The sequence below is a fragment of the Siniperca chuatsi genome, linkage group LG5 (assembly GCF_020085105.1).
Source record: "Siniperca chuatsi isolate FFG_IHB_CAS linkage group LG5, ASM2008510v1, whole genome shotgun sequence".
NCBI lineage: Eukaryota > Metazoa > Chordata > Actinopteri > Centrarchiformes > Sinipercidae > Siniperca > Siniperca chuatsi.
Window position 1 is genome coordinate 5,279,762 of NC_058046.1, and position 121,896 is coordinate 5,401,657.

Sequence of the window (121,896 nt, forward strand, 5' to 3'; positions counted from 1 at the left end):
TGGACCAGCGTTTATGCCCATTCTGGCAACCATGCAGCGATACCGGATTTAGGCCACCAGCTAACCATATTTGGCAACCTAGCTTCTAAATGAAATCAAATTGAACTTTATTATCCAAAAAAATGAATGAATGTGGTCTGAGCACAGACAGTATAAAACATGGACGTAGTGTCCGTGACGTCACCCATAGGTTTCCGAAGAGCCATTGTGGGCGGCTCCCGATGGCTCTGGCCGTCGCCATCTTGACAGTCCCCGACTCTGGCTAATCCAAACATGGGCAAAGAGGTGGAGCTGAGGCGGCTCCGAATGAAGCCTGGTTGATGAACCACCTAGCGGCTAGTAGGGGTGGGCAATACTGCAAAATTTGGTTTTCGATTCAATACCAAGTAATACAGGGCCAGAATCATGAATATAAATACTGATACTTTTTATTATTAAAAGCGGCTTATGTACTTTCATGTAGGGGAGAGCAGTGTGTCATGATTTATGAGGTGAATGCATCATCAATAGGCTTAATCTCAATACATTTTTGTGATCACTAAATTATTTGCCAAAGGTTAGCAATAATTGTGAGGTTAGCTGAGTGGTAGAATTTCTACCTGCCACCTATGAGACCTGGGTTTGAGACACACATTGCAGTTAGCAAAGTTTTCATACAAAGCTCCAAATTAAGTAAAAAACTTAAGACAATCCATGAAAGGAGGGATACCAAGGAAAAAGCTGTACATCATCACTTCAGCGTGCTCAACATTTCTGGCTACCCGACATCTAGTGTATTATTTAAATATTTTCCTAAATAAAAAACCCCTCAGAATTCAGCATGAAACCTGTGATGTGAGTTTCTCTCTTTTCTGAATATTTCTCCCTGATGTGTCAGCAACCACAGGGTAAAAGACAAATGACACAAAAAACTGAGTTGACATTTTTGACATTAACAAATAAAACCAATATTTCAACTGTTGCAGTGTTTAACTGCAGTTAGGCCACTGTGTTCTACTGACAGTGTTCACACATTTAACGTTCTTTCATCAACAGGTTTCTACTGGTCACATAATTATTCCCTCCTTTCTGCTTTGACTGCACAGCAAATTCCTCTTGATGACTGCAGTGGGCCTGCTATGCTCTGGCTCAGAGCCAGTCCTGTCTACATTTCACTGATGGACTCTCACAGCAATTTGCCTGAACAAACTTATCCCAGCTGTACTGCTAAACCTCTGGAAAACGCATCACTGTGACAATTTCAGGCATGTTTGGCTTTTCAAATGGATTTTCAGAGATGTTCCTTCCTGTAACTTGTGTTATTTGAGTCAGAATTAAAATAGAATCAAACAGACTTATGTCAGCACACCTCTCAAAGATGGCATTCAGCTCATGTGTGAGCTTTTTCTTTTCAGACTTTCACTGAGTTCAGCGGAAACCTGTCAGGAGATGAATGGCAGAGTAATACAGGCTTTGAATGTAATACAAATGACACCATCATAAATAACTTTTCCATAAGATGGAACAGACAGTTCTGCTTTTGAAGTTTTTTTTTTTGAGAGTCTGATGTCGTGGCTCTCTAGATATATAGTTATAAAGTGGTCAAAACTTTAAAAAAATATGTCTGTGCATGTCTGATGGTCAGTGTTTTACCCTCTGACATTGCAGGATACATAGAAAGATCTGGACAAATGAAAATTAGACCAAAAATACCATACCATTAAAATTCTATTTACTGCATACCTTTAAGGAAAGAATAATAATAATGAGGGGGTATGGCTACTAATATCAAGAACTGCAAACAGCAAAGTCTGAATATGGCAACATAAGTCCTGGCCTGCTGGTGTCTGATATGGTTTACTTTGTAGTGCACTGCACAGTATGGGAAAACATAGTACCCAAGTAACAGAAGGGAAGATGCTCAGTGAACAGGGTCAAGACAGAGTACATGAGTGGAGTTTGATCCCAGGATGTTTTTTAGAAGTGTGGGAGCGCTTGACTTTGTGCTGAGTTGTATGACTGAATGTAAGCGGACTCTCTCTCTGGACCGTATATGGCTGCATGATTTGGCTAAAGCTTATTTATGGTTGTGCATTAAGAGGCTATGATGTAACAACATTTTGGCGCATGTAGCCATTTCCACTGCAAACCTGCTCACCACGACCCCCGCTCTCTGTGAATGTGAATGAAACAACGCAAATACAGCGACTGCACAGATTAGTCCCAAATTCACTAATGAAACAAGGTGGACCTTTCCACTTCACTGCTTGTATCACAAAGTAAAATGGAAGAATGTAAACACAGTTACTAAGTTTTGATGATGTGAACTTGTGAACAGATTTGGCTGAGAAGTCAACAGCCCTCAGGACAGCTACACCAATATACTTGGGACGATTCTGACAGCGTGACATTCATCATGAGTCTGGCATGAGTCTGGGAATCTCGTGTGCCAGATTTAAGTTGCTGCGAGACAAAGAATTTTTGGCTAGCAATAGCTGTTTTCTGAAAAAATGACAAATCATTGTATCGCACGCCACAAAGGGCTATGAACATATTTTAAAGCTACAAATGTGTTTTCTCATCCCATTCAAATTAAAATTCTGCAACATCTGTTTTATTTCAGTTTTGCATTTTGGGCAGTAAATATTAGAAAATTAGTTTTGGTTTGACTTTCTTTTCTTCATTGTTGTATTCTATTTGTATTTATTATTATCAGCTGCTGTTTTTAAGCCAAATTGCTCCATTTACTCTACTCTTATTTAAAAAAAATCCCTGATTGAGTTTAAATGGTGCACTCCCTTTCTCACATATCAGAAAATGTCATTTGTTTTCACACAAATAAGTACAAATTCCCTGTGAGATTCTGCTGCAAGATCTACTAAAGAGACAGACTGTGTACTTAGCAGACTGAAAGGCACAACTCACAAAAGACTCGCCAAGAAAGAGACACAAAGCAATAAACTGCAAAAACCTAAAAGATAAATTTAATTAACCAGCTGTCAATCACAAAGTTAGCTAATGATAATAAAGTAAAGCTACATTGTGTTTTTGTTGCCAAACTGTTTCTGCCTAGCAAATGTGTAATATGTATTCACACTTGTATCCTTTTCTACAACTCTATTGGCAGTGGCAGAAGAAGTATTAAGATGCTTTACTTAAGTAAAAGTAGTAATACCACAGTGTAAAAATACAAGTAAAAGTCCTGCATTCAAAATGTTACTTGAGAAAAAAGTATGTAAGTATTATCAGAAAAAAATACTAATTTGTTACTACTGATACACAAGCAGCATTTCAGTATTGTAGCCAGTCAAGATGGAGTAAATGCTAATTACTTATTATACTGTTTGGTAGTTTAATCAATAGTAATGTATCATATTTTATGGAGGTATCATGCAATTTATATGTGAAATCGTAAAGGCCTTGCACACCCATAGTCCACCCACACAGGTGTTTTCACTTATGTTGCGTAATTAGTGCTGTTTTTGATTGACATCTCCCTCGCACACGTTGATTTTGTTGTACCTGTTTGGGCAGGGCAACTTTCCTAAATTCACGTAATTACCAGTATAGCTCCATCCAACTTACACCTTACTGGAGGTCTAATCAGTAAGGGCAATTAAAAACACCTGTGTGGCTGTGTAGAGCCTTTAATTTACAAAGTAACTAGTAACTAAAGCAAAATGTATCAGCTCACACTTGGACAGGTTACAGAGAAGAAGAATATGTGAACCAATCACTGAACACCGCTGCATCCTGTGAATGTTCTCCCTGCTTAATGCCATAACAAAACCTGAGTCTGACAAATATGACAGGTCAGTCTGTTTGTGAGCGACAACAAGTCATCACAAGATTCCTGTCCAGGGTGAAAAAGTTACATACACATCTGCTCCGAGGGAGACGAGGGAAAATGCCTTTTGAATGTGCGGCGGATGCCTTTAACTGCAGCCTGGAGAATGGCAAGGGGATTTGTATTGTGAAAGGCCTGAGAGGAGAGAGGTGGGGCACTTTGACAAGCTCTTTGTGAGAGGAGGAATCACATATTAATTGCAGAGCAGGGCGGCTGCCATCGCTATCAATGGGATTTCGACTGCAGTTCCAGGTGAAATACCACGGGCTTGAATCTAACAACTAAATACTTATCTCACGTATTGTTCTCTTAAAGTGAGTGCTGAGCCTCGAGTTAAAAGATGAATGCTGATGTATCTGAAAGCAGTGCCTGATCCCATTTGTCAAAAACACATCTGTCATTACCTCAAGAATGGGTTAAGCCTCGAAACCTGCCAAATAGCACAAGGTTGACAAAACATACATCATCTTCTTACACACTATTAACTCTGATAAGAATGGTGTGCATTACAGCAAGCGATAACCTGTATAAATACCTAATACTAATACACAATGCAATGTAAGAGTGTAAGTTTAAGAGTGCTACTTTTCTGTTCTTTTGAGTTCACTTTATAATCTACATGGAAAATTAATTTTTCAACAATGAACAATAAACACTTAAATAAAGCAGTTACAAATACAAATACAAAATAAAATGGGATAGACTAACTTGTAAAATGTTGCAGATACAGTACAATGACTGCAACCTAATATGCACAAATCAAAGTGCAATTTAAAAATAGCAAAATTTGAGGGTAGTAAATTAGGAAAAGAGAAGTTCAGGAAAAATGTATAAATTAAAGTTATAAAAACACTACAAACAAAGACAAACAAACCCAGAGCCAGACAGACTGCTCAGTACACAGACAGACAAAGGGAGCCGAGTTTACATAGAGGTCAAAATCCATGTGAAAATATATTACGTAATACCACAATATATCATTTGTCAAGACTGGTCAAACAGAGGATGCCAAATCTTTTTTGAAATTTCCAGACCGACGTACTGTGTTTCTGTTAAAAGTCTCTCTGTCTGCTTTGCAGGGATCATGCAAATCGCCTACTGGCTTAAACAGAATAAATGTTTGAGGGCCCCTTACACACTGTATACAGGTGGCAGCCTTTAACATGTTTGTACGGCTGCGGAGAAAATGAACAAAGTGTAGAATGGTTGGAGAGGTAGAGAAACTAGTGATGAAGACGAGTCCAGAGATGTCTTGAAAAGTACGTGTCAGACAGAGCTGACAGATCCACTGGACATGTTGATCTTTGGCGTTTGACACCTCACCTCCAAACCACTGCAGGTCAAAGACCAGGAAAATATTTTGACCTCACAAGTGCTCTACTCTATTTTTACAAAACAGAAGCAGCTGCTTATTTGAATTGTAAAAGTATCCATTTGAACATTGATGACATTTTTTTAACCATGATTTGCTTCTGTAAAGGTATTTTGGGTGAATTAGGGATGGAAAATTACTATTCCACAGACTAAAACTGTCCTTTGTTAAGTCGTTAAATGCTAAATTTTGCGAGTGGAAATAAGCAATTAGTCCCAGCATGCCACAGATACCATAGTATATCATCCCTGAGCTTCTTGTATCTTCTTTCTGCAACAATTCAGAGGAACTACAAGACAGAACACAGTCATTTTCAATTTTCTCTGTTAACTCTGGATATTCACCAACAGACACATTCTTTTACAAATGCAGATAGACACATTGTACCTTTCTTTACATCTTAACACCACTAACCCCACTCCTGTGCATGTGGTTAAAATGAAGTGGTCTTAACAGCTCACAGATGCTCACCATGCGCTGGTGGTGGGCAGGTATTCAGGGTTGACTTCATCCCCCCTGTGCTGCAGCGTTTCACTGTGACAAGTTCAAAACACATGCTGGCGTTGCACTTTCAGCCAAGCCTCTGCTACAAGTTAGGGCTGGAAACACATTTGGGTAAAAATAGCCAAACTTACCATTCTGCCCTGTTTCATCTGTTTTATCTATTTCATCCAATTCTAACCTGCGGTGAAAGAAGAGGACACACAGCTCAATTACAGATGTCGTTAAGAGACATGTATCAAAAGCAAAGTACAAGCACCTCAAAACTGTGCAAAGTACAGTACTTGAGTAAATGTACTTTGTTACTGTTAATGTACTTTCCACCACTGCAGAGGGAGCTGCGGCACCACACAGCACTGACATGAGTATTACGAGAAGTTTCAAGTTGCAATGGCTGTACACTTGCGTGAATATGATTGGACGTGACTATTCAGCTGGTGAATGAGTCAGTGATTGTGAAGCATGAATAAAACAGCTGATGCCAGTCAGCTAATGCAAATGCGAGTTCAGTGCTCTTCCTGCCATGTTTCATCTTTTCTGAATACGATGGAGCCATGAGCCAAAAAAGTTTTCTAGCTTCCTGTTTTACTTCCGTGTTGTGCGGCCCACTGCTCATTAGTGTTTCTCCCGCTGACCCCGCCTGCGAATCCCCACTCAGCCCATAGACTTTACATTGGTTTTCTAGGCTCTGGGAAGGTTTAACAAATATGAAGCCTTCATGGATTAGAAATTCATAATCCGAAGAGTAACAATTTACCTTGTTTGCAGTCCCAGGTGTGCTGTCAACAGTTATGTCTTTTAAATGCTTTGTGGGCCTCAGGGGGACAAATACATTCTTGGTTCAGCCAAGGAGGCTATTGCTACTAATGCAAACTGTGCAATACTTCTTTTTATTTGAAACACACGATTGTTGCACTTACCAGGAAGTCTTACCAGACAATAGACGCTTTACAGCAAATGCAGAATCACTCTGTGGAGACTGTCCTCCCAAGAAAAATGACAGCATCTCAGCAAATGTTCGACAAACGTTCAAGTAACAGAGTCCTCTATGACTCGTGTCCATTGGGAGCAAATTAGGAAGTATAGTGTGTTGTTATAGAAGCCTCAGAGGGAGGAGGTTCGCTTCCTGTTTTCTACCGCCAGTAAGGTTTCTTTTAACCATGACGACAAACGTCCCCTAACCTTAACAAAGGAGTTATTTCAACTCAAACCCTCACCAAGTCATTTTTGTACCTAAACCTAACCAAACCTTAACCATAGTGGTGTCAGATAAGACAATAAGATAATAAGACAGTTTTCTTTTAGCATTTTGGAAGGCACCAACAAATGATGTCATCCTGCCAATAGGGGCGTCAGATCTTGACATTTAATTTGGAGGAATTTGAAGTTGACAGTTATTTACACAAAACTGTTAAAGATTTTCTGCCAAAATACTGAACGGCATGTGCAGTATGCTTACATACATCATCTGCTGACAATCAACATCTGTGCTTATTTGTAATCTGTCAGATGATGTTATCAGGCAGGATCATCCCTGATCATCATGCTGCTGCTCTGGTCCGGCCCGGGCCACCAGATGTCAAGCAGATTGCAATATTAAACAGCGTGCTTTAACAATGAATGGCAGAACACCTGCAACAAAAGCAACTACAAAGAGGCTTCCTCTGACAGCATTTCCTCTCTTCTCAGCCTCCTACATGACCCCGGCACCATCTTGGAAAAAGATCTCAGTGCCGTTGCTCTGTACCAGACGCTGGTCCCTCGAGAGCGCTCAAAAGCAGCTCTCGCAAACTGAGCACCGGCAGGCAGATATTGAGGGTGGAGTGATGGAGGAGGGCCCGGTGCACCTGCCCGTAAATCTTGCAGAAGTTTTCCTTTCACAAGAAGCACTTATAGAGAGAAATAACAAACAAACTGGTCAGAGGGCCTGGGGATAAAGCCAAGAGAGAGAGAGAGAGGGAGAGAGAGCAGCAAGTTGGCCAAGAGCGATGTTTAGGAAATCCTTTACTGAGACGACACAACAGCCGGGCCCAAACCGGACACCTCTGAGATCCAAAAGTCAACCATGCAGACACTAAACGCTTGTTCTTTCCAGCAGTCTGTCTGAATGTGGATTGCTCTTGTAATGTTATACCCAATAACTTTTAAGGATGACAGATACATTCAAAACATCAATAACCTGAGAATGTCAATGACCAATCGAAAGAACTATAGCTTATACTTAAAATAGGCCTAGTAGGCCCTACTGTTATTATCACTATACTATAAAGAGTGATGAAACAGCAATACTGTTACTATTATGACTAAAAATAACGATAATAACTGAGAAGTAAAAGAGTAAAAGCAAAAAAAGGAAGAAAAAGAAGAGGTGGAAAGACCTGGTCACACAAGCATTTTTGACTTGTGATTTTTCAAGACATTTTGACATGTCAGTGGGAAAAGCACGGGGTCAAATAATAAAACGAATGATTAATGAATTCAATTTATTTTATTTATTAGCAACACCTGTGCTTTTCCTACTATGACAAGTCAAAATGTCTGCTGTGAAAAAGGCCTATAGCATGCCATCTTGACAGTTCAGTTGTCCTTAAGAGCTGGAGAGTCCAAAATGGAGGAAGCTAGCTTATTAGCTGTGTTGCACCATCAACTTTTATCTTTTTAATTTTTAATTTCCTCTGTCAGAGTATAATCTGCTCCACAAAGAGGAGCAGGCAGTTATAAGACAAGAGTCGATCGTACAAATATGCCTTTTGAATAAAATGTGTGAACTTATTGTCCCGTTTGTGACGGAGCTAACTAGCTTGCTAACGGTTGTTGCTACAGTAACTGGCAGTCAGTTGCTAACTGCCAGTTAGCAAGTTCTGAGAATTTTTTTTCTTCTTCAGTAAGTCTTTATCACGGATGTATAATAAGAACTCGGTACAGCGCCGCCACTCAGCCTTGCAGCCAATTTTTTCCAGTGGGCACTTGCGGTATTGCAGCAAGAAATTCACCTGTGGCCCAAAAAGCATTTTCCCCATAGGCCACCATTATAAAAGAGACGTCTGTAAAACTGTTGAAAGGACACCTCGAACTGCAAACAAAGTCAATTATGACTCTTTCTATTATGAATTTTTGATCCATGGAGGTTCTAATAATGCATTCATGTTCTTTATTGAATGAAGTAATGTACAATGACGCTTGTAGAGCTAAAATGTGACTGATGGACTAGCGCCAGTAAGGCTGGCCATGGTGTTAGCAGTTAGCTCACTGGCTAATAAACGTTTGGAATCACATATTTCGTGAAGATGCGTGGATGAATTTTGATGTGCCTGTGTGACTAGACCTTTAAAAGAGTCAAAGAAAAACTAGCAGAAAAAAAAGGAGGAAGTCGAGGTTGAAAGAAGAAAATGCAGAGGATGATGAGAAAGAACATAAACAAGACAAGCAAAGAGCAGAGGTAGGCAGAAAGCAGAAAAAGGAGGCAAAGGAAAAAGGACACAAGAGAAAGAGGAAAAAATTATTTCAGCTACTAATATCAATCATAATTTGTATGAAATGCTTACTGTGGAACTATGATTGTGGAAAAATAGAATTCCTACACAAGTAGCAACAAATCTAACATAAACTGTAACATACCAAACGAGCACTTTTGCTACTCAAAGTAAATATGGCTTATTTATTATTTCAATGCCGGCTGTCTTCTCTGTTTAAACATTCACTCCATCATCATAAAATAAGTGCACCACAATGTAAGCATTGGTTATGCAAATTGAATTCTCATATAACACACAGAAAAAGCAAACAGCTCGCTGCCATGTTAAACTAATTCTAACACACCCTTTGTTTGCACACACCTGTGGATATCAACACAATGCATGTGCACAAGCACAAGTGTGTGTGTCTGTGTGTGTGCATGTCTGCCTGCTGTCTATAAGTGTGTGTCTTTTGCTTCACAGTAAGACTAAATACAAAAAACAGACTCCATTTATCTTTCGGAAAGCTCCTAAATATCATTCAATACAAATATCATATAACACATGTTCCAATATGAGCTGTTCAGTTGACAAACTCTTAAAACTAAAGGTAGCACAACATTACTGTTAAATAAATCATGTCTATATTTTAGAGATATCATAAATAAAAATATATGGATACAGTGATTTTGCATTGAAATCTTTTTTTGTGATACAGTGTAGGTACAGGTTTTTTTTTTAATTCACTCTGTCTCTCATTCTCTCTGTTTCACTTACAGTAGCATGTCTCAGTAATCTTGGTACTGTATTCATACAGGGATAAGAATGTTTTGTTTTTATTGTACAGATTATAGCTACCATGTGGTAAATATGGCATATTTTATTGATGTGTACTGTACTAGTTTGTGCATATTTATTATTTTGTGTATGAATTTTAGAACACATTATGTTTGACTGTATATTTAGGGAGCCTTTTTAACAACTGGCCAGGGAAAACAGATAAAAATGAGTCTTTTAGACTAACTCCGGCTCATTTACTGTCGTGTACTTTCAGCACTGTTCCTGTCAAATAAACAAATAAAAAGCAGGACTGCAACTAATAAGTCTGTTAAACTTTACAGAAATTCATCTGTAAATAAATGGATTAATCATTCAGTCCATAAAGTGTCAAAAAAAAAAGAATGTGAATTGCCCATCATTGTCTCTCAGAGGAATGAGTCTCTAACTAAAGTTTGTGTTGCAGTTTTTTCCATTATAAGGTGCGTAATAACGGACACCAGTCTTCCTCAGTTCAAAGGTGGTATGAGTAATTTTTAAAGCTATCAAATTACTTTCTATTGCTAAAGAAAAGAATACTTTGACTAATTAATTTTACTCTACTGGGATGAATTGCTATTTAAAAAATAAAATAACAATAAAATACAAAGGAAAGTCCCATAAGAAAGATAAGAATTCTGTTACTGTATTATTTCTTTTGGTACATAGCGCCTTACAATTTGAGGGCATCTTGATTCATTTATTCAATTTTTCCTTTCTATAGACAAATGAAGCATAAGGGGATTTATCAAAGAAAAAAAGGGAAGAGGGATGAATTCAAGGGACCTTGTTTGCATCTGTAAATGAGTGTTCCATTGTTTCGCCCATCCATTTAAAAACCTGTACACTTTGAATAAATTGTCACGCCAGCGATTCACCGGAGCCTTTTACGAAGGGTTTCGAGGTGAATGGAAGCCACAACCACTAGTCCTTTCACTGCCAAATGACTGCGGCCGAGCCTTTTCCTGGATCAGTGAATTTGAAGGGGGCGGTGGCTTGAACCGCAAAGTTAATTAGGGTGGTTTATTCGGGTGAAATTTACATTCAGGAACCCTGTGCACATCCTTTATGGAGATATATAAGAAAGGGCAGAATTGTTGAGGAGGGGAAGTTAAGATCAAAGTTTAAATTTGCGGCTTTGTTTTTATTGACGTGTAAGGTATTCAAATGATGGGCTGTCAGGCTGGAGTGCTTTGAATGTCTTACAAGGTCATCTAAATGTCATTGCTGATGGATAGATAGATGGATGGATGGATGTATAGATCAATAAATAGACAGATAGATAGATAGAGAAGAAAGAAAGACATATTTAAGTTGAACTTGGTACTTGTCTTAATATGAACATTCACTTAAATTTTTGTAAAATTGGTCTTAAAATAGTCATTATTTCAATGCATGCCTCATTTTTCCTATGCTTTGTTAATGATGAACTGCACAAACATTGTTTTCTCCAGCACATGCATATTTCTTCTCTTCACTTCTCTGAAGTCTGACAGTACTTGTTCCACACTACAGCATCCAGTGGAGTTTGGCTGTAAAAGATGGAGCCAACAAGACATTCCTTGTGTGTGACTATTTTAAAAATCTAAAAGCACCAGATTGTAAAAAAAAAGTTAGATCTAGAAAAGGCTGCAGAGAAACATTTTGAATATTGACACATTTCATTTCTAAAACAGGTTCTAGTTTAATATGTATCGTCATTTCTTTGGATAAGATACACTTGATGTAAATGCAGACAAATTATGAACTGTACTATGTAGAAAAAAGCAGGACAGAAAAAAATTGCTCAGTTGAGCTTAAACAAACAAATGCCCTAGTAAAAACAGCTTTATCTTTTCACAATGAAAACAAAACAAAGTTTCTGATATCAGAAGGATGCAAATGGAGCTTGACTAAACGTGCGTTATTTGCATGTCTTGCCTTTGAAACTCCACATTGCTATCATCAGATTTACCAAGTTAGTGTATGTAAATGAGAGCTAGCACTCAATCACTCTGGGCTTGGCATGTTTGTTTAGAGCTCAGATGTCCTTGGCAATTCTGCCAGGTGCTTCTGTGTTACAGCACAGAGCTGCAGAGGCCAGTTCATTGAGGTAACTGCTGGTCACTGCTGCCATCTTGTGTTCTTTTTAAGGATTGCACAGAGGAGCGCACAGATTTTTTTAGGACATTTTAGTCTCTGGATTTCCCTCTTAATACTTCCATAAGTAGCTTTAAAGTTAGAAAAATACATTGTCCAAACACTATCACACATTTGTTTTGTATTTTTTTGCTTAAACACTTCATTTTAGCCTATGTGATGCTGACATTGAGTGAAATAGTGAGACAACATGTTTTCTGTGGCTTCACCATTTCTTCAAATGGAAACATACAGTAATAGACGCCTTTAACACTTTTTTTTTTACATAATTGTCCAAACTTCAGCATGTCCAACATATATAAACGTATAAAAACATCCAAATATTAGTATCTATTAAATGTAGGTTATTGGCCTGTGAGAGTCCATTGCTAATATGATAAAGGTTCCTCCCTGATCACACCCAGAAATCTAAAAAACAGTCATATTTGATTTGATCATTTGATTTATGACATTAAATGATATCTTTAATTATTTATTTAAATTAGGTAATGTAGACTTTGATTGCTTATAGGTGTAGTTTTCCTTCCCTTGCGAAAGAGCTGTTAAAACTAAAAACTAAAAATTGTGATTTAGGATTGTTGTCTGTTATTCATGTTTAGCTATTCCATAAACTCAGTTGCTTATTTGTATAGCCTAATGGTTTCATATGTGTCTAATAAGCAAGGGTGGAAGAAGTACACATTTTTTTTATTAAGTAAAAGTCCTGCATTGATAATTTTATTTGAACTAGAAGTATAATCAGTAACATGTACAAGTAAAAGTGGTCAATATGCATTTATATACAGTTGAATAGTATAATATATTAAAATGCATCATATTTTATAAGCTGTAAAATAACTGTAGTGGAGCAAAAAGTACAATATTTCTCCCTGAAATATTAATCTCCATGTAATAGTAGAATAAAGTAACATAAACACACAAGTAGAGTACAAATACCTCAAAATAGTACTTGTTGCATTCCACCAGTGCTATATGTATGTAACTAACCTTAAATAGCTATAGCTATAGTAAAAGCAACGAAGTAAATATGAATAATTTTATTCATTCTTGAAAGCAGGAAGAGGGTTTAGCACTAATAGCAGATCAAAACCTCTTTCCCATTTATACCGGTGCTTATCACAGTATTAAACATAAGTTATTACAATATTACTTTACTTATTACTACACCATGGTTGAGGCCCCGAACAAGATCTCCAAGTTTGTAGTAAACTTTTACAAGTATCGTCTTGTTTGCAGTCATGGCCACTCAACCAGAAAGTTACAGCAGTGGTTTCAGGGCTGATACACGCCCAAGAAACAACATAATATGATTGACGTGTAATCCAGCCAATCACTGTGGAGGTAGGCGGGATTTCCGGTGACATTGACAAATCAGTAATGGCAACACTAGAAAAACTTTAATATGTCAGCAAAACAACACCGAGGGGGGAGTGAACTTGTGGACAGCAAACACATTTTGGAGAAACATAATAATTCCACCTAATTGTGTGCAGTTACAGTTCAGCCGAAAGGTAAATTGACTAACGGCGCTTCATTTTTCATAAATATTGATAAGTAACTACTCAGCGTACTGGTAACTGTCCATACTTTCTGACATGGACACAGTTCGCTAGCTAGAGATTCTGTAACCAGAGCCAGTGCCACCCGGACTAGCTAGCAGGCTAGTTGCTATGCTAGCTAACGTCAGCTAGCTTTTAGCTAAATTACACAACGATTGAGCGATGCAGGCAGCCTTAAACGTCCCAATTGTTTGATCTGTAAAACTATGTCCTTCTAGATTTAATATTAAAGTTTATTTTCGTCTCTAAAAATGTCGCCAAGGTCGTGTCAGGAGCTTGACTTTCATCTAAACTTTGATTTTGCCTGCATATCCGTGATGGCTACCAAATTTGGGGAAGCCATGATCCAATAAGAGTTAACGTTAGTTCTACAGAGTGATGGTAACCGAGCTAACGTTACTAATGTCAGAAAACAACGGTTAACGCGAACGCTAGCCTGGTTATATAATCTGTAACGCGCTATTTATTCTGTATTTCATTGGTAATTGATTTATTTAGACATCTGTTTTAACGCTGTAAATACGGCGTGTTTTTTTCCAAACGTTACCTTTGCTGGAAATGAGTTGACAGCATTAGTAATAGTATATTAGTCGTAATAAAGGTACTGACAGCCTCACTAACGTTATAGAATATCAGAGATGAGTTCTTGTGTTGCGCTTAAAACAAAAAAAAATATACGTCTTTAAACTGTAGGTGATACAAATAAGATCAGCTGATATCCTGAGCTATGGATCTGAGGTTTGACAGCAGAAAGTAATAGACTGACAGTGTCTAGTGTGACAGACACTTGTTTACATTGTTTGCATTCCACATACTCAGTGCAGCTCTGTATGTGTGTAATGCATGTGTTATGGTTGCTGTTGTTACTCAGGGCTTTTCCTGGTTCATAATGAGGCTTGAAAGTTGATGTATTTACTTTTTATTGGAAAATGAATTTAAACATGTGACAGGTCTTAGGATGCACACTCGGCTGATATGAAGTACTGGTTATGATTTAAGTATTTGGTGGGGATTTTTGCTTTTATTGACAGAGGACAGTAGAGAGTGGAGAGAAAGGGGGAATGGCATGCAACAAAGATCCCTGACTGGCATTAAATCATGGATGTTGCAGTTACAGTATATAGCCCACATTGTAAACACTAGGTCACGTTTACTGTACAGTGCTTAAATGTGCACTGAAATGCTACAGACATAGGAGCAGCTATACAATATAAGCCTGTCCAATGAAACGGCAGTGTAATAAAGAGTTCCTTTTTTGGAGCTTATCATAATAGGTTTTTTTATTCACACTGCCACAGAGGAGTTGATTTAACCCAATGGTCATTTAACAGCCTGTTTTTTTTCTTAATAATAATAATAAGCATTATTTAACATTTAACATTATTTAACATCATTCATACATAAAATGCAAGTCAAAAAAGAATAGAGTAAACAATTTAAAGAACAGTTAAAATATTAAAATATATACAGTAGTATGGTGGTATTGGACTTGTATTGTTAACATGGCATTAAAATCCTGTCCCTCCTTTTTATCCTGAAGCTGTCGGGTGTCCATCCATCGGTTCGGTAGATGTCCACCCCTTCGGACACATCAGGTGGTATGTCCCATCCTGGCCCTTCTCCAGGGGCAGGTCTATCCCCAGGGCCCATCTTGGGCCCAAGCCCTGGGCCGGACCCCTCACCAGGCTCTGTTCACAGTATGATGGGAGCCAGTCCTGGACCTGGAACACCTAACGCACCTCATGGAATGCAGGGCCAGGGACAAAGTGATTACTCTCAGGACAGCATGTATCCTATGCACAAGGTACAGTGTGCATACTGCTGTTAAGTGTCTTTTGATGTCACTACTCCACAAGGACAGTGTTGTAGTAGTTATTTTATATCAGAATCTGAAAAAAACAGTTATTGTCTGTCGCAAAGCAGTGGAAATTAGTCTTTGACGTGGCTCACACAGGTACACATAATAATATAGAATAAAAACATACATGTAGCAAAAATATACACATAGCGTTATAAGAAAAAATATATACACAATGAGGTTTTCAATAGAGTCCCTGGTACCCACAGGTGGTCATTTGAGTGGGTCCCAGGGAAATTGAGTGGGTTTGCTGCTTCTCTTTTGGTGCTGGAGAGATACAGTATATGCACAGACGGTAAGAAACAGGTTTTTTGACAGCAAGGTTTCTTTTGTTTATTTCTATGACTTCAACACAGATTTGTTGTTCACAATGTAGCATCATTAGGGAAAAATATGGTGCGTCCCCTGGACGCGTCAACAGTGAGTTGACTGTGTCCTTTAGTTTTTTTTTATTTTTTATTTTATTTTTGTTAAATACATTTTTTGGGGCTTTTTGCTTTTATTTGCTAACAGCTGAAGAGGGACAGGAAATGTGTGTGTGTGGGGGGTGGGGGGTGGGGGGGGGCGTGACATGCAGCAAAGGGCCACAGGTTGGATTCGAACCGCTTCATATTCATGCCTCTTCATAGCTTGGTCACGTTAATGGCAGTTGATATGAATGATTTTTTAAATATATTTGTCCTGTCCAGAGGGTTTTTATAATGACGGCCTGGTGGGGGAATTTGGAATGAGTTTACCAAGATGTGATGTTGAAGGTGAGAACTGATTCAGTGAGTGACTAAACAGCTGTGAAAAGGTCTGTTAAAAAGTTTCCTCAGCAACAAGAGATACTTGTTAATGAGATACTTGTTACAAGGGTGCGACCAATAAATCTGCCAGACTGGTATATCGCCTGTATTGGCTTATTGCAGATATATCGCATCGGTGCATATGTTGCCCAATAAGTAACAAGAAATTCCAGTACAGAAATACCAAAATATATTTAAGATAATTTAGAAACTGTCTCTGTGACGTAGTTTGTCCACCAGAAAACAAGGAAACGTTTCTTATTATATTTAATTTGAGATCTATTGTTTATGTACTGGCGTTAATGACAAAAATTGGGCTATACTCGTGTGTTTTTTCATCTTCTTTTGAGATATTTATGTATCGTTTAGCTGGAGCCTCTTGATAATTTTGAAGAAAGAAATATAGCAACACAGCCAGTTATGACCTAAGATGAATAGAAACAGAAATGTGCAAAAGGTAAGATGAGTCTTTTGCTTTGAGTATCAACAATATTGAAATGTGGGATGTTTGATCGACTGTTTGACTATTTTCTTCACAGTCTTCAGTTTTGTAGGTGTTGATTTCAGGGTTGTGCTAGAAATGATATTTTGGGGGGAAATATGTTTTCTACAATGAATGAATCTTAACCTCGAATCTTTTTTGTTTCTATTTTCAGACCATGGAGGGAATGAATGACAAGACTATGGCAGATGCGATGCACTTTGGTCACATGAAAGGTGTGGGGATGAGATCTCTGCATAGTGGTATGGGGCCTCCACAGAGTCCTATGGACCAGCACAGCCAAGGTATCTTATCGCTTTGGTTTTAAAACTAAAAGCAGTGGGCTTTCTAAGCAGGCAAAATAAATTATGATTGTTTGATTCCTTTAAGTTTGTAGTAAGGCACCTTTTTTTTCTCAGTAGCATCAGAAACTTGATCAGTATTTTATTGTAGTGGTTCCCAACCTTTTTGGCTTGTGTCCCCTTAAAACACTCTCTCTTCACAGGTTACATATGTCTACAGATTATAACCAGGCAACCCAAATGGCAAATATTCCTTCTCAGATCAGTTTTATTTTAATACCTTTTATAGGTTCGAAGAGGTAAATAATCCAGTCATTAACAAGAAAAAAAAGCAAAGATTAGAGGAAAGTCTTAAACAAATAACCTAGTTTTGTGTCAGAAAAATATGTATTTTCTGCTTTTCTGTTAATAATCTTGCAACGACTTATTAGATTTATTTTACGACCCCTTAGGCGAGCTCCAAAGCCTAGGTTGGGAACCACTGCTTTAAGAGTACTAATGTGAATTTTGGGTATGTAAAATCATTAAAACTCCTTCTGGTTACTGTAGGATACATGTCGCCCCATCCATCCCCCATGGGTGTCCATGAGCATGCTTCTAGTCCCATGTCAGGAGGTGGAGGTGGTGGGGGACCCACACCGCCCCACATGCCTCCCTCCCAGTCAGGCCCTATGATGCCCATGGAACCCCAGGGAGCCATGCCCAACATGACTAACATGGGCCAGCAGGGACGGGGACCTTCTGCTTTCAATCCAGTCCAACTGCAGCAGCTCAGGGCTCAGATCCTGGCCTATAAGATCCTGGGCCGTGGGCAACCCCTGCCTGAAAACCTCCAACTGGCTGTTCAGGGCAAGAGGAGTCTACCCACAATGCAACAGCAGCAGCCGCCGCAACAACAACAACAGCAGCAGCAGCAGCAGCAGCAGCAGCAGCAGGCACCTAGTGCTAGTCCTTACAACAGGCCTGCAGGTAAGACGATACAGTTGTACAGTGATATATACGGGTTCATTTAATACTGTGGGCTACTTTAATATGAGCAAGTGAATCCAGATTGTACAGGATTGTCTTGTTACAGTGCAATGTCTCTTTCAAACTCACAGTTTAAAGATGAACCAGATTTAGGATTGTATTTTTTGTGGGACTTTGTGACCCGATGCAACAGATCTGAACACACTTGACACATTGTTGTGCCTATTGTGCCTATTATGCCTATAACGTCTGTTATGAATTGGCGCTATATAAATAAAATTGAATTGAAATAAATTGAACACATTAATATGAGCTCTGTGTCATCCATGAAATGTGAGCCAGGCCACCTCAAAATATGGATGGTTTATATCTCAGTGTGGCCAAGGTTTTGACCTGAGAGCATCCACACCTGTAATGTAATGTAATGTAATGTAACCAGAATCAGAATCAGAAATACTTTATTGATCCCAGAGGGGAAACACTTTTGTTACAGCAGCTCACTGTCACGTCAGTGCACACAGGAATAGAAGTACTTAGCAAAAAATCTAATACACTATAATACCTGGCAGTTGATCCCTCTAAGGGTTAGTCTGTTTGACCCTAGGTCACTAAACTTGACATTGAGCATTACATCTCCGCCATAATTAATAATAATTGTGCAATATTCTGTGTACTACTCCCGTGCAATATTAGTTTTCCCTTGTTAGTTTTTCTTATTTATTGTTACTGATACTATATACCTCAATTACTCTCGACAGTACATGCACCTCCGCTTATTACTATTATTTATTACTTAGTTTATCTTATACTTATACCGACCTGATACTTAATTTATTTCTGACCTGTTTTATAGTGTTTATAGTGTATCATATCGTTTTCTAGTACTTTCTCCTGTGTGCACTGACGTAAAGGCGAGCTACTGTAACAAAGAGTTTCCCTACGGGGATCAATAAAGTATTTCTGATTCTGATTCTGATGTAGCCTGGCAGGAACAGTGTGTCAGCTTGCATTGAAAAGACAGGTGTAATCATGACCAGAGACTTGTTAAATTCAAACTCAAATCCAAATAATTTTCAGCTGTCAGAAATGTTTTTCATGGTAAAAATCACAATTTGGTGTAGTCAATATATTTGGGATTTCAAATTTTTATAAATGTCTGTTTGCTGCTAATATTACGTAAACCACTGGTATGATGGAATAAGTGATCAGTATTACAGTGGTTGGCTGATACATCCAAAATCCAAAAATTATTATAATTTTCATATTTCATTGATTTAATGTGCCGATTATTTTTATAAGTTAATTGAATAATCATTAAGTCTATAAAATGTCAGAAAATAGATAAAAGCGTCCATCATAATTTCATAGAGCCCAAGTTGACATATTCAAATAACTTGTTTTGTATAATACTCCAAAACCTAAATTTATTTAGTTTACAATGATATAAAACATTTTGAGAATCAGGAAACTGATAATATATAGCATTTTTTCCTTGGGAAAAAAAAAAGGTCACAAAAACAAACAAGAAAATAAAAACACTTGAGTCAAACCGTAGCTACCATCCCATCACAGGCCCACATTATCTGTTTAGTTCACCAAACAGGCTCAGAGAATTTTGCCTTACAATTTGAGAGAGCAACAGAGTAATTATTAAAATATGAATTGTTATTGTGTTGAAAGGTATGCCAATGGCACCTATGGGTGGTCCTCAGTCAAGTCCCTGCCCTACCCCGGCCATGCAAGCACACAATCAAAGCACGGGACCCAAGCCTTGGTCTGATGGTAAGTAAGTACTGTATAAGTGCATATGGTAGACCAAATGAGCTGTAGTTACCTGTGGACTAAAACCACAATGCGTTGCTTTAGCTTTGACTTACAATATACCTTTTCATTCCACACATCATAATCCAAGGTTTGAGACTGACCAGGCTACACCCAGCTGTTTGATGTGTAGTCTTGCATCAGATTTTCTTTGAAAGGAGACTAAAGTGAATTATTTGAAGCTGCACGGGATAGTGTGGAAAGATTCTGCAATCCAAGATTTACTTAAAATACAGTGTAAAAGCGGTGGCTTTGAAGATGCCGTATTTTCTGCTGCAAAGAAGGAAATCTACCCAGAAACACAATTTGCATATGTTGCTGGTCATCTGGACAGCTCCATCTGGACAACAGTAATTTCCTCTCAAGTGAGAATCCAGGCGCTGTTGATGAACACGACACAAATCCGAACTGGTGACAGTGACAACACCCACAGTAATTTTATTGAAATTTGTGCAAAATATTATGGTTAATAAATGTTACAGTGAAATCAATTCCCAGTATGATGAGACAACGTAGTCTGCAAGTGTAGAAAGTCTCCAGTTCTTTGTCACTGAAGCAGCTCTTTCCAGTTGTTTTTTCTCTTGGTGGCTTTAAAAATGTATTCTTTGATTTCCAAGCTTTTGAAGCAAGTTTTTGTTTATTTTTAATAAATATTTTTTATAAACATTAGACCTTATGCCAGGGGACCCTGCTGGAAGGATCACAGCTGTCATTAAAATGAAAGGACTTCTTCACCTCCTAAAGGATTTTATTCATTGAGAACCATCCCAGTTGTCCGTAGCTCACAAAGTATACTACCACAGTGATCACCCACACACACCAGCAGCAAAAACCGGCTTTCCCAGGTCTCTGTATCAGTCACAAGTGGTATTATCACAAATGGGTCAGCTATCTTTAATGATTCATAATAACTTATATGAATCTACTGAGTTCATAGCTCTCACATACTGAATTGACATAAAAGATAGGTTTGGACGATATGGGAAAAATGATATCACAATATATGTACCGAAATGTATGCATTCTCTGTCTAGTGACTTAGGGGAGACATTTTTTCAATCTTAACCATAATTTAAACTCAGCTGTCTTTATCAATTTCTACCATATAGGTACAGGCTAACGGTGCATTATACATACATGTTTTGAAGTGTTGAAAATCAGAATTAATAGTCAAATACACATAAATAAAAAACCCAAGATACAAAAAGAACAAATCTCAACTCCCACTGAGGTCAATGTAAAACTGAATAAATTCATAAAATTAGGTAGTCAAAACAAAAAAAGCTCCTGGAAGCGTCTCTGATGGCAAACTTGGAGTGACAGGGAAACAGGGAAGCCCTCCTGGAGCCAGGCCTGGGAGGGGAAAGGCCCGTAATGTTATATGTCTGGTACTGTTACTTGTTTCACTGACTCTGGTTGATATATAATAAAAATGATAATAATAATAATAATGATAATAATGTTGGATTCTCAGTGGAAGGTTTTTTCACAATTGTCGAGCCTCTGTCTCAAGCCTTTCCCTGGGGACTGAGAGCAACAGCAGGTCTGCGTATCTGAGAGTACAAGCAGGGGTGTAAGGGGTGAGAAGGTCAAAAATGTAAGAAAGGGCAAGGCTGCTCAGGGATTAAAAAAACAAGTAATAACATTTTTAACACATTTAAAACACCATGGGCAATGAGGCGAGAAATGGGGAAATGTGCTCGTATTTTCAAGTTCTTGTAAGAACCCTGGCTGCGGTATTTTGCATAAGTTGGAGGCGGTTGATTAATTTCTGGGGCAGTCCGGCAAATAATGACTTACATATAGGCCTGCCTTCCTATGCAAGTGTGGGTGAACAAAGTTAATTTCTCTTCAGAGCTGTCCATGTTGAGCCCCTTGATAGACTTGCGAGCTGAACATGGTGTTCAGCTAAATATTGGTTGTAGAAATTTGGACCCCCAAAACTCAAGGCATAATGCTTTGTTAAAATACAAAAGTTAAAACGCCTTCATTATCATGACTATAAGATTAAAAACAAGAGGAAGACTGGTGTGTGGTCGAAGGCTTTTTAAATTACAATTACAACAAGGCAGTGTGCCTTGACTTCTTTGGGGGGAATCCATTCTCTTTCTTGTGGACAGTGTTATGCTCAGAAACACCTGCTCTGCGTTGCATTATCAGATCCAAGTAGCGCTTTCTCTTTTGTTGTTTTTTTCGCAGATATATAAATGCATAGTATGTCAATATCAAAATAACTTCTCATGGTTATTTTGTGATTTTGATCATGTCTGTATTAACCTGCCCTACTGAGAATTGACCCAATAACAGACAAAGTCTTTGGTCTCCAGGTCAGGGTGGTGAAAATCAAGCCAACGCTCAGAAGCACCTCACCCCTGTTGCCAGTGGACGCCCGTCCCCTGCACCACCTCAGGCCTCAGCTGTGCCAGCTGGGCCCATGCCAGGCAGTTCAGTGACCCCTCAGCCTCCCGGGCAGCAGGTGTCCCCCATGCTCCAGATGCAGCAGAAACAGAATCGCATCACGCCAATCCAGAAGCCCCAGGGCTTGGACCCAGTGGGGATCCTGCAAGAGAGAGAGTACAGGTATTTATCTTTTTCACCCGTTTAACACTGGTCTGATCATACAGCACTGCATGGAAACACTTCCTGCACATACAATCATGAACACTTCTTGTGTTGACAACCTCCCTGGGCTACCTTAAATTACATTTAATCATTCAGCCAGTCATTAAATGACATCTTCAGATTTGAGATCCTTTATGTCATTTTGTTATTATATTTCTTCAGCACTGATGTAAAAGAAGACTTAACAGCCATTAATTGGCAGCCATGGTATTTCTAGCTTTATTTCAGCTGTTAAACACACTTTAATTGACTTTTTCCCAGCTCCTAATTTTATCATAGGCTGTAATGCTGTCAAAAAATCACAGATTGGTGACTTCAAAGGTAAAATGTGTGTTTTTTAATTTTGTTCAGAATCATTCATTTTAAAGGATCACAAGCTGTGACTTTAAAATGTCAGCTTCCACCTTTTTGGAGCTCATTAGCAAGCAGTTGTATAAAGATGCTAAAAATAAGACTCTGTCACCTTCAGGGCCATACATATACCACAAACAAACATAAAACACTCCTTTTTTATTCCACCAGTTATTGGAGCTCTGGAACAAGTGGAAGTATTGAAATAATTTAAATTGACATCAAAAGTGATACAGCAACCTCTACATTGCACATACATACAGACTGGTGTATTTTTCACAGTGCATGTTTTGTAACCTCAGTTATTTTGTTGAGATTTTCGGCTACTTTGTGCCTGGTGGAGTCTAATATTTTAAGTTTTTTCATTAATGTTATGGCTACTTTGAGCCATCAAGTTAATGAAAAAAAGGAAGCGTCACTTTTTTTGCATTACTGGTGATGTAACTGTACAAGAAAGCTACTGTGGATACAAATACTTAAAACGAGTTGTGATTGAAGAACCTAGCAGGAGACGTGTGAGTCACTCATAGACAGACACATGCATGCTAGAGGTGCAGGAGCACAGAGAGAGATATGTAGGTGTTTAACCTTGTGTGTGCTCTATCCTGTCCTTTGATTTAATTCAGACTTGAGCTGTAAGAAGGAAGTGTTACAGAAATGTCATGAGGTTCCATTTAGTCAGATTGATGTTTGACTTTTATAGGTCTGACATGAAAGATTGTCAGCACATTTCCAGAGTGAAGTACATGTCTGAAAAGGGCTCAACTTGCTGGTGAACTTAATAATGTGAAGAACATTTTGTGTTGGAACCCCCATGGTATTTGGTAAAGGCGATGTGCATACACAATCACATCTCACTAGCGTGAGTCATATTAGCCCAGAGGCTGTATGATTTTTCTGAAAACAGTGACGGCTGATGGAGTTATGATGAAGGCTCACAGGCCTTAATCTTGCTATGGCCCTAAGGCTTGTTTTCCTCCATTCAACTTCAAGGCTCTTGTTTTTATTATCTCCTCTTCGTGCTCTCAGATCACCCTTGACAAGCTGCATTGGTCAAGAAATGCTCAGAGACAAGAGATATCTAACCTCTCCTCACATTGTTTGTCCAATTAGGCCATCTGAACAGACAGTACCTCTGTGAAACTATTGGTGCTATATTGTATTAGTTTATTGATATCTGAGGCACCCTGACAGTTGTATAATCAAAACAATAAAACCAGAGCATATAAATTATCATGCAGTGTTCCCCTTGGGTTAGTGTGAGGTGAGGTAAGCTACATGAGAATACTACAAAATATGTACTGTTTAGTATCTCTGTATAGATTCTCTGCTTTTCTAAACCACTTTTGATGACAAGGAAATATCAGCAGGTGTTGTTGAATTGTAATGAGTGAAACAAAGTTACCAACTCACAGCATACCTGCCATTTCAGCATACAGAAACAAAGGAGCAGGCCAAGGATGTGTTTTTATAGTTGTACAAAGATACTCATCTGCCTCTGATGACCCTAACCCTCTAAAAATTGTACTACATAAACTGTAACTTCACATGTTGTTTAGAAAGCCAAATAGGTGACAGCTGGAACAGTTGATAACCAGTACTAAAAAGAGTCCTCATGAACTGGTTGTGTATCATTACAATACAGTAGTATTTCCCCTATAATACAGTAAATACTTCTTTGCTAAAATGTTATAAACTCAGTAAAGTTTTGTACAGCAGGGTAATTGATAGAAACGATTACACCAGTATATTGCAGATTCATTTTTCTAATATAGAATCAATTATTCAGATTATAGCCTAAATCTGATAATGATACATTGACAGATAGTTAATATATATATATATATATATATATATATATATATATATATATATATATATATATATATATATATATATATATATATATATATATATATATTTTTTTTTTTTTTTTTAATAATTTAGCTCTAATTCAGATCCTTGTTATGATGCTGGTAACCTCCATAATACTCTGTCAGGCCATTATTCTGATATGTGCCATCAATTAATTAGTCAATCAACACTAAATTAATCATCAACAATTTTGATAATCTATTCACTGTTTCTGTCATTTATCAACCAAAAATACCACACATTTTCTGGTTCCAGTTTCTCAATGTGAGGATTTGTTGCTTTTCTCTGTTTTATATTATTGTAAATTGAATATCTTTTGGTTTTGAACTGCTGATCGGACAAAACAACAAATTTAAGATGCCACAGGTCTAAGAAACTGTGATGGACTTCATCAGACATTTTATTCACATTTTCTTATTGACTAAACAATTAATCAATAACATAATACATTATTATTATTAATAATATAGTGGGGTGTCCTGATAGCTGAATGGTTAAGGAGCATACCAGATAACCACAACGTTTCAATTCCAGCCGGGGAACTTTGTTTCATACTGCATTTCGTTGTCTCAGTACTCAATGCAATGGAAATAAAGTTGAATCTAATCTAATCTAATCTAATCTAATATCATAACCCTCTCCCTTCCCTTGTTTCATTCTGCCTCTATACTGTCCTATTCAATAAAGGCAAAAATGCCAAAAATTGATAGTTGCAGCCCTAATAATTTCACTGACACTTGGAAAGTTAGGCTTAATTAATTCAGTGTGACAGCTTCCACTCATGCATTAACCTTTTTTTCGTGTCTCGTGCCGTCCAGACTGAGGAGGTTGAGATGGTGTAGTTCCATCCCAAGTGTGCAGTTATTATGTGGTCTTTCTAGGGTAATTGTTTTCATCTGCTAAAAGACCTGTTTAGACCAGTTTGTTACAGTTTGACTTACCATCCTCATAATGTTCCTCAGATTGCAGGCTCGGATTGCACATCGAATCCAGGAGCTGGAAAGTTTGCCAGGCTCTCTGCCCCCTGACCTGAGGACTAAAGCCACAGTGGAGCTCAAGGCACTGCGTCTACTCAACTTCCAGCGGCAGGTACACAGCAGTTGCTATGTTTAATGTTCAGTGTAACTACACAGAATATTAAATTACCCAGAATCACAGTTGGAGTGGGAGTTCAATCATTGACACAGTATCAGTGCACATTGCTGATTTCTTCATTGACTCATGCTCATTAAATCCACACAGTAGGTGTTAGCTTTCTGCCCTGGTTTTACTTGCCCTTTATTAAGTTCCTCAGGAGCCAAAAGGATTGAAAGAGTGAAATATGAAATCAGTATTTTTTTATTTATAATAATGCAATTTACACAAATTTGCATTCTAGTGAAGTTGTTGAAACAATAGAGTTGTCGTTGTTGCCGTTAGTCTCTCCAATTTCAGCTGCAAGTAATAAATATATATAATGTATCATGCACATCATGTAAAATAGTCATTTAATTTCAGTTGGACGCATTTAGTTTTTTGCCTTAGATCATCTCTAGATTTGTAATATCTTCTTATGAGGTTTACCAGCAAGTTTTTACAAAAATAACTTGCAAGTTGCTGTTAATTGGGCGTTTCAGACGATTAAAAAATTTAATGATGTCTCATAAGCTGCATTTTTATGCTTACTGTTAAACATGTACTGTTAACATGTACTGTTTCGACAGTATCAATATACCTAGAAATTTAATTTGATGTTGTTACCTGTGCATATCTCCAGCTGAGACAGGACGTGGTGGCATGTATGAGGCGAGACACGACCCTGGAGACAGCCCTCAACTCGAAGGCTTACAGACGCAGCAAGCGGCAGACGCTGAGGGAGGCACGCATGACCGAGAAGCTGGAGAAACAGCAGAAGCTCGAGCAGGAGAAGAAACGCAGACAGAAACATCAGGTGATCCACACTAGAGTGTTTATAATAAAATTCAGAGAAGAGCAGGGCTGGTTTCAGTGTGCCATGAATTCCCTGGAAACAAGTGCTGTCATGATAACTGAGATTTTGATACAAAATACAATTGTGAATCACTATTACTTTGAGCTGATGTTAAAAGAAAACTTCAGTACTTTCACCAAATGTTTTCTGCAAACTGCAGCTGCAAAAAAAGATGAAGAAGAGAAAAGATTAAACAGACATCAGTAGTCTATTTCAGTGGAAATGGAAAAGTGGACAGTGGACATCCACAGTTAAAAGAAAATTTCACAATGTCAGAAAGCTGAAGGCTTGCAAGGCAGCAGCATCAGAAATGTAGAAATGTAGAAGTTGAGTCTGGCAACACAGCGCTTAATGATTTTTTCTAGTGTGCCATGTTGTCAAAATAGTATTTATACTTCAACAAGTTTTATGGCTTGCTTTTCAGGAATATCTCAACAGTATCCTTCAGCATGCTAAGGACTTCAAAGAGTATCACCGCTCAGTGTCCGGTAAAATCCAGAAACTCACCAGAGCTGTCGCCACCTGGCACACCAACACAGAGCGGGAACAGAAGAAGGAGACTGAGAGAATCGAGAAGGAGAGGATGAGGAGACTTATGGTGAGGACCTGAAAATCTAAATATAAATTATATCACACCTTTCAGAAATAAATATTTCACAGTCCTAAGAGCTATAAATATATTACAGTTCCAAAGCACTGCTTATCTCACACGCTTAATGTTTTTTCTTCAATGGTGTAGTGATGTAAAATTAAAACAAAATCTGTGAGACTGAACAACATACTCTATGCACCTAAATAGGGATGTACCAATCCCACTTTTTCTCTCCTAGTACCGACTCAGGGCATTGGCTGATACCAAGCACATATCTTTTATTTATTTATCTAAAATTTGTATATATCACTATATAGAATTGGTTGCAATTATTCTTTAATGTGTAAGGTCAGTTTTATGACAGTAACTAGAATTAATATGCATTTTCATATGGATTTGACCTGATTTAAGGTCTGACAACCAAAACAGGAAACAGTGTGCAGACTTTTTGGTGGTTTAGAGCTTTGTAGTTAAGTGTGACTAGTCAGTCATGACAGTGACTAGGAAACAGTATTTAATGTGGATAGGTGTCTGGCCAATAACTGATCCATTTATTCATTGATTAGCACACCAGAGCTGTGCTAATCATAGAAAGTGTTGACTAACTAGCTTTGAATTAATATTATCAAGCTGTAGATAATATTTTGGCAGTTCTTATCCTCAAGAAGCTCTGGTCCTCTTCCACTATTAACCTCCTGTCACCATCCCCCATTCAGGCAGAAGATGAGGAAGGCTACCGAAAACTTATTGACCAAAAGAAAGACAAGCGTCTGGCCTACTTGCTGCAGCAGACAGATGAATATGTGGCCAACCTCACCACCCTGGTGTACGAACACAAAGCTGCCCAAGCTGCAAAGGAGAAGAAGAGGAGGAAGAAGAAAAAGAAGGTAGGAAGAGACATGGTCAAGTGGTGATTGTTCTACAGGATGTTTCTTTATGCTCATGGATGTCCGATTTGTATTCTACTAGTTTCTAACAAGCAAGGCTTTACTCCAAGGTTTTTATATTGCTGTTTTTCTGTATTTTCCCTATTGAGTAAAAAACGCTCATGAAAACAGCTAAGCCAACAATATGACGTAAATCTTTTAAAATGGCTCACAAATAAATAGTTTCTTTTTTACTGGAGCTTGACCAAAGCAGTAAATTACTAAAGATTTTTGTCAAAATACAGGCAAACATATTATAATGCGTTTGGTGCTCATGTTATTTCAGTGTTGCTGGGTGTACATCCTTACATAAAGTCAATCCAACCCCTCCCTAGGAGTCCCGATCAGGGTTTAACTGTAACATGAATTATACATTATAATCACCTTAATCTCATGGTTCATTATTTAGTTCATTTCAAGCGTCTTCCAGAATGAAGGTGGTTATTGTCAAGGATCACCTGGCCATGTCAGTGACATGGTGGGCTGAAAGTACACACTACCCCACATAATATCACACCATTTGTCAGAGAGGCAGAACTAATCAATGAACTTCTGGTGTCGTCTTTGACTGGAACGAACACCTGCAGACTCTCAGCCGCTCACGACACCCGGTCTGTGATCCCTGACACTGATGTTAGCCATTTGAAAAGGCTCTTTCTGTAACCACATGCTGTTTCACCTCTGCTGAGCATGTGTGATGAGGATCCTGGGAATAGCACCTGAAAGAAAATATATAATTTCAGTAGCAACATGGAAGGTAAACACAAAGTACCTTAAATGACCCTTGATAATCCTGTTGGAGAGCTCTTCCTTTGTGACCTCTGTGCTCAAAGTGACTTTGCCCTTTTAATGGAGGAAACATTCCATTAATAGCCCAGAAAACCATTATAGAGCCACCATTACTGACAGATTACGTATGTTACCTAAACTTGAAACATAGTGTACCCTGCTGTTATATACAACAACATTTGTAATGATATGTCAGCTGAGTGGGTTTATGTGTTTTGATGTCTAGAAGGTGGATGGAGATGGCGAAGGCACCAGCGCCATTGGACCTGATGGAGAGGTGAGCTGCAGTACTTTATGTTGTATTTTTCTTTTTGTTGTAGTTTTTTCCCATTTTGGTCATTTAACATTGTATACCTGTTGTGTAGCTGTCTGTTATAAAGTGGCTATAATCAACATTTTTATAATAATTTATCAAAAGACAATGTGACAACATTGGGGTCGCTCATAGTGATGAACCTACAAAGAATTATCCAAATCTGCAGCTCCCCTCAGCTTTGCGGAACTTTATTGTGTTTCATCTCATTGTTTAGCTGTCTGGCCCATAACTTTACTATTTTGGTTCACTCACAGCTCTCATAGCGTTGTTTTTGGCCGCAGCAGGCAGCTGTTTTCAGAGGAAAAGCTCTTAAAACCCACAGTACACTACCTGCTCAGCAGCAAACAGCAGACAGACACAGTTAGAGACTAGCTGGTGAACATAGTGGAGCATGTAGCAGCTAAAGAGCCAGATACTTTTCTCAGGAGTTGCTGGACACCAAAAACAGAGCTAAAAGACAGTGAATTTTGGACTTACATTCATCAGGTGGAAACAAATATGACTCCAAATGAATGATCATGTTGGTTCACCTTATCAACTTATAAAGTGATTATATGTCAATGCTGTGTTCACAACTTGTTTCTGATGCACCCAAGTGGACAAAAAAACAGTTATTGCAGGTTTAAATGGTATTTACACATGGATCTCAGGCTATAATTTTGTCCTTCATCCTTTGAGAATATCCAACTTTCAAGTGAATCTTGTTATGGTGATATTTCTTACTCTGCTGCTTTTCTTGAAACATGTATGACCACTGCTGTGAAACCAAACCTGCACTTTACCTCAGTCTTCATAATGTGCTCTGGTAGAAATGAAAAAAAAAAATCTGAACATTAGATCAAACAGTAATTATCTTTTCAGAGGCAGGCTGCACCCTGGTGATAATACAACCGAAGCAAATGGAAACCTCTTGTAAATAATGCAATAAAAAAACAAATATCGTCAGGGTTTTCTGTCCCTCACAGCTTCCCTCGGCTTTTAATTGCGTTCTCCCTCCACTGTCTCCTGTCAGAAATAGATACACTAAGGCCTTGATGGCCAATTTTGGAAGAATCACTCATTAATGTCCCAGCAGTTGTTTATCTTTAAAGGGGCTGTGGAAGTCCCAAATGTTAGATTCTAATGAGTGGGGTATTGATGGGTTTGGAACTGGGATTTATTATCCCTCCTTTATTTTCTAGTACCATTTAAAATGTTGTATCAGTGAAGCAGAGATAGAACTTAAAGTCATGTTAATCTGAATTGGAATACAGACAGAAATACAGGCCATTGTTTGGATAATTTCAGCTTTATTGTCATAATGAATCCATTTTCAGGTGAGGTCATTCTCAAACTCTCCACTGCCAGCTTAATATATACTTCATATCGTCATACTGTCATTACCAGAGATCGTCTGTTGGCGGCAGCTAAATCAATTTATGTCCATAGGCCTTTTTATCATATGCAGCTATGAAAACAGCAAAACAATCAGCAGCTTGTGAAGTAAAGAATTAATCTAGATTTCTGGACATATGAATCTAGAGATGCATGATAAAATAGATTTTTAACAAATTATGCCACAGCCTGAGATCTCTGTATGCGTGAGAGTACATCTGTTTTGGAAATTAAAGGATTTCATTCTGTTAACAACGCTAAAAACATTAACATTTGCCTAAATTGGACCAACATGAGTACACTTGTATCTATCCACATGTTTCTCCTTGTGGTCTGTTTGTCCTGCAGCCCATGGATGAGAGCAGCCAAATGAGTGAGCTGCCAGTCAAAGTGATTCAGACGGAGACTGGGAAAGTTTTGCAGGGAACGGATGCTCCCAAATCCAGCCAGCTGGAGGCCTGGCTCGAGATGAACCCTGGGTAAGAAGGCACATTGCTGCGTAGAACTGTTGTCAACCTCTGACATCCCTCTGAAATTAAAATGATGTTATTTTTGTCTTTAGGAAAGTATTTATAAGTGAATTTCCTATGTTGTCGCAGGTGGCACTTTTCTGTTCAGCCATGGTGGCTATCACGGCTTATGCTATCTACTTAGTTGTTTTAATGAATAACAAACTTACTAATACCAGGAACAAAATGCTCTTGCTTGCCAAAGGATTTATTTCCTTGAAAAGTCCTTTCCTTAAAGTGTTGAATCAAGCACTTAACAAGGAGTCCCTTTTGTGCACGAGCCGAAACTGAAATGGTCACTTCCATGGGGAAAAAAGGTACTGGAGCACACTGACTGATTTGCAGCCTTTAATAGTGCAAACAGACCAACGTTTTGACACCACTGTGTCACCCAATCAGAGTCAAAATGGACAAAGACATAAGGCAAACACATACAGTTATAGTCAGCCTAGAATAGGTGTACAATTGTCATTGGATAATTGGTTGATCTATTGGATAATGGATCCAAGGGTGGGAGTTGCCATAGCCAATGTCCAAGCACCACACCACACACTATAATCACGCCAGAAATAAAAGAACACAGTACACAGTATATCTCAAAGTCACAAAGATAAAGTACAAAAAGTACAAAAGTACTGCAGCCATCAAGTGTAATCAGTTAGAGGAAACCTGACAAATTCAGTTCTTCATTTAGGCCAAAAGGCTTAACTGTGTTAAGAGTGTTAATCCAATATTCCTCTCTGCGGAGCAGTGAGTTGTCACCACCTCTAGGAGAGGGTTATATTCTTTCTATTCCCCAGAACTTTTTTTGACGCTGCAGAGCCATGGTTAGCCTGTACACAATGTCCAGCAACGGCATAATCCATGTTTTGTGTGCGTTTTGCAATTTTGTTTTCAGATATGCAAATCTTTAAAGCTCTTTTAGTTTGTCCAGCATAAACCAGAACACGGACATTTCAGCAGCGGATTCATATCAACAGATTCAACGGCATACATGGACTTTTTAAAATAAGCTGGTCACTTTTCTTGAACTGTTTTGATTACAGTCATGAGACCAAGATATCTTCTGAAAGGTAACTGTTTGGAGAAGTAGTCTAAAGGCTAAAGTTGTTTCAGCCACATTTTTCAGTTGACTATCTCATGTGTGTGTGACGGAACAGATACACTTCTATTTCAATTAATACAGCTGTCTACACAGGCGTGTAAAGACTAGTGTTTCACTTGCACTGTATGTGTGTAACTGCAACCAGAAGCGTATTTTTACACTGTAAGTCTATTTTCTTCCATTTTACGCGTGCGTATGTAACTACAGTGAGTGTGTGTTGGGCTCTGAGCACTGCCAAACCGTAGGTGATTAAATGTAAGGTCCCCTTTTCTGCTGCCAGTGTCTGTTTTTTATTTATTTAATCTATTTTATTATTTTAGTGCTCTGTGTTGTATGCGCTCCTTTTTTTAAATAAGCAATTGTTTTTGCAGGCATACTGTGATCTTGAAAAGGTTTATAAGGATAGAATCCTGAGGCTTTGTGCTTTTAAAGGATGTATAGTTTGTCAAGACGATTCAACCAAATAAAGTAGCAAACCCTCTTCCCTGCCCGAATTGGGGGCTGCTGCTTGTTAATTCTGGCGTACATTATTTTGATGTTCGACAGAAAATAAATATAGTAACTGCACTTTCTATGTCCCTTGTTTTCCTCTTCCTGGCGGTTCTTCCTTTAAAAAACAGGTATGAAGTGGCCCCGCGGTCAGACAGCGAGGAGAGTGGCTCAGAGTTTGAGGAGGAGGTCAGTGACTTTTTCATTAATGAACTCCCACACTGGAGGATTTTAGATCAGCCTCCCTCTCCTGCAACTCTTCAAGTCATTCAAATGTTATTAAATGGGATTTAGTCCACTTCTCAGTCAGACCAACTCAACATATACATATACACACTAAATTCACACATCAAAATCCACCAGGGGGCTGTAGCTGTATGCACTTCAGTAATGCTATTTCTGATGATTTTGTTTTATCCCCATCAGAGCTATTCTGTGATCTGTCTGTTGTTATTGTTATATTAAGTATGCTCTCAGTTATGTGTTATCAACTTTGCCTTATAAGGAGGAAGAGGAGGCGGCCAAGGCAGAAACAGAGGAGAAGATAATCGATCCCAATGGCGTCGAAGTGTTTGTGACGGCTGCCAAGCACATCATCGAGTATTGTATTACTTCCCACTATCTCAGACTTACTTGGCAGAGCACTTCTTTTTTTTCATCCAGGAATTGCATCAGTTAGAAACAAAGATTAAAGATAAAATTGTTAATTTAAGGTCCAATTCTTGGCATACTTGAAGTTTAGTGTTCTTTATTGGAGTATTTTTTTAAACATTAAAAGTTAAAAACATGTTTTTCGTCTTGAAACATTTTCAAAGAAACTCCTTCTGATTTTCCCAGCGGAAAAATTCTAGACACTTAAATTAACAAAATAGACTCTGTTAGACTTTATACTGAATCTAGACTTTTCCAGAGGGGCTCTCAGCGCGGAGCTCTGGCTGTACTCCCACTGAGCTCCTGGCACCAGACCCAGCAAAGCCTTGAAACTGATCATTAACATCAATTCTAAAGAGCACAGTTCAGTCGAGGTTAGATGGGTTTCAAATACTCTCTCTTTTTATCAGGTCGGCCAAGCAGGATGTGGATGATGAGTACAGTGTTCCTACTGGACAAACCAGCTCCCAGTCTTATTATGGTGTGGCCCATGCTGTCATTGAGAGGGTGGAGAAGCAGTCGTCGCTGCTGATCAACGGCACACTCAAACATTACCAGGTACACACATGCACACACATATACTTGCATTCCCTCTTACTCTTGACTTTTGTAACAGCTTTTTGTTATTTTCATTGCTCACTTTTGAACAGTGGTTGTTGTTGTTATTTTAGGTAATTTATTGTTAGTTATCCACAATGTGTTTTAAAAGAGTTTCAGATTGAATGTTTATCACCTTCCTTTCAAACAACCTTTTTAATACGAAGAAGAAGGAGAAACGGAAACAGAATCACATTTTCACTTATCATTTCTTGTTTGCTTGTTTTTTTCCTGGCTTTGATTATGCCAACAACGTGGCTCATGAATACAAAAAAGCATTTTGGAGTCTTCTCTCAAATCTTGGATGATGACTTGTCCTTGAACTAATCACCAAGGAGGGTTTTTAAAATGGCAGCTGCATTTGACACATGACAGTCATTTAATAAACAAAAACAGAGGTGACTTTAATAGAAATACTGAAATTAATGGAAACAGTTCAGTTTCCATCCATGATATAGTTGGCAGTAATGTAACATACACTTTTAGAGAAGGAGAGACAATATACAGAACCACTATGCTACATTGTGCCACAATGTCAAAGTGTGTTCAGGGGTTTTGGTAGTGTTTCTTTCACCATGGAAGTCCAAGATGCTGTTCTTGTAGTTAAATTTTCTTTGACCTCAGCAGCAGGAAATGTGTGAGTACCAGGGACTTTTGGCTTGAGCTAGCAGGACTTCCTAGCCATTCTTGGACAGCTTGTCTTGGTCCTGGCTGCCAAGCCTTGTGAGTTTAAATTTGTATTTGCTCTGTTTTTGAACTTGCACAGTGTGTTCTGTTGTGCACTTGTGCAGTTAATTATTTTTTATGATACGGTTTAACAAGGATGTTCCTTAGTAATTTACAGTATATAGTCAGGATATACTGTATATCATAATTAAGTGAGAATCTCTTTATTACTTAAGCTTCAAGCGGCAGCAGTTTACAAACCCCCTCATGTTTCAAGATATATCTAATACCGGTGTTTCCCACAGGATTTTGTAAGACTGTGGTGGATGGCCCTCAGCCCCTCTAAGGGGGTGTGGGGGCATGCTCCCCCACATTTTCAAGTTATGTCTGAAGCAGTCCTTCACATTTCTGTGAGTGATCACACTGTGTGCCATAAAAAAATTATAATCACAAAATAACAATGGTTAAACGAGGCTTATAGTGAAGGGATTTGAACTGCGATTTTTTTCAACCTCCCAAAGTCAGAGTGAAGCCACTAACCAGCTGTAAGGATGGGTATCGTTAGGATTGTATCTTTATCTTATCCATACTCTTATGGCCCAGTTCTTTATCAATACTCTTACCGGTTCTTTTTCATTACTAAAGAATTAGAGTTTTTTTTTATTATTATTTTTAAAAAAGAATAAATTCAGGACAGGATTAGAATTGATTTATATTTTAAATATAACTAAATGTTGTTTCTAGAGCAGCAACAGTAAAGTCACTCAGTATTATCTCACTGGAAACAAATATAAAATATCAGTAAAATAAATAATATTCCTGACATCAAAATATGAAGTCTGCTCATTGCTCTACTCCAGTAGAGGTTAGAAAGGCTGTTTTGTATTTTGCTGGTTGTTTACAGTGTTAATAGTTGCGGGCGCCCCTGTAGCTCACCTGGTGGTGTGCTTACCTACTTTACTGTGACTACCTAATGCCAGTACATACATATATATATATATATATATATATATATATATATATATATATATATATATATATATATAAATACAGTATTATTGCCACAAACATCCTTAGTGTTACTGTAGTTCTTCTGCCACTCTTCTGGCCGTTTACACACACTTGATGCTGAGCTGTGAAAACAGAAACAGGGACCACCTCTGTCCTTGTCAGTGTTTTTAAATATTTCTGCGCAGTTGGAAAGAGCTGGAGGGTGTGACCAAACATATCTGCAGCTAGGCAACTGAATGCTCAATCATCTTAGTCAAGTTTAAAGACAGCTGTCTGCTCGTAAAGATGCCACATTGTTTTCCAGTGTGACATTATAATCTCGTCTCTATTGTAGTAAGTGGGGATGGCAGCGAAAGATAGTATATTACAAGAGATGGGGAACTGGCAGTTGGATACTGCTAAAATTTTCTTTCTTCCAATCAGGTTGCAGTCCTAGCACGCCTCTGATTTATGGTGTGCCAGGCTACAAATGAGATGTGGTGGCAGCTCCTTGGGGAGATTTCAGCTGTACAATAATTGGATCAGTTGTCTGCTGTGCCAACAGTGAACCTGAATTGGCAACAAGAATTTATAGAAGATACACATTAATATAGGAAAAACGTATCATTTCTTATTAATTTTACCCATTGCCCCCTTTTTTCTGTGGAATTAGCTCCGCTGTCAGGCATTTCGCTAACTAACGTGCAGTTGGTAATTGGTTGGCGGTCCCCTTTTCTGCTGCCAGTGCCCTCATGCCCTTTCCTGTTTTTCACTGTCTTTTGCTGATTGTTTTCCCCAGGCCACAGGCAATCTACACAGTTGGTAACACAGTTGATATTTTGCTACCACGCTCGAATCACTTGATATAAAATGCCAAAGTGGCAATGAGATCAAAAGGCATTTGCGAAACTCACTATGAAAAGAATTACATTTACTTCTTTGGACACATTTAAAGGTTTGTACTAGTACATGTAGACTGGCAGAAGCACTTTTTAAATTATTTTCTAGTAGAGCTGAAACAATGGATTAATCAGTTAGCCGACCATCAGAAAATTTATCAGAGAGATTTAACAAGAAAGAGCAGGACGTGACATGCAACATATATGTTTTGGTTACATATGCATATTAGCCATCTGGGCCACCAGAGTTTTTCCCCATTTAGTATTCAGATTGTCATGTCTTTTAAAACAAGGTCAATTTTTTTCCACTTAAAACTCTTAGTCTCTTTGACATGCAATTAGACATGCAAAATGTAATTTTCCTTGATAATTTCCTTCAACACTGCCCAAAGCACGCTCTGTCTTGATCTGTTTGTGGTTTTCTTGTCTTTTATGTTGTAAAAAAATGAGTGAATTTGCAAGCATTTCTCTGCAAGCATATGTTTAGGCATGCCTTTATTTCTCTGTGTTATGTAGACCCAGGGCCTGGAGTGGATGGTGTCCTTATACAACAACAATCTAAATGGCATCCTGGCTGATGAAATGGGCCTCGGTAAAACCATCCAAACCATCGCCCTTATCACCTACCTGATGGAGCACAAGAGGATCAACGGCCCCTTTCTCATCATTGTTCCTCTCTCGTCAGTACTCTTCAGCTAACGACCATTACGACTCTCATCATGCAGTGTTTTGACATCCTAAAATATTTTTAGCAGGGGACCGATGTACACAGTGTTTAAAATTACTCAAGGAAATTATTTTAGATTGAAATACACTGAACTTATTAGTCTAAATCACAAGATAAGGCTGTAATAGAGAACAGGGAAGTCAGGAGTCCCATCCCTAATTTAGACGCTGATGCACCTGTTTGCTCAAATGAAATTCAAGTGTCAGGTGTGCACACTCATCTGCCTGAAGGGAGTGATGAGTCAAACACAATAAACAGCAAACACATACTGTCTCTAAAACAGCAGCAAGTTACTACTTTGCTCAGACAACGCTGGACTCAGCAGTGCTATATTTTAGTATCCAGTCTATATAAAGTTAAAACTCACCGACTGCCTTAGTAGACATAAGTGTGCTCTGTATACGTCCCATCAGAGAAATTATGGCCACTGAAATTCAAGTCGTTATCAGATATTGCTGTGTTGGCCAGAATATTAAACAACCCTAATTTTAAGGTGACCCTTCCCTTTTTTCTTCCAAACACCTGTTTTTGGAAAAAACAGAAGTCTTTTTGAAGATAAGAAACATTTTATCAAAATGTCTACCAGTCACATTTTCAGTCTGTTTGAGCTCGTCATCATCACATTCAGTGACAGCGGTATGTTAATTCTTGGCTGCTTGACAGATGACTGGTCCCTAGTCTTTTTCCGTAGTAAAGACATTTGAAGACGCTTTTGAAGTATTTTCTCTCGTTGGGATTTTATTCGTTGTGGGAGCAAAATGTTACACAAGCTTTCAAAAACTCCCACAGGTTAAACTTTGCTTCCTAAACACTTTTAGTGCTGACTAACTCTGAAAGACACAGTACAAACAGACTTGAAAAAACTGGCTAGCCTAGCAACATTAGGGCTACAAACAACCCATAATGCAACACTGTGTAGGAGCCTTTGTTACACAAGTACTCACTCCATTCAAAAATAATATCTCATGTTGTGAATACGTGACCTACACTTTCTCAAACACAATTTTCAGAAATAAATAGTGTCTTCTATCCGGGCCAGTATGAAAGATACTGCCTGCTGCTATTTGGAGTGCAGCAAAACATTCCAACTTGAAATAAGTTGCAAAAAAAAAAACAAGGACACATTAAATTGTTCAAGGTCAGAATTAATTGTTCAAAATTGTCTTAACAGCACTCCTTTCATGTCATTATTCTCCATCTTCTGTTGGTTATTTTAAAGCCACGAGATGAAAATATGGGAATCTCTTTGATCATTCATTTAGCTTCACAAAACGTGTGATTTCCCTTGCTGTTTTCCCACCATTAATCCCTTCAAATTCTTCAAACACAAACCATTCCAGCCTTCACTTGAAAGCAGTAGGAGACCGCCTCTCCAAGGTGGACCAGGGTTGGTGTCTTAGTTTCAACCCCACTCCCCAAAAATGGGTTAATGGGTTCTTTTCAGCTCCTTTAAAATTAGCAGGTAAAAGCATCCTCAGTGCTCACATACTTAACTTTTTGTAGATGTAACTTTCAGGGAAAACTGTGTGTTGTAATTCCCTTTTTTTCACATTTTACCTTAAACTCGCCCTCTTTCATAGTTGTGTGTTGGGAAATTAAAGTTAATGGGCAGAGATTGATCTGCCTGGGGGGGCCTAGTTTTGAACAATGCCCTTTCTAAGAAAAGTCTCTCATTGTGAGCTGCAATCCATTTGACCCTTTGGAAAGCTATTGCGCTTCGCCACTGCAAGGAATTTCTTTCTTTTGGTTTTGATTCCGCAAACTATGTCTGAACCTTGATGATAGACCTTTCAATGAGCACGCTGCCTCTTAATGTGTAATTCCTCAAGTTGCTCTTTCCTCTCCTATTCATGTCTTAGCTAAGCTCAGCCAAGAGTGTGTCTATAATTGCTCTATATTCAGACCACTTTCTTACATGTAACCTCCAACACCTGTGGTGATAGTCATTGATGTTTTTTTTTCCAGGACTTTGTCTAACTGGGTCTATGAACTTGACAAGTGGGCACCTTCTGTGGTCAAAATTGCTTACAAGGTAAGAAAAATCTTTTTAATGTAATGTTTCTTTTTTTTTCTCCATCTAAGACATTGTGATTGCTTTTGGCTGACTTACGGCAGAAAGTTGTCTTTTCTTTGTGTCTCCCCCATGGAAGGGCACCCCTGCTTTGCGCCGTGGGCTTGTGCCTCAACTCCGCAGCGGGAAGTTCAATGTCTTGCTGACCACCTATGAATACATCATCAAGGACAAGCAAATACTGGCCAAGGTGAAAGACATCAAAATGCCGTTTAATTAGTCTCAAAACCTGCGCACATAAAAACCAGGCACATGCACTTAATGTTCTTGCACATCACAGATCCGCGAGCAGAAAAGCAACCATTTCTGCTCCGTGTGCACAAATTGGTCACTTTGAATACTGACCATGACCTCTGATTGGCTGTTTGGTTTGGTCACTGACAGTCTAGATTCTGCCACCAAAAAAGGGGGCAGAGACAGGCCGGAGACTGTGGGTGTTGAAAGTGACCAATCAAAGGAGGGTAGACATCAGTCACTGTCTATTCCTTCCCCGCCTCCAAAATCTCAAAAGTGAACTAGATGAGCGAGCGAGTGTTGAGCAGTTGCGAATGCCTAGAGAGGGTCGAGCTCGCGCTTGTCACAGCCCCGTACTCGCGAGACCGCATTTGTGCAAGCCGAGCAGAAATGCTCCCTCGTGAGGATCGTTTTCCACTCGCAGATACTGTTCTGTGCGCTTATATCACATGCACACGCCTGGTTTTTATGTGCGTGGGTTTTAATGCAAATAAACGCAATAGATTAAAGCTTTGTCCTCTCTGTATAATTCACTCTCACTTGCACTGTATTGCCATTTCGTACACTTCAAACACGACCATAAACACAGTGCCCCACACATTTTACAGAAACATACTCTTTTATTCACTTAAAATTTTACAAAGTTTTCACTACAACTTTACTAATCAGTAGACGTGCCAGAAAGAGTTTGAAAGTCACTTTTTGTGACTGAAAATCTATAACTGAATTGCTCTGCATTTGTTCTGCAGAATTCAAGGAGGTAGTAATAACAGATTCTAGGTAAAGGCAGATCTAAAAAGTGGAAATATAGCAGGCGCTTAAACGCCTCAGATCCAGAGTGAGTTGATTTGGGTCGTTTTGGGTCTAAAACTGCAGGAGGCGCTTCATCACAGCTCTTTGTATGTGTTTTTGGTACGGTCAGCAGGGAGTTTGTGGATCTGAGGGCTCTACAGGGGATATACAGTGCCATACATCAGCACATGCCATTATAATCAGGGGAAAGTCCATGAATAGTTTTGTAGACAAGTAGTATAATTAAACTCACATAGGCAAACATGACGCCGGTGCTAAACTTCAAAACATGTCATTTCTTTTCTTTGTTCCAATTTAAAATATGGCAGCAGCAGCACTCTGTAAGAGCTGTAATTGATTTATCGACTTTTTGGGGAGACCAGAGAACAGTGCACTGCAGTAGTCGATCCTACTTGTAATAAATTAATGTACAAGCTTCTGAGTATATTAAGGAAAAAGAAAAAGGCTGATGTTTGTAATGCTCTTTTGATAATAGAATGCTGTGTTATCTATGGTCCTTGTCACATAGACTGGAAAGTTAAATCAGAAACAGTTACAACAGAGGGGTATAATGCCCTGAAAACTAGAACCTCAGCTTTGTCCTTAATCAGTTAGAGAACATCTTGGATCATCCATCCATCAGTGTCATATTTAATTTGTGATTAGCAATGTGTAAGGTCTGCCGACAGGGTCAAGAGTTTCACTTGCTGTTTAACAAAATGTATGCAACCCCCTCAGTTCAATTTCTAATAAAGACATTGGGCTTAGGTTGGCGGATTAAATTATATTGCTATGTAAATCACTAAGTTTCAAGGCTAATATGCTTTATTATTGATTGCACGATGTGTATATTATACACAGTCTGTGCTGCAGACAGTTATACTACTTTCAACTTTTGCACACGATCTGTGAAATACTTTATCATTTATAATTACATGTATACTAATTGGGAGGAATTGCAGGCTGGAAAATTAAATAATATGAGATCACTCAATATGTTTTGCTTCAGATGTGAAGCACTTGAAGCACACAGCTGGCATTTAACTCACTCACAAACTCACACATACACATTTAGCAGTTATCAGACTCTCCACAAGTGGGAGCTGTTCATCATAATTTCAGGTGTGTGCACAGCATTTGTCAGTTTCCGTTAAACCTGGTGGAAATGCCGAAATATTGCAAACAAATTTTTTATGCTTGGCTGAGATCGAAAAGTTGGTTTATCGATAAAAACAAAATGTGACAAAGTGCAGAGGAAACAGACTTAGCGAATTAATCATGACATAAATGAAGCATGTGACTTAAACGTCCACTGAAGAGACAAAAATGGCGGCAGACAAAAACATCAGACAAGGTGTAACGTTCCTCAAATTAATACATAAAACAAACATAAATGTCATATTCCCCTCATGTTTTACACCTTTTGAGGTGTGACTGGCACTCTTTTAATTATGTTGGTTAAAATTTGTGCTACATTTGAATGGAGCCTAGCTACTGTGTTTACACAGGCTGTGTAGTGAAAGCAGCACGTTGGCAAAGCAGCATCAGTAGCAGCTTAAGTGTCCCGCCGTCTACACAAGATGCGTTTAGGCACAGTATTGAGTGCAGGTCACCCGCGTTTTGGCTGCATTCAAAGCCCAATACACTATCACTGAATTTCAATGCGTAAAACGGAATAGAATAGACTTGAAGCCTTAAAAACTACGTTTTTTGGCTTGCATTGATGCAAATAAAGCACAAGTAAAAGGTGAGCTGATACACGGCCATGGACAGCTGTATTGTTTGAAATAGAAGTGTATCTGTTCTCTCAGATGCACATGACTAAAAAACGTGGCTGAAATTCCTCCTGTGTATACATGACAGTGTAAGTGACTTTAATGTCATTGCCAGATGTGTTGGTTTGTTTCTCAGACACAGTCAGGTTTTTCTGCCAGCTACAGTATGTCTAGAGTTAGGAATGTTATATATTTAGGTACCATTGGAAAGAGATGGAACAGAAGGATCGCAGCATGAATGCATGGTCAAAGAATCTGCAGGAACTGCATGAATCTGTTGCATAAACATGGATCAGAATCCCCTTGAAACCAGCACCTTGTTCAGTCCAAGCCTTGAAGTGTTAAGGCCATTCTGGAGGGCAAAGTGGGTCTTATCTGGTACTCAGCAGATGTACATACTAAAATGGCCTCTGGGTGTATAAAGCAAGTGGCTGCATCTGTATAGCCCTATATAATTCTATATTTCTGGAGTTTGGATTTTAACAGTAAAGCTTTGCATTACATTTAAGCTTTATACATTCTGTCCAAGCTGCAGTAAATGTAATAAACATTTGGTGGCAAAGAGCCGAAATACTTCAGAGTATTTTTATTAAAGAAGGGGTAAATGTTAATCACATCACTTTAATCTGTGACCACAAACAATTATTATATGTATATGAAATAAGAGAGGGAATAAGAAACTTCTTATTTGTAGGCAGTAGTTTTGCCCCTGAGGGTGGTCAGAGTAGGAAATCAAACTTTTCTTCTATCCAGCCACTCCCAACCTCCTTTGTGATCAAAAATATTTCAAATGCAATTTTGGACATGGTGTCTCTGTGTTTTTCACTGTTCCAAAGAGTAAAAATAGGGGTCCAATAAGTCTTCTTCCAAATACATACAGATTCGTTGGAAGTATATGATTGTGGACGAGGGTCACCGCATGAAGAACCACCACTGTAAGCTGACCCAGGTGTTGAACACCCACTATGTGGCTCCCCGTCGCCTCCTCCTCACCGGTACACCGCTGCAGAACAAGCTGCCCGAACTGTGGGCCCTGCTCAACTTCCTCCTGCCCACCATCTTCAAGAGCTGCAGCACCTTCGAGCAGTGGTTCAACGCCCCGTTCGCCATGACAGGAGAGAGGGTAAGTATAGGAGAAAAGGCCTGGATTCTTAAGTCTGCATTTCAGTTGGGTGAAAACTTGTAGTCCTGAGCAGAGAAGTCAGAGAAGTGTCACATAGTCACACCCATCTCCTCACTTCACTTTCGCGTTATGAGCAGAGCGATCGAACAATGACAGACTGAGTTCTTTATTGACAAAAGAATTATACAAACAGTAAAAACAAATGAGTCTTTAACACGGACAGAGACGGTTTAGAAATGTAATGTTATATAGCATCTTTTATACAGATGAGTGCAGATGACCGATCACCGTGATATCCGAGTTACTCCGGGATTCCGCCGGGCACGGCTGCGACGCTGCCACTCTAGACAATGCTTGTGATCCCACCAGATGCTCCGCAGCACGTCCCAGAAGTGTCTCTCCACTCTGCTACGCGGTGAATATGCGGCAAGTCTATTTTTGACGGAAGCTGCACAGAGCAGATGAACTGGGCATGAAGTCAGACACAGAAACGGCACAGAGAATCCGGTCAATTTTCTAAATAAAACACTTTCTGCAGACTCCCGGTCGTATATCAACAAAAAAAACACAACTAAAACAGACAAAAATAGAAACCATTCAACTACGTAGCCTAATTACCCACAGTAGAAGCACAAAAGTCAAGGAAAAAGGACCAAATCAAAAAGTCAACAACGTCGGGCAGGCACACCTCTCTGCTTCTGAAACCACTCCCAGTGGGGTATGAAGCCGCTTGGAGGATGGAACAAAACCGGGTCGCAGACGCAACGTTATAGAGCCGTGCCTGGTGGAATCCCGGCATTAGGCTGATGTCAGCTTGGCACGAAAGTAGAAAAAACTGTTGGAAACCTAGTGTTCAGAGGAGTCTGAAGCCTGAGCTTTTTGCTCACAGGGTTTATTTTTACATAAGTTTACCTCATTATTTGAAACTTTGGCCACGTTTAATATGAACATCCAACATTGTAATATTATATCTATGACCGAAAATAAGGAAAAGCATAATAGGTCCCCTTTAAAGGTGCCCTGTTTGTTTCTTGTAAACAAATAACGGCTATGTTAACATTCAGTGTTATTTACCAAAACGCATTGTGTGTCCTTGAGGTCTTAAGGCTATTTCACATTATAGCGGAAAAACAAGGGTCTTATTTACCTCATTTACGTTCCATGTTGGTCGGCGTTTTACCACTCCGAAACTCCCCGTGGCGCTGTACTAAACGGCTACGTGATTGCTACGTTTCAGTGTTTTTGTTGAACAAGCCTTGCAGCATGCATCTGCATGCTGATATTTCGCCAAGTGAATATCTTTTTTTGTCTGGTCTTGTACAGTTCTGGAAATTCTGAAACACAAGTAATTAGTTGTTCGTCCATCTTTCAGTTCAAGCAGTGGTCAACAGCTATTGGCTGCGCCCACAAATGTCGGCGCAGCTCGGGTCGAAGTTCAACAAATTTGAACTTTCGGTGCACACTCACTACGCTCGGCGCACTGCGGACATCCACGCAGAGCAATCGCAGCACATCGCAGGCACAACAACTGTTTTTCTGCGATAATGTGAATACTCCACAAACATGTTTAATGCATTTATGCATTAATTTTTTTATATTTTAAATTGTGCAATGTTTACGTCCATTTTACTTTTTTTTCACTGCCTTTGCTGGTGCATTGCTACACTTCTTTGCACATTACCACCATCAACTGTCAATTAGTGGAATAGTGTGAAAGCGGCGGCAGGACTGTATATTTCACCGCCCGCACATCCTGTGCATTCTGTGTGCGTGCACAGTGCAAACAAAACAGGGACCCACTCATAAAAACATTGCTCCCTATCGCTACCGCTGTTCTGAAGACGCAGCAGCAGGGCTCAGTCTTGTCACTGTGCTTAATCCTGGTGCCCAGTATGCATAAAACAACATTCTGTGATGCATTATCACATATACTTTCTGACTTGTTTAGGTCGACCTAAATGAGGAGGAGACCATCCTGATTATTCGGCGTTTGCATAAAGTGCTCCGCCCCTTCCTGCTACGCAGACTGAAGAAGGAGGTGGAGTCTCAGCTGCCAGAGAAGGTGAGATTGAAACTAAACCTTTCTACTTTGATTTGATGTAGCTTGATTATATTTACTGCATGGTTTGCAATGCGGAAACCCTGCACTGTTGTTTGACTAAACTGTTTTGATTACATAAGTATATTCCAAGTAACATTGGTAAATATAAAACAGTTATTATTATTAAAACAGCATGTTGTTTTTTATGTAAAGGATAATGAGCCATGCCATTAACAAAAATAATTCCTAATGGTGTGGCTACTAACTTCTGCAGTGTGTTTTCGTAACAGCATAGGGCCAGGTGTCTTATCTTTCTTATTTTATGGTCACGTACGACCGATCCAAATATACAAGCATGTATTTATTTTTTATTTTGGGGCAGTACACTCTTGACAACCTTTAAATTAACACTACTTTACTACTTCAGCAATTATTAATGGCTGTAGCCTTGTAACTGCTGGAGGGAGCAAGTATTAATTAAGAACAGTGATGAGGCCACTATGTCAGAGCTGTGCAGCTGCCTGAAAATAATGTGCATCCCTTCCTCATAAGGATCAAGTATTCTCTGTGGGGTTACATCCCATCAGGCTGATGTAATGCCAGGCATCGTTCTACTTGAATGGATGAGAACACTGACTATCTAGGGCCCTGTTTCCCAAAAGCATCTTAAGGCTAATATGATGATAAAATCCATCTTAATCTTCTTAAAGGTGGCATATGCCTTTTCTGGAGAAATCCAATACCATGACAAATACCATGATATAGAGCGAACAACAACACAGCAAGTAATGTAACTAACGTTAGCTAGTTTGTGGGTTAGCAACCTGTCCCTACAGTTGCTGCTGCAAAGCTAACAGCCAGAGAGGACGAGACGGTTTCCCAGAGCCAGATCTCTGTAGACTTTTAAGTCAGAACTGATGTTCTTTGTTAAGTGACGTTTGATGTAAAATGAGTGATAATGTTTAGTTTTATTTTCCTATTTTCTAATTTAAACTAAAACACAAATTAAATTCAACAATTGATCTGATTTAGATTTTTTTAATATATAACATGTTTTATATATAACACGGCTTATAAACATTTGAATACGCAACGTTACTTACACAAAGTGTATTCAGCTTCATCTTCTGCACCACGAACAGCCAACATTAAGCTTTTAACGGCGTGTATGTGGACTCGCTCTTAAGCGCTGCTTTGGGAAACATGTAGAAATGTAAGAACGTGTGTAGAAAACACTCACTTCACCTTCAGAGATTGTTCTTTGTGTGTACTGTATATTATGGCAGAGTTACTGTGCACAAGGTACCTGTACATAATATGCCTTTCTTTATTGTCATTCACTCAGGTGGAGTATGTCATAAAATGTGACATGTCTGCTATACAGAAGGTTTTGTACCGCCACATGCAGAAAGGAATCCTCCTCACTGATGGCTCAGAGAAAGACAAGAAGGTAAATATACCAAGACCCCTGTGGCTTCACTGACGGTCAGCGTTTTGTTTTATGATTGGGTGTCATGCTGACAACCTGAGCCGGTTAGCTTTAGAGCACAGCGATATTTACAGTTTCTTGCTGTTTGACATCAGAAGGTCCCTGAATTTTGTTGTATAATTGGAGTAACAGTTGCCCTGTGCTTTGGCTTTTAAAAAAGCCAAATGAGATATTGTGTTTGCTAAAGATAAAGAGTATATTGCAAATTTTATTCAACTTCTGAGGCTGCATCTCGACTTTTTGCCTCAATTTAGTTTTGAGTGCAGAAACCGTCTGTTGTCCAAACCACCTGGGGATGCAGGCTGCACAGGAGAAAAATTGGAATACATGACTCAAAATCTGTTTAGTTCAAACCTGCATTACCTGACAAGATTTTAGAATGAAACTAAGCTTCTCTGAGGTTTTCAGTGCTGTTAAAGATAATTAAAACGGCTATAATTTCTATTTTTTATGATAACAATGTGAAAACAAAGTGACAATGTGAAAGGGGTCGCTCGTAATGAACCTACAGAGAATTTATAACCTGGATCTGCAGCTTCCCCTCGGCTTTATGGAGCAGCTTTACTGTTTTGGTTCACTCTCTCCGCTCTCATAGTGTGGTTTTCAGCCGCAGCAGGCAGCTGTTTAAAATGAAAAAGCTGTAAAAACCCACAGTACACTGCCTGCTCAGCACAGCAGACAGACACAGTTAGCAACAAGCTGGTGAACATAGTGGAGCATTTAGCAGCTAAAGAGCCAGCTATTTCCCCCAGGAGCTGGTAGAGACCAAAAACAGAGCTAAAAGAGAGTGAATTATGACTTACATTCATCAGGTGGACTCAAACACGACTCCAAATAACGATAAAGTTGCTCCGTAACTGCTGGACGTGTAAATAAGCAACTTTTTGCTAACAAGTTCACCATATCATATTAAAAGGTAATGATATGTCAATGTCAAAAAAATCAGTTATTGCAGGTTTAAACTCACATCAAGACAAGTATCATTGTTTTGATCTGGCATTTAATTTCTTTTATATATGCTATAATTTTGCCCAGGGCAAAGGTGGAGCAAAAACCCTGATGAACACCATCATGCAGCTGAAGAAGATCTGCAACCATCCATACATGTTCCAGCACATTGAGGTGAGTGCTGCTAGCCCAAGATCACTGATACTGGCTGTTAAAAATTTGTGAATACTGACACTGGAAAATTTGACCCTGATTTCCACGTGTGCACGTTTGTGTAATTTACCTACTGTAATTATCAGCTAATTTCATATTTATTACCTTCGATGAAATAGATTTCATTTCAAGTTTCGACATGTAACTTAATGTACTTGTATGATATCAGAAGTTATTTTTTATATTGTTTAATCCAAATCTGTTTTGTTAAACTTTTTGTTCATCCAGTAACATATGTGATGGTGTCTCACATTATTTATGTTCTTAAAATTGAATTACACAACAATCTGCAATCTGACAACAAGTCCTGCATGAGAAAACTTTTTGATTTGATTTAAGAAGAAAGTGATAAGCCGCCTGCCTTAATAAAACACTAAGTTCCTGTCTTTTCATTTTTAAGGTAGCTCAGAGATATGATTGGAAGTCTATCCCTTGGACAGCCAAATTTAAATGTAGGACTTAGTTTAATAGTCTCTCCTTATTTAAACCAGTAAATGTTCTCTGTCATAGGAATCTTTTGCTGAGCACTTGGGCTATCCAAACGGCATCATCAATGGGTAAGTTGGACAAAAAAAGTCTTGTGTCCTTCACAGTTACACACTTTATTTTAGTGTATTTCTATCATCCAAAGCTAGAAAGCATTAGAAGTGACAGAATCCTGATTTTTGCCATGCTGGTACTTTGATTGATTGGCAAAACCAGATTGATACTGGATCAGGATTCTGTATGTGCTCACACAAATATGCAAGTATAACCTTCACAGATGTATTATGTGTATGATCTTAAAAACTTTGGTTATAAAGGTGGTGAGTGAGTGCTGCTAGCCCAAGATCACTGATACTGGCTGTTAAAAGTTTGTGAATACTGACACTGGAAAATTTCACCCTGATTTCCATGTGTGCATGTTTGTGTAATTTACCTACTGTAATTATCAGCTAATTTCATATTATTATCCATATTATTTCTAACAGACAAGTGCATTTTTAAGTATTTATTCATGTACAGTATTTGTCAACAATTATAACTTTTCCTATGAAGACATATTTTACATTATTACAACTGTGTTTTATTGTATTGTCCTTCATTATCTGTTTATACACCAGCCCATTTAAGGGCTTATAGTTGTTGATAAATACACTGATAAACACTTATATTTGTTTAAATTATAGTGTGTGATAAACCATTTATTAAATGTTTATATACTGCTTATAAATGCTAAATAGGAAGGGTTGAATAAAAATGTGACCAGGGATTTAAGCTCACAGTCCCTATTGATGGTCAGATCTTACAAATTGCTTTTAAATGACAGAGATGACACAGCCTTTGTAGTATTTTGATTGTGGAATAAAGAAGATTCAACTGATTTTAACAGTACGTCAACAGTACAAGTCAAGGTTCTAAATTATTGTGAAAATCCTAACAAAACCAGCCTTACTCTCAGATCTATTAATGCCCATAGTCACAAATGGATTGACACCCAGATTATGTTTATTTACAACATTGTGTGCAGCATCCTCATTTTCTCTTTGACTTTTTGTATAAAACACAGTGAAACAGTACAGTAATTTAACACTTCATTGGAGAAAATAGTCAAGTTCAGGTCTGAAAAGCCAGCGTGTCGGATAATTGCTACATCTCTGCGGTACTTAGTGGTACTTAGCAATTATTCATAGCAGCGATTCACCTCAAACCAGATGTGTGAACATTCATGTTACAGTCCTGTCACACATTATATTTCCATTGTCACTTCACTGTACTATTCTTGAGATTTGGGTATGAACCACTGGACTTTTCTGGTTTCCCTGCCACATATAGATCACGAAACAACAGCGTTGCTTTACAAAATACGTGAATAAAAGAATGTGCAGCGGATTGCAGGCTTACATTGATTAAATCAATAAAATACAATATATTGTTACACCTCTACCTCAAGTCATTTTGAGGTGAATGAGAGTAAAAAGGGTTTTTGCACTTGAGCTCTCCATCTAATGCTGCTCCATGCAGCAGGTTTCTTTGTTCCTATACACTGGTTACAGGACTCACAGAAATGTGTAATCCAGTATTACTCTGCTCCCGTGGAGTGTGTTTGCTAACATATCTACTCACACATACTCAGGCATCCACTCAGAACAACCATATACACACACAAGCTATTGTGTCAAACCTTAAAATGTATATGTTGCTGTTGCTGTTTTATTGCATGTTTATGTATTAACGTTCCTCTTTTGCTAATAAGCTTTTGTAAAAGAGTCACAGGCCACTTTCTAGTTTGAAGACTGTAGCATTAAATGTTTCTGGTAGTACAAATGGTTGTTGACACAGTGGGCGGTATCTGTAAAGCTGGTTGTAAAAGACTGAAAAGGACTAATTAGAAATAATGAGCTGTGTGGTCTGTCCATGTACCAGTCATATGAGAACTATACAGTATATATCACAAGTCAACTGTTGGTGGTAGAATTGCATTGTGGGTAATGTAGGGGCCAGGTTTTGACAAGGAAGAAGAATGTGTGTCAAACTAGATGCCACTTTAATAATCACTACTTGGGTAATGATGATTTATGTTACATGTTTTGCCTGATTACCTCCACCCAGGCATGATCTGTATCGAGCTTCTGGGAAGTTTGAGCTCCTAGATCGCATCCTGCCGAAGCTACAGTCTACTAACCACAGAGTCCTGCTATTCTGTCAAATGACCTCACTCATGACAATCATGGAGGACTACTTCAGCTACCGCAACTTTCAGTATCTACGTCTTGACGGTAAGCTCACGCCTCTACATAAGTTTAAACATTCTGTGATCATCAAATGTCCGGGCATATTTTAATGTATCGTATCGGCTAAAATAAATAAAAATCCAATCCTTCCTTTACTGTACTCCGCTGAGTTTTGTCCACCTTAGTCTGCTAGCGTTCCAGTGCTGCTCTCCTTAATGACAGCTGGGCTCTACAGTGCGAGCATTTCACTGCATATGAAAGTGATAATTAGAGTGCATGAATGCTAAAAATGATTTGGGTGCACCAGTGTGATTGACCCGTTAACCCGGGTGTCAGAACTGTCTGTTCTGACACCCGGGTTAATGTTGCATGGATTCGCTAAAGTTAATCTGTCATTCATATCATATCAATAAGTTTATCATCTTAATAGTTTTGAACCAGGAAGTCCAGTATTTGGATCAAGTCGTGTGTCAGATTGAAGTGTGTCAGATTTAGTAGTGGTTTACTGTTATTTCAATGTGTCAGGTTCATATTTAATCAACAGTATCGGATCAGACTCGGAATCGGCAGATACCCCGTGTTAAAGGAACTTGATCGGGGACATCCCTAATAATTTTATGATATATAATGTGTTTAATAGACTATAAATAATAATTTAGACATAGCGAATGACACTTGTTGAATATTTTTGCTTACATGTCAGAGCAATTAGGAGGAAATTTGAAGCTTCCCATGCAGGCTTACCACACCTCCTGCAGTGTCCATGTGGCGTGTAAAACCCAAAGTATGTTTACCAATATGCAGCAATACACAACGCATTTTGTGTACCAAGCAGAAAAATACTATATAAAGAAATACAACTTTTTTTCCAATTAGTCCCTGCAACAAGACACATGATCATAATCTCTTGTAATCCCTTTTATCCCTTTGGGTATTTGGTGTATTAAAAAGATAAATTTCTCATTTGTAATTTAAGTTGACTCATACTCATCAGACCAAAAGACTAATAATCTGTCACACTGAGGTGTCAGAGACTTTCCATCACATACACTCAGCCTGATACACACACTTAGCATCGCAAACAAAAGGCAATCCTATTAGCCACTCGGTCTGGCAACGGAGACCCCAATTCACTGAGGAGATGTTATCAAGTCATTTTGGGCTCTTTTTGAGTCAGAATAAAATGTGCAATGTGATACCGAATTTCTACTCCATTTTCCTTGACTGCTGCTCGAGTGACTGATGATGCAGATACATCTGTTTTCCCCAGGAATGAAAACAGATAGCAGCACATAGCAAACATGACAAACAAGAAGAGCTTCTAAGTGTTCTTCAGTTTTAAGCAAATTGGTCCTGTACCAAAGTAATTTGGACTGAACGCTGCTTGTCCAGTCTCACACCACCGTGCAGTAACTCACAGTTTAGTGTGTTTTGTGGTTTTTGGGCAGTAATTCAGATTTTCTGAGAGAAGCTTATAAAATGCTAAAGTGAAAGGCACACAGTCAGACAAACGTTTTTAGTTATTCTACGCTGAGGTGCAAAGTTTCAGTTAATTCATTCACATAATTAGTATTTTGGTCTTCAACCAAAAGAAATTAATGAAAGGAGTCATTTTGTATCATTTTGATAATCAGCTTTTATACCATCCACACAGCTCTTTGAGAAACAAATTAAATCACATTTTGAACCCTGCTTAATTAGAGCCACTCCATGCTCTTTCCAGCACACCTCTGAAACAGTTTAATTGGTCAGAGATGAGGCACGGAATGCAGGTGACATTTTTACTGTACTGCAAACAGCTTTTGGATCAGAAGAACAACAAGTTCAAGCAGACTTTCCAAAGTTAACTTGACAGAGTCTGCATTTCAAAATGATGTTTGGTGTTTCAGGAACCACAAAGTCTGAGGACCGAGCTTCACTGCTGAAGAAATTTAATGAGGAAGGATCTCAGTACTTCATCTTCCTGCTCAGCACCAGAGCCGGTGGCCTCGGCCTCAACCTGCAGGCTGCCGACACTGTGGTCATCTTTGACAGTGACTGGAACCCACACCAGGTATGTCCATCAGTAGATTTTATTATCATATCCTGAATTAAACTTTGAGCACAAGTAGTGTCCTCACAGGTTGTTAGTTTACTGTTACAAAGAGGAAGTAAAAACCAAAAAAAGGAAAGTAAAAACATAATGAAAGCTGACAATAAATGAGGCCATGACGGGAATTTGCGACAGGCTTAGTTCAATTCAATTCAATTTTATTTATATAGCACCAATTCATAACAGAAGTTATCTCATTGCACTTTTCCTATAGAGCAGGTCTAGACCGTACTCTTTATAATATTATTTACAGAGACCTAACAAATTCCCCGTAAAGTTCGACTAAAATTCATTGGCTCATTTTTACAATCAATCCAGGCTGCAATAAAGTTACGAAGTCAATAGCAACTGAAATCCAGATGAAAGTAGTTTAAGGGCCCTGACACAGCAAGCCGATAATTGGCCATCACATCAGGCGCTGCAAAACCGCTATGTTTAACAATAGGGCCCAAAGATAAAACATTCTGATTTACTTACTGATTTATCCACAATAGACATTCTGGCATTGGCTCTCGATGGGTGTTAATTAATTTCCTCTTTTATATTGAGGCAACTGAAATGATCTCATATTTCTCTTTCATCTGCTGATTCCAGGACCTTCAGGCTCAGGACCGGGCTCACCGAATCGGTCAGCAGAATGAGGTGCGTGTGCTTCGTCTCTGCACCGTCAACAGTGTGGAGGAGAAAATCTTGGCAGCTGCCAAATACAAACTCAACGTGGATCAGAAGGTCATCCAGGCAGGCATGTTCGACCAGAAGTCCTCGAGCCACGAGCGCCGTGTCTTCCTCCAGGCCATTTTAGAGCATGAGGAGCAGAATGAGGTACGGTCTCAGTTTGTAACTTATGTTTAATTACCTCCGCCAAGGAGGTTATGTTTTGGGTGCCATTTGTTCATTAGTCTGTCAGCAGGATTACGGAAAAACTACTGGACCGATTTTCATGAAACTTAGTGGAATGGTGTAGCATGGACCAAGGAAGAACCCATTACATTTTGGAGCGGATCTATGGCGACAAATGTTTTACGATCTAGCTTCTCTGTCTGTCTTCTCCTCTCCGTGTTTGACCAAAGGCGGGGCTCATGCCCGGGCCACACAGCCTACCTGAGCAGTGTGTGTGCATCATGGAACCTCTTGCTTTTGAAGTGAAGTGAAGGTAACGTTTTACTTGAGTCGACGGCAACTCGAGGAAAAATGTAGAAAAAAGCAGAAAAGCAATATTTCCACCTGCTTTGTCTGCAGTTGTTGTTATAACCACAGCACGCTTGTTAAGCTACTGTAATAGCGAATTGTTACGAACAAGCTAAAACGAAAGCTCGTCTTAGTTTGCCACGAATCTTAATATTTGGCACATTCTGGTAAACATAGCTACTGGCTGAGACAAACCAGCCCCTCCTCTCTCTACAAGAGGTACCTGCAGGCAGTGAATCGCAGCAGCAGAGAGAGGAGGACAGGATGGATGACTAATAGTGACTGATGTCTGTGTTCTTCATTCTTTCTGAACTTCACTCAGCATTTTGATGTCAGCAATATTATTTATTTTACTGATAGTTTAGATTTGTTTCCAGTGAGATAATACTGAGTTTATATAGTGACTTTGCTGTTGTGAACTTTACTGTTGCTGCTCTAGAAACAACATTTAGTTATATTTAAAATATAAATCAATTCTTATCCTGTTCTGAATATATTCTTTTAAAAAAATGATAATAAACAATTCTTTAGTAATGAAAAAGAACCAGTAAGAATATTGATAAAGAACCGGGCTGATAAGAGTATGGAAAAGATAAAGATACAACCCTAACGATACCCACCCCTACAGCTGGTTAGTGGCTTCACCCTGACTTTGGGGGGATCAGCAAATCGCAGTTCAAATCCCTTCACTATAAGCCTTGTTTAACCATTGTTATTTTGTGATTATTATTTTTTATGGAACACAGTGCGATCACTCACAAAAATGTGAAGGATTGCTTCAGGACATCGCGCTTAGGCCTACTTCATCAGTGAGCATATTTGTTTAACTTTTTTCTTGCTAATGTCTGAGTGTAATGTGAAAAATTACAACCTGTGTTTTATTGTTAAATAAATATTGTTATGATAATTGTCTAAAATTATGTGAAAATGCATAGTTTTTAGTCCAAGAACATCAAATTTTCACCCCCAAACCACATGACCACATATTAGTGGTTGCGCTTGCAGATTTGCATATCCTACAACAGTGGTTCCCACCCTATTTTGTCTGACGCACCCCCACAACCCACACATCAGATGGGCCTAAGTACCCATTTATCATACCCATTTGATAGATGGGATGGCTTTATGGTATTGTTCAATGGTATTTTTTAGTTGTTTTGGAAATATGTTTTTATTTGTACTACTGCCATTTGTAGTGACAAAAACTGGTTGTTTCAACCATTTACAGCAGCTTTACTTTTAGCTCTTTGTTGTCTTTTTTCTAACTAGTCTTTCTGCAGTCTTAATCAACTTACAATTGACTATGTCTTGTGCAGACTACAATAGTTGGTAAGTTATTGTGACAATAACTAAAGATTAGCATCACACAAATTTTTAATCTTACTTGTGTGTTGATTTTTCTCCTAAACACATACCTGTGAACATATATTATCAAATCATAACTTCTATTTTTTCAAATTAGATGAGCTTCACAATTTCCGCGTACCCCCTAGGTAACTGTAAAGTACCCCTTGGGGTATAATTACCCCTGGTTGGGAATCACTGTCATAGAAGACTGGACTATTGGCCTTGGCCTGCGCTCTCTGAGTGCCCTTCTAGTTTTATGTTTTATTATTTATCTTGGAAGTAAAAGCATCTCAGGACTAAGATGCAGTATTTATTCATCAGGCATTTTTATATAATGAATGTAGGAGGCCCTACATAGATTTTTTTCCTTTTAGCTAAATTATGCATGCTGGTTTTGATTGAATTACTGCAGGCCTAGAGACAGCTCCTTAGATATAATCAGTGAGTTAACCATCCTTCATTTATGGTGTTGTAATGCAGTCTCAGCTATTTAATTGGTATTTGATACAATCTGTATGCCATACTTGATTTTTTTGTTTTGAACTGAGCATGTGAGGCTTCTGTTTTGCTGCAACAGTTAAAACTGAGAGTGGAATGTCTTCAGGAGACTGTCTTTTGATGTTTTTCCCAAATGTAACTCTAGGAAGAAGATGAAGTGCCTGATGATGAAACCCTTAACCAGATGATAGCCCGCAATGAAGATGAATTTGAGCTCTTCATGGTAAGAAAAGCACACATTTTTGTGAAATCTAATTGACATTTAAATTGCAGAGTAACTCTGAAAAAATAATTGTACGTTGTCCATAATGCCAAGACCATTATTCTGGTTAAGTGTCATCATTTGTTCTGGCACCTTCAGACTTGGCAACAACTGTCACCAGCCAGACGCTTCTTCTTGCATATTAAATGAATGTATTGCCATGGATACAGGACTCACAGTCACCATGTCATTCACAGTACCACCACTTGACAGTTTTACACTACATAACTCTGTGTTTGAAATGTCTAGTACAGTTGTTCTGCCCTCTTGGCTCAACTAGTTAGTTAGGTTGCTAAACACCAGCTGAAGTTCAAAATCCAATGCATAATGCTTGTATTTAAAAACTTGGCACTACACAATCTCCAGCTTCACTGGTTCCTGGTGGTGTCGCCACATCTTTTGTTTTTAATCCGGCTTGTATTGGCTAGCTCCATGGTGACTGGGTGCAAGATATAAAATATTCTTATGCATGCCATAGAATATGGTTGGCACCAAGTTGGTAACTTCTAAAAGGGCTTCGTCCGAAGGTGCATTTAGTGTTACCAAATCTAAAGCTGGATTTTATAGTAAATGGATTAAGAGTTTGAGCATAGCAAGAGCCTATGCCATAGCTACAGAGTTTTACCTGATGTGATTTTCCTACTTTTCTCCTCTGTAGCGCATGGACATGGACCGACGCCGGGAGCACGCCAGGAACCCAAAGCGTAAGCCTCGTCTAATGGAGGAGGACGAGTTGCCTTCTTGGATCATCAAAGACGACGCTGAGGTAGAACGGCTCACATATGAGGAGGAGGAGGAAAAGCTGTTCGGCCGAGGATCACGCTGTCGTCGGGATGTGGACTACAGTGACACGCTGACTGAAAAACAGTGGCTACGGGTAAAATCTGAGTATACGTATCAATCTGTGACATTTAATCAGAAATGAAAGCCCAAATATGGTGATCAATGTAACAGCTGGAACAGTGAAATTGGTTAACAACCTAATATATATTTATTCAACTGCAAGCTATAGTTTTATTTTTATTTATTGACCCTAATAGTAATAAAAAAGCAAACCACGGTGGCTGCAGAACTGTTGAAAAAGTTTGTTTCTTTCTCACTTTGTCACCACTGCAGTTAATTATAGCAATTTTGTGTAATATACTGACTGATTCATTTGCATTAACTCAATTTGGGTAATTAAAGAAATAAAATGTCTCTGTGCTCCACACCTGTTGGAACGCTACACTTGCTTAGTCATTCAGTCGGTACATGACAGTCTAATATGTAATCTCACATTGTTTATATTTAACACTGCCATTAACCTGCAGTTTAATTTCTTTTGTCTGAAACAAAGAAACTTTTTCTTTTGCTTGTTTATGCTCACAATGCCAAATTATGAATCAGGGTTTATACTCCTTCCAAAGAAGTTACACACAAGTAGCTTGTTCATTTTTCTTCCTTTCGATCCCATGAAAAGAACAAAATCAGCAAGTCCATCTCTCAATCTTTCCAACTTTTCTACCTTTTCTGTGGCTCTTAGCCCCAAGCCCATTTGTTTCTACTGAAGATGTAAATATTTAAAAACAAGTCACAAATATATAGTTTCTTTTGTTTGTTTAAACATTTTTTAAACTCAGTAATTTCCATAATTGCTGGTGTAGTTTTTAGCAAACGTTATTAAAACAGGAGTAACGTCATCCATCGTCAGCAGATTAACCATAACTGGATTTAATGCCAAAGTTTAGTTTAGCCTGATGCTAATGGCACCCCAAACCAAATATACTGTGACACGCTCCCCTGGAGAGACATCTCATGCCTGGCAGATCCATTATATTGACTAAGGCTCAGGTGTTTCAGGGAAACAAGAATAGAACAAAGAAAAGTTAGCTGTAGTTCAGAGAGGCTCTAAATAAAAGAAGAAAAATGTGTATATACCTGTAGGCACTGCTGAAGAAATTTAAGGTATGCTAAGGAACATATATATCTACTAAGGGTGTAAGCAGTACGTGTATTCGTCCCGAACTGTCGGTACAGGACGTTTGGTTCGGTATGTGACTTCCTCAGATCGGTACGCCCTGTGACCCAAACTATTACTGTCAGAATAGTGTATTTATGTCTACTATTCGCACGCTAGAAATTCTAGAGCGCGAGTTTTACCCAGAACGTTTTGGCAGTACACCAGTTGCTGTCTCCGAATGGCAAACACAAATGAGAGACCAGAGCTGGAGGATCATCCCATGACATTTAGATCCACTGTATGGGAGCATTATAGTTTCCCAGTTAGTTACGATGGGCAACTATGAGTGTCAAACTGTATGCTGACATTGTTTAACTGAAGTCGGGTATGTCTGTGGAAACACTTTAAACACTTTACGACAGCATCACTAGAATGTATTGATTAGCGGAACGAGACAGAAACAGACTGGAAGGTGAGCCCCCCTCCCCACGGCATTCAAGCAGCCTGTCGCTGCAGATTGAGACCGTGCCAAATCAATAACTAATGCTATAGGAGTATTTATCACTGCAGATATGTAACTGTACTCGGCCTATATATACTGTCTAATGGTCGTAGAGAATACAGAATTTAAGCATATGGTCAAAATGCTTGAGCCCTGCTACAATGTGTCTTCACGTGTGCATTTCAGTCAGTCCGTTGTGCTGCCCTGTGTAAACCAGCGCATGCTGCAGTTGTTAAGGAATTATCAACAGTCTAACGATGGAGCATCATTTGTGAATGACTGTTGAATGTTTATATTTTTCAAATTAAATGTTTTTGTTTTCCCTGCTGTACCGAAAACTGTACTTAACTGTGACCCTAAAACCGAGGTACCGTGACAAACCGTGAATTTTGTGTACCATTACACCCCTAATATCTACAGAAGTTTGCCAGCCAAAGTAAAAAATACTACAATTAGTGAAAGTACTTGCTGCTGTCAAGTCATTTGTCTGTTACCAAGGGAATTGGAAATCTGATGACAGAGATGGTTTGTGAAAATGTATCATATGTGGACAAGTTGAAGTGATTGAAGATTAACCCCGTCTTTGCCCTGGCTCTTTTTGACTCCAGGCCATTGAGGATGGAAACCTGGAAGAGATGGAGGAGGAGATCCGGCTGAAAAAGCGCAAACGCAAGAGACGTCAGGACAAGGACTCGTCGAGCAGAGATGACGGGGCCGCCAAGGCCAAGAAGAAACGTGGACGTCCACCAGCTGAGAAACTCTCCCCCAATCCCCCCAAACTCACCAAGCAAATGAACACCATCATCGATACAGTCATCAACTACAGAGATGGGTAAGGAAATGTATTTACAAATGGGTTAAATCCGACTGAACTTTCATTTTATTTCACTGCATTATTCAGTCTGACATGGTGTTTATGTTAACAGTCTCATGTTATTTCTTCCCAAAGCAAGTGTTATGACCAATTCCAGACTAGTGTTTTAAGACTGAATTAATTCCACATTCACAGATACCTTCATCTCCTCATCTCATCGACTACAGACTGTGATTAACCCAAAACGTCTCTGCTTTCTCTGTCTGTGTATGAGCGGACTTCAGAAACTTTAGTTTAGTTGGAACATATTTGTACCGTAAACTGCCGGAAAGATACTTTGTAGTTCTATAGTGGATCAAAAGGTATACATCTGCTCTCATTAGGGCCCATTCTGTCCTTGTTATGGTGCATCTTTAAAAGATTACTTGTGAGAGTGCTTTGATTAATTTATGGAAAGCACAGATTTCTCCCTGGTCAGCAGGGTAAAAAAGAACAGACATGAAGTCATGTCTTAGTAACAGTACAACATCTGTGGATTCTTTCAGTCCAGTCGTCAGTCAGTGTGTGAGTGTATTTGTGTGTGTGTGGTCGGTTCTGTTGTGTGTTTTTTTTTTTTGTGCCCATGTGCAAAATCACAAGTATGTTTGTTTCTGGGTCTCTAATATTCACCCGTGCATGAGAGAACAAAAGAACATGTGCATTTGTGTTCCTCAAATATGCACTGGCAGACTACTGTGCCGGCACTTTTCCAGGAAACTGCCTTTCCAGAAGTCAAATTCTTTCCTCTCCCAGTAGATGGTTGTTCATCCCAGAGCATCTCAATCATACTGTAGCTCTGGCACTCCAGGCCTTTAGGAATTCTAGATTATATATATTTGATTTAGAGCCTCCTGGAATTTGATAAACTAATATCTCATCAGTGGAGCCAGGCAACAGTCTAGGCTCCATTTCCTCCATAAACCAGATTAAGGTGTAATTTACGGTGGCTGACAAGGGCCTGATTTTCTTGCTTGTTTTATAATAGTGTAAAAGACTGAGGCCAACTGTAAAAAAGAATACAAACCTTTTTACGTCGCCTCTTTACTCTTTACACTTTTCTTCCCGCTTCAAAAACAAACACTCTCTCTGGTCTGGTCTCTCGCTCAGGCCGAAAATCAAGCTATTCCACTTAGCACTCCCCCTAGAGGCCTGGAGAACTTAAATTATGTTGACTGGATATGCAGTGTTTCTGAAACTGCAGCATGTTTGGGTGGTGGGTTAGGGTGATTGTACAATGTCCAAGTCACCTGAGATCTGCAGCCTTGAAATCAGGCTGAATCTTTAGGCTCAAAAACTCACGAAACTTTGCACAAAATTCAGAAGTGGTATAAACTTACGTTTGACATAGCACATGGGTGTGGCAAAATGGATCACTAGCACCCCCTAAAAAGCAGATTTTCATGGTGTGGTCCACACTTGATATACTGAAACATGACGTATAATTAGGGGGTGTTGTCTAGGACCACATAGTGGACACAGGACATTTAACTCCTCCGTGCGGTGTTCAAAATGCATGAAAATTCAGAGATGCGTCGTTCGTCCTCCGCTAACACCGCCGCGGTCAGGTGCGAGGGCCCGTTCATTGCTGCTTGCAGCTTTAATTGAATTTTTGTTTCCGCTAACTTATGGGAACTCTGGTGTAAAATCGACAGCTCATATGCCTTTTCTCACCATTTTTCTCTTTATATTACTGAAAGGTTTATCTGAGCTCATCACAAGGGAACCTTGTTTACAGTAAACTATGCTGATCCGTATCCTTTTCCACTTATTAAGTGGCGGGTGATGGTCTTAACAGTCAGGCAAAGAAGCAGCAAGCAAATCTTTAAATGATCTCTATATTACCTGACAGATCAGTTTAAATGTACACTAGTGTTAGCTAACTAGCTAATAAAGTCTCAAAACACAACAAGTCTATGTTGGCAGAATTTAACCCCTAATAAAGTAATCACACATTAATTACTTTGAGGCACATGGATTAGTGTGTAGTGTAGAGACCTTAGTGTAAAACCTTTTGTGGGAGGAAGTAATGCAAATGAGCAGCAATTGGGATTACTGACATGAATAATCAAACTCTGTTTACAAGGTTGATGTAAAAAACAAAACAAAACATGAATGCTCATTTCATCTCACTAACTTGTCTCTTTTCCATCTTCCCAAACTCTGGGGAAATGAGTTGGGGAAAATTGCAGTCATGTCAGTCTTTATCTCTGTTGTAGGAGGATAATGATTCAAGGATACTTTGATTCCTCACATTGTTAATATGGGCTAATTTTTCTCAGAAGAACCTTGAAATTGAACATGTTCAGTTTATATAATGGAAAATGGAGGGACAATGTATGAAAAAATATCTGCTACTTTGACATGAAGTAACCTTCAACTTACAGCTGACAGTCATCTTTAAGTATTCATGGTATGGAGTCTATACATTGCTGTACATGTGTCTGAAAAATGAATAGATATAGCCACAACAACATATTAAGTAAGACCAACGCTGTTACAGCTCTGTGCTTGTGTATTTTATTCAACATCCTACTCGTATGAGCTCATTTGTTGTCACTTTATTAACACTCTTGTTGCCATATTGCAATTCTTTCCATGTCCTATGTTGCTTGTTGTTTACCTCACTAACTTTGAAACAGCCATCCTTGCCCCAAGCATAAACACTTTATAATTAATTGTGCTGCATTATTCATATTTATAAAAACAGATCTTATAACATAACCAAGAGGTGTCAAATTGCAATTGATACACCAAGGAAAGGTTTGGGACTTAAACAGAAAACATGACTCACAATTTGAGTATTATTATTATCATTATTATCATTATTATTAGGGCCCAAGCAGCGACTGCTGTGAGGTCCCTATTGTAATGCAAGAAATTATTATTCTTTGCGCCCCAAATGAATCGCATTTTCGAGGGGCTAAAGGCGCCTGAAAACTCACAAAATTTACGTATTTTATCGCTCTTGGGTATGGGCGTGGCAAAATGGCTCCATAGCGCTCCCTACAAAATTGAAAAAAAAAAGCAGCCCCCGGCCTACGTTTCACCTAAATGTACAAATTTTGGGAGGTACGTGTATCACCCCAAGATATACAAAAAAGCCTTGTTGAGCCATACCCTGAACCCAACAGGAAGAGCCATTTTGAATTGACTTTTACGCTATTTTTCGCCATTTACAGGTTCCGTATTTAAACAAACTCCTCATAGAGAATTCATCGGACCGACTTCCAATTTTCGCAGTGCAATCTAAAGACGTTCGCCACTAAAAGTTGTGCTAAGTGTGAGTTTTCGTTGAAGGGCGTGTCTGTGGCGTGGCGTCGAATTTTGATGTTTCACGAAGAAATAGGAAGTTGCTGTAACTTGAGTGTACATTGGCCAATCTACCCCAAATTTCACGTGTTTGATAAGAGTACTGACCTGAGGACGTCTTCATGCCAATTAGGAGTTGTAGTCATTGCACCACCTACTAGCAACAGGAAGTAAGACTTGCGTGGCAATCATCATGATTTACATGACAATTTCAGGGTGTGGCGTACACTTGATATACTGGAACATGACGTATAATTAGTTGGTGTTCTCTAGTGCCACAGAGTGGACACAGGAAGTGACATTTAACTTTCACACAGCGTCCAGAACACGTCGTCCTCATCGTCCGACCTCTGGCAGTGACGCACCCCGAATTGCGGTCAGGTGCCAGGGCCCGCTCATCGCTGCTTGCAACTTTAATTATAATTTTTATTTTATTTCTTTGAGTATTTGTGTACTAAGCTTTAATTGGTCCTGCTTTAGAGATGATAGCTGAAGAGGCATACTACAGAGTAAAGCTCACTTTCTCTCTTGAGCATTTTGCTCTTCTTGAAAAGTCTCATTGACTTCTTGTCATTTATTTTGTTGTTGTATAAGTCCAGAATTTGAATCTTTTAATTGTTAATATTTAATCGTTAACAAAGGTTTGGAGAAACTGGCCACAAAACTCTCTGGGAAGTTAAAAGGTAGTTTTAAGTAATGATCTGCTTGTAAACAGGGTAGAGTACGAATTGAACAATGATGTGAAATTATTTTGTGTTACCAGGTCAGGAAGACAACTAAGTGAGGTCTTTGTCCAGTTACCATCCAGGAAGGAGCTCCCAGAATATTATGAGCTAATCAGAAAACCTGTGGACTTCAAAAAGATCAAGGTATGTTAACTATGATGTCCCAGCAATTAATGTGAATGATGGATAATGATGATAGTGGGATCAACGAACAGAAAAAAAAAAAATCTGCAAGCTATAATTTAATGATTCTGGTGAAGAACTGATGCAGAATATACAGCAGTCCAACAATAAATGTTCTTTTATAGTAATAATAAATTCATGCTATATTTTGCCTACCAGCAGTTTTGTGAGAGACAAAGATTTAAAAGATAAACAGCATCTTTACCAAGCTGTGTAGTCATATGGAAGTAGCAAAAACTGTTCTTCTAAAGAAATGATAACTTTAAAGCTGCAACAATTAGTCGATTAATTGTTTAGTTGTTAGTCTCTTTAAATTAATTTTCTGACAATGTTCAAAATCGATTTTTCTAGGCGAAAATGCCTGGTTCTCTGGCTCCAGCTTCTCAACTGTGAATGTTTGCTGGTTTTCTTGGTCTTGGTCTATCAAATTAAGCTAAATAGTTTTGAAAGATTTACATAATTTTTGAGTTTTCAGAAAGTAAGGGAAGACATCGATAGCTTTATATCACATTAGTTGAAGGCTCACAGAATCTGAGAGGGATGAGTGTGAAGCAGGTTGTTGCTCCATGCTGGTGTTTTCTGCCAACAGGATCGTGTAAGAAACCATAAATACAGGAATGTGGGTGACCTGGAGAAGGATGTGACGCTGCTTTGTCACAATGCCCAGACCTTTAACCTGGAGGGATCCCAGGTCAGAACCCCCCCATGTGGAACTGAAGTTTCTCCAATTTACTTCTTTTAATTAATCTTTGTGTGTACTCCTGTGGTGTTTAACCATGTGTAATATAGAGCCAGAAGTCTGCAGGTTGACACTCTCAAATAGTGCTGAAACAATTAAGTCAATTGACAAAAAAAAAATCATTATCAACAATTTTTTATAACTGAGTAAAAACTCCAAACACTCTCTGATTCCAGCTTTTCTAATAAGAAGATTTAGTACTTTGTTCTATTTTAAATAACTATAAATTGAATTTTGGACTGTTGGTTTGAGAAAACATTTGAAGGTATCATCTTGGGCTCTGTTGCATGTCATATCACTATCACCATCATAAATTCCCAAAGGATGTTGTGGTTATATGGTACGCGTCTTAACCACTCAGCTACCAGAGGCCCTTAATGATCAGCATTTTACTTTATTTTCTGTCATTTTATAGACAAAATGATTTAGTTAATTGAAAACATAATTGTTTGTTTAAGTCCTCCTCTCAAGTGACTTATTAACTTGCAAGTGCCATGCTCCATTGCACATGGTTTGACACCCATATACTCTTCCTCTGTTCTTCTTCTTTTGTTATTTTTTGGGGAGGCTTGGCTTTGTCCTTGACACTGGACAAGAATTTATTTCCTTCTTTTTACTAAAAGGTGTCAGTCTGTAATGCATTCTACCAGCGCAAAGAGACAGAGGCAAAAAAAAAGAAATGTTTTCCGGACAGAGCACTGTTTCATTGCTTTTTTAGGAAATGGTGTATATTTCATTCCTAAGGTTTGAATTGCCACTTCCTGTAGTCAAAAAGTTGGTATCAATTAATAATAACTTCTACTTTGTATTCTATTTGTACCCCCCTACCTGCCAGTTTTACTCTTCTCCCATTGATGCTTAATCTCTCCTCTTATTATTCCTACTCATAATACAGTAATTCCCAGTAATACACGTTATTCATGCTAAACGTTATTTATGCTGTTTGAGGAAGTGTTTATACCATCCATACCTTCTACCCCCCCCCCGCAGATATACGAGGACTCCATTGTCCTTCAGTCTGTGTTTAAGAGTGCCAGGCAGAAGATTGCCAAGGATGAAGAGAGTGAAGATGACAGCGATGAGGATGATGATGACGAGGATGAGTCAGAGGCAGAGGGTAAGACACACCATTTCTAGGACATGCATACAAATACACACACACACACACGCGCGTGCGCGCACTTGTGTCATCTCATTTAAATTCTACACTGTAAACCCAGTGATTGCTGCTCTGGTTTGAAATTCACATTGCCACCAACCCAGTATAGACTACTATTGCCTTCAAACTGTAGCACAGAATAAAAATATAATGTAAAAGACAGGAATGAAAAATACAATTGTAACTGCAGGAAAAAAGTTTATTTTAATTGAGCATGAAAGTTCATTCTTGACCTTGGAAAAGTGGAAAAAAAATTAACTCACGGTCCACTTTATAGCTTTTTCCGGAGCTTTCAACTGGTCTTCCACAGCAGAGGAAAACTGGTTGAAAGCTCCAGAAAGACTGAGATGATGACTGTGAAAAGGACTGTGTGATGCAGATTCTGTATTTTAAGCAGCAGTTGCAAAAAAAAGTATAATATTGAATTAAAAATACAGAATGATGTATTTTTGAGAATGACCACTTAACGTGTCCAGTTTGTTAGCTTTTTGTTTACCAAAAATAGTATTAATATTTAAAACATCCTATTTGTAACAACTGACATTAGGATTATTTTCATTATCTAATTATGTTCACAATTAATTGATTGATTGTTTGGTCTACAAAATAATGAAAAATCACTGTTTCCCAGAGCTCAAGGTCAAGTTAACAAGTTGTTTTTTCCAACCAGCCAATAAAATACTCTCATTTGAGAAGCTGACATTTTTTGATTTAAACAATTAATTGTTTCAAAATTATCTGAGATTAATGTGTCTGTCAATGACTTACTGTTTTAGTTCTAAAACGCCACAAATGAAATCATAATTTCTATGTCAGCTTGTCAGTTAAACATAAACAGGTGATTCCGGATATAATCATCCCATCCTCTGAGCCTAAATGTCGGTAGAAACTTTCTCACTCAGCAAACAATGATAAAACCAGTTATGTAAGACTTATTTGGTGGGACCTTAATTCACTCTTACTTTCCCCTTTTGCTTCATTCAGCCAAGTCGGTGCGTGTTAAGATCAAGCTGAGTAAGGAGGCACGCAGCCATGACAAAGGCAAGAAGAGGCAAAGCCGAGGGAAGGCCAAGCCTGTGGTCAGCGACGACGACAGCGACGAAGACCAGGATGACAATGTAGGTCATTCCACTTCACTGTATTTCACTGCATCATTAGCACATGTTTCAGTGATACTTCACTCAGGAAAAGGCTAATTCCTTGCTCTCAAGTAAAATTGACTGTTTCAAACTCAACAGGTTTCCGTCATGTGAACAGAATTCTGAATGGGCAAATTGGAGAAATAAATTCATATGGAAAGGACACTAACAAATTACAACTACAAAATAATGTTAATAATATTGGCTACCACATCTTAAGAAAGCTCACAGTAGCAGCTTATCCCTATTTTTTTTTTTTTTTTTTTTTAATGGAACATGAGAAATAGCAGGGGCGAATTCCCAAACAAAGGATTGTGGGGTAATGAGGTAATATGCATACATTGATAGCACCATGAGTTGCGCATAATTTGCAACCGCTATCTGCGCCGTCTCACGGTCCGATTCACAAAAGATATTGCAGCGCAAACATGCCTATAAAGTTTTGTGTCATTTGTCATTGTTTTGCGTCTGTTAAATGTTCATCTGCAATTTTCTGTAATAATATTATCTGTAGTAATATTTTTTCTTAAGGTGTACTGAAGTAGCATATCACATGACATGGTTAAGCAACGTTTGAGTCAAAAAATGTTATAAATGCAGTTGCAAGAACGATACTTTCCACTCATGTGGAAAGAGATGTTTGATTTGAAAGAGAACTTATTCTAATTCTAACTCCTCTAATTATCTATTAACTCCCCCTGCTTTCTCATTCGTTTCTATCTGCAGGATGTCTCTTATTTTTCTATGACTCACTCAGTATGGAGTGATTGTTCTTTGTGGTGCTTTAACTGTGCGCTCTCTCTCTCGTGCCTCTGGGCGCATGGAGAGCTGTTTCTCTCCTACTCTGCTCTGTGTTACAGTGCGTAACCACCATCTCCGTTTCTCCCAGCAGCAGGATTTATGTTGTTTTACAGTTTCATTCCCTCATGGTGAATATCTGTCTGTGCCATTCGTTGTACTGTGATGCGCTATTGCTTCGCCTGGCTACAGTCGCTGCTGCCACGATCACTGGAAAGTCGGGGCGTGACACCCCTCATGAAGGCGCTTCAGTTACCACCAACTCTCCGAAGACGCTAATCATTTCACTAACTGCGTGCGGCTATTAGCGCTGGTGTTTGTGAATTGGACATTTTTTGCATTGAGGCTCATTTGCATAGCAAGGGGCCAGTTTTGCGCCTAATGTCTCCATATTACCTCATTTACATACCTGCAAGTAGCACCGAGCCGCTTTTTGCTTGGCAACACAGTTAGAGGTGCAGTTCACCCTTGGCGGGTGCTTTGAGAATTGTGTGGTTTCTTTTTGTCGTATTTATGCAGGTTTAGCGGCTGCAAAAGCTGTGCAATCCTTTTGTGAATTTGCCCTGAGTGCTTTTCGACAGTATTTGTCGAACACGATGAAGCTCAGTTCTGGTCATCACAATGCAAAGTCCCGCTGTTTTCCTTCCAGCCATCTAACCAGCAACTGTTTCACACCTGGGTTGCCAGGTGCAGGCAATTATGTTAAATTATTGGTAGAAGAAAAGACTGGGATGAGTATTGCTGTTTTCAAACATTTACAATGCAACACAAAAATTGGGCTTTGTTTCATAGAATCTCTATACAATAGCTTATATTGATAATTCAAATTGTTTTTGGAGAAAAACAGACATCAGTTTCACAGCAGTAAGTAATGATGTTCAGGTTTGAAGCATGTGAATTGGGATTCAGGTATTACCTGCCAAAATCCACTCCTTTCACAGAGATAAGTAACGGCAGGAACCCTGTTTTTGGCCCTGCTTCACAGACACCAGTCACGCCGTGCTTCACAGTCAAAGAAATAAAATCAAAATAAGATCATATAAAATCAATTTTAATCAAATAAATAAAACAAAGTTGAAACACCAGATAATATATACAAGGGGAACAGACATAAGACACAAGTTAAAACATTAAATACCACGTGCTACGTAAATGCCTGTCTGAGTAGATGGGGTTTTAGCTGCTTTTTAAAAGAGTCAACAAAGTCCAAAGACCTCAGGCATATTGGGAGACTATTCCAAGGCTTAGGGGCTGCTGACTGGAAAGCGCAATCTCCCTGAGTCTTAAAATGTGTCCGAGGTACACTTAAAAAACGCTGGGTAGATGACCTAAGAGCCCGGCTCTTAAGCAGCACAACCTCACATTTGACCAATTTTTGGCAATTTTGCTTGATAAATTACTTGTCTCAGCACTTAAATACAGCCAAATGCTGAAGTATGATATTTCGGTAATAAAAATGGCTTAGGTTTTCCTCACTTTCAGTACTTATTCATGCTAAAATTGCTGCTTACTTTTCACATGAGTGGCAAAATGTGTTCAAGTTAATGTCAGTGAAGCAAAAACTGTAAACTGAAGGTATCTGCAGGAAGCTCAAGTGGCTTTAACAGACATGCAAGCCTCCATCCTGTAAATCAGAGTGAAGAGGGACCTTCAACAGGTGGAGCATCGAGGGAATAATACAGGCCTAACTTGCAACAACATTGTCCATGAACTAGAAAACAATGTACGACATGCAACACAGAATGGGGTTCATTACATATTCTTTTATGAAGCCATCTCTCAGTCATGATGGTATATTACTCTTACACACCTTCTGTTGTGTTTATCATCCTTCACTGGACTCCAGCATCATATAATTTGCTGACACAATACAATGAAACCAGTAATGGGAAATTAATGCCATGGCAACCACCACAAATGTACCCATTTTCATATAATTAGCACCTAATAGATACCTTGTATTCTCTTCTGCCTCCTCCTGCTTTTCCTATTCATCATGTGAGTGAAACCTCGACTGCACTCATTCGTTCATACACTCATCACAGGTTTGAGGTTTTCTGATAAAAACAAAATGTAATATAATCCTATATTCTACCTAAAATTCTATTTAAATTAATTTCAGTGGATGTTTTATTGGCATGACGTGTAGATTCAATACCATGACAAAATGAATGATGTCACTTAGTGTAGCTGCCGATCTCCATCAAATGGGTGACACATGACACACACACACACACACACACACACACACACACACACACACACTCTTCACACCATAAATTACTGTTCTTAAAAATTCAGTACTACAATATCATTAGTGCATCCAACAATTTTTGTTACATCTTGAAACAGACAATCCAACAATCATACACACCTCATGCGGCAACTGGCCAGGTGTGCAGAGGTGTGAAAGTGGGCAAGCTCTCTCTATACATTCTTCACAAAACTACTTCTGTCACTTTTCATGTGTATAAGAGTGAAATACCATGAATGCTTTCAAGAAGAGACAGTTTGAAAGTGCGCAGTGTTATTCCCATTTCTACGACCATGAAGGCAGGTTTTTCGCCTCGCCTTTGAGCGTAACAGAACAGCTATAAACACTTTTTAGACGTGGTTGGACAACACGTCATGCAACCTATTTTTGTTTGAACCATACCAAGACCTTTAGTTGCATTACTGGAAGAATAAAAGCAAAGAATTTTCCCAAATATAAATACTCTCTAATTACTGGCATGAATGCGCAATTTTCAAGTTTATTCGTTAATTATTCACCCTTGAGAAAATGCTGACCGTCTGCCGACGTCTGTGTTGTCTTAAATAGTACAAAGAATATCAGATAAAAAGGCAGTAACTGGATTAGACTGGTCTTAAAGTTTCAAGTGATGTATAACCAGGACAAAACCTCAGCACTAAATTTTGTTTGAGATCATTTCAATGCAGGATGATAAACCAGAGTTTCCCCCTCAAATAACTTAACTACATTTGTTACCATTAATATTCTATTTAAACTTGGCAACTAGAAAGCTAAGTACAGGTGCTCAAGTACTGTATTTAAGGGGAATTTTCAGATACTTGTACCTTACTTGACTTTTTCCATTAAATGCTACTTTAAACTTCTACTTCACTACATTTATTTGATAGTTACTAGTTACTTTGCAGATTACGATTTTATATACAAAACATGCGATCATTTTATAAAATCAGATACATTGTCAGATTAAATTAAATGACAGTATGTAAAGTAACTAAAATTGGCTCCACCTCTACAAGCTACAACATTAAACCATTGCTTATATGTTAATGCATGAGTAATAATAATCCAATAATGATAATATAAATACTGACAGCAGCAGTGCATGACTACTTTTACTTTTGATTGTTTAAGTAATTTTTTCTGATTATACTTTTAATGGAGTGGCTTTTAATTGTGGCATTACTTTGTAAAGGATAAGTAAAATACGTCTTCCACCACTAGAGACCGCAAACCTTCACCAGCCACCAACTTTGTTATTTTGACAAAAGTTTTGATGGCTAAAGGTGGCTATTGTTTCTCTCTTTTTTTTTTTGAGAATACCTAAATCACATGTGGAAATATGAGAGCTTTGTATAACAATGAAAAGCGAACAATTTTAGATCTATTTTTAACAAAAGACCTGAGTCTGATATTTTTCATAACTTCAGATGCTTTACACAGAACATACTGTGTATCTATTTAGATATACACACACTTATAAGGCATAAATGGCCAGCTGACGGCAGGTTTTTATTCATGCCAACAGTGATAGTGCACCGCAGCTCAGCCAAAATAAGAACTTCACCAGAGCATGTCCGAAAGCCACGTTACTCTGTGAATACAAATTTAGTGAGTGATTTCCTCAGTTGTCTATCAGTGATGGTGGTAACACACTCTCCTACTCTTTGTGCAGCGAGTTCAAAGCAAAGTCCTGTCTCTTTGTGTCTCTATCTCTCACCCCACTTGCTACTTAATCACAGATTAAAAACTGAACTATCCTTCCTGAATTTCCAGAGGATTTTTAAAAGCCCTCATCCTCCTTCGCAGCTCCCCTCATCATCTTCTGCCCAGAAACTGAATCTAGACAGGAGGAGAGGCTGTGTGGAAAGGGCTGTAAGGAAGGCTTCACCTTCAGACCTTCTTTTCTCAGGAGAGCTTTCTTTCTTATTTCAGGGTATCTTCAGCTTTGTGATGACCTACACCGCCTCTTGTTTACGCACTCCACAGACAATAAGCCATCACACAGCGTATTCCCTCTCTGCTCTGTTTGCCTTTAAATCTCCCTCTCTCTTAATGCTCTTTATATCTCTCTGTGTTTGCGCTGTAATATCATTTGTGCAATATCTTTTGTGAATCTGACCTTGAGACAAGGCAGATAACGGTTACAAGTGATGTGCAATTCATGGTGCTATCAGCGGCCGCAATCCATTCTTTGGGAATTCGCTCCTTAATCTGTTACTCCAACTAGACGTCCTGGATCATATATCATTGTCTCACCGGTACCTTCACAACATGCTCCTACCAACACAGCCCCCCGTTGTTTTAATGCATGGCTGTTATCGGTCTGAATCCCCACTAATGCAGAAGTATAAATCCAGTTTAAGTGCTTGACAAGTACATTTTGATGTCATTAAAAACAGCAGTCAACACTACCTTAATATTAAATCTATAGGGATCAGGAAGTTGTTTCCCCCCCATTATATTTTGATCAATATTCAGCATAAATGGCCAGCTGGTGGCAGGTTTTTATTCATGCCAACAGTGATACTGCACCACAGGGTGCAGCTCAGCCAAAATAAGAACTTCACCAGAGCATGTCCAAAAGCCACATTACTCAATGACTACAAATGTAGTGAGTGATTTCCTCAGTTGTCTATCAGTCATGGTGGTAACATACTCGCCTACTCTTTGTGCAGAGAGTCTTGTCTCTTTCTGTCTGTATCTCTCACCCCACTGGCTACCCTCATCCTCCTTCGCAGCTCCCGCTCATCACCTTCTGCCCAGAAACTGAATCTAGACAGGAGGAAAGGCTGTGTGGAAAAGGGCTGTAAGGAAGGCTTTAGCTTCAGACCTTCTTTTCTCAGGAGAGCTTTGTGATGACCTACACCACCTCTTGTTTATGCTCTCCACAGACAATAAACCATCACACAGCGTATTTCCTTTCTCCTCTGTCTCTTTGTCTGCCTTTAAATCTCCTTCTCTCCTAATGCTCTTTATCTCTCTCTCTCTTTCTGCAGGATCAGTCAGACAAGAGCGATGATGAGTGAGGACGTGAGGATATTGTTTATAGCACTTATAAACAAGGGACAATATCTTCCATTACTGTTGTTCAGGTTCATATTCTGTTTTCTTTTTAATTTTACTTCTACTTCATTTGTCCTCCGTGTCTGTCTGTATTGTGTATCGTCACCCCTTCTCCCACCAGCTTGGAAATGTATTACTAATAATCGATAAGCTACAGCAATACCAATCTGCTTATATTCTTGTTTTTAAAACAATTTTGTAGGATATTTTTTAACTCTGTGCTTTAAAAAAAGATTTAAATTCTGTATGAAAGGGGGGTGGGGTGGGGGGGATTTAGTCATGCTATACGTGCTTTTGCTTCATTTGTACTTGCTTGCTTGCACTTTTAGAAAATGAAATACTAATACCCAAATAAAAAAAATAAAAAAAATTAAATATATATATCCAAGGACATCCAAGTTAATTTGGAGAGCCAGTGGTGATTTAAAAAAAAAAAAGGCAATCAATCAAGTTTTTTAATTGTTTGGATTCTTTGTTTCACCTCGTGCAGTGCCAAATGTTGGAACGTAGAGAAATTGATCATTCGCTAAAACCCTCCCCCAACCAGCGATTGTCCAATCATAGCTTAGCAACCATAACTTGGCACGGCAGGCCTGTCAAGCTTTAAATTTCTCCACATGTTGAAGCGGCATGTGTATGGTGCTGTAGTAAGATACTTTTTTTTAGGCTTTCCATAACCAAAAACAAAAGAGCAAAATTGTGAGGAATGGGCTAGACAGTGTGTTTATCTGCTCTAACTTAAGCGGCAAATGTTTGATAGTCCGGCTTAAACGTCCTATGCAAATAAAATGTATTATTGTTATCATCATTAATAATAATAATAATAATAATAATACCTACAGTAGTAATCGAGCGTTACATCCAAGGCCAAGGAGCTCATCATTAGCTACTATCAACATTAACTACTACTTACAGTGTGTTACCGGTTCAAGGTTTTAGCATTAGCATGTCCAGCTAACTACCTTAGAGTAGTAACTTCTGAGGCCAATAAACCAATCAACAACAACTAGATGACATTATTTTCTGGGGTTATTGGATACATTAATAAGAGCCCGGTTCAGGACTGAAACATCCACTATGTAGTATTTCCCCACTGAGTGGAAGCTGGTTGTAGATGCTATCAGAGTTTAGGCTAACGTTAGCGGCTGTGTCCTGCTCTCTGTTGGATTTGGAAGGTGAAAACCTAATACTGTTTGAAAAGTATGTAAGATAAGCAGCCAAACAGGGTCACATTAGAACAGAATAACATTCAGAGTCTCACATTTTTCCTTATCGTAATTATGATACTGGGACTATCTAGCTCTACACTGCAAAACAAGAACAATGCTGCTCCTTTATTTCCAAACTCATTAAGTTAACATTAGCTTAATTAGCTAGCCAGCTAGCTACAGCTGATAAAGTCCGCCAGTGACAGTAGTCATTTCAGCAAAATCGGCTGTCGCTGGCTAGAAATGAGAAGCCTGCTTTTGACCACCTCTGTCTAAAATTAAAAAACCCTTATTTAAAAAATTGCCAAGAATTTCATCAGTAAATCCGCCACCGTTATCATTGAAAACCGCTAAAGTTTGACAGACGTGGCAACTGCAACTACAAGGGGCGGGGCTTAGCGAACGGTCAGTTACGAGACAACATGATTTTGAGTGTAAACTATTTCTGAAGTCTAAATATCTTCAAACAGCCAGCACAACAAAATGTCAGTTGTTGCTTGATGACTTACAAATAATTTGAGATGGCCATGAATGCTGAATGCTTTTTTAAACTGCTTTTATTAAGACAAATGTAACCTTACATTATGTAGGCGGCACATCATTTAGACAAATCCATGTGTTTCATGTATCTTCTAATGCTTTCAAGTTGTTGTGTATCAGATCTGAAGCTTTGAACTTTGTTGTAACAATTTTCTCACTGAGAAAGAAGTGTTTGGGTTATTTTGATTGAAAGGCAGCAGATTTATGGGGAAACACCTTGTCTTGTAGAATAAAATCAGCATCTATCGTAGCAGTAAATGTAGCTTTTTAAAGCGTCTGAAACCATGTTACACCATCCAAATTAGAAAGAACCAAGTCTTAGCTGTATTTTTTGAGACTATTAAAGATGGTAGACAATGGTAAATATTACAAAGAAAACAGTGTTATGGGATTAAAAATTTGATTTGAATGACATTGACTATAACTATATTTTAAACAATGTATTGATTTAAACATTTGGATTGAGGTGTTTGTGTTGCTGTATAAATTTTGAGCCCTCTTATTGGTTTATATGTTGTTTGTAGCATGAACTCTTTTGACAATATACTGTGTACATGCAGATATATATATCATTTTTGTTTGTGTAATATGTGCTTGCCGACTCTCCATAAGTGTGACTTAATCTTTGCTTTCTTTGCACAGTGTCTTTGTGGTTGTATCTAATAGCCCAGGGCAAATAAAATCTCACAGATTTTCAGCACAAAAAATGTTTTCTTGTTGTTTTTTTGCTGGGAACCATTTCTATCTTCTGTTAGTGTTTGTGCATGTGTGACAGATTTTACTGAATTTATTGTGCACGCTATGTAAACTGGAAAGCCCTCAAAGCACCTGACCATGAGCACCATTGCATTTTTTAAATTAAAAAGTTTTTGGTTGAAAAACTGTTCAACTGCTGCTGCCTTTTAAGTCAAGAGTTTAAAAACAGGATGTCTTTATGTCATGACAGATTATATAATTTAAATTAAATCTAAAGATATAGTTACTCTAGATGGCATTGCCCTGGCCTCCAGTAGCACCGTAAGGAACCTCGGAGTTAACTTTGATCAGGATTTATCTTTTAACTCCCACATGAAACAAACTTCAAGGACTGCCTTTTTTCACATACGTAACATTGCAAAAATCAGGCACATCCTGTCTCAAAATGATGCCGAAAAATTAGTGCATGCATTTGTTACGTCTAGGTTGGACTACTACAGTTCCTTATTATCCAGCCCTTAAGACTCTCCAGTTGATGCAGAATGCTGTGGCACGTGTACTGACAAAAACTAGGAAAAGAGATCATATCTCTCCAATATTAGCTTCTCTGCACTGGCTCCCTGTAAAAATCCAGAATAGAATTTAAAATCCTTCTCCTCACCTACAAAGCTCTTAATGGTCAGGATCCATCGTACCATTTCCCTATAATGGAACAAAACTGAAACTATGACGTGCTGAAATTACTGTACATACGTTGTTTATACAACGTATTGTATAAATAAAAGTTATCGGACATATATGACAAATTAAACCCTCTGATTTAGGTAACAACATGGGCTTTTCTCTGGTATATATCTTAAAGATCAAAGAAAGCGCAAGCATCTCTCTCCATTATTCATTTGTCCAATTTTGCTCTCTGGTGTATAATGAGCAATACAGCTGCTAGCGTGGCTACAGACTAGATTTGTTTCTCTTGATCGGAGATGATCCAGTGTGTATTCCCTACAGTCTGTTTGTTTACTGTGTATCATACTGTATACTTCGTCATTCCTGGGAGAAGAGTCTGGTAAACACAACCTGATGGAGAGGCAGAGAGAAAGAAGGAATCATGGAAACATAAAATGATTTCATCTGGGATTCGCCGTGTTGTTGCTTTGCTCGAGGTCACCCGAGTCGAGAATGTGTGATGCAAACTGTGACCAACTCTGCGGTGCATGGAAAAATTAACCCAGAAACTTGTTTTACTCCTTCTTGACTTTAAATACTCTACTGCTGCTGCTCTTACGACTGAGTTGTGGAGTCAGAAGAGAACACAAATTTGTATTTTCTCTGAAGTCGGCAGGTCCCAAGTTGGACATTTGCAGTACATGAAACACTTACACTGCAAATTCCCATTTTACCTCCTAAAAATGTCATTATCAAGTCAGATTTTTACTGACAGATTTTGCTCCTTTAGCCGATTCGGACAAAACCCAAGAGTCTTCCTAATTACTCTGAACACATGTATGGTCGCATTCACTGATTTAACTGACCCGTTTCATTAAATATTCAACACAGTATTCAGATGTTAGCTGACATGTTGTCACTGTGACTGACTTATTTAATTCTTATTCATCTGTTTACAAAGTTAAAGGGCAGGAAAAGTGTACTTTACACATTTCTCAGATGTACAGAGTCTGGCAGGTGCCACTGAAAAAAATACTTTGTCCTCTTGAATTAATAATTTGTGTGCTCAAATCAGGCAGCAACCTCCTGGGCTGAAAAATGAAGCCAACCAAAAACTGTAGTTCCTCGAATGCCGGCGCCAACTGCTCATCAAATCAAAGAAACACACACACACACACTTGGGGTTCAGTATCTTTCCTAAGGACACTTCGACATGTGGGCTGGGGGAAGCCGGGATCGAATCGCAGATCTTCCAATTAGTGAACGACCCTACTCTCACTACATCCATAAATCTCCTCTTTGGTCTTCCTCTAGACCTCCTGCCTGGCAGCTCCAACCTCAGCATCCTTCTACCAATATATTCACAGTCTCTCCTCTGAACATGTCCAAACCACCTCAATCTGGCCTCTCTGACTTTATCTCCGAAACGTCTAACATGAGCTGTCCCTCTGATGTGCTCATTCCTGATCCTGTCCATCCTCGTCACTCCGAAAGAGAACCTCAACATCTTAAGGTCTGCTACCTCCAGCTCTGCCTCTTGTCTTTTCTTCAGTGCCGCTGTCTCTAAGCTGTACAACATCGCTGGTCTCACCACCGTCTTGAACACCTTTCCTTTCATTCTTGCTGATACTCTTATCACACAACACACCTGACACTTTTCTCCACCCGTTCCAACCTGCTTATATTAAGGTCAAGAATCATAAATATCAAATATAAAATTGACAGATATTAAAGAATATAAAAAGATAAGAAAATAAAGAATATGTACAATGTGACTTGTTTAAATTACAGTTTGTGCAGGGATGCAAAGGTTTACAGTATGAGTATACTGTACTATAAGTGGGGGGTTGGGTGGATATGAGAGTCAGTGTCAGTGGGGGTCCCGGGCCTTGTTGATGAAGCCATCTGCAGATGGAAAGAAACCGCAGCCTCCCGCTGGAGGTGACTGTCCAGCAACAGTTTGTGTCCAGGGTGGGAGGGGTCAGCCACAATCTTTCCTGCTCGCCTCAGGGTCCTGGAGGCGTACAGGTCCTGGAGGGAAGGTAGATTGCAGTCAGTCACCTTCTCTGCGGAGCGAATGACACGCTGCAGTCGGCCCTTGTCCTTGGCAGTGGCCGCAGCGTACCAGATGGTGATGGAGGAGGTGAGGATGGACTCAATGATGCCGGTGTAGAAGTGCACCATTCATTGTCTTCTTCAGCTGCCGCAGGAAGTACATCCTCTGCTGGACTTTCTTGGTGAGCTCCCACTTGAGGTCCTGGGTGATGATGGTGCCCAGGAAGTGGAAGGACTCCAAGTTGTTCTGACTGCACCAGGTCACCAGATGGTCAATCTCACACCTGTAGGCAGACTCATCCCCATCAGAGATGAGCCCAATGAGGGTGGTGTCATCCGCAAACTAAAGGAGATTGACGGACTGGTGACTGGAGGTGCAGCTGTAGGGGAAAGAACGCAGCCTTGGGGGGAACCGGTGCTGAAGGTCCGGGAGTCAGAGACATGTTTCCCAGCCTCCTGTTGGACAGGAAGTCTGTGATCCACCTGCAGGTGGAGGGAGGAGTCAGCGGAGGTGGCGTATGCAGAGAGAAACAAGAAACTAGCAAGAAATCTGTGGGCTGACAGTGTAAAATCACTTTCACGGCAGATTTTCCCAGCTGCTGCAGGAAGCTGGACTAAATTTCACTGAAAAGTTTTTGTTTTTTAGAATATAAACTTTTTCCAATGGCATTTTAATGACTACAAGAGTTACGGTGAAATGCCTCCACAGTAATGGTGGCTGGTTTGACGTCTGCCTACAACGCGGAGTGGTCTATAGGATGTGCTATTACTGCAGAAAAAATAAACAAAATTTAAATTTCTCCTTTTTGGTAATAACAATTTTGAACAAATAAGTAAACGAGTCAAAAACACCAAGGAGATACGGTATATATCGATTTCAGTTTCATTTCAACTTTAAAACCTTGCCCTTTACTTTATCCATATTTATCTTTCAGGAGTTTTATCCCGTACGACATTTACACACACCCGTATAAACCACTGCAGGGATTCAGTGAAGTGATTCATACTGTATTTCATGGCAACACGACTGTGTTGTGCCGCTCAGACACTGGAGGGCAGAAGAAGGGCCGTCACACTATACAGCTGGCCGGACCCTCACACTCCGCAGCACATCAAAAAACAGCTTTCCTTTTTGTATTCCTGCCATTTTAAACAGAGCCTCACTAAGCCAATTCCCCCAGAAGAATGACCATCCATCGCCCCCTTTTTATCTCCCTCTTTGAAGTGCCGAGCTGTTGGGATAGACTTGAGCCCAGGAAGAGAGGGGCAAATTGGATGTTAATCCTTGTCTGAGTGCCAGAGATGTCAGCTGGAAAAAGTCAGGTGCCAGTGCAATTTCTGCTATTCCTCTGTAGCTTTTGTCCAGAATCATCACATTCTCCAAGCAGCAGATGTGGGTCCTTCCAATCGCAAACTGATTCAGGGAATTTTCCTTCCTAATGACTCATGAATGGTGATATGAAAAGGCCAGGTGCTCTCTATTATCAGAGAGTCCAGTATTATCTGTTGTTGTAACCCGTCCACATTCAAGGCGGGAAACGGGCACTATCAATGCTAACTTTTGCACAACTTAAAAGGAAGAGCGGGAAAAGGCTTTGTCTCCCTTCGGATTCCGGGGTTCACTATCACTTTAACGCATGATCGAGGAAAAGGCTCATTTTTCTTTGCAGCACTGAGTCCTGGTAAGCTGAAAGGCTAAACTACAGACATGAGGACAATGGGGGTTTCATGTACAAGCAGGACATATACACTAAAAGCATGTACCTGGTTCCTTTACCAAAGTTTATAGTAGGGCTGCAACAAACAATTGTTTTTATCGTGGATGAAAATGTCTATTTTCGACTAATCGACCAATCTTTTAGTTTAGAAAATGTCAGAAAATGAAGAATGTCCGTCACAAGTTTCCAAAGGCCAAAAAGCAGGAAATTCTCACATTTGACAAGCTTGAAACTTGAAAAATGTTCAATCATTGACTGGCAAAATTATTGGCAAACAATTTTCTGTTGATTGGCTGACTCATCGAATAATTGTTTCAGCATCAGTTTTATATATATATATATAAAAACAGGGATATAATCATACAGTGAGACAGTAAGAGTTTGCATTATACAGGCTTCATGGTTCAATACACTAATAATGTTGCATTAGGGCCAAAACTAACAATTATTTTCATTATAGGTTAATCTGTCAATAGTTTCTTTCTTCTTTTTTTTTTTTTTTTTTTTTTTTAAAATCAATGAATCGTTTAGTGCATAAAATGTCAGAAAACAGAAAAAAATTGCCCATTTTTGAAAAGTTCCCAGAGCCCAAAGTGACTCAAATAGCTTACTTTGTCGGACCAACAGTCCAAAAGATACTAAGTTTACAATTATATAAAAACAAAGATAAGCAGCAAATCCTTGTATGTGAGAAGCTGAAAACAGTAAATATTTTGCATTTTTGTTAGATAAATGACAATTAATCAATTACCAAAGCAGTTGGCGATTAATTCTCTGTTGATCAACTAATCAATTAATTGACTAATCGTTTCAGCTGTAGATCAAACATTTGCAAAAACTGGTGAGAAAAGCTAATAATGGAATCACGAAAATGAAAAACAAAGCAGATTTTTAACTATAAAAACATATAGATAAAAAGATCATCTTTACACAAACAGATTTTAGATTTTCTGGAGTAGCACAAAAGCCACAATACTTGATGGCACCTGGAAGTTGCTCAGCGTCGTCTATGATCCATATTTTTCACACGTATTTGCGCTTTATTTACCTAATACTGCCATTCTGTTTCTCAATATTGTAATTTTACTGTGGTTGTTTCTGTTTTCCCTATACATAAATAACATCTATTATCTGTCTGTCCAGGGATCCCTCCTCTGTTGCTCTTAAGGGAACTTGCCCCTTTTCCCCCCGTCATTAAAAGAGTCTTTCTGGAGGCGTTTCTTCTTAAACAAATCGAGGGTCTAAGGATAATAGGTGTTCTATGTTGTACAGATAGTAAAGCCTTTTGAGCCTGAAAATGTGTAATTTTTGTATGTATAAATAAAATTCTCAACTTTTTTTCTCAAATCAAACAGCTTGCCAACATTTACAGACTGAATGACACCCGCAATTATACACCTACCCCCATTTAATGACCTATCTTTGTCCTGACCCTCACCTTTTGCCACAGCTCTGTGTGGTGGCTGAAAGCATGAGATCATTATACATACAAGAGGTCAAGATGAGCTGCCTGTGCAGGGCGACTCACTCATGATATAATTATGAGTTCAGGACCCCAGTGTCTTCTCTGCTGTGACAGCAGCCAGCTGAGGTGGGCTGGCCGTTTAGACACATTACATTACCCTTTAAAAAGTTATTACATTATCCCGCAGCATGGACTTATTATCGTATCTAATCTATTCTTTACAGGTTTTATTCAGTTTCCACCTCGTTTTGTATTCTATTTAATGCTTTATGGCTCATAGCCCCATGGTCAATGGCTTACACTGAACAGGACATTTGTGCGATAAAACATAACAGCATGTATCACTGAATGTAATAATCTCCCTGAAAACAAAGAGCAGTGAGTGAATACACACTTTCGAAAAAAAGACTACAGTGAGCAGCAGCTGTCTGAGGCTGTACTTAGGGGGACATGAATGTCTGTACCATAATTCATGGCAATCCATCCAATAGTTGTCGAGACATTTCACACAAAACCTCATGGTGGCGCTAGAGGAAAGTCAGGGGATCACCAAAGGCATTAGGCTTCATCCTCTACAAACCACGAATCCAACTTTAATGCTAATCCATCAAACAGCTGTTGAGATATTTCAGTCTGGACCAAAGTGGTAGACCGCCATTTTCATCCCCAGAGCCACACCGTTAACATGGCTAAAAACTGACTTGTAATTTTATATATTTAAAGTAAACCTCCAAAATTATTTAAACTTTAAATGTTTTGGGTCCCACATCGCTTGTCCACAAGTATGTTCATTTTTTAGTTGATATGAAAAATGTGTTACTTGTTTGGGTTTCATAATAAAGACTAACTTTGCATCATTGTGTGTGTCAAACCCTATCTTGTCTTCATCATGTGATGGTTCAAACATATCCAAAATAGCTGAAAATGTGTTTTACCATTTTCAGCAGTAGAGTTTAGCTAACCTCTTGGGGCTAATGACAGATGTTTGCAAGAAGTAAGAGGGGAATGAAAGAAATTACATTTTGGTAATAAAATGAAGGAGGAAATAATAAATGTATCCTAACCTTCAAGTCTTTATTGCACACTTGAAGAAAATGACTTTGTCCCTTAGTCGGGTAATAACAGACACTTACCATGACTTTACATCATCTACCTGCCATGAATGAAATCCATTCCTCCAACGTTCAAGTGCTGGTTGTTTCCCTGCTGAAGCATGATGCACTCTTCCCCTCTCGAGGTTTACATCAATCAGTCCTGTGGGACGAACCGCAGCAGCAGACTGATGGTGGCTGGTAATGATTTTCAGGTGATGGTAGAAGAGAGGCAGAAAAGGATTCAGGTTCTTCTGAACTTGAAGCATCATTATCCCTGAAATGAGGAGCAAAAGTGTGAAAAGTCAACAATAAGAAAATAATGTTTATTGTGCTGCTCTACAAAAAAGTATACACACACACACACACACAGGCTAGCCTATGCAAACAAAAGCGGGGAAACCTAACTCCATACAATTAAAAAGACCAACAGTAAACAATAAACCAACAGTCCAAACCTCTAAATTATTAAAGTAAATTAAAATAATTTAAGTGAAAAGCAGAACATTTGTGAAGCTGAAATCATGAAATGTTTTTGCATGAAAAGTTACTTTAAGGATTATCAAAATAGTCGCCCATTTATTTTCTGTCAATCAACTAATCGATTAATCATCTAATTGTTTCAGCTCTATTTGTACATTTTCATATGCTGTGTGCAAAAATCTTAAGTTGTAAAGTAACTAGTAACTAAAGCTGTCAGATAAATGTTTCACTCTGAAATGTAGTGGAGTAGAAGTAGAAAGTAGCAAATACTCAAGTAAAGTATAAGTACCTCAAATTTGTACTTAAGTACAGTGAGTAAATAATGTAACTTATTACATTACACCACTGCAAATTCACCAGTGGTACTGCTACAAGTCACAGTACAGTTTACAACACTCACAATAATGAAGTGTCAAAGTTGGTAGCCAGCCCAGCACTTAATGTTTCCTTTCAACATATAACACATAAAAATGGGTTATAAAAAAGTCAAAATGTGTTAGAAACAATCAAAAATCTCCTCCAAAACTTTGAGAAGGAGGTTCTTTTATTTGCCGTGATTTTTGATTAAATAACAGCCACAAAAAGGCTAAAAACGCTCTCAAAGCATGTCAGTGTGTACAAACTCTCCCTGTTAGCTAGCTAGCAAGGCTGGTGGCGGAAGCCAAATTAGCTTCATCCAATCAGATTTTGTTATTGAGATTTGAAGACCCGCCCCCTTACCTGCGGGCCCTGGGACTCGGCTACGATGAACTCTATTTGATGCAAAAGTTGTCAGTCAAATGACGCGAGTTGTTTGCGCATTCTGATTGGCCACTTTTAGAGTTCATTATTCGGAAATTGATTACCACCAAAAAAAAAAAAAAAAAAACACGAAATCGTACCCGAGAAGCGTTTCAAAATGAAGGTATGATGCAAATTTAATCCATATCTAATGGGTTTAAGTAAGATATTGTTGGATAACTCAAGAAAATCTTTTTCCTTGTGAGTGTGCAGGCTTTTTAAAATCTGCTATACGTTTTATGTTGTTGCTCTGATAGTATTTTAATTTTCAAAAATACATTTTTCAAAGAGTTTTTAAATACTTTTTAAAAAGTCTCTGGTAACATGGAGTATGGTGGAATTGGCTGTAGTGGCTACTGAAAAATGGATTGTTAAAATTGTATTGATTCCAAAACCAGCATATATAAACTTCTTTTCTACATATTAATTACAAACTAGGGCTTGCAGAATGGGTTTTTAAACTGGTACACGGTATCTAAAGGCTGTGCTAATTGTAAGCCATTTGAGCAGAAACTGTGATGTGATTCATTCCATCAAGAATATTTTGTACTAATTCAGCTCAGTGTGCTTTCACAGAATAAGAATGGCAGAAGTAATACAGTACTCATTCTCCCACAGCTGCACAAAGAGAGGCAATGTTTCAATAACAACATGTAATGGATGCATTCAAAGGAAGCAGATCAATCATTTTCCCAGGGTAGAAAAGTGATGGTAATGAATGCAATGCCTTTCTGATTGATTAGTAACAGCATGACCTTACATTTATCAGATATTGTGCTGCACAAAGGACATAACTCCCCTGATGTGGAAGATTTCGATTTCCAGAACCTCAGGTGCCGGGTGTTTTTGTCATCAGATGAGCTTCTCTTTGGAGCTTGAATCACACTGGCAGCAGTTGTGTGTGTGCCAATTTGCATCAATAGACGAACAGATTTCATAACATCTTTAAACTGTCACTTTATAAGAGCCCATGACTATATCCTCGTTTCCATCTGGCCACAGTCTATGCTTCTGCCCCAAAATAATGAGCCAGAAAACAATGTTTATTTTAATGTGGGATGAACAGACTATAACTATAACTATAGTTAGTTACCCACGATAATTTGGTTGAAATATTAGCTAGTTTTAAAAAAAAGATTCTGAAGGGCTCCAAACCAACCAATCACATGAATAAACATTTAGTTTTTAGCATTTCATCATATGTTGTTTGACGTATGTTTGTTGTGACATCTTGTCAGGTGTATAACATAAGTTGTGTTGTGATGGTATCCTGATGTGCATATATACTGTATGTTTGAGCTTTGAAGATGCATATCATAAAGCTGCTAATCTGTACACAGTTCTTTGACACTGATGTGATCTGAAAAGGAACATCTGAATGCAAAGACGGTGTAGTCCCTCATTCGTCCAGGAGTGTTCTATTGTAGAAAAGGTTTCAGTCACAGTGTCCAGATGACTACGACTGAAATCTTTTCTACATCTGAATGCAAAACTATTGGCAAATCTTACAGTTACTACATCTCAGGTTTTCCATCGCACAGCATGTCCATTGATTTTTGCTTTCTTTTCCGGTGTTGTCGAGCTTATTTTTATTTATCCAGGAAACGTTCACTGCAACACTGTGCCTCCAGCCCTCACACAGTTACACAGATACATTCACAGCTGGAGCCTCTCACAACAAACCACAGGTTTCGTTGCATGGCCAGATAAACCTAGTAGCTGGCCCAGAGGCTAAAATATGCTATACCCTATTGATCCCCATTCCTCCTACTCTCTTTGCCTTGTAAATGCACTCTATTACCTTCAAGTACCATGCACACAGCAGGTGAAACATGACAGCCTCATTTTATATTGCTATAACTGACCAGTAGTCCTGTGCTGGAATTAAATCGCGCCCCATGTTTGTCATTTAGTTTGTGGTAATTTGATTAAACACACGTACTTAGGAATATGTGTCATGTAAGTACAGTATCAACGGAAATAATAGAGGAATTAAAACAAGAGCTTGACACTCGACAAGACAGGCCCTTATAATGCAGGTGTCACCTTAATGCCCTTAGCATTAAAAGGTGGGGTATGCGATTCTGGAGAAATCCAATACCGTGACAAATACCATGATATAGAGCAAACAAGGACACAGCTATATAACTAACATAAGCTAGGTTGTGGGTTTGCAAACTGTTGCTACAGTTGCTGCTGCGAAGCTAACAGACAGAGAGGACGAGACGGTTTCCCAGAGCCAGCACAGCAGCTCCAGACAGCGATGCTCACAACTCTCCTGCAACTGTAGCTAACATCACAACAACAGCATATCTTGGCAGACTAGAAAGTAAGCTGAATGCCCGTGGGCAAGTCATTTAACGTTACCTAACACACAAATCATGGCTGGAATAGTGTTGTGTGGCCCGGTACGAGCCACTTTGTTTGCCATTTACAGAACCAGGACTGTGTACAAACACCGGAGTTGCGGACTGTGAGGAGCTATTTGCTGAATTTGACAAAAAGACGTGTATTGAATTAGAATCACATACCCTACCTTTAAGTTAATATAGTTCTTTATGGTGCATATTATCAAACAAATTCGCAATTAATCATATTTACTTCAACTGACACACATTAATCCTGGGGCCTTCCATCCCCCTGCAGGTCTGGGGCCCTGGGCAGTTGCCTGCTTTGTCAGCCAGTACACATGAAGCATTTTGGTTAAAACTTGCTCGAGGATGCTTCAAAAGTGGTTGTTGAGAGATGAGAGAAGGGTAGTCGTTTATACTTCTACTTCTACTTCTACCAGAGTTTTGAGCCAGTGGTTTTCTGATCAGTAACACTTTGTGATCAACAATATGTTGGCATCAGGAACCAAATTCAGTTTTTTTTACCCTCTATTAACTGCAAGCTATCAAATAGTTTTCCAGAACTTGAGAAAATAATTGTTTTAAAACGTAGTCTGTAATGTACCACAATGCTGTGAAAAAAGTATTCTGCTTGTCCTCTATTATTGCATATTATTGCATATGTCATGCTGAATGGTTTAAAATCCTTGGACAAAATGTAATATTAGACCAAAAGAACCTGAGTAAACACATTTTAAATGATCGTGTATGTTTATTTATTGTGTCTCTTTTTAAAGTTGTCAGCAGCATCATTTGACATTTTTGGATACTAGTGCCGAAACAATACTTCACGGACCAATTATTTCCGCCTTACGCTGAGTAGTAAATATTAACATGTTTTTCTACGACATTCATTTAACAAATGAGTTCTCATGTTAAATGCTGTTTTAGCACAAGCAGACGTCAAAGAACGTTTTCATCAAAGATTTTTAGATTTAAAGAGTAACTTAAGACTGAAAAACAGTGTTTCACTGACCTCTCTGGTTGAAAGTTTCACCTGCTGTTGCACCTGAAACCACACCCAACGGTGATGTCATAGTGTCCTGGAGTACACGTGTACATCACCGCAGCGAGGTGAGGAGTTTAACCGCTGGAGGTCAGCAAAAACAAGATTTTGGAGGTTAAATTGTGAACTATGTGATCAAACAATAACTTAACAAGATTATGGATAATTAGATTATGAGTACTAAGTGATAGGCAGACACCTTGCAGTCTTTTTTCTTTAAAAAAGTATTGAGGTTCAGTAGCCACTGCAAGCAGTCTTAATTTTGAAAGCATGACAAATGTAAAGAGGGGAGTGACAAACGTTACATATCTTGCCTCAAGGCAGAAAGCTACACATACTGTAGGTTAATATTTGGAACAATACCAACTTATATCTTTCGATCTGATTGTCAGTTTGACCCTGACTGCAAATCCTTTTTTCTGTCTTTAATTATATCATCTCGCTGCGTCCTCTTCTTCTGCAATGGTTTAAGGGCACCCGACTGGAGAATTAGTGCCACCAGCTGTTTACCTCAATGCACCAAACTCCTAATGTTCACATCACGGATGGAAATTCATATTAATTCACATTTTCTTTTGCTGATTTTCTGGAAATTCAGTTAAAATTTGCACTACATTTGGATGGAAAGTTGACCAACATTAAGTAGGGCCCTAAACTGTTTAGGTTGCATTCCTACATTTGAACTTTGTATACAGTATTTGATTTGAAAAGATGTTGTGGTTTCAGAGATTTGATGCAAAGTGTCTTATTGTGTATTACGGCATGTCTACACAGGAGATGTTTCAGCCATGTTTTTCAGTCATCTGTTTTTTCCAACTCTTCATTGACATTATATGATGATTACGCTGAGTGAAATATCCAAACCCAAGACTCCATGTTTTTTTATGGGGAAACCATTCCATGAAATATTACAATATTATAAATGTCTCATTCATCATTTCAACCAAAATTCAGCCTGACGCATCTTTGGACACATGGGGAAACACTTGGGCAGTGAAGTTTAAAAAGAATAAATGTGGCAGTCTTGATACCAACTAAACAAAACTTAGCATAGCATTAAGTTGGTCTCGCTGACCATCCAAGTTCAGTAATGCCACAATCAATGCTGAATTGGGAAAAAAGGACTACATTTGTATTGAACTGTTTCTTTTACACACACTGATAAGCTTTGGTTCTGTGTCTGATGTTTCACTCAGATGATGTTCTTCTGCCTAAGATGTACAAATCTGCACACTTCAAAACACCTATCTGTCCTTCAGTGACAGCATATAACAGCAGGTCAGAGTAAACAGGATGTTGTCCAGAGTGGGATTTAGCTGAAGACAGAGCTGTAATACACCATGTTTTCTCAAGAGTTACTTCAAGTGTTTTCACACTTTGACCGGATACTTGAGTCCGTACCCACATTTGTTTTTGCAGTTGTTTGGGATTTATTTCTGCGGCTTTGTTTTGTAGAAATCCTCCAAACTGTGGATCAATTGTGTTATAGCCATGTCAAAACTGAAAGCAAAATTGCCCCACTGGGACTTTAAAGCTTTATTGTCCCTACTCTTCATCACTCATGTCACATCAGCGAGTATGCAAGTTCTGCAAACATGCAGAACACGAGTTTTGGCCATTTGTTTGAATTGTTTTACAAAATATTTCAAGTAGACTATCAAGCTCATCTGTGGATCACAACGTCTTCCCGGCTACCGTGATTTGTGCTGTATGTGATGATGTACATCAATATTAATGTGTCATGTACTGCAGACCAATTACGTTGTTCTCTTACTAGTGTATGTCTGTAATCTGTACCAAAAGCTCCCTTAAAGCAAACTCCAGACCACCGTTTTGTGGTGGACCCAACACGGTTTTTAGGATGACACCTAAGTTTGGTGATAACTTTTTCTCTTAACCACCTGCACCTGACATCTCTGAGTCGCCTTCGAGTATAAGCTTAATGAGCAGCGGTGAGTGTTTGCCGTGTGAGTAGTGTATCAATAATGCACCAGTTTACACAGCATTTATTATTGATTAGACTACCATTCATTTGGAAAGCATGATATCAAAATGAAATAATACAATTCATAATAATGTGTTATTTTCTAAAATTATATGAATATGTGAAATGCCGTCAAAAGCATTCACATAATTTAATTTACAGTAATTAATTTTTGACTTTGTGTCCCTCCCACCTACGCCCTTGCATCCACATCAGCACCATAGAAATGGACACAAACACAGGAGCGACTGCTGAGATGCAGCTGCAGTGCAGCAAAGCTCTGTGGTTTAAAGTGAAATGGCAGAGGAGTGATTCAGTGCTTCAGCCCTCAGATGGCCTCTGGGCCCCTCTGGTGTAGCGATTGACAGGGAGAGAAATTTCATATTAAAACATGATCACCAGAGAGGACTCCTATACCCCCACCCCCATCTTTTCAACAAGGCACTGGAGCAGTAATGCACATCAGGTGTCATACATAACCATGTGCCACCCTTCAGCTGGTGTCAAAGAGTGTGAAAGCTGCCCACATCCATTCCATCAACATGATGGGATGAGGCCACCATGTGTAGGAGTTGGTTAGATAATTATGTCTGTTGGTTAGATAGTATGACATTTGGCCGGGGGAAAGGAGCAATGTAATACATCTGCAACGGGGGGAATCAGCTGTGTTGTAATGTGTTTGTGTGAATTTGAAAGTGTTAAATATCTGTATATGAAATGGGAAATGACAGAGAAAGTCTCTGTTGTGTTTCAATATCAATACTTCAATTCTTTTTACAGGCTTTTGTCTCGGTTCCATTCAAGCTGAAACCCACAAGTTTGTGTTGACGTCCTCTACTGCAGCGAGATGAAACCTAGATGTCCAAACTACATCAAAGATGGTCCAGATGAGTCCAGATGGAGAATTTCTTTGAACAAGCAGGTACACAGTATGAAAAATATATTTAACGGTAATAATCTGCATCTTCCTTCTTTTGTTTTTGTTGCTGTCTAATGTCCATGCAAGCGGTCCCGTGAGGCCGTAATGCATTTTTAGATCCACATCACTACATCACTAAGTTTTCCAGGATTTATTACATTGTTGGACTGCAAGTTACCTTTAAGGGCAGGGAGCTGCCATATATTAAGGTCTTAATTGTAAACTGTGCTGTGTATTGTATCAAGATCATTTTTACGGGAAGGCATTCTTTTTGAAAAGTGGACATAATTACTGAAAAGACGAGTCTTATCTATAGACGCACAAATCACATGTTCATAGTGTCACAGCTAATACTGTAATGTAACTTTTCATAGTATTAGCAGTTTGTGGAAAAACTAGTGCTAGCTTCCCACGAGCGGGACACTGGGTGGTGAAAGTTTAACTGGCCAACACAGAGCGATGTTAGATGACCTTGCATTGAATTGTGGCAAAACTTATTTTTGAAATGACATTGTGTTTTTTTTTGCCGGAGCCTCTGTGTCAGCACCTTGCTGTGGCGATGTAATGGTCCCACCGTAAAGAATGAGGTGGCGGTGTGTTTTAATGTCGATCTGAACATGGTCGTTGTTTTGCGTTGTTAGTTTTAGCTGTACTTTGAGCTGAATACTAATTTTATCATACTAAGATAGCCTGTTAGCAAGTAATAATAATGATAATAATAATAATAATAATAATAATAATAATAATTTCTTTATTTGTATAGCACTTTTGTGCTTTACAACACTCAATATAAAACACACAAACAAATCAAGATAAAATAAAATATAAATAGGCATCATACAATAAAAGCGTTATTTTTTATTTTTATAAAAATGTGTCTTAAGAAGTGAGATAATACAGGAAACTGACTCTTCATGCCTGATCCCTGTCTCGCCAAGTAGAGCTGATGCTGATGGGAATTCAGTCAACTGTTCTTTCATAGAACCTGTTTAAGATGAAATGTCAGAGGATTACCAAAGATATGAGAATTTGTTTCTCTGGAGATATCTGTGCTAAATTCCAGGGCTATCCAGCCAATAGATGTTGAGATATTTCACTCTGGAGCAAAGTGTTGGACTGACAATCCCACTGTGTCCACCTGGCTGAAAACAAGCTGTTATCCTCGCCATGATTGAGGTTATGATTGTGGCTGCCGTGAATGTGCTATGTTTTTTGATTGTACCATTACAATCATCATTACATCATTTCATCACCTGAAACAACCTCCGTAAACTGCATTTTGCAGCATATTGTTGCTAATGTCCAGCTTTTGGCTGTTTGTGATTATTTCTTTTTCACTTTGATGGTCAAAACCAAGATGTGAGATGCTTCTCAACCTCAATAATTTATGTCAGGCAATTTTGTCTCGGGTAGTTATGTTTAACTTGTCCCTGGCTGAAGGATGATTGTGTGGATGACTTTAATCTGAAATGAGTCAATTTCCTTTTGTTGCCACTGTGTATACTGTGGAAAAATAATACAGGAATCTATAATGCAAACATAAACATAGTGGAAAATTAAACCCACTGAAGATTCAAGATTTGGCTTTGCATGGCTTGTTAAGGTGTGAAGAGGCTACATACCTAGTTGATTGATTTAATTAGTTGAGAAAAAACAGAAACTGTACAGGTAGCTGTAACTGTAACGAGGCTTTCATTGGGTTGTACAGGTAGAGGAAGACAGAGTGGCCCAAGCACAAGTGAAACTATCAAATATTCTATCAAACAATTTTCTTATTGCTATTGATGAAGTGTCTACAGTACGGTACCGGTACATATCGCTATGTATGTCCCACTCTAACCGGTGCTACAAAACTAACAGCACAGCTGCAGAAAAAATATGCACGGTCATACTGCCAAAAAGGTGAATCTAGCTCAACTTTCGACGCAACATAATGCAATGTCATCCTGCAACGCACTTAAAATATGAACTCTTTTTATATTTGTGGATTAAAAGTATGAATACTCACAGTACAGTCTCCCCTAAGCGCAGTACTTTAGTAGATGCACTCAGTTACTTTCCAGCTCTCCTGACTATTTGACGTGCTACATACAGGAAAAACACCACAATTTAAAAATATAACAAAGTCACTTTGGGGAAAGCTGAAGAAAAGGCTGCGTCATGCCTCGACTGACTCATCTCATATGGTCATTTTAACAATAAGGAGTCAGTCAGTGGGCGCATTCAGGACGTAAAGTGTTCACCTGAGTTTGAAGAAGCAGTGGGTGACAAATCATCTGCACCAAGTGGCAAAAGTCACTGCTTCAACTTAAAAGCTGTCAAAAGTGTATGTAGGTGAAGTTTATGAGACTGAACCAGCTTACACTATTTTCACCTCTCTAAGCCTGGCATATTTATGTCTTTGGACAGCCAGTCAGTCGTATATTCTGGAAGTTTGGCAATGTTTTCAGTAAAAGTGTATTTAAAGTGCAGCATCCACAGGCTGAATGATATACTTGAATCACTTTTGATTCTAATTGCAAAAGGCATATGTGGCACTTTTGTGCTCGATTAACAGAGGATGAAGGAGAGTTTTTGTGAAGAAAAGTGTCACAAAAACTAAAAGTTCTCTATTTGTGCATGAACATTGAACGAGGCAACAAGATGTGTGCAGGCAGTGACGAGGTCTGTGCCGTATTCATGATTTGGCATTATAGAAAACCCAAATCTATGCAATGAGTCACCAAGCATGGGTACAGAATATGTGCTATTACTGTGCATATCAATGACTCAACACTGAGCTTCAAAAGGACGAGTTATTTCAGGTAAAACTGGTCTCATTTTAAAAGCCTGTGATGCTGCTTATGTATTTTCCTTCATATTTCACCGCAATTAAAGTCTTGGTGCTTAAATAGACATCCTTTTAATAACCATGACACAGAAGGACAATTTAGGAAAAAAAGGTAATCAAAGAAACTGCTAAATGCACTTTCTGAACGGCTCACAAGAGATGAACTGCCTCTGAACAGGAGACAGAAGTTCATTTTGCAGCCTGCCCACACATACCCTCCTGACCAAATATTCAGCAGGCATGTAGGCTAACCATCTATCTGCATTCCTGCAATCCTCTGGGGTCTGCAGAAAGAAGAGTTTCATGGAGATCACATGAGGACTGTGAAAGAGGACTTTCTGAAAGCAAATGCTGCTTCCCAGGAAGGAAAAAAAATCAACTAACTAACCATCAAATGGGTTTATTTAGAAAGACACTGGTTATAAATAAATACATTAAACTCAATGTCCAAAATGCTCTGCATGCAACTGTGAATTACAGTTTTTAAATGAAAATTGTTATGTATTTAGCAGAGGGCTCGGCTTGAGGATGACAGCTAGGCTCGAGGATTTGCAGTTTAAAAGCAGAGCACTACACAAAATAGCTTTTCAGCCTCTTTTACATGTCACTCAGTAGTTTCACTCTCAGCTGTCTAAAAACCAAAACCTTCATGCCCAGAGGCATTGTGTCAGTTCACAACACGCCTGGGAAACACCACCTAGAAATAATTCCTCAACAACAGAATCATTTTTTAAACTGTCAGACTGCTGACGGTATAAAGTGTAGTGCTTTGTGACAGCACATTTTTCACCACGTTTTAAATTGCCATGCCTGTTATTAGAGCGTATACAGGAGCTTAATGTTGTTTGTTGCAACTTGTTTTTACTTGTTTTCTGTTATTTATTTCCTGACATAGTTTTTGTTACTGAAAGTTGTAAGTTAATGATATTCGGTTTGACTTTGTGTCAGCTTTTTCCTCAGAGAGAAAACAAAAAAACTGTCCATTATGCACGTTCTTCATCTTCATCTCCAGGACAGTAGGGAGTGTGAGTGTACTCTCACTGGCATGTCACTGTCACCAGCGTTTGGCTTGTTTTCTCTTATTTCAGGACATCTCATATTGATATTGTTTTGTTTACAGAACATTGTCCATTTCTTTGTGTTGCTTCGGGTGAGTTGATGTCTGATGTGGTTTTGTTAGTGTATTGATTCTGTTTTGGCTGATGGAGACCTAACTGCATGCATTTCTGACTTCAGCTTCCCTCTTATTCATGATGCTGCAGAGGTTTATGGGTCAGGAAATAGTCTTGAAACTGTCAAGTTTGTAATGATAACAACTCTCTAAAAATTTAAATTTAGAACTGAATGAGATTCGTATTTGATGATGTAAACACAAGTCCACAGCCATGCTAGTACTGTAGCTCTGTGCGGCTGTACTTAGGCACAGCAGTGCTTTGAGCTAAATGCTAACATCAGCATGCTAACATGCTCACAATGACAATGCCGACATGGCGATGCTAAGCATGTTCACCATCTTAGTTTAGCGCGTTAGCGTGCTAACATTTGCTAAGTTGCTTTAAGCACAAAGTACAGCTGAGGCTGATGGGAATGTCATTAGTTTTGCCGGTATTCTATCATAAACCAAAGTATTGGACACATTGACCTGCTGGTGGCGCTACAGGAAAAGTCAGGAGGCTTTTCCGCGGGCCGTTAATGTCTGTACAAAAGTTCATGGCAATCCATCCAACTATCACTCCATTTGTCAATATTATTACTACATCATCAGTTGAATGAGTTAATGAATAAATCCATCTATTTGATAGTTTAAAGAATACATACATGTGCGGCATGTCTTGTACACAATACACAAAAATCTAAGCTAACAACTTGTGTTGAATAAGATTGTGACTTTATGTATCTATTTGCTTCTATAATCCTTTCAACAGCTTTTAATAAAACACAAAAAAGACAAAGGCACGCCTATAATTGCCCTGATTCAACTTGTTAACTTTGAAAAGAAGAATAACATTTGCCAGCTTCATGAAACCAATAAGTGCAGTGTTTTATCAGTGTCATGTCATTTGCCAAAACAACTTGCAAATTATGTTTTATAGAAATATTCAGATTTAGATTTAAGTTAAATATCATCATAAAAACCATAAATGTTGTTTTTTTTTGCATATTTATTTATTTCACAAGCTGGGACAGCTCTCTCAAAGCTTCATCTCAATCAGTCCAGGATTATAAGAGAAATCACATTAAACGCACAGCACAGTGGCACCAGATTTCATTTAAATGCATGTATCATACTGTTAATTTTACTATGCATACTATATAGTACAGTAATGTATCTAGACTGTGCACAAGGAGCAAATGCTGTTGAACTTTTTTGCTCGGTGCCCCTTCTGTAAATTGAGAAAGTACTTCCAAAGGGAGGTCCAATGCTGAAGCAGGTCGAATTGAATTCTCTGGACTCATTAATATATGGAACTTTAGGCAGGAGCTGTCATTTTTGTTTTTCAGGATAATGGAAACAAGATATAATCCCTTTGTCAGCAATGTAGAACAGGTCTTTTTCAAGTTATAAGGTCACCTACCTACTACACAAATTTCGCACTTATATGAAAAGAAGGAGATTTTTTTTTTCTTATGTCACAGTGAAAGGTACAGAAATGCAATTTATACAATGGGCTGCATAGTTCGTTGCTTTCAAGGGCACACGGATCATGAAATTCCACACTATGAATATAAATGTTCGTGTAGGTGCTGTATATTTTTAAAGCCTGGTCTCAGCACTTATTTGTGTGCACAAAGTATTAATCTTTACTCTTGTATTCATAATTTAACAAAGAAACAAAATAAAGTATGTAAAACAATGTAAAATATGCTGTGTTTAACAGCTAAAACCTGAGGTATAGCCATGTACAGCTTCTGTCCAAAATAAAAGTGTATGCAGCAGACTGTTCAGATTCTTCATGACCTGACAACTTTTTACTGTTTCACTATTTTGCACTTCATCACATACACGACATGTGTGCGACTACAGCCAAAGCTGCTAGCAAAGAGTAAACAAAAAGTGCTAAAACAACCGCCAATGCAGCATCACAAATGTACAGGGCAAGGACTCATTGAATGAATGCAATAGCTTAATGCTGCTAATTACAGGGAATTAATTCAGTAATTTGTGAGCACCACAACACTAAAATACAGCTGCTAAAGCTCTCGTGGTGCTCCCTGTCACACACACAAAAAAAAATATCTAAAGTTCAAATGAATGAGACATGACATGTCTGAGTTTGTATGCCTCTTCTGCCTCACCTGAGTAACAAAGCTAACAGGTGATGCCTCAGATTTGCTGTCATGGTATGTCAGCAAACTACTGTAACAAAGAGTTTCCCTACGGGGATCAATAAAGTATTCTGATTCTGATTCTGAAACAGCCTTACATTTAGCCACAGTTTTTTTTTTTTTGTCATGGCTTCGAATCCTAACTGCTGCCACGCATTACTCCTCGGGGGGTTTGGTGCTGTGATTATTTGCTCAGCATGGCTCTCTAGTTTCCTCCATTTTGCATTGTCAAATAGGACAACTACAATTTTCTGACAGGGCAACAGGGCATGCAACAGGTCAAAGTGACAGTGAAGTGCATTTTTTGAAAGCCCCTAGCTGTGCAACGGATTATTACAGATATTTTTATTCCACACATCAGAGCCATAGTTCATTTTAGGCTGGGAAATAGCAGTTTTACAGAAAAATCTTATCACAAGATCCACTTTCTCGGTCTTTCCAGAGCTTTTAACAACATTTTGCAGCCTTCATCAGCAATTGGAGATTGCTCACTCCACACTTTGGTCAAAAAAATTAAATATTGAGTAAAAAGCGACAGAACTGACTGTTTTGCCCACAAAAACCCAGATCTTCCCTTCTTACTGATGCAATAACTCAACACGAATTATTCAAGGCTACTAGGCTCTCTTCTTGTTTTTGCCAATAAGCATCACCTTCAAAGACTGTGAAAAAAGTCTCTCATGTCAAAGTCACCCTCCCTCTTTAATAATAGACTGTACACTTTCAGATTTTCAAGAAGCATTATCATCTTGACAGTGAATTATTCTATATCCCATCCTTGCTACTATCTTCTTGCACTCAGAAATCTTGCTACTATCTTCTTGCACTAAGAAATCCCTTTTATCTCTGCCTTTAGATCAGCTCATGTTCTGTTACCTCGCTGTTCTCATAAAAAGCATTTGACGGACAAGCGTGTGCAGGAGGAGAGAAAGTTCAATGTCAATCTTAAGAAGCAGGAAATCTCAATATCATTCAATCAAGATTCATTAAAATGCAAGTAGCAGCTGCTGAATGGAAAGCAGACATATCCATCCTAGTTTTTGCATTAGTTACATGGTAATTTGGGAAGTTTTTATGATTTCACTGTCACTTGTAAGAGACAGATAAGTGAGGCACCAAGCAATACTTCACACCATTTAAAGGAATACAGCATATGGAAACATCTGGAAGCATTTAAATGTAATAGAGTGCTCAAACCATTATTTAAAGCTGGATAATGTAATTTTTTGCCACTAGGGGTAAGAAAAGCTACCAAAACAAAATCACAGACATACAGTCCTGAGATACTATTGGCTCATCAAGTTGTTATGGCTAACCTGTGGGGAAAATTGTATACTTACAGATCGACCAGGCACAGAATAACATGAGCATCACACTGGAGTCGGGTTTCTGGACATGCAAAGAATGTAAGTCAAATATTCACCCTCCCTTTAGCCCTGGTTTGGTCTCCAACAACTGAGAAATAGACCTGGCTAACTGCTAATTGCTCATTTTTTTATTGGAATTATTAGTTTATTTAACATGGGCCATGCACAACACAGCCGTTGAGCCAGGGTTAGCTGTAGTTCATTTACATCAGCGGTCCCTGGCAGGAAGATATTAAAAAAACAATACAGTACAATACAACAATTAAAAGCAGTACAATTTACAAACAGTACATCACATATAAAACAACATCATACAACATATAGATTACATTGCCTCCATGTTGGAAAAAAGAACAACAAATGTTTAGATCATTGATCACATGATTGGTTTGCCTTGAGCCATGTTTTAAGTGTTGTGAGAATTGAGTTCCATTTATCTGCTGTTCTGACTGAAAATGCTGATTGTTCGAAAGCAGTTTCCCTAAATTTAGCCGAGCAGTCACCTCTGACGGATGCCCTGGTCTCCCTTGCATTGTCCCCGCAGAATGACGCACATTGGTTAAGTGGTGGCGGCGCAAGATCATGAATTAAATTTATACATCAGGCACAAATCTGCAAAACAAAGAAAACTGTCAAAGGTCAATAACTTATACTTTTGAATGATGGTACAATGATGGTAGCTCCTTGGTTTTTTATGGGCTGTAACTATTGTTTTTATTATCAAAATGCTCAGTTAAGTACAATTTTGTATTTCTTGTACTTAAAGTAAGGTACTTACTTAAAGAGACTTTATTTTGATCAGATGTATGGATCTGGATCGGGTCTTTACTATCAGCGCTCCTGGAGTTTGGATAGACTTTCCTGAGCTGTTAAATCTGTATCGACTTAGAAATCACCTCTTAAACCTGCAATAACAGAGACAAGTCGTGAACACACCTATCATCGCCTTTTAAGTTGATATGGTGAACTTGTTAGCAAAGAGTTGCTTTTGTACACATCCAGCAGTTACGGAGCAACATCATTAATTTGGAGTTGTGTTTCTAGCCACCTGATGAATGTTTTTATTCTTTTAGCTCTGTTTTTGGTCTCTACCAACTCCTGAGGGAAATATCTGGCTCTTCTCGCTGCTAAATGCTCCACTATGTTCACCAGCTAGTCTCTAGCTGTGTCTCTCTGCTGTTTGCTGCTGAGCAGGTAGTGTACAGTGGGTTTTTAGAGCTTTTTCTCTGAAAACAACGCTATGAGAGCGGAGAGAGCAAACCAAAACAGTAAAGTTGCGGGCCGGCAGAGCTAAACAATGAGCTGAAACTCACTATAAAGCTCCGTAAAGCTGAGTGGAGCTGCAGATTCAGGTGATAATTATTTGTAGGTTCATCACTACAAGTGACCCCTTTCACGTTGTCACGTTGTTTTCACATTGTCATTTGATACATTGTTATAAATATTGATTATAGCTGCATTAAATAGTTTACCTCCATTTTTGTATTTCTGCTTGCTTATTTTGTTTTTATCTAGTTTCAAAAGCATTACATAAAAAAATGTATCATTATTATTACTATTAATACGTGTTGAGGATACTGTGGTTGTTTTTAATTTGGGAAATCTACAGATTTGTTTTCCAGCTACACTCTGTACATACCTGTGGGAAAGAATATTAGACCTTGAAATTGGTCATTTTAATTTCTGCCTGTGAAAGGCAGTACTCAAACATTAATATGCATTATGAGTAGTAGCTGTTCTACCCTGCGCTTCTTCATACAGACAATCTCAGATACTTTGGAGACACTCCTACAGTTAAATGTATTCATGAATCTCTGCTCCCTTTAGGTGGTGGAATTTTATTCATGCTATAGGGTTTGTTGAAATAAAGGGATGTGAAGTGTCCCTGTAGATAAAAATGAATTCCCATTCAGTCTTCCGCTCTGAGGTTGCCTTGATGAGAGAGCTGCTGTCAGTGTTTCATTTTCGTGACTTGTTCTGATGAGAACTTGTCCAAATCCACAGCATCTGCAGTGCCAGCCAGCAGAAAAAAGAAAGGTCTGAAAAGACTCATTATCACTAATCAGAGATAGCAATTGAAAGGCATGTTATTCGCACACCACACTGAGGGAAAAGAGGCAATATGCAAGAAAAATGTTTTGTGCCATTTTGAAACAAAAAATATGGTTTGTGAGCATTTATATTTTGACTGGTTTGTTAATTTGCATATACAGAATGTAACGGTAAATGATGTGGTATGATAAATAATTGTTACATGCTCAGAGCTGTAGAGGTGATGGGGGTCCACAACACAACAAGAAGGTAGATTAGTAGTAATAGTAATCAGAACTATTTGACAATGGAGATTTATTTGATGTGAATAGTTCACGATTTACAGTAAAATAAATTATATATTCATGTCGAATTGAGGTTCACCTAGAAGAAAATGTTACAAAATGCATTTAATAAAATGTAATCTAACAGTAATTCAACTAATCAGTGACGTCTGTGAGGTTTTTGTTGAAACTGACAGCAACTATGAGCTTAAAACAGCCTCGCAACCAACAAATAACACAGGCTGATGACACATTGATAAAGTTAACCAGCAAAGATTTACTCAAAGTAACTTTTACTCAGGTTTTACTCAAATCAGACCATGTCACCATTTTTTTCTGGCTTCATATGGGTCAAAGGCCGACACCTAGAATGTGAATAGTTCACTGAAGCATCTTAACCAATGAATAACAGAGGCAGCTATTCAGTGAGCTCTTTACAGCCTCATTTCTCATTAGGGAGAATAAAACAAAACCCAGTGTTATTGTTCATTTTGGTCATAAGGACCAGGGCTATTCATATGTTGATTGACAGCGAAATAGACCAATCAGTTTGTGTGCAAGCCTCATTTAAATAGCGAGCGAGACGGCGCTGGGTTAGCTGACACTATTTGTCCCCTGCTTAAATTCTTTTCTAGCCAAGATGTATGAACAGCATAGATAAGTGTTACGCAAACTGTTGATTATGTCATAACTTAACTGTAAATTTGCTTCATCATAATGTTTTCATTCAGCACTTTGCCCCAAACATCTTTGCATTAATAAACAGACTCTCTTCCTCGGCGTGCAAACTGGTGACCGTGTTACAACCAAGCACAGGCGAGCTGTACAACAGTAATGAAGTGGAACATTTCAGCAAATGGGAGGTGATGTACTCCAGACAGAAATCATCCAAAGAAGTAGCTCTTCTTCAAAAAAAAATCTCACTAGACATAATTAAAAAAACCATGACAAGCTGGCATTGAAGTGCCCAGATGATGAATCCAAAAACCCTTTCTCTGTAGTAACTTGTTGTCTCCCCTACAGGTAATGATTATAATCCAGTCATTTTAAATGCATTTAATGGATAATCTGGTAAACTTCTGATGTGAAGTAAGTGATTACATTTTATTTAGATTGCCTTTTTAAGAGCATACATCATCATGCAATACTCAAGAATTATATATAACCTTTATTTAATCACATAGTCTCATTGAGATCAAGAAAAACAAACATACAAATACAATAAGATAAAGATCATAGTCAGACATGAGCAGTGACAATCACAGACTTTACTAAATAGATTCAAAGTTCAGTATTTAGAGTGAAACAGTCCTGAGAGCTGCAGTGGGTTTACATTTCTGAAGAGAAGTGAAATACTGAGGAAGCTTTTGCAGGAGACCTTTATAATTAAAAATGATAGAACGTAGTTCTCTTCTTGTTGCTCGTGAGGAGCAGCCTATTTTTTTATATAGTACACAGTAACGAGGACTATATTTGTCTCCTGTAATGTGTGTGTGTGTGTGTGAGCCCTTCGCACAGCTGTTCTGACTGAGCACCACACAACCTTTTGCAAAATCTAGTTTCCATTTCCAAGACCACATGACACTGAAATTCACCACAACATGGCAGCAGCAGAGGACTGGTGTTATGGTGTGGAGCTTCCTCTCCCTTTAGCATTCAGTGCTGCAGGAGAGATAATCATTATGTGATCAAAATGGATTGTCGGTGGGGAGCAGCTCAAAGCAGGGATTAGTCTGAAATGACAAGATGTGCTGTTGTGTAACAGCTCCCTCAAGAAAAAAATGCTCTTGATGTTGAATTATAAATTAATAATAAAATAAAGCATGTATAACAAATGACATTTTATTTTGTCACGGACAGTTTCTCAAATTACAGACAGACAAATTATTCTTTATCGCTCTTTGGCTCCGCTGAGTGTGGTTCAACGCAACCACTGACTCCAAATAAGCTCTGCATCAGAGACATAACTATACCCCAAATCTTTGCAGATTTGACTTTTGAGAATTGGTTGTTCTTTGAGTGAATTTTTTTTCTCAAATGACACTTGCACTCTGCATGGTGCTGAAAGGGCAAATCACTGACAACACAGTGTTTTCTACTTGAACACAAGTTGACGTCACTGCTAAAAATCCTACAAACATATTTTTTAAAGGAATTGTTTAACATTCATTTTGGGAAAATACACTTATTCACTTTCTAGTGGAGAGTTAGATGAGAAAACTGATACCACTGTCATGTCTGTGCGTTCAGTACGGAGCTGGAACTAGGAGGCAATTAGCTTAGCTTAGCATAAAGACTGTAAACAGGAGGAAACCCTGGCCTGGCTCTGTCAAAAATCCACCTACAGGCACCTCTAAAGCACACTAATTAACATGTTGTATCTTGTTTGTTTTTACACAAACAGTAATACTAAAACAACAATTTGTGGTTTTAGAGGGAGTTATGTGCTATGTACTATTTCTTGGCAAACAACAGCCAGGTGCAGTGACTTCCCAGGGTTTTGTCGTTTTCAAAATGTCATTTTTATATTTTAGTTTGTGGACAAATTAATAAAAAATGAGATATAATGTGTTAATTAGTGAGCTTTAGAGTTTCTGGTAGGCAGATTTTTGAACTCTGGACAGAGACAGGCTAATCGTACTAGTGGTATTGATCTTCTAACTCTTGGCAAGAAAGCAAATAAAATGTTGAACTATTCCTTTAAAAGGCCAATCAACGATAATAATGTTTTCTACCAGGCAAATTTAAAAAGACAAAGTAAAGATACACTGCAAAAAAAATTCTCTATCTTATCCATTTCTAAAATAATAATTCTACCAGTGCAGTAACAATATGTTAGCCATGATGTTAACCTATTTTCAATAGAAACCAACCAAGAATGTTTTTGAAAATGAGTGTCTGTATCTTGAAATGAGAAAGAATAAGGCAGCTTGTTGCGCTAGAACGTGAATTTTAGAAAATAATTGAAAAAGTGAATTTGCATTGGACACAGATTAGGATATTTTCACTGCACTGGCAGCTTCTTTTTCACTTGTTACGACTTGACTCTCGAATGACTTTTTTCTCGACATAATATGCCTTTACTTTCAAAATATTACAAATTTTATTCTTGAAATTTTTCAGTTCCTCAAAATATGAGCTGTGGTAATCCGGCATCTCCCGGAAAAGCAGGCAGAATACTCAGTTGAAAGTAACCAGTCTGATGTGTGTAGAGGCGTATGGGGCTATTTTGTTATCATCTGGTGTCGTTTTCACGTGATTTAATGGAGGTAAACGCGTTGGACGGCCGTGTGTAATGGCACTGCTCTTTGACGTGCCACTGGCATGTATTAACTTGTCTGTCATGCTGCCTTCAGACGGCTGCAGGGGTTTAATGAACTGAAGGAGAAGCTTTTCATACAGTATAAAGCAGCTGTGGACAACAGCAACTGAAAGAGTCCCTCTAATTTCTCTAATTTATTAATAAATGCAAACTGATTTACTGACCTTCCTGCTTTAACCACATTAAATTAAATTTGATGCCGATTTAAACGCATCTACTGGTCGGAGAGTGTTTGATTAAAATTTTTTATTTACATTTTAAGCATTATTCGGTTATTTCTGTGGATTTGCTGCAAGTATTTAGTTAGCTACTGTTGATGGCAGCTGAGTGACGTTGTGCCAGACATGGTTCTGAGGCGTCTAGTCTCGCTGGCTCACCTCTGCACCGTACAGGCTGTACATGAAAGTACCACACAGACAGGCAAAGCCAATTTCAAGGTCAGGAAAATATCAAACTCGGAGCGCTGCTTGCGCTGGTCATTGCGCCGCCATGAAAATAGGGCTCGATGACCTATTCTCAAAATATTACGACTTTTTGTGTGAATATTGATAACAACTTTATTCTCAAAATATTTCAACTGTATATTTCACGACATATTACGGCTTTAATTTTTAAATATTATGTCCCTTTTCTCATATTTTTGACTCCAATTATTTCATCTGTTTTTCTCATTATTACTTTTTCTGGATAAGGAGATTTTTTTGCAGAGTAGTGAAACCAGTGATAATGGAACGAAAATGTTTCTTATTTTTTTGCAACACTGTTGTTTTAGTACTTTTTAAACTCGTATTACAGAGAGTATTAATGTAACACTGACTGTCTAGTGTCTGCATTTCTTCTGTCTGGTAGTCAGACCCATTCTCAGCCAATCCACACTGCAGTGGAGTAAGAGTGAAAAGTTCAAATATTGGACTTTCCTGTGAAGCTGGTTTGGCAGCGACTTCCCTGTGCCAACATCAGCACAAAGGAACGAGGGCAGCTAGAGGCTCTGCAAGTCTGTGGTGAGCTGTGTTTGAGATGTAGGAACACCAGTGTGAAGCTGCGATCCTCTGTGTAGCCTCACAAATGCAAATTCATAATTCCCTGTCAGTGTTACTGTTCCTTTTGTAAGTGAAAGGATATTTTTTGGCAAGATGTGTGTGATTCTGGCTCGTCATGGGATTTGTTTCTTCATCCTCTCCCTCAAACGCACAAACTCGCACACACACATTTCCCTTCTTGCCAATAGAAACCCTGAACAACTTGAGAAATTGGAAATTTTTACACATTTACACAAAACTGTTGAATCCAATTAACAACTTGCTTACCAGAGGTATAGCTGTTAGTCACAGCAGGTGATTTTCGAACCACAGAGGGTTTTCAAACCAAGTGCCAGTGAAGCAGGAGAGGTATGTTTGTTGTGGGGCAAATCTGGGGACATATGACAAGCTTCTCCGAGGCCTTCATCACAGCTTCCAGCCGGTCCATCATGGGTTCGATGTCAGGTCCAAACACGGAGTCAAGGCAGCTTCTCCTTCAGGAACAATAGACAGAGCCAGATCATTGGTTAGTCCTCATCCTAAAAGCTTTCTCTTTTGTAACATTAAAAGTCACACATAATGTCATACAAAATACAAATGATAAAGCATAAATCTGACCTCTGTCTTGCGGGTCCACGTATGTAAGCTAAGCAGCCAAATGGGGTTATGTTAAAACGATATAACAGTCTGATCTTACTTTTTTCCTTATCATACTTATTGTATAATACTAGGGCTAGCTGGCTCTACACTGCAATACAAGAATACTGCTTTTTATTTCAACACGTCCTCATACCTAAACAACAGAATAGGTTGATTGCCAGTGACTCCCAAAACAACATATGCGGCGTCTCAACATGTGTTTAACGTTACAAAACTGTAGCAGTTTGGTTAGGTTTAGGCAACAAAACTACTTGGTTAGGTGTAAGAAAAGAGCATGGTTTGGGTTCAAATAAATACGTTACGTTACGTCACATACGTATACATAACTTAAGTAAGTGAAATCTTTAAATAAGTCAACGTTGACTTTTGGCTTCTCACGGGACATGAACCCCGGTCTCTGTTTTGTCGCTCTTTATACTGCTCCAGTCATAATTAACAATACCCGTAAATATGGGTCGTAATAAGCTGCTTGCACATCCAAACTATACGGCCGTTTTTCTGGTGAGGAGGGGCTGTTTCATTTATTTCCATGTCTTCCACATGGATCATAACTGGTAAGGATGCTGACTTTGCCTGAGACCCATTAGCTTTAGCCTCAGTCTTTTTGTAAGATATTATGTATTTGGCCAACAAGGGTTCTCGTTTCAAAATGAGTCAGCTGGAAACTTTAAAAAGTCAGCTGGGGACAGCATTTTCAACCAACTCATGGAGCTAAAGTCAGCTTAGCTAAAGTAGCTAGCTATAGCTTATAAAATCTGCTAGCAACAGACGTCATTTCAGCCGCTAAATTGACGGTCGCCAGCTAGAAATGAGAAGCCTGCTTTTGTCTACCTCTGTCTTAAGTCAGCGACCTATTGCTTCAAAAGTTGTGAATGATGAATGAAATGAATGTGATGGTAAATCTGCCCCAGTTATCATTGTAACATGTTGTCATTGACGCACATAGCGATCCTGCTGCTGTGCGATAGCTACAGAGAGGAAAGAATCCTACCAACAGCAACAAACAAAACTTCGGTGGGCCTATTTAAAATTTTGGCAAAATTAAATTACATTTAGTGTCATGAGGAGACATTATTGGTGAGCGTCATTAATCTGCCCATTACAGACTCTGCCTTATTCGCATTAAAAGTTGTATTTTTATAGACATTTAATTTGTAATACTTGTGAAATTGTAGAGCAAATTGAAAGAGGCAAAACTCAATAAACAGGTGTGATTTTGCAGAGGTATCTTTGTGTGCGCTTCTCTCAACTAATGTTTATGGACCAACGTCAGTGCTAAAATGTGGGAAATGATGATGTTTAGACTTTGTCCTGCGTGCACTGAAAGCCTATTTAACATATAACTATATTTTTTCATGAATGAGTGGCTGTGGGGCTTCCTCTTATTTGGCGTAAGATCTGTTTGGGCATGAGCGGAAGTTCCGGTCCTGAACGGGGCTATTTTTAACATATAACCCCACAAAATAATGTTTGCTAGTTAGCTAATGATTTGCCGCTTGACTTTGGTAAAAATCCCGTGGAAACACTTCCGTTTTGACGTAGTAATTTTCTTGTGTTTTGTCAATTTACATGTGTTTTCTTAAGTTGCAGTGTGTTTACCCTTGTTGGCCACTGTAAGATAGACACACTGTTTAATTCATTCCTTACACTTTTGCTCTTGTTTTTTGGTTTTGGAACACACACACACACACACACACACACACACACACACACAAAAGGCACCATCCTCGAAACTCTTTATATACAGAGTATTGCTGTATAGTCCAAAACGGAAAGATATTAAGCAGCAAATCCTCACAATTAAAACAGCGGAAACCAGTATCAACAGTACCAGCATTTGGCATTTTGATTGATTCATCGATTTTCAAAATTGATAATTGGGGGTCCTGCCATGAAATCCAGAGAGGAACCATGGCTCAGCCTCAGTCTGTTCACCCATCTGTCTATTTGTCTGTAATTCTCAATTAATCCAATAACTCTTGTCCTGGATTTAATGAGACTTAATGGATTGATGTATTTCATTGCTCATTTGCAGCACTTTCTAAACTCTGGAGGGGACTTGCTTTACATTTTTTGTTTTACTTGCTCCTGATTGTGCTTCATAATTTTGTGTGTGCTTGTTTCCTAATAATGTTTTCCTGGAAGATTCCCTTTTCCACTAGGGGTTCAAAGTCGGTGGTGTGGTGTGTTGTTTTGGTACGTTTTCATGCACACAAATAACTAAATTAGAGTGAATATTCAGAATAAAATTACATGCACGGTTCACTGTAGCGTGACTTGTCAATAACCTGAGTTTGCATGAATTATTTGATAATGTCTGGAACAACTGTGCTAGGCAAAAGGCTAAAAGGAAATTAAACATAATAGGAAAATGGAAGGACTGTCTGCGTGTCTCTTCTCCTACATACAAGCTGTTATTGTTAGTTGAATCATTTAATTAGCCAAAGGTTGTACTAACCATGCTGCTCTTTCTATAGAATATGAACAGGCATACATCATCATTATCATTCAGAGATCGGAGAGAGTGACCCAAAACAGTAAAGCCAGCAATTAGCTGAGAGAAGTTAGGGGATGCTACAGACGACCCCTTTCACGTATGAATAGTCATGTTGTTAAGTACAGATTATAGTCAGGTGTGCGTCACTGCATTTTGTTGTTTTTCTAGTCAAGTAAATCTTACTTATACAACCCGAAATCCCAAATTTGGGCACACACCTCTTGATGCTTGACTCAGTATGTTTTTCTACTTCTCTATTTTTTTTAATTCTACATCACCGCTTCCCAACACCCCGTCACGTGTTGTCATCACTGAACAGGGAGTCGGGGAAAAGTCCTCCTTCAGGAACTATAGACACAGCCAGAGGAGCCTGTGGTCGACCTGAGCTGCACACGTCTTCTTGAGCCGGGAAAATTATTTGACCTTTGTCTGCAGCAGGCTTATAAAATCATATATATTTAAATTATTATCATTAACATTAGCATTGTTAAATTAGTAATTGAATTTATTTAACCCCTTACCATGCAGTTTCCATTCCATTTGTTTCCACTTAAATAGCTTTGTTGTTAAAATCGTCTCAGTCCACACTGTCCAACAGTATCATGTATTCTGTATCAGCTTGTTCTAACTTTTTATTAAGTAATGTTTATACAGTGAAATGTTCAAACCAAAGAGTCCATGACTTTAATGGCTTTAATGGGTCACAAATTAAAAAGGTTGGGAACCACTGGTTTAATGTGAAACAATGTGTTTTATAAATTTATCGTATGTGTTTTTAATGTAAAATCTTGATCTGCAGTACAAGTACCTCACAATTGTACTTAAGTACAGTACTTGTGTAAATATACTTAGTTTCTTTCCACCACTGTCAAATGCATTTGCAAATGGATATTTGTAGTTGAATCACTGGCTGACACAGTCTGAACAGAAACCTAATATGAAGGAGAAGGTTGTTGTACTGGATTGCATTAGATTGTAAAAGTGTTCTTTTATCATGTCCACTCCGTGTGGAAAGAAGCCTTACCAAGCACTTTAAAACCTAAAACGAAAACTAAACCAGCCTACTGAACTCACACTGACACTGACCCTTAAACTGAAATAAAAACTGAAAACAAATTATTCAAACATTAAATTCAAGCTATAATAACCGAGGTTGTTGGCAATCTCTCCTGCCCTTTTCCTCACAGCCTGCATTTCCTGCCGTGTGTATAATTACGTGGTGTGTTTATGTTTATGTATTAAAGCTGTGGCCTTTACTAGTTTTAGCCTTTCATGACAGGAGCCTGTTTTTGCATTTGCACTGTCTTCCAGTTCAGGAATGAATAATGTCCTTGTTTCTTGGACATTATTAATGTATGCATAAATTTTGGTCTAAATACAATTCCCTGGGCTGTTTATATGTAAAAATGTTCCTTGCTTTTGGTAAATGTTGCTGTTGCTGTGCTGCAAGGTAGATGGATGGCAGGCCTGCTCGAAGTGGTTGTTTCTCAAAGGTTAACTGTGTGGGAAGTCTCCCTTACCAGGGAAAAATCAGGATGTCCAACGCTACACAACGGACAGTATCAGAGAGACCCTGAAGTGAACTGTGAAGCACATCTGCCTCCCATGACGTCATGATGTTCACAACATCACTGTGACGTCAACACATTTCTATGATATTTAGTGGGAAGTTGGGCAATAGGTTACAGGAACAAATTATTTAAAATGATTTCTTAACACTGTAAGAGCACATACTGTACAGTATCTTCATCGAGACTGCACAATCCTGTGAGTGTGTCTTTTTTTTTAATCACAGAAAACAGTAGTAATAATATTTTTTGGGGAATCTTGCCTTTATTAGGCAGTGACAGCTGTAGATAGAGACAGGAAAGGCATGAGAGAGAAAGAGGGGATGATAAGCAGCAAAGGGCCCCGGGTTGGAATCAAATCCGGGTCGCTGCAGTAAGGACTTAGCCTTAATGGTACGCGCTCTACCAGGTGAGCTACTGGGGTGCCCCATAAGATCATTTTTATTCTACTTCTGGATCCAGCTCTGCATCAAAATACACACAAACATTTGCAGTGTTGGGGAAACTACAGCAACACTACACTTGCGTTTAAAGTGTTGCAAGAAACATCTACAGTAAAATAATACACAAATGCTCTCATTATTTTGTGGTGTAATTTATTACACAAAAGCAAACAATAACTATTACTACTAAACAATAATCATTGAACAAAAGCTGTGCAAACATACCCTTTCATTGGTTTATTTAAAGGAAGATGGGGTTAATTTAATATTGCACCTTTAATCTTGTGTGGGATTTTGCTCCCCATACCTCAGTAATAATTCAGCCCTAACTGCCTGCTGTTTTTCAGTGCACTTGTTGATCCTCCAATAAAAGTCCCATCCAGAGAGACAATGACTGTCTATACTTGCTGCACAAATACAATTACAATATTGATCTGACCTTACTCCCACTGCATGGTTTCCTCATCCTCACCCTGACGCCCAGTAAAACCTACTCTGAATCTGCCCGTTGCATCTTTTAACTCTAGTTGCGCTGCCTCTGATATCAGTTATGCCAGTATTCCTGTTCTTATTAGCTGCAGGCACTGTAACTACAACATAGATCCCCACAAGGATATTAACTCAATAACAACTTGTTAAACTCAAGTCACCATATTAAGACCCTGTCTCACCTCCCCAGACTTATAAATTTTAACAATCTTCGTTATATAACACCCTCTGCCCCCACTCAACAAAGTAGTCAAATACAAGAATTTTTAGACAAGGTGGAAAATATCAGACTGAATAGTTTGCCCTCTGATAAGGCTACTGCCTTTCTACACAACAGTCCACCAGCATTTGATAATTTTCTGCCCATTTCCCTTCCCCAACTTGATAAAATCATTTCTGGCATGAAGCCCACTATCAGCTGCCTTGATATTGTTGCTGAATGAGGTTTTTGGGGAAATTGGCATGAGCATTCTTAATATTATAAACAGCTCTCTTCTTACTGGGAATGTCCCACTTGGCTGAAACATGCTCTAGTTCAACCTCTTCTAAAAAAAAAAAAAAAAACGGGTCTTGATCCTCTAACACTTTCAAAACTGCCATTTATGAGTAAAGTACTGGAGAAAGTAGTCCTTCAACAGATGCTACCATTCCTTCACAGCAATAACACCTTTGAGGTGTTTCAGTTTGGTTTTCGTGCGCACCACAGCACAGAATCTGACAAGTGATCTCCTGGTAGCAGCCGATGGTGGTCACTCCTCAATATTAATTCTTTTAGATCTATTTAGATTAACACCAAGACTCTGGAATAGTCTCCCTGAAAACATAACAGCAGAATCTCTTGACACGCTTCAAACGGTGTCTCAAGACCCACTGTTACTCTCTTGCCAACCCCTGCAGCGATTGCTGACATGACTTGCATTCTACATTTAATATGAACGTCTGTATATGTGTGTGTGTGTGTGTGTGTGCGTGCACTATGTACCTGTGCATGTATTTAAGTACCTATGTTTTGTGATAATCTTTTATTGCTCAATTGCGTTGTTGTAAAGCACTTTGGCACACACCTGGTTTGTTTTTAAAGCGCTCTACAAATAAATTTGACATTGACCTTGACAAATGATTGCTACTACAAATAACACACAATTACAAAAATACCAGAAATTAGCAGGTTCCAGTAATTTCAATATGTTCAGGGTTTGGACAAAACAAGCAATTTTTTACCTTTCACTCCGAGGATTTATAAGTGACATTTTTCGCTATTTTCTGACCCTTTTTAGACAAAAAAAAAAAAAAATCAGTTGATTAAATAAGGAAATGAATCAATAATAAAAACAACCATTCATTACAGCAACATTGACAAATACACCTTCCATTCAAGTGTTCATAAGCAACAACCTGATTGTTCCCATAAATACACCATGAAAAAGTCTCTCATGGGATCACTATGCTGCCTCATAGTACAGTCCACGTGTGCAGTAGGAGCAGTTACAGGAACACTATTGTTGTGGTACAGCTTGAAAATAATCTTAAACAACCCCATCACACACACAGGCTTACAAAGACTTTCTGACACAACAAAATCTGAGTTTAAATGCCTTGTCGACATCATCTGTAGACGTGTTACACAGTAACAGAGAAAATGCACAACACAGCATTTTAAGGAGATGACTAATGCTTGGGTGGTAGTCTTTTTCATCTTCTGTTTACAAGGTGACATGTAAAACGATCAGACAGGACAACATGACCTAGTTCTAACTCCATATGGGGGCCACTAATTCACCCCCTTCACAGTTTGGGCACAGTTTATTGCTGTTTCCACTGGGCTTCTTCTGTTGAAGTGAGACTCATGAAAGCGGAGGGAGACAGGGGGGTGAGAGTGCACCACTCCACTCTCGTTATTCACCATTGTGTCAGTAGTTAGTGTGACACAGTAGAGGAAGTAAGAGATGACTGTGCTCTGCAAAACAAAAAATCCACTCATTGACAGCAGGAGGTATGTCTTGAATGCATGTGTAAAAAAAAAAAGAAGAAAATCAGGAAATTTCTTCTGACAAGAATTTGTGCGCTAATGAAACAGGTACTGGAATTATTTTTCACAAGGAAAAACACAATTTAGCTGACAAAGAAAATACATTCAAATATCAACCTTTTAGTTTTTAAGTGATGTACTTTTACCACTTTAAGTTAATAAACAGATGTGAGTGAGGTGTCATTAGGTTCATTTATATTTTCACTGAAGCAGCTACAGAGTAATATAATGTTTTTCCCACACTGTTTAATAAGTTACAGTATGCTATGTTTTTGCTTGTTCCCGTAGTTCTCTGAAACATACTTACATATTGCCTTAAAAAGTTCCCATGGCTAATGCAAACAATTGCCCATTTACTCATCCAGAGGACACAGAGCAACATCACCACTCATTTGGAGTTATGTTTGTGTCCACCTGATGAATTTAAGTCCAATATTCACTCACCTTTTAGCTCTGGTTTGGTTTCCACCTACTTCTGAGAAAAATCTGGCTCTTTAGCTGCTAAATGTGTCACTTTTTTCACCAGCTAGTTGCTAACTTTGTCTGTGTGATGTTTGGTGCTAGGCAGGGGTTTTTAAGCTCAAAACAGCTTCCTGTTGGAAACGGGGTTGATGAGAGCAGGGATACTCAACCATATAGTAAATATGCCCTGAATCAAAACAATGAGCTAAAAGAGGCTAAAACATTCAAGTTTTGTATCTGCCTCCCTGGAGGCATAATTCTCACTATGAGAAACACCTGTAGTCATTTGATTCAATGTTAATATAAAAAAATATTCAAACAATGTAAACCCAATAATGTATTTGCCACAATACGGAAAATGTTAAATACAGATTTTGACGGCAGTATGTCTCTGTAAGTAGTTGTTAAATTGGAGTTTGCAAAAACAAGTGGATCCTATTGCACAAGTTCTGGGATGCAAACCTGCAGCTGAATAAAAAGCTGGAGCTTCTGAGCAATGCAGACATTAATAGTGGCAGAAGAAAGCTAAAAACACCTCTGCATTACGCTTCATGGGATGATTATGCAAAATAAATCTGACTTCATATTTCCTCTGGTACAAAACAGCAGAATGCGTGTCCTTTTTAATCTGACTGAACTGGATCTGTTTGTTTTCTTTTAAGCTGTAAACATGTTTGTGCCTCTACACAATGAAATATTGTTTCCATTATTCCAGCATTTATTCAAATTACATACAGCAGGAAAAACAGGTAAAAACCCTATTTGTACTTGAAGATTTGGGGTAGTCCTGCACCACGATAAACGAGATAAATTTCAACCACCTGTGTTAGTCCTCATTAGTGAGCGTATGGACATGAACATGGCAGTGGCCTGAGGCTGCTCGTAAAAACTGGAGTGCATCACAAAGGCGGAATCACAGGAGTGGAAACAGAAATTAATGGAAGCAGAAAAAAACAACTCATTTATAAAGAGATCACCAGTGAATCTGATCACTTGGAGGCAAGAAAATGGAGGCAAAAGGAGGTACGGGCCGGTGGGTGGTGGAGAAAGAGCTACATGAAGATCTTAAGAAACAATAACAAAAGTATTATTCTTGTTGTAGTGAGTGTCAAGCAGGGTAGCAGGAGAAACAGGGAATTGGTGAAAGCCAACAAAGACAGGAAGTAAAACTACACAAGACACAGGACGCCGAACACATTACAAAATAAAACAGGAAATAGCTGAACACAAACCCAAAACCAGTATAATCAAGCGTTTGAAAACTTCCAAAAGCCAAGAGTTAGCAAATTGTCTACATTATTTATGTGGTTATAGGTGATGAAAAAGCCCAGTTGAGGACTGTGTGGAAACCAGTGTAACACTTGTTCTGTATGCCACTATATCAGCGTTTAGGCTAACGTTAGCGGCTATGTCCTAAGTCTTTTACGTTCTTACTTGTAATACTGTGCTACAATACAATATTTGGCCCTGAAATACAAGAACATCACTCCTTTATTTCCAAGTCTTCCACATGGATCATCAACTGGTAATGTCTAGTGGAGATGCTTACTGTACGCTGACACGTAAGCTTTAGCCTCAGTATTTTAGAATCACATCACAGTGCTGAGTAATCATTGTATCATGTAAGCCTATGTATCCATCAAATTAATAATTAAGACCCCCCTGCAGGGTTTTCATTTTAGTACGAGTCAGTCACAAACATTAAAAAGTCAGCCAGAGACACAGTTTTCAACCATTTCACAGTGTTAATGTTAATTAGCTAGCCAGCTGCAGCTGATTAAATCTGCCAGCAACATTATAATTGTTATAATTCCAGCAGGTAAAATGAATGGCTACAGACTAACCACGAGAATTCTGCTTTTGTCTATTTTTGTCTGAAATCTCAAGACTCATCGTGTCAAAAATGACCCTAAATTTCAAGTGTTAAATCTGCCACTGTTGTCATAAACTGCATACATTTAGTGCTAGCTTGGAAAGCTTGACAGGCATAGCATCAGTAGCTAAGCTTCTGCAGGCCCCTCTGGCCTCACACCAATTCTTGAATTCTTTCCTCCAAGAAAAACACCTTCCCAACCCCATCGCTCCCTCACTGAACCCAAGGAGCGTTATTCAGTGTAGTGTAGATGTGGAGACAGGCAGAAAACACAGAGTGTCAGTACTGTTTCTGAGCTAAATTCAGTAACATATGAGGATTTTTCCTGGTCAGCAAGACTTTGTGGGGGCTGCTGCCTCTGCCAGGGGTTGCATCAAATCCTCTGCTGCTGAGGGTCGTTGAAATTCACAGACTGTCAGAGGCTCTGCTGGTTCAGTTTCCTTAGAAACAGCAGAGGGATGGTGGGAATCAAGGAATGCAGGACATCAGTGGTTGCATTCCCATGTGCTTAGAGATCCATTAATTTCTTCATTTAGGGGGAAGAAAACAGCAAAATAATGTCAAGAAACATCACCTGCTGTGCCCCTAACTCAAAAACAGTGTTTTAGCAAGTCATTCCACATAAAAGAAGACAAAAAAGCAGGAAAAGGTATAATGAGAGCAAAACTAACAAAAAGTGAATTATTAAAAAAAGAAAACAGTAAATATTATTGGATATATTTACTTTTAATTAATACATTTACAGAAATCTAAAAAAAAAGTAAATGATAATGAAACATTAAACAAGCAATCAATGTTATATAATTGTACGACATAACACATCAAGCTTACTTTTATTTTTACAAGTAATACATGATACATCATAAATGAGGAAAAAAAGGAATTGTGAAAAATATGGTAATAATAAGCTGAACCTGAGCTAAGATTATTTTGTCAAAAAAAGTTAGTTTTTCGGAGTGATTTTATGTCCTTTCCTTCCCATGAATTTTTTTTTTCTCAGGTGGAACGCACCAGATTCAGGTTGTGACAACAGAAAATATTGGGTCTCTAAAGGCGCCATGAGAAGTGCTTGTTGGACGGTCGAACAGCGTCGTAAACCCCCTCCCACACACAACTATTTCTGTCACTTTTCGTGTATACAACCCCCGCCCTCCTCTATAATGGCTGACTTTTCACCCTTTCAGTGTGTGAACAGCTATAAACACTTTTGCCTTCCAACGTGGTCGGACAACACGTCGTACGAACTAGTTCTTTTCTAGCATAACGCCGCCCTTGTGAAGTTTAACGGGTTGAATCTGTGTTGTCTTTCAATTGATGACAGACAATAAGCAGACACACTAAGGATTGCTTCACTGTTGTATTACACACTATAAAAAACATTACAAAACAGTAATTAGATTGTTGCCCTGTTAAAGCAATTATCACAGCAATTAATTTGTGCTTTTTAGGTCATGAGTTTTGCCATTTCCACTGACCTTTGAAAGACTTCTGATGCTTTCTGAATGCTTTCTGATACTGTGCACCACAAACCTAAAGTGATGTGCAGCTCTCAAAATGAAATCTAACAAACTGATTGAAAATCTGATTTGAAATGATGAAAGAATGTAATAATTTTTGATTTATCTTGTCCATATTTCATATGACTCTGCCACAACCTGACTCCATGGTAAAATAAAGGTCAAATAGAATAAATATTATATTATTATTATTATTATTATTATTATTATTATAAACAGAAAATATATGAAAAATAAAATGTATAAATAGTATGGTCTTATCTTCTGAGCCTGTTTTTGTCACGTTTTAGGTTGTTGACCACAGGGACTGATTTTGACACTAAAATCTTCACTTCATCATAAACCTAGCACAATGAATAGGTGAGTATTTGTGCCTCTAATCACTTCCAATCCATTCACATGCACATTGCAGCACACTACAGTCGCCATGTGCCCTCAATCTAATTGTTTTACTCTTGTTCCCAAACAAACCTATTTAGAAGCGCTCACGCTTTTACGTAAGAGCTGCAGAAACCAAAACAAAAAATGGTTTCCACTCAGGAGGAGGGAGCGGGAGCTCCCATTCAGAATATGACAACCATGTTTTAAATTATGTCAAATCCTAGCACTCCCCTCCCTCTGCTGGAATGTCTCCTTTAGTACTGAGGAATTTTATTGCCCTACCTTCCCTCTGTTGTGGCGACACTGGGGGACAAAAACCAGCGCTGACCCCATGGGGGCATCTGCTCGGCTCACCACCCAGATGCACATTGTGACTCTAGCATAACTTTGCTGTTAGACGTCACAAGTCATTGTGTCGGGGCGTTTTTGTGTCTCAGGACAAAGCGTGAAAGAAAGAAAAGAAAACAATCCAGATGCCTTCTCTGAAATGGCTTAGCTTGCCCCCTTTTATAATGCAAGTGGGGGTCAGCTTTGTTCGAACGCGGTGATAGTTGTCGTTTTAGAGAAATCAACTTTCAAAGCACATACCTACGTCTTGTAATTAGGTTAGCCGTTCCCCTTGCTGATGGCTCTGTCCTCTCTTGGGGATTACTCTCACTTGGCAAAATTATACAAATTAGACTCACGTGTTAGAGCTATGTATACATTTTCTTTGACTGAGTACCAGTTGCCCAAACCCTGAGGCACGCACAGGCTGTAATTAAAGACTTTTGAAACAATGGGTTCTCACCACAAATATAATATTTGTTTTTCCTTCTCTGCTTTTGGTAAATATCTGGCAGATTCTTTTGCTTCTCTGACAGAAAAACTGCAGAAGAACCCAAGGAGGACTCATTGTCTTCATTGAAACTTCCAGATGTATTTCATTAGGTTAGAAAAGACGAACTGGCGAGGAACAGTTGCTTAATTTGATCGCATTTGGCTCCCTGTCTTGGAACATGTAGAAAAGCTGTCACTTTAGTTCAATTATACATTAACAATAAAATGTGCTAGGGAGACATAACTCCATAACCTTCAATTAAATTTTTTCCCCCCTTTATTTTTTAGTATTTTTATTATTTCATTTTTGTCTTTTTTTTACACCAACTTTTCCACCTCAGCCAAGCGTAAAAAAATTTTTGCGATCGTTTCCAGATTCCAAATTTCCAGCGTTTCCACTGTAGATTTTTATGCACAAAGTGAAAATGCTCATAAAGACAGGTGGATGAAAACGCACTTAGAAACATCTGAAGTGTGACAAGGGGCCCCAACTAGACACTGCTTTAGGTTAGAAACCACTGGTTTAATCTTTAACAATGCATCGTATTTTATAAGCTTACCTCCTTTTGTTAATTTATTTTTGTAAAATATGAACCTGCAAACTAACTAGTAACTACAGCTGTCAAATAAATGTAGTGGAGTAAAAAGTACAATGTTTGTCTCTGCAATGTAGTGGAGTAGTATATAGTAGAAGTATAAAATAGATAGATAAAATAAAATTCAGAATTTCAAAATTCAGTATCAGAATCAGAAATACGTTATTGATCCCCTCTGGGATCAAAATTGAACTTAAGTACAGTACTTGAGTAAATGTACTTAACTTTCCCCCACTGAATATAAGTGACAAATGAATAAGTTCATGAGAGTAGGAAGGGAGTTTTATAGGAACAGCATGAAAAACAGGAAATAGAGGGGCTCCGGCTGTTTGTTAGTCATATAAAATGTAATGACACAGCAATCTTGTGAGACTTTACAGTGAAACAATACAGAAGTCATTTCATTTGTCCCACTCAGATGAATCACAGAAGTGTATTTTTTGCTTGAGTGATAGACAATAAGTGAAAGGGGAGTTATTACCACACCTGTGTAAGCAGAAAACATCTGCTCTCTCAAACGATGTCCTCCAAAAACTTCTTCTCAAAAAAAAAAAAATATGAAAAAGAAACTTTCCCTGTAACCTCTTGGGTAAAATGTTTTATCACAACAGCTGCATAGAAATCCAGTTTTGCTGCAGAGGGCTGCTTTCAATTTGCCTTATGTTATTCACTGCCAATTGTAACAGCAACTTATTTGTCTGGATCTGTGGTTGCGAGGAAGACCAGATGTTGGACTCTGAGGCCAGATGAAGGAAGTCAGAGGGTCTGTGTCTCTGCGGCGGGTCAAGGATGAACAGGATGTTGATAAATTAACAAACCAGGAAACCTTAACTCCTTAAAAAATCCCTTTTGCTCTTCTCTCAGCTACCCTCATTTCTCCCTCTGCTTCCTTTATCCATTACTTCTTGGCCTAGACCTAGTTTTCCCCTCATCTTGCCTCTACCCAACCCCGTCACCTAGTTTCTCTCACCTTTCTCTCTCTGCCTGTCTGACTGTACCTCTCCCACGGCGGTGAAGCCATGAGGCGTGCAGATGTGCCAGTTAATTAGGTTTCCTTATCTGCAGGCAGCTCACCTACAGTCCAGCCGAGGCAGGTCTGGGAGCCCGCGAAGCAGACTTAATCACAGACACAAACAGGAGCAAACAACAACCACGGCAGGCCTGTTATTTTTCCTCTTTCTTATCAGGCCATTTAATGAGTCCTGCAGCAGAATGTGAAGGCGGCTTCATGTCATCACAGTGCAGACGGAGAGAGACAGAGGGGGAGAAAAAATGGAAAGAGAGAGTGTGAGAGTGAGGAAAATGAACAGAATGTCTTGACACAGACCTCTAACGGCCCTTTCGTTGTGCCCAATAAAAGCAGTGATATATGATCATGTGTCTTCCATATGTGATGGAGCCAAAGCGCAGACTCACACGGCGTCTCGGGGCTCCATCAATCTGACATTTCTTTCTCTCGGTACAAACCACAGGGGGAAAACTCCAAACTTACAAATGAAATTGTTGCATTTTCTGGTTTTGGGTTGTTTACAGTGAACAGGTGAATCTGGGGCTTGATAACAAGACGCTCACAGCTCACGGCCCAGTATATGTCTAGACGTCTGGGTTCAAACTTGGCCAGTTTTTATTAAAAAGGCACCTTTTATAGACGTCTGTACTGATATTAGCCTTGTTTTAACATCATTATATTTCACTGTAAAACGTGTCCTGACTACACATTCAAATGAAGTTGAAATGCAGATCTGTATTTGAGTACCATGGAGCAGATCCAAAATCAAATCTCGAGTCCGTTAGAGGCAAATCCAAGTCAAGTCACAAGTCTTCATAAGCACACTGAAAATCAAGGTGCAAGTGTGTCAGCTGCCTGAGTGTTGATCATTAAAATGACACGGAACATTTTCCTTTTGAAGCTGCGTTAATGGTCATGTTTAACTTGAATGTTGAAATTTTCAGGGAGTAAGTCTGTCACGTCCATGTCAAGTCTCAAGTCTTCATTTTTGTGACTTAAAATCCTCTATATGCTGTGTGATTTTTTGGCATCTTGATGTTATATGTAATATTATTATTATCGATCAGAAACCGAGGTCGGCAGATTCAGCCTGCATCAACATTCTGACTGTGTCAGAAATTTAGGACCAAAGTCTCACAATGTGACTGCTGCTATGATCCACCTCGACAAACTAAATCAAGTCAGTTTTGTTTACTACAGTCTGTAGAATATACAAAAACCTTCTATCATTAGACCTTCAATTTCAACCTTGTCTCCCAGAAATGACTAATGCTGTCAAATGTAATTTCTGCCTGGATTATGTTGACTGTTGACGCGTTTTTGAGTGCTACATTTATGTACCGTACAGGAGCCACTGGGGGGTTGGAATGGAGGGAGAGCGTACAAAGTTCAAGACCCGGATGCAAACCACAGGCATCAGAGTCCGGGGTTTGCCTCCTGAGTCCCTTCTGTGGCAATAAAAGCACTTTGGTTAAGGTTAGGGAAAGATCGTGGTTTTGGTGAAACACGTTGTTTCTCAAGTCACTGCGGACTTTTTCTGTATGACACCAGATGGTGATCACTCCCTAACCTTAACCAAGTGCTGTGAGTGCCTAAAAAGGTTTAATAATGCTTTGATATGACATGATAATGATATTTTGGCAGAAAACGAATTAAATGCGTCTTCAGTGAACATTTTACTGATACAGTCAGTATCAACATTTGTGTCCCCTGCCAAACACGCCATTTAACAACATTTTCTCATTATGTAAGTAAAGTAAGTAACTGTATTTATGTAGCACCTTTTGTAAGAGCAGAGACGTCACAAAGTGCTTCACAAATGAAATAAGGCAACCAACATACATGTAGACATAAAACACCATAAAATAGAAACAAATAGAAAAATTAGACAAAGGCAAGTCCAAACAAATGGGTGTTGCGCTGCTTTTTAAAGGTCTCCATAGTGTCAGCAGATCTTAAATCCAAAGGGAGAGTTCTACAGTTTAGGAGCAACCTCAAAAGCACGGTCCCCTTTAGTTTTAAGCTTAGCTCGAGGAACAACCAGCAGACCCTGATCAGAGGACCTTAGAGACCTGCTGGTAATGTAGGGCTGCAGCAGATCTCTAATTAAGCAGGTGCCTGACCATGCAAGGCTCTATGTGTCATCACAAGAACCTTGAATTGAATTCTGATGCTCCTGATGAGGAGCCAGTGAAGAGAAATCAAGATCGTCACGAGACCTGTGTTAATAGACACGTAATCCAGGTGACATTATGTTTCCTTCAAAGCGCATCATCTGATGCAAATCAGTTGTATATAAACAAACTTTCTAGGAGACAGGGTTGTCAATTTAGATTTAGAAGGAAAGAATCCACAAAAAACTAAATGCTTTAACAGGACACTGATCAAAATACAGCATGAAATGACAGAATACCCTTGACGAGACACTGTATGTGACAGTTTTAAATAAAGTTTTTTTTAAAACAGGCTAAAGTTTGCTTTTGGTTTTGCTGCATTTTCAAAACAAATGAGCGACTCTAGTTGTTGATGAGTCTCTACTTGTATTCTTTTTTTCTATTTAAAGTGTAGAGCTACAATTCACACAATCAGACTCAAAATGATCATCATATAGTCTGACACAGATTGCAACCAAGATTTTTATTTTATTTGATCCATCTCGCACAGTGTGACATGAAATGAACCTTCGTAAACAGTAGAAGTGCTTACAGGCTCTGGTTAATGACATGAAACAAACAGAAAGACTGATGTATAATGGTCTGATTATAAGATAAAAATCACATCATTTTGATTCTCTTGTCTTGTCTGGCTCTTTTGCTTTAAAACTGAAAAATGAATCATATATGAGTAAAAAGGTGCCCCGATCATCCGGGCAGTCTGTCTGCAGGACTGATGTAAGACTAGTTTGATCTCCTTTTATATTCTCCTCATTTATGCTGCTGCCTTTGAGCAATGCCTCTGACCGTTGAACAAAAGCGCTTTTTTGTTCAAAAACATCAAAGTCAGCAAATTACAACAAAATCTTTCTCTCAATGTTAAGAAATCAAAGAGATTTCTTTAGAGGGGAGGTCATGCAGCAAAAGTATGTCCGGGAAGTAGAAAAGCTGCTGCAACATTTTGGGCTAGTGCCCCCGAGTTATTGACAGTGAGTGGGAAAAAGTTGAGCTTCACTTCAGAATCAAGCATCGACACAAGCTGCCAACAGTATGAAGTGCAGAGGTCAAAGTGGTAAACGCCTCGATAACATTACAGAAAGAAGCGTTGGGATTATTTCTGAATACGCCTTCCAGAAAGGTCGATACTGCTCCACTACATTTGTTTTGACCGCTATAGCTACTAGTTACTTTGATAAGCTTTTAAAACACAATGCATTGTTAAAGATAAAACCAGTGATTCCCAGCCTTTTTGGCTTGTGACCCCTCACCAAAAAAGTTTGGACCCCTTGTCACATTTCAGATGTCTGCTGTAAAACATCACAGAAATGTAGTGGAACCAACCAATCTTTTGTCATTAACTTAACCTAAATATTTAAGTTTTACAAATTTAAAGTCAATTCAATGTCAGATTTCTAGTTTTTATTTTCAGACCACT

General features: G+C 38.7%; 1 protein-coding gene and 1 long non-coding RNA gene across 6 annotated transcripts; both read left to right on the forward strand.

Annotated features, from left to right (window-relative positions):
• The first annotated feature begins 13,489 nt into the window (after positions 1 to 13,489).
• On the forward strand, positions 13,490 to 75,239 carry smarca2 (SWI/SNF related, matrix associated, actin dependent regulator of chromatin, subfamily a, member 2). 3 transcript variants are annotated; one of them, XM_044195746.1, is made up of 35 exons: positions 13,490 to 13,620; positions 15,209 to 15,472; positions 16,971 to 17,100; positions 17,647 to 18,066; positions 19,747 to 19,848; positions 22,215 to 22,467; positions 25,698 to 25,824; positions 26,492 to 26,665; positions 27,129 to 27,302; positions 28,013 to 28,183; positions 29,238 to 29,288; positions 31,050 to 31,180; positions 32,936 to 32,993; positions 33,310 to 33,404; positions 33,866 to 34,013; positions 37,124 to 37,287; positions 39,300 to 39,366; positions 39,485 to 39,595; positions 43,087 to 43,329; positions 45,278 to 45,391; positions 46,716 to 46,820; positions 47,895 to 47,981; positions 48,531 to 48,577; positions 50,613 to 50,779; positions 52,624 to 52,787; positions 53,421 to 53,648; positions 54,761 to 54,823; positions 56,005 to 56,082; positions 56,780 to 56,998; positions 59,171 to 59,394; positions 63,488 to 63,593; positions 64,222 to 64,323; positions 65,362 to 65,488; positions 66,515 to 66,648; positions 72,718 to 75,239. In XM_044195746.1, exons 2-35 carry the CDS (start codon positions 15,239 to 15,241, stop codon positions 72,745 to 72,747), a joined length of 4,848 nt encoding a protein of 1,615 aa, XP_044051681.1. In that variant the 5' UTR covers positions 13,490 to 13,620; positions 15,209 to 15,238; the 3' UTR covers positions 72,748 to 75,239. The 3 variants fall into 3 exon arrangements, with proteins under 3 accessions (XP_044051681.1, XP_044051682.1, XP_044051683.1); XM_044195747.1 differs by lacking the exon at positions 54,761 to 54,823; XM_044195748.1 differs by lacking the exon at positions 19,747 to 19,848.
• A 7,979-nt stretch (positions 75,240 to 83,218) lies between these two features.
• LOC122875985 lies at positions 83,219 to 118,910 on the forward strand. Of its 3 annotated transcripts, none has more exons than XR_006377978.1 (4): positions 83,219 to 83,610; positions 89,647 to 89,788; positions 115,794 to 115,863; positions 118,021 to 118,910. It is a non-coding gene; the product is annotated as an uncharacterized LOC122875985 (long non-coding RNA). The 3 variants fall into 3 exon arrangements; XR_006377977.1 differs by having other exon boundaries at positions 118,365 to 118,910; XR_006377979.1 differs by lacking the exons at positions 115,794 to 115,863; positions 118,021 to 118,910 and adding an exon at positions 97,285 to 97,462.
• The last annotated feature ends 2,986 nt before the right edge of the window (positions 118,911 to 121,896 follow it).

Bases quoted from the DNA above. Each gene is read 5' to 3' on its own strand.
- smarca2 (XM_044195746.1), top strand. From the start codon at position 15,239: ATGTCCACCCCTTCGGACACATCAGGTGGTATGTCCCATCCTGGCCCT. The intron at 22,468-25,697 runs GTATTTATCTTT...AATGTTCCTCAG, and splicing joins CTGCAAGAGAGAGAGTACAG to ATTGCAGGCTCGGATTGCAC. The intron at 45,392-46,715 runs GTGAGATTGAAA...TCATTCACTCAG, and splicing joins AGTCTCAGCTGCCAGAGAAG to GTGGAGTATGTCATAAAATG.